At 43.7% G+C, this 121,896-nt stretch overlaps 1 protein-coding gene across 1 annotated transcript; it reads right to left on the bottom strand.

Annotated features, from left to right (window-relative positions):
* Positions 1–7,364: 7,364 nt before the first annotated feature.
* Positions 7,365–105,819, bottom strand: LOC126263250 (zinc transporter ZIP1-like). Its single transcript, XM_049960334.1, has 3 exons — positions 105,582–105,819; positions 13,364–13,788; positions 7,365–7,388 (listed from the first exon to the last, which is right to left on the bottom strand). Exons 1-3 carry the CDS (start codon positions 105,817–105,819, stop codon positions 7,365–7,367), a joined length of 687 nt encoding a protein of 228 aa, XP_049816291.1.
* Between the last annotated feature and the right edge of the window lie 16,077 nt (positions 105,820–121,896).

The raw sequence follows: 121,896 nt of genomic DNA, 5'->3' as shown, positions 1-121,896 counted from the left end.
TCGGAATACGTTGTAAGTTCCTTTGGTAGAGAAGGTGGAGGGTGTGAAGATGGAGAGAGGGAGGGGGGGGGGCAGCAAGCGAGGAGTGGAGACGAGACACCAGGGGTGAGAGGGATCGAGGCAGCAGTTGGTGTGGAGGACATGGATGTGTTCAAGGAAACGGAGGAGATGTGGAAAGGGGATGAGATCATAGAGGATCCTCGTGGGGGGACAGATGCGGAAAGCGAGGTGGATCGCATGGCGTTCAAGGATTTGGAGGGCTTCCTAGAACTTAGGAGGAGCAGAGGTCCATGCAACACTGGTGTAACAAAGGTTGCGACGGATAAGGCATTTGCAGGTATGAAGGATGGTGGAAGGGTGCAATCCCCATGTCTGGCCAGATAGGAGTTTCAGGAGGTGAAGTCTACTGTAGGTTCTGCATTGGATGGTAAGGAGATGGAGAGTTCAGGTGAAGTGACGGTCAACGGTGAGGCCAAGATATTTCAAGTGTGTGTGTGTGGGGGGGGGGGGGGGTAAGTTGGGTAGGACAATCACAGTTGGTGACGTAGAATGCAATCACTTTATATCGAATGGCGAGTCACTGGGTATCAATGGAATGTCAGGAATCAATATGTCTTCATCTGCAGCATACCTCGTGACAATGGTCGCCCCTATTACCTTCGGCAATAGGTTCTTCATAGCCAGGCTTGTTTCGATGCATATGTAGCAATGACAACTAATAAATAACTAAGAGTTTGCAATCAAATTCTTGACCATCCGCTCGTCCCGCGATCTAGGGACGTATGATGGTACTATCTCCAAGACGGGTATTGCCAGTGTAACTTACTCCCGCGACAGGAATTACAATCAATTTACCACGATATATTTCGTTTTCAGGTATTTAAATTTTCTTGGATTTTCTTCATTGTTTCATCTGAACGTAGGAATCTGAAGTAAATCGGCCAACAACACTGAAGTAAATCGGTCAAGTACATTTCGACATGATTGGTAACAACGTTTCTGCTTTATATGTACCATGCAGTTATAGTTAAACTTCGCTATTTAGTACATTATAATGCAGATACTAATTACTGTACGAGTCCTAAACTTGGTAGCATTAATGTCAAGGACGTGGAGAAGGGAAATAATGAAGAATCAGTTCAACTGAAATACTTTTAATGCGCTGCTACGGTGCATCATACCATTACATACCGGTACCGTTACTGCTACGAAAGGGACTCAATATGGCGGCCATCAGTGTCCAGAAGAGTCTGAAAGCGCAGAATTGCATTCTGCACAGCGGAACGAAGCATGTCCGTAGGTATGCTGGCTACGTCTCTTGATATGCTGCGCTTCAGATCAATATGTTTGCGAACGTTTTCCCTGGTAGAGCCTGTCTCTCAGGTAGCCGCACAACCAGAAATCACAGGAAGTGAGAAAAGGTGATCGTGCCGGTAAAGCATTTGGAAACGATTGGCTGATAATTCGATCTTTTCCAAATGTGTTTCGGAGAAGCAGGTGAACTTCACGAGAGATGTGAGGTGGGGCCCTTCTTGCACAGAAACTGTCGAGTTCAATGCGTCTCCCTCCGGTAGGGCGGGTATGGCATGCTGGCGAAACATATCGCTGTAACGCTGATCAGTCACACTGCATTCTTTGGCCCTTGAACGCCAACCTGTTCAATAAAGAATGGCCCAATGGTGAACGTAGCCGTGAAGCCACACCACATGGTGATACGTTCACCATACAGAGGAACTTCATACACAGTGACGGGACTCGACAGTTCTTTGTGTTCACCTCACCCGTCGAAGAAAAATGAGCTTCGTTTGTTCATAGGATGGTCCAGGGCCAGCCCTGGACAACTTCAATCCTTGCGAGAAAGTGCCGAGTGAAGTCAACACATCATTGTTCGTCCTGCAGTGCAAGCTACTGTACGATATGGATCTTGTACCGATACTATTTGAGAATCGTTCGAAGCACTATCTGTACAGTGGGCGACGGGATGTGCAACTGTCATGAAAAAAGTATGCGCACAGTCTGACGTTTGGAAATTGCGCGCAGCGTTGTTTGTCGTAGCAACAGCGATTTCATCAACCACCTGTAGTGCAAACGATCATTGACCTCTTCCGGGAGCGACGCCTAGTTCTCCAGTTGATTCGAACTTCTTCATCATGCTACACACAGCAGGCGGAGAAAGAGGACTCTTCCGTAATCCTTTCACCCGGTTGTATTCTCGAAATGCAGCTGCAGCATTACTGTTTAGATAACAGAGCTTCATCAATAATGCCCTGCTCCTTCTGTCCAAGCTCATGTTGACACGTCACCAAGTGCACTGCGACTGGTCCGGTGTGAGAGACTATGAATCACGACGACTGATCACGGCACCTGGTGGCTATAGTTGAAACTGGACGGTTGTGCTGCGACACATGGAACTCATGCATCCCGTACTCTGGACATTAATGCTACGAAGTTTGGTACTCGTACGGTAATTAGTTTCCGTGTTACAACGTGTTATATAGGGGAAGTTTAATAATAACCACCGGGTATGTATCCTACGTCCGTTCAAATGTCCGTTACAGGATCGTGTAGGAATTTGAAGTAAATCGGCCAAGAACTTTTAGACATTTTTGATAACAACCTGTCCCCTTCATATGTTACATAAATATATGTTTCAAATCAGATTACGAAATCTTATTTCGACACTGGTCGTCCTCTTGTCTTGAAGCTAAAGTGTGCAAAATTTCATCAGGCTCGAAATAAAAGTGTAGATTTGTATGAATTACAAATAAACGGACACTCTTCTTATACACAGCCGGAAAAAGAAATTAAAACATCCTTTTAGAAGTTTCCAGTTCATTCAAAATTTATAACTGCAGCTGTGCGCATGGAGTACATGAAGTGATTACATTTACAGATCAATAGCACAAGTGGTTCAGAGGCAAGATTCGTGACCGGTACATTTAACCATCGCGAGAGCGTTACAAATCTCATAGAAAGTTTGAAGTGGAACACACTTGCAGATAGACGACGTGCTAAACAGAAGGGGCTGCTCACTAAATTCCGAAATCCAATCTTCGCCGAGGATGTAGAGCATATATTACTACCACCAACTTTCAAATCGCTTAATGATCACCATTCAAAGATAAGGGAAATAAGAGCTCGTACTGAGGCGTTCAGACAGTCGTTTTTCCCTCGCGCGATCCGCGACTGGAGCAGACGGGGGGGAAATATGACTTTGGCGCGAATTGTGCCCTCCGCCACACACTGCTTGGTGGCTAGCGGAGTATATATATATAGATGTAGATGTACCAAGCACCGACTCATATTGAAACACCCATATTACTACGTGGCGTAGCCTACACGGGCGGCAATCCAGGCACTGACTCTTGCATCCAGTCGATCGTACAGATAGCGAATACTGTCAAAGGATAAGTTAAGCCACGCCTTCTCGATCTGTTCTCGTAGCTCTGTAAGAGATGTTAAATGACGAGTTGCACGAGTCACTTCTCGTCCCATCATAATCCACACGTTCTCGTTTGCAGCCAGATCCGGAGATGATGCCGGCCAGGGAACTTGCAGCACGTCTTGTAGAGCCCGTTGAGTTTCATGGGCAGTGTGTAGGCAAGCATTATCCTGAAACTTCCTGGCAGATTAAAACTGTGTGCCGGACCGAGACTCGAACTGGAGACCTTTGCCTATCGCGACCAAGTGCTCTACCATCTGAGCTACGCAAGCACGACTCACGCCCCGTCCTCACAGCTTTACTTCCGCCAGTACCTCGTCTCCTACTTTCCAAACTACACAGAAGCTGTCCTGCGAACCTTGCAGAACTAGCACTCCTGGAAGAAAGGATATTGCGGAGACATGGCTTAGCCACAGCTTGAGGGATGTTTCCAGAATGAGATGTTCACTCTGCAGCGGAGTATTCGCCGATATGAAACTTCCTGGCAGATTAAAACTGTGTGCCGGACCGAGACTCGAACTCTGGACCTTCGCCTTTCGCGGGCAAGTGCTCTGCCACCTGAGCTACCCAAGCACGACTCACGTCCCGTCCTTCTGTGAAGTTTGGAAAGTAGGAGACGTGGTACTGCCGGAAGTAAAGCTGTGAGAACGGGGCGTGAGTCGTGCTTGGGTAGCTCAGGTGGTAGAGCAGTTGCCCGCGAAAGGCGAAGGTCCCGAGTTCGAGTCTCGGTGCGGCACATAGTTTTAACCTGCGAGGAAGTTTCATATCAGCGAACACTCGGCTGCAGAGTGAAAATGTCAATCTGGAAGCATTATCCTGCTGGAACAACAAGACATCTTCCAGTAGCGAGAACGGCAAAAGAACGGGTGTAACAGCTTTCTGACGCACTGAGCGCTGGTTAGCGTCAGTTACAGAAACACCAAAGGTAAACGAGAGTTGTAGCTTACTGCACCCCAGGCCATAAGGCCTTGGATGGGGCAGTGTGTCTTGGTCGAATGCGCTCACCAGGTCTAAGTCGTAAACGCAAACGACAGTCACTTGCGCGCAGGGAGAATCTGATTCCGTCGCTGAGGACGACGACGCCCCATTCCATCTCACAAGTGATCCTCTGACGGCACAAGTCGAGCGGTGTATGTCGATGCCGTGGCGTGTGTGGAAGACGGGCTGGAGTTGTGCGTGGCCATATCCCACTGCTAATAATCGGTTCGCAACAGTTCGTGTTGACGCGTCCGGACTCGCAAGCCTTCTTACCTGTGCTGTGGTAGCTGTACGACCTGACACTGCTGCCTTTATGATACGACGATCCTCGCGGGAGTCTGCACTGCGCGGACGTCCAGAACCTCGTCTATGGGTTGAGAACGTTCACGTGACCACTGGTGCCAGAATCATTGCATTCTCCGGAACGACCACCCCGCCGCCCGGAAGGCCAGCCTGTGACCCCTTTCGAGCTCGCCCAGTTGGCTGTAGGAAGCACGGGTGCTTCTCTGTGGAACGGTTGCCTGCTTGCTACACACGTTTGCACCACAATGAGCCTTCTGGTCGTGAGCATTCCCTATTAAAGGGTAGGCAAAGATGGCTCTCTGGTAGCTGTCCCACCACGCTATCTGTTGGTGGACCCCGTTAAAGACATTATCACTACATTTACTATCCCCCAGGTGATACAAGCCGTCATCGGAACAAAATCTGCGTCGTTTTCCCAGATGTGCTAATTTTTTCCGGCAGTGTATAAAAACAGAGTTTCACAGTTCATGTTACACACTTGTGGAGGTTCTAGAGGGGACTTAATAGACGAAGTTTTGCATGGGAATCCATGTCCGAAAACGTCATGCAGTGACGCCACACAACGTCAGAGTTATAGGCGCTGGCGCCTGGAAATGTATGTGCATATACAGGGTGATTTCGTGACGATAACACAGACTTTCAGTGACGGTGGAGAAGGATAAATATATGAATTTGAGGTAAGGGTCCCTGTTCCGGATACGAACTAATAGAAAGTTATGAGCGGAAACCGTTCAGATACCTCTGACAATGGAATACCGTACTGGTACTGCTGTTGCTAAGTATGTAGGCTATATAACTTTCAAAGGTGGTAGTATGGATCAGACCAAGAAGAAATGCTCTAAAATGCTTACCTTAAGGTCTATGAGCATTTGTTCCATAGATGAGAAGTGTTTCACAGTAGCGGAGATGAACACGTGCTCATACCTCGTCAGGTACTGTGGATCCGATAAGTACTAGACATTTTTCTTGCTCTGTTCCACACTACCACCTCTTAAAGTTTCCTACCCTGCAATCTTAGCAGCAACAGTGATGGTACTTGTATAAGACTGTCACAGGTATCAGAACGGTTTTCGCTTACAGCTATCTACTAGTTCGTTCCCGCAACAGTGACCCTTACCTGAAATTGATATACTTATCCTTCTCCACCAGCATTGAAAGTCTAATATCATCACGGAATGTACATATGTATTTACAGGCGCCGGCGCCTATAACTTTGGCGCTCTGTAGCGTCGTTGGATGACGTTCCTGGACATTGGTTCTTGCTTAAAACTTGATCTACTAAGTCACCTCTACAATGTCTACAAGTGTGTCACATGAATTGCGAAATACCCTCCAGATGGATATATTATCCACGCAGGGTTGGCCTGCGGTGAAGCCACTTTAACTTCTCTTACTATAATTCCATTCCCCAGAAGTTCTTTTATGAATTGATCATCCTATTTTTCTATATGTGTAAGTGCATGAATAAAAAACGTAATGGGTTCAGCTGCGATTTGCAACAAACCTTATAGCTACGTCTCTGACAGTTCTTTTTTCTTAATTTATTAGCTTCCGAGCCGCGTCTATTCAGACAGCCTAACTGTGAAATATCAATCATAATGATACGAAAGTAAAGACAACACAACACCTAGTTCCTGAGGAGAGAAAAATCTCCGTGCTGGCGGGAATCGAGCCCGGGCCTCCTGGCTTAGCAATACGCCGTGCTAACAGTGCGAAAATGGTAACACTCGACCGGCTCGCCGTCGACTTGGCAGCTTTGGAGCTTAAGTCTTAATTGAGTACTCGTCTCAATTATTTTCGTTTACTCGTCAGTGCAAAAAAATGGTTCAAATGGCTCTGAGCACTATGGGACTCAACTGCTGAGGTTATTAGTCCCCTAGAACTTAGAACTAGTTAAACCTAAGGACATCACAAACATCCATGCCCGAGGCAGGATTCGAACCTGCGACCGTAGCGGTCTTGCGGTTCCAGACTGCAGCGCCTTTAACCGCACGGCCACTTCGGCCGGCTTCGTCAGTGCAAAATTGCGTGTGTTGTGAGAGCTGTCTGCGCTGGAGTTTGACATCTGAATGGTAAAAGTAACGCTATGGGGGACTGTCATTTTTACTAAAAAATCGAAATGTACTCCTAGTGCAAAATGTAAAGATCAGTATAATATGGGAACTTATTAACGACAAAGCAGAATTAATAGTGGACATTCTTTTCAAACGTTTTGTGGTAAATGCGTTACACTCCAAAAATTAGCCGGCCGCGGTGGTCTAGCGGTTCCAGGCGCTCAGTCCGGAACCACGTGGCTGCTACGGTCGGAGGTTCGAATCCTGCCTCGGGCATGGATGTGTGTGATGTCCTTAGGTTAGTTAGGTTTAAGTAGTTCTAAGTTCTAGGGGACTGATGACCACAGATGTTAAGTCCCATAGTGCTCAGAGCCATTTGAACCATTTTGAATTCCAAAAATTACCGCGCGGGGTAGCCGCGCTGTCCGAGGCGCCTTGATATAGTTCACGCTGCTGCCCACGTCGGAGGTTCGAGTCCTCCCTCGGGCATGGGTGTGTGTTGTCCTTAGCGTAAGACAGTTGAAGTTAGATTAAGTAGTGTGTAAGCCTAGGGACCGATGACCTCAGCAGTTTGGTCCCATAGGAACTTACCACGACCACCACTCCAAAAACTACAAGAATACGAAGTCATCTAAACAGTTCAGAACACATATATACGAGGGGCGTTCAGAAAGTAAGCTCCGATCGGTCGCGAAATGGAAACGACTATGAAAATCCGATAAAGCTTTGCACAGATGTGTTGGGTAGTGTCTCTAGTATAACCCCAGTTAGCATCACGTCGCTCTTCTCATTTCTGAGCTCGCAGTGAGTGCGTAAAGATGTCTAGAAAATAGTGTCTGCCGCCAAGTACGAGGGCCTGGTGAGAAATTTCGCCTGAAGCTATGCAGCTAACATTACATAACTGTCGTGCTGTTTCTTCTTCAAGACAATTCTCAGCCGCATTCTGCAGGGGCAATGAAGATGCTCCTGCATCGTTTTCAAATGGAAATGTGAGATTACCCACAATACAGTCCGCAATTGTCTCCCCCTGAGTTTCATCTCTGGTCACATGAACCGCTGTCTTTGAAGACAACATTTTGACACAGACAACGAGGTGTAGGCCAGCGTGGAGAATTGGCGGAAAGCACTGGCGGCTGCCTTCTATGATGAGGCTATTGAAAAGTTGGTACAAAGTCTAAATGACAAAAGTCTAAGTCAGAACGGCGACTACGTAGAGAAGTAGCTGAAAGGTGTAGCTAATTGTTACAAGTAAAACATTTCTGATGTTCACTGTGGTTTCAATTTGGCAATCAATCGGAGCTTACTTTCTGAACAGGCCTCGTATTTATTTGTTCGCGAAAATAGGCACTTGCAAACACATCAATACCTCTAACGCCGTTAATAGAGACATTTTGCTTTATAGTGTGTAACTTGTTTACTTGTTAAGTGCCAAATAACACCGAAAATAATTTTTGTCGTCAAATAATTGTGACTTTTTCAGTATTGAAGTAATTATCTAGATAGTCCGTCCGCAAGCCACCGTGCTGTGCGTCGGTAAGGGTACCATGTAGTGCTACTAGTCATTCCCTCTCTTCTTCCACTCGCAAATACAGCGAGGGAAAAACGACTGTCTATTAGACTACGTAAAAGTCCAAATTTCTCTTACCTTGGTGGTCCTAACGCGCAATGTATGTCGGTGGCAGCAGGATCGTTCGGCAGACAGCTTAATATGCCGGTTCTCAAAATTTTCTCAATAGCGTTCCTCGAAAAGAAAGTCACCTTAGCTCCAGGAGTTCCCATTTGAGTTCCCGAAGCATCTCAATAACATTTACAAGTGCTGTTTGAATCTACCGGTAACAAAAGTAGCAGCCCGCCTCTCAATTGCTTTGATGTCTTCTTCAATCCAACCTGGTAGTGATACCAAACACTCCGGCAGTACTTAAGAATAGGTCACACCAGTGTCCAATATGCGTTCTCCTTTACACTTGAGCCACATTTTCCTACAATTATCCCAATTAACCGAAGTTGACGATTCATCTTCCCTACCACAGTTCTCACATGTTCGTTCCACTTCATATCGCTTTGCAACGTTACGCCCACATATTTAAACGACTTCACTGTGTCAAGCTGTAGCAACGGCGTTGCCGCAGTGGATACACCGGTTCCCGCCAGATCACCGAAGTTAAGCGCTGTCGGGCGTGGCTGGCACTCGGATGGGTGACCATCCGGTCCGCCTTGAGCTGTTGCCATTTTTCGGGGTGCACTCAGCCTCGTGATGCCAACTGAGGAGCTACTCGAGCAAACAGTAGCGGCTCCGGTCAAAGAAAACCATCATAACGACCGGGAGAGCGGCGTGTGGACCACACGCCCCTCTTATCCGCATTATCAGTGAGGGTGACACGGCGGTCAGATGGTCACGATGGGTGACTTGTGGCCTGAAGACGGAATGCTTTACTGCGTCAAGCAGGACAGTATTCCAGAATGAGATTTTCACTCTGCAGCGGAGTGTGCGCTGATATGAAACTTCCTGGCAGATTAAAACTGTGTGCCCGACCGAGACTCGAACTCGGGACCTTTGCCTTTCGCGGGCAAGTGCTCTACCATCTGAGCTACCGAAGCACGACTCACGCCCGGTACTCACAGCTTTACTTCTGCCAGTATCTCGCCTCCTACCTTCCAAACTTTACAGAAGTTCTCCTGCGAACCTTTAATCTGCCAGGAAGTTTCATATCAGCGCACACTCCGCTGCAGAGTGACAATCTCATTCTGGAAACATCCCCCAGGCTGTGGCTAAGCCATGTCTCCGCTATATCCTTTCTTTCAGGAGTGCTAGTTCTGCAAGGTTCGCAGGAGAACTTCTGTAAAGTTTGGAAGGTAGGAGGCGAGATACTGGCAGAAGTAAAGCTGTGAGTACCGTGCGTGAGTCGTGCTTCCGTAGCTCAGATGGTAGAGCACTTGCCCGCGAAAGGCAAAGGTCCCGAGTTCGAGTCTCGGTCGGGCACACAGTTTTAATCTGCCAGGAAGTTTCAGGACAGTACTAATGCTGTGGCGGAACATTACAGGTTTCTCCCTCGTACCCATCCGCATTAACTTACATTTTTCCACATTTAGAGCTAGCTGTCAATGATGACGCGAACTAGAAATTTTGTGTTAGTCGTCTTTTGTCTTCCTATAGCCACTCAACTGCGACACCTTACAGTACATCACAGTATCATCAGTAATCGCAGACTGCTGCCCACCCTGTCCACCAAACCATTTTGATTGAAACAAGTTTACCTGTTTACATTCTTATTTACACATAGCGTAGGCTTCTCCTCTGTAAAACGTAGACGATTTTTTGCTTTCAGATATCTCGTCTCCCTCGTAGGAGAATAGTAGGAAAAATACATGGAGCTTGTGTAACTTTTCAATGAGACATGAAAACAAAACAAACAACACAATGAAGATTGAGGGCAGATTCGATTTATATAAGAGGACTGAGCTTTATCCGAATAGGTTAATTCCCTATTTAACGGAGGCCATCGTACGGCCGGCCTAGGTATGTGGCCGAGCGGTTCTAGGCGCTGGAACCGCGCAACCGCTACGGTCGCAGGTGCACCCATCTGCAGGTGGTCGCTCATGTCGTCACCAATGATGTGTGTCGCTATGGATCGGAGGAAATCTTCTCTGGCTTCTGGCGGCTATCTGATTTGGTGAAGACTGCCAGTCTCCCTAGCGGGATGAAAGCAAAGCTCACCATCTGCAGCATCGTCGACAGGACTGACTGCGGACCTTTGGTACAGAGCCGAGTGGAGGGTCTGAATCAGAGGCAGAGACGGTTCTGCGACCGTGTGGGCTGCAGATTCCTCTACTTGCCCCATAGGGTGGTTGGGTTTCGGGTTCCGCTGGATAGGTCAGGAGTCCACTACAGACAGAAGGCGGCTACACGGGTAGCCGGGGTTGTGTGGCGCGGAATCGGCGGTTTTTTAGGTCAGATGGCCTCGGGCCAGTACAGAAAGGGCAACAAACTCAAAGGGTCCGGGGGAAAGTCAGGACATGCGTGGACCAAGTAGCAATCGGTATTGTAATTGTAAACTGTCAAAGCTGCGTTGGTAAAGTACCGGAACTTGAAGCGCTGATAGAAAGCACCGAAGCTGCTGAAGCCAGAGATAAATTCTGCCGAAATTTTTACAAAGGCACAGATGGTGTTTAGAAAGGATAGATTGCATGCAACCGGTGGTGGCGTGTTTGTCGTTGTTAGTAGTAGTTTATCCTGTAGTGAAATAGAAGTGGGTAGTTCCTGTGAATTATTATGGGTGGAGGTTATAGTCAACAACCGAGCTAGGTTAATAATTGGCTCCTTATATCGACCTCCCGACTCAGCAGTATTAGTGGCAGAACAACTGAGAGAAAATCTGGAATACATTTCACATAATTTTCCTCAGCACGTTATGGTCTTACGTGGAGATTTCAATTTACCAGATATAGACTGGGACACTCAGATGTTTAGGACGGGTGGTAGGGACAGAGCATCGAGTGACATTATACGGAGTGCACTATCCGAAAATTACCTCGAGCAATTAAACAGAGAACCGACTCGTGGAGATAACATCTTGGACCTATTCATAACAAACAGACCCGAACTTTTCGACTCTGTAAGCGTAGAACAGGGAATCAGTGATCGTAAGGCCGTTGTAGCATCCCTGAATATGGAAGTAAATAGGAATATAAAAAAAGGGAAGAAGGTTTATCTGTTTAGCAACAGTAATGGGAGGCAGATTTCAGACTACGTAACAGATCAAAACGAAAATTTCTGTTCCGACACTGACAATGTTGAGTGTTTACGGAAAAAGTTCAAGGCAATCGTAAAGTGCGTTTTAGACAGGTACATGCCGAGTAAAACTGTGAGGGATGGGAAAAACCCACCGTGGTTCAACAACAAAGGAAACTACTGCGAAAGCAAACAGAGCTTCACTGCAAGTTTAAACGCAGCCAAAACCTCTCAGACAAACAGAAGCCAAACGATGTCAAAGTCAGCGTAAGGAGGGATATGCATGAAGCGTTCAGTGAATTTGAAAGTAAAATTCTATGTACCGACTTGACAGAAAATCCTAGGAAGTTCTGGTCTTACGTGCAATCAGTAAGTAGCACGAAACAGCACATCCAGACACTTTGGATTATGATGGCATTGAAACAGAGGATGACACGCGTAAAGCTGATATACTAAACAGCTTTTTCCAAAGCTGTTTCACAGAGAAAGACCGCACTGCAGTTCCTTCTCTAAATCCTCGCACAAACGAAAATAAAGCTGACATCGAAATAAGTGTCCGAGGAATAGAAAAGCAACTGAAATCACTCAACAGAGGAAAGTCCACTGGAGCTGACGGGATACCAATTCGATTGTACACAGAGTACATCTGCTTCTACATCTACATCCATACTCCGCAAGCCACCTGACAGTGTGTGGCGGAGGGTACCTTGAGTACGTCTATCGGTTCTCCCTTCTATTCCAGTCTCGTATTGTTCGTGGAAAGAAGGATTGTCGGTATGCCACTGTGTGGGCTCTAATCTCTCTGATTTTATCCTCATGGTCTCTTCGCGAGATATACGTAGGAGGGAGCAATATACTGTTCCACTCCTCGGTGAAGGTATGTCCTCGAAACTTCAACAAAAGCCCGTACCGAGCTACTGAGCGTCTCGCCTTCAGAGTCTTCCAGTGGAGTTTATCTATCATCTCCGTAACACTTTCGCGATTACTAAATGATCCTCTAACGAAGCGCGCTGCTCTCCGTTGGATCTTCTCTATCTCTTGTATCAACCCTATCTGGTACTGATCCCACACTGCTGAGCAGTATTCAAGCAGTGGGCGAACAAGGGTACTGTAACCTACTTCCTTTGTTTTCGGACTGCATTTCCTTAAGATTCTTCCAATGAATCTCAGTCTGGCATCTGATTTACCGACGATCAACTTTATATGATCATTCCATTTTAAATCACTCCTAATGCGTACTCCCAGATAATTTATAGAATTAACTGCTTCCAGTTGCTGACCTGCTATTTTGTAGCTGAATGATAAGGGATCTATCTTTCTATGTATTCGCAAGAGTATTTGAAAGAACTTGCCCCCCTTCTAACAGCCGTGTACCGTAAGTCTCTAGAGGAACGGAAAGCGATGTAATGACGGTGACACGTAAAGTGCCCTTCGCCAAACACCGTTGGGTGGCTTGCGGAGTGTAAATGTAGATGTAGATGTAGGTTCGAATGCTGCCTCTGGCATGGATGTGTGTGATGTGGTTAGGTTAGTTAGGTTTAAGTAGTTCTAAGTTCTACGGGACTCATGACCACAGATGTTAAGTCCCATAGTGCTCAGAGCCATTTGAACCATTTTTGAGCCACCGTACGGCCCTGTTTCTGTGCGTGCGCAGTGTGCAGCGTACTCGGATATTTAGAACTCCACACCCGGCACACTCTATAGATCCTTGACATCAGAGAGGCATTCCATTTTTGACTGGTTGCTGATTTACAGAAAGGCACGACAGACACATGCACTTCAAGTGGTCAGTATCGACCAGAAAGTCGCTCGTGTGGGACTGGCGGGCAGGGCACGGCAGGGCAGAGCGCGGCTGACCTTGGCGCCGACGCAGAGCAGCAGCGGCACGGCGTGCGCGGACAGCGCGGCCAGCAGCAGCCAGGCGTCGCGCGCCGTCGCCTGCAGGCCCAGCGCCACGCCCTCCAGCAGCGAGTGCACGCCCAGCGCCAGGATCAGAGCCCACGTGCAGCCCGCGTCGCCGCCGCCGCCGCCGTCGGCGCCGTTCGCGGCCAGCAGGTGCTGCGTGGAGTCTGCGGGGGCGATGCGGCTGGCCGGCGGCCAGGGGCACGCGGGGGCGGCAGCGAGCGCGGGGGCGGCCGCCTTCTGCTGCGCGGCGGTCAGCGCCGGCAGCTGCAGCGGCGGCGGCGGCTCGGCCGGAGGCGGCTGGGAGCGGCCGTGCCACACCTCCTCCAGGACGTACATCGCCAGCAGGCCCGCGCCCAGCAGGAGCTCCGCCAGGCACCCTGCGCAGTCACCGCACACGCTGTTACTTTATTTAATTTGTTTTAACCTACGTTGCTAGCATTTGTGGACTTATAGAAAGCTTTTGACAAAGTTGACTCGAATACTCTGTTTCAAATTCTAAAGGTGGCAGGGGTAAAATACAGGGAGCGAAAAGCTATTTACAATTTCTCCAGAAGGCAGATGGCAGTTATAAGAGTCGAGGGACACGAAAGGGAAGCAGTGGTTGGGAAGGGAGTGAGACGGGGTTGTAGCCTCTCCCCGATGCTACTCAATCTGTATATTGAGCAAGCAGTAAAGGAAACAAAAGAAAAGTTCAAAGTAGGTATTAAAATCCATGGAGAAGAAATAAAAACTTTGAGGTTCGCCGATGACATTGTAATTCTCTCAGAGACAGCAAAGGACTTCGAAGAACAGTTGAACGGAATGGACAGTGTCTTGAAAGGAGGATATAAGATGAACATCAACAAAAGCAAAACGACGATAATGGAACGTAGTCGAATGAAGTCGGGTGATGCTGAGGGAATTAGATTAGGAAATGAGACACTTAAAGTAAGTAGTAAAGGAGTTTTGCTTTTTGGGGAGCAAAATAACTGATGATGGTCGAAGTAGAGAGGATATAAAATGTAGACTGGCAATGGCAAGGAAAGCGTTTCTGAAGAAGAGACATTTGTTAACATCGAGAATAGATTTAAGAGTCAGGAAGACGTTTCTGAAAGTATTTGTATGGAGTGTAGCCATGTACGGAAGTGAAACATGGACGATAAATAGTTTGGACAAGAAGAGAATAGAAGCTTTCGAAATGTGGTGCTACAGAAGAATGCTGAAGATTAGATGGGTAGATCACATAACTAATAAGGAGGTATTGAACAGAATTGGGGAGAAGAGGAGTTTGTGGCACAACTTGACAAGAAGAAGAAACCGGTTGGTAGGACATGTTCTGAGGCATCAAGGCATCACAAATTTAGCATTGGAGGGCAGCGTGGAGGGTAAAAATAGTAGAGGGAGACCAAGAGACGAATACATTAAGCAGATTCAGAAGGATGTAGGCTGCAGTAGGTACTGGGAGATGAGGAAGCTTGCACAGGATAGAGTAGCATGGAGAGCTGCATCAAACCACTCTCAGGACTGAAAACCTCAACAACAACATTACCTTATTTTTTATTTATATTGGTGTTGCCTAAGTTAATAGATCTGGCTGTCTGAGGAGCTATTGCAAGGAGCGGGAGGTCTGGCTATCATTTCCTAGCGGGGGAATCGGAAAATCAATAACTAAGGGATGCCCCCAGGGTTCCGTCCTACGACCTCTGTTGTGGGACATCCACGTGGAGCCGCTACTAGATACTTTACAGCAAAGTGAAGAAATGCTAGAGGTGATAGCATACGCAGATGACCACCTCCTTTTGTTTGGCGGCCGTAACCGCGAGAACATAGAGCCCACAATAGAAAGTGCCTTGTACAAACTGCAACTATGGTGCCAAAACACTAAAATGAAAGTATCACCAGGTAAGTCTACTTCCCTATTATTAAAAAGACAATTAATCGGAAACTCTACTGTGAGAATTGAGCGCTCACCGGTTCTTCGGCGACGCGAGACACGGTACCGTGGAATCATTATTGACGAAAGGTGGAACTTCGGGAAACCCATTGACACTGTAACGCAGAAAGCCCTTCAAAGATTAAACAATCTCATCTCCATCGGACACAAAAGATTTCATCTTCCCCCTTATATCATAAAATTATACCACAATAGTATCTTAACATCGATAGTGGATTACGGCTTCGGAGTCTGGGCACACAGGTTCACGTGGGTTGTGCCCACCATGACAGTGAGAAGGGTTCAGAGAAATATGATACTCAGATCTGTGGGGGCCTATAGAACATCTCCAGGGTGAGCCCTATTAGTCATAATGGGCTCTGCCTCCTGGACATCAAAATTAGAGAGCAGGCTGCGTGGTTCTGGCTCAAGAAAGGGAACATCACGAAGACAGAAGAGACATTAGGCACTGGGGTTGAGGATAAGGGTGAGATACGGCAAAGGGGCGAGAAATTGTGGCAAGAACTATGGGAGGTGGATGAAACAGGGCGTAAAACTTTTGAATTTCTTCCGAGCGTTAGGGAACGGCTGAAAATGAGATACTTTGAACCCAATCGAGGACTGATCCATTTTCTCACTGGACACGGGCGATACCCGACATATTTATGTCTGTTCGGGAAAAGGGCCACACCCGCGTGTGACTGTAGGCAGAGGGTCCCCCGATCATGTGATCTACAAGTGCCCCCTTTTCAATGATGTTGCTTCCACATTACGTGACCAATTACCTCACCACGACACATACCAATTACAAAGACAAAAAGACACTTTTCAAACTCTCAATAAACTAGCAGATGAGGTATCTCGAAAAGTGTTAAAGGAACTCCTGAGGGATATAAATTAACGTAAAAACTGAGACATACTAAATGCTGAATGCGCGCCCTACTACTATACAGTCTGCGCGTGGATAGGCCGACTTTCCTCGTAGTCTGGAATCCGCCACGTACAGGACTAGGGGGAGTGGGAAATAATATCACCAATACTAGACATAGCACGGGACTTGGCTTCGGTTAGAACAAGTTAGTAGGACTTAGATTAGGAAATTAGTTATAAGAACCTGCAGCGAATAGCATCTTGGTCTGCCCAGTGTCAGGGGCACGCCCATCGGGATTAGCTAGATGGGCAAGGCACTAAAGTAGGTTTATATATTTATGTCTCAAATGTGACGCTGCAGGCAGTAGAGTTTTAGTTACGATAATATGCATTAAATACTACTAATAGTAATAGTAGAAATTTAGCTACCCATTGTCATTAGTTATAGCTGTAGTTCACAAATTAATTAAACCTATAATTAGTTGCAATTGATGTTTTGAACAAATTAGGACGCACTAATCATATAAGGAAGCGGGTTATGTTGTATAATTATTATTGAAATAAAGAATTTTTTTAAAAGAAAGCTTCATAGATCTGTGGGGGCCTACAGAACATCCCCTGGAGGAGCCCTATTAGTCATAATGGGGCTCTGCCCCCTGGACATTAAAATTCGAGAACAGGCTGCGTGTTTCTGGGTCAAGAAAGGGAATACTGCGAAGATAGAAGATATATTGGGCATTGGGGTTGAGGATAAAGGTGAGATAAGACGAAGATGCGGGATATTGTGGCAAGAATTATGGGAAGCAGAAGAAACAGGTCGCAGAACATTTGAACTTCTTCCTAACGTCAGGGAACGACTGGGCATGAGATACTTTGAACCTACCAGAGGACTGATCCATTTTCTCACTGGTCATGGGCCATACCCGACATATTTATGTCGGTTCGGGAAAAGGGCCACACCCGGTTTTGAGTGTGGTGAATCAGAGGGTACTCCCGATCATGTGGTCTACGAGTGCCCCCTTTTCAATGATGTAGCATCCACATTACGTGACCAATTACCTGACCGTGACACATACCACTTACTTAGACAAAAGTCACTTTTCAATCTCTTAACCAAGTGGCAAACGAGGTATCACGAAAAGTGTTAAAAGAATACCTGAGGGACATAAACTAAATTAACAATTTGGGACACACCCTATTCCCATACCGCCTGTGCGTGGACAGGTCGACTTTCCACATAGTCTGGAATCCGCCGCATACAGTACTAGGGGGAGTGGGGTACAACACCACCGATACATGGCAAAGCACCGGACTTGACTTAGGTTAGAACTAGTTAGTATGACTTAGATTAGGAAATTAGCTATTTAGGAACCTGCAGCGAATAACATCCTGGCCTGCCCAGTGTCAGGGGCACGCCCATCGGGATTAACTCGATGGGCAAGGCTCTAAAAAGTAGGTTTATAAACTACTGACACAACTGTGACGCTGCAGTCAGTAGAGTTTAGTTAAGCCTAGGTCACATAAAGTTAACATTAATAATAATAAATAAATTAGTTGCCCATTGATATCTTGTTATAGCTGTAGCTCACTAATTAATTAAATTTGTATCTAGCTGCAATTAATGTTGGATAAAATTAGGACCAACTAATCATTTAAGGAAGTGGGTTAAGATTGTATAATTATTATAAATTTGTAATAAAGTTTTTTTTTTAAAAAGTTCATAGCGTTTTTCCGGTAGTTTAATAAGCACAACAGATACACGTAACAGAGACTTAATGAAAAGACCTAAACTTCGTCCATACAGGCCTTGAGCGCCTAACGGACCGACCGACTGCCGTGTCTTCCTCACATCACAAGCGTCACTGTACACTGATATTGAGGGCCACGTGGTCAGCATACCGTTCTTCCAGCCGTTGGCAGTGACCCCTATTTCAGAATCGAGTTGCTCCTGGAGTGGCCTCAGACGAACTGAGTGCACCCCACTTGCTAAAAGCACTCAGCACACCGAACTGTCACCCGTCCAACTGGCAGCCAAGCCCGATAGCGCTTAACTTCGGTGCTCTGACGGGGACCTGTATTAGCACTGGGGCAAAGCTGTTGGCTAACAAAAAGTTTAGTCATCAATAATATGGTATCTTCCACGGTTTACAACAGTCTACCAACGCTGGGGTACCTTTTCGATTCCCGACTATAGAAAACACATGGGTTTGAGGCGAAGAACTCGTCGGACCACGTCCCGAGCTCATTCTAATCCGGAAGTGAAGCTACTCGAACTTTGTTCGACAGGGAGCGGATAAGGTGAAAACCTGAGGAAGCAAGATCAGATGAATAAGATGCGTGCAGAATGAGTTCACAGCCCAACTTTGTGTAGCGTTTTTTCGTCAGTGTAACAGAGTGCGAGCGTGCGTTATCCTGGAGTACCATCACTTCACGCAGTCTATCTGGTAGTTGTTCTTGGACTGCGTCTAAAAGACTTCTCAGTTGTTTACAAACGTCAGCAGCTTCGATTACAGCTCGGAGAACCGATTCGTAGACACCGCTGCCGTTCCACCACATGCATAACATCATCTTATGTGGACGCGCGCAGGTCTTTCTAAGGGAATCTGCTGCTTTGCTTGGGGTCAGCCATTCCTCTCTTTTCCTTTCTTTTTTTTTATCATCATTATTATCACTGGTTTGATGCGGCCCGCCATGAAATCCTCTCCTGTGCTAACCTCTTCATCTCAGAGTAGCACTTGCAACCTACGTCCTCTATTATTTGCTGGATGTGTTCCGATCTCTGTCTTCCTCTACAGTTTTTGCCTTCTACAGCTCCCTCTAACACCATGGAAGTCATCCCCTCATGTCTTGACAGATGTCTTAGCATCCTGTCCCTTCTCCTTGTCAGTGTTTTCCACATATTTCTCTCCTCTCCGATTCTGCACAGAACCTCCTCATTCCTTACCTTATCAGTCCACGTACAACCCAACATTCGTCTGTACCACCACATCTCAAATGATTCGATCCTCTTCTGTTCCGCTTTTCCCACAGTCCATGTTTCACTATCATACAATGCTTTACTCCAGGCGTACATTCAGAGAAATTTCTTCCTCAAATTAAGGCTGATATTTGATATTAGTTGACTTCTCTTGGCCAGAAATGCCATTTTTGCGGTTGCTAGTCTGCTTTTGATGTCCTCCTTGCTCCGTCCGTCACTCGTTATTTCACTGCCTAGGTTCGAAGCGCAAGTCGCCGAAGTGGCGCCAAATCGAAAGACTTGCACCCGGCGAACAGTCTACCCGACGGGAGGCCCTAGTCACACAACATTAATTCATTCACTGCCTAGGTAGCAGTATTCCTTAATTTAACACACTTCATGACCATCGATCCTGATATTAAGTTTCTCGCCTCATTTCGTCCTTCTTGGATTTACTCTCAGTCCGCACTCTGTTCTCATTAGACTGTTCATTCCATTCAGCAGATCATGCAATTCTTCTTCACTTTCATCAGCGAATCATATCATTGATATGTTTTCACTTTGAATTTTAATCCTACTCCTGAACCTTTCTTTTATTTCCATCATTGCTTCCTCGATGTACAAATTGAACAGTAGGAGGGAAAGGCTACAGCCTGTCTTACACCCTTTTTCATCCGAGCACTTCGTTCTAGGTCGTCCACTCTTATTATTCACTGTTGGTTGTTGTACATGACCCGTTTCTCCCTATAGCTTACCCCTACTTTTCTCAGAATTTCGAACATCTTGCACCATTTTACGTTGTCGAACGCTTTTTCCAGGTCGACAAATCCTATGAACGTGTCTTGATTTTTCTTTAGTCTTGCTTCCATTATTAGCCGTAACGTCAGAATTGCCTCTCTCGACCCTTTACTCTTCCTAAAGCCAAACTGATGGTCACCTAGCGCATTCTCAATTTTCTTTTCCATTCTTCTGTATATTATTCTTGTAAGCAGCTTCTATGCATGAGCTGTTAAGCTGATTGTGCGATAATTCTCGCACTTGTCAGCTCTTGCCGTCTTCGGAATTGTGTGGCTAATGTTTCTCCGAAAGTGATATAGTATATCGCCCGACTGATACATTCTACACACCAACGTGAATAGTCGTTTTGTTGCCACTTCCCCCCATGATTTTAGAAATTCTGATGGAATGTTGTCTGCCCATACTGCTTTATTTGATCCTAAGTCCTCCAACGCTCCGTTAACTTCAGATCCTAGTACTGGAGCCCCTATCTTGTCTAAATAGACTCCTGTTTCTTCTTCTATCACATCAGACAAATCTTCCCCCTCATAGTGGCTTTCAATGTATTCTTTCCACCTATTTGCTCTCTCGTCTGCATTTAACAGTGGAATTCCCGTTGCACTCTTCATGTTTTCACTCTTGCTTTACCTGTCACCGATGGTCGTTTTGACTTTCCTGTCTGCTGAGTCAGTCCTACTGACAGTCATTTCTTTTTCGATTTCTTCACATTTTCATGCAGCCATTTCGTCTTAGCTTCCCTGCACTTCCTATTTATTTCATTCCTCTGTGACTTGTATTTCTGTATTCCTGAGTCTCCCGGAACATTTTTGTACTTCCTCCTTTCATCGATCAATTGAAGTTTTTCTTCTGTTGCCCATGGTCTCTTCGCAGTTACCTTCTTTGTTCCTATGTTTTCCTTCCCAACTTCTGTTATCGCCATTTTTAGAGATGTCCATTCCTCTTCAACTGTACTGCCTACTGAGCTATTTCTTATTGGTGTTTCTAAAGCCTTAGCGAACTTCAAGCGTATCTCGTAAACCTGAGTACTTCTGTATCCCATTTTTTTGCATATTGATTCTTCCTGACTAATGTCTTAAACTTCAGCGTACTCTTCATCACTACTATGGTGTGATCTGAGTCTATATGTGCTCCTGGGTACGCCATACAATCCAGTATCTGATTTCGGAATCTCTGTCTGACCATGATGTAATCTAACTGAAATCTTCCTGTATTACCCGGAATTTTCCAAGTATACCTCCTCTTCTTTTGATTCCTGGACAGAGTATTCGCTATTACTAGCTGAAGCTTATTACATAGCTCAATTAATCTTTCTCCTCTCTCATTCCTTGTCCCAAGCCCATATTCTCCTGTAACCTTTTCTTCTGCCACTTCCCCTACAACTGCAATTCAGTCCCCCATGACCATTAGATTTTCATCTCCGTTTACACACTGCATTACCCTTTCAGTATCCTCATACACACAGACGCACAAATGGCCATCCGCAGATTTTCATGATTTTGGCTTCTAGTGCATGGCGTACTCATACACCCGATTTTTGAGAGCCGTCCCCCCTCATGCAAATGCCACAGTTCTTCAAATTTGCCTGTTCTCGACTACAATGTCGAAGGTCATTGTGGATTAATGCCTTTAAAGAACCTTCATCAAACCGTGCAGGTCTTCCTGAACATGGAGAGTCACTAATGTCAAAACGATCCTCCCTGAAACGAGAAAACTATTTTCTCGTCGCTCTCTGTGCAGTGGTATTATCCCTGCACACGACGAAAATGTTTCTGGACGCCTCGGATGTTGTCAACCCACTATTGAACTCAGTAGACATGTTTCGAATTCTCCACTTGGCACTCTTTTTCTATCGTTCACAGATCCACTCACCATCTCCAAATGACAAAATGACAATACGTAAACTCAAATAGCAATACTGAACTACAAAATGAAAATCGCAAATATACCCATAACTGGAAAACCAAGATGCAAAGCAAAGACGCTACGAACTTGTGCACTCATCTGATATTTATCAAGTTCCAAAGAAACGTAATTTTTATTTAACTGTCTTGATCGCAAAGTTTTTTGAATAGGATTACCACTCTCGGCTATATAATAGTCAACTTCAGAATCTCTATAGAAGTAAAGGAAAATACATTACTAGCTGCTATATCAAGAGATTAAAAACCTAGGACAGATGTTATAACAAAAACGCAATATAACTCTTATTCTAATCGCTGTACATGTTCTCGAAGTTTACTCCGTCTTCTTTGTTTACAAGACTTGTCTGCTTATTGTCTTGTTTTTCAATAACTTCTTTCTTATTGTCGGCGGAGTGGCCGAGCGGTTCTAGGCGCTTCAGTCTGGAACCGCGCGACCGCTACGGTCGCAGGTTCGAATCCTGCCTCGGGCATGGATGTGTGTGATGTCCTTGGGTTAGTTAGGTTTAAGTAGTTCTAAGTTCTAGGGGACTGATGACCTCAGATGTTAAGTCCCATAATGCTCAGAGCCATTTGAACCAAGCCCTTTCTTATTGTCTCGCTGTAAATCTGTACTGATCGTGATATGAATTTAGCTTCAGGTGGTACAGTCAGGTCATTAATACTGTTAATAAGTTCACAGCTGTTCCTTATGGAATATGATTTTTCAAATGTGTATTTTTCAACAAGTATGTAATTGGGTCCTCTCATTTATTTTTGGTCTGTTCCATTAACTTTCACAATAGGTCTGATTGGTAGGTTGGTCTTATGGACCTTTGCTGTGCTCTGAGTCTAGGGGTTGTGGTATTAATACAATGAAGCCCCGTACTTCATTCTTGGTGAAAATGAATTTATTGTTGGTTGTTCAAATGGCTCTGAGCACTATGGGACTCAACTGCTGAGGTCATTAGTCCCCTAGAACTTAGAACTAGTTAAACCTAACTAACCTAAGGACATCACAAACATCCATGCCCGAGGCAGGATTCGAACCTGCGACCGTAGCGGTCTTGCGGTTCCAGACTGCAGCGACTTTAACCGCACGGCCACTTCGGCCGGCCATTTATTGTTGTACAGGCATTTACTTATTCTAGCTGGGAACTTTGATGACGAGTCATCCTGGTATCACGAAGGAATTCAAGGCCTCCATATTGTATTAAGTGTATAATTTTTACATGTATGTAGAAAAAAATGTGCAATGAATTACGTCGAAAAACAGTGCCAAAATAAATGGTGCAATAATGTAATGTTTCACAACTCCGCCAGTGTACCAATGATACATACGAAGTTTTGGGACGCTAAAATCTTAAGTGAGCAAATGCACATAAAAAAATGTATCACACGATTTTCCCACCATAGCAACTGACGCAAAACTTTCTGCCTCCCACACGGGCTGTGGTGTCAGTCATAATAAACGCCGAGACACCGCTCCACATCAGCAGAAGACATCAGTGGACATCAATTTCTGGCCAACCACTGCCCTCATCTTACCTCTTCCTATAAATTCCCCAACAGTCACACCAGCAGCGATCAATAAATAAAAGAACTAAGTTAATTAAGTTCAGGACATTTTATTTTTAAGTTACAATTTTCTGTATGTATCAACACCTGAAGATGAGCAGACACTGTTCGAAATGCGTTGGAATATGTTAAATTAAACACAAAACAAATAATAGTGACTGATACCAGAAAATAAAAGTAAGCAATTATGCACATCATGATCGCTTTCCAGATTGTCATTTTATGTCAAATTCTATTCTAAAATATCATTTGTGCCAGGGCTACTTACTACGCAAAAAATAAGTACCGTGTCGTCGTCGCTGTCTTAGGTCGGATAACTGGTTTGATGTCGCCTTCCACGTTAGTCTACGCTGTGCTAGCCTCTTCATCTCTGAACAACTACGGCAAGCTACAGTCATTTGAAACTGCTTACTGTAGTCAAGCGTTGGATTTTCTCCCTTCTACAATTTTTACCTGCACGCTTGTCTTCATGACCAAACTGACGCTTCATTGATGCCTCGGGATGTATGCTAACAACTGTTTCTTTCATACACCCAAACTGTGCCATAAAGTTCTTTACTTCCCAGTTAGATTCAGTACCTCCTAATTACTTACTCGATCTACCACCCATCTAACCTTCAATATTTTTCTGTAGCATTACATTTTACAAGCTTCTATATTCTACTTGTCTTATACGTATTTGTTATTTACTCTTTCATTCAGCCGTCTGCAGTATCAACATCGCAAGTCCGTATTGCCTGTTGCTAAAAGCCGAGTTCAATCAATGATGCGCAACTTTGCTCCTGCAACTACTGAGGAGGTTCTGCCGATTAGGTGTCCGTGGTGTGGCGCGACCGGAGACGCTCCCTTGGAAAGGTTTGCAATCAGTTAATGCGCTTACACACTCGGCCAACGAAGGACAATGAACGACAGCCAGTGAATTCGGCCGAACGTTGATCGCCAACGCTCTGGCGTTCGGCTTCTCATCAAACCAAGAGGCTGAGGTGAAGGGATTGGGCCTCACGGAATCGCTGATGGCTCTTGTAACTGTAGAGTTTGCTCCTATTTTGTTATTGTTGTAAAGTAGCGTTTTGGTTGTAACTTCATTGGCGGATATTATGAGGCAAGAAATGTGTTTAGCAGTTTTAAACCTGGTAACCAAGGGAAGGCAGGATTCGGTTACGATTGTGGACGGGGTCGTAATCAGTTACTATTGGTTGCCTTTTAAAATCACACACAATTTATTTTAAACCAACAATTACAGACTCAACAAAAAATAAAAAAATTCCACACGTTATTACTGAAGGAATAAACAACAGTGTAAATAAGTGTTTTCAGTGAGTTACACTTTAGCAAATCACTATTGAATACAGATATAACAGATAATGTTTTAAAACCAAGCCACTGTGATCTAGGTAGAAGGCTTTACGCGCCAGGAATGGCAATAAATTAAGAATTGTTTGAAGCTCGCTGCAACTTACAAATTACAGGTATAGAAATATTAAAGGCAAGTCGCCACAAACACAGCAGAGGGCATCAGACGCCAAGAATGGCAGTAAATAAGTTTTAAGGCTTACTGCTAAAATATAAATACCAAGTTTGAATTTTAAGTCAAATGACCACTATCACGGCTGAAGGCTTTAGACGCCAGGAACGGCAATAATATAAAAATATTTGGAAACCTGCAGTAAAACAGCAAATACAAAAACAAAAGTTAATTAAAAAAGATCCAGACGCTGCTCCAGGAATCGACCTCTGAGAAGGTCCGGCAACAAACACTTTCGCGAGCGATGAGATAGGCAGCCAAAACTTGCAATCACTTCACAAGATGGTAACTCAGACTAGTGGCAGTATAACGAATGACTAATGATAATCTTGCTGAAGCTACCTGACGTCCGATAGCGCAAATGCAACGATGGGACAATACGTCAAAGCCGGAACCGGCAGTCTGCACTACGTCCCAAGAATACTGTGTTTAGAGCGCCCGGAACGAGAAAGGAACGATTACCAGCTGGCCGGTGTGGGTTCCTACCAACTGCGATTGTAAAAACAAATTGATAAGATTAGACACTTTCAGGGAAGTAAGTGAGATTTTGGAAAATATTCTGCATGTTGTGACAAATAGAATCGACTGTGTATTTATGGTTTTCGTCATAAACGACATAGAGAAACAAACAAAACCGGAAGTCACCATTGATCTTTCTCCTGCAGGCGCAGTTCTCCTACAAGAAATGTCATCTATCGAAATTTAGGGTCTACACAGTTCAATAACAATTCGAAATCTGTAGCTTTCATTCGGAAAAAATATGAAATACCCCATATTCCAAGTCAGCTTTAACATGAAAAATGAATTTTGTAGTATCACGCTGGTCCTTACTTCTTAAAAGGGAAGTCGACAACCAGCGTTGTTCTTCTTCTTTTTCTGATGGCTCTGAGCACTATGGGACTTAACATCTGTGGTCATCAGTCCCCTAGAACTTAGAACTAATTAAACCTAACTAACCTAAGGACATCACACACATCCATGCCCGAGGCAGGATTCGAACCTGCGACCGTAGCAGTCGCGCGGTTCCGGACTGAGCGCCTAGAACCGCTAGACCACCGCGGCCGGCTCTTTTTCTGATGACCGGCTTCTTGCAGGAAAACAAAAACTGTGCGAGCGACAACTGTGAGCCGTGCTGCGGCTCGCGTTGCGGCTGTTTTTAGGTTTCCGCCCTCTGTTGCTGGCCAGACGGTATCGTTTAGTTGGCATGGTTGCGGTTGTTTGTCTTCTCGTGTTGACTGGCGCCACTCGGTTTCGCAAGCGTTGCCTGTCCGCTAGTGGAAGCAGCAGCGGTTATCGATATTTAGTAACTGTTGCCCTATCTTTGGGGCGACGTCGCTGTTCTTCCGGGTCGTGTGAGTGTGCCAGTTCAGTTGGGGACTCTGGAGGAGCCAGGTCCGCGCAGTTCACACAATACGCCGGGACCGCTGGCGGCACGCATGGACTGCCGGATGGAAGGGCTGTGGTCACGACGGTGCACGTCGTAAACCGGATCCAGCAAGTTTTAAGATGAGTGCATTTCTATCCAAGTAGATCGGAGTCAGTCACCCTCGTGGGTCCTGTAGTACGTATGTGATGTGACAGATTATCTTCGCGCCGTCATGTGCAGTTTGGTGGATCTGCGTATCACTTAGTACCTGAAGACCCTACTGTGTTAAAAGCACTTGGCTCGGTGATTAGAAGGTATAGTTACTCAACTGTGAAGTAATAAATCAATGAAGAGATTTGTTTCATTCTGCCAACCGTCGTCAGATTGTCACAGTGAGTTCAGTGTGCGTTTGTGTGACTAATGAATTTGATGTCACTCATTTGGTTCTTGGTTTTGGGTCGCTTTGTGATCCTTTCCGCAATGGCGTGTGGTTGCTGATTCTGGTTGGTTACATTTCGGTTTTGCCTCGCACGCAAATCGAGTGGGGCTTTAGTTACTGTTAGTTTGTCTGGTGTTCTGTACTGTGACTTGTTTGTTCAGATTTTCGGGTATGTGGAATCGGACGGAAATCTGGTAGTGGTTCAAATGGTTCAAATGGTTCAAATGGCTCTGAGCACTATCCAACTTAACATCTGAGGTCATCAGTCCCCTAGAACTTTGAACTACTTAAACCTAACTAACCTAAGGACATCAGAAACATCCATGCCCGAGGCAGGATTCGAACCTGCGACCCTACCGGTCACGCGGTTCCAGACGGAAGCGCCTAGAACCTCTCGGCCACACCGGCCGGTCGGGATTCTCTCAAATTATGGGTAACACTATGAACGAATCTTTTTAACTAAGTGTTCATGCAAAATCAGATTCACTGCCACCTTCAATACACCTCAGGATATATCGATTTCGTGGTGAGCCATGTGTTGATTCTATCCAATAATCTGCACGCAGCATTAATATGTTTTGGAACAGCAACAAATTTTGGTCATCCTTCCCGAAATTTTCCAATGACAGAAACATGATCATAACGAAAGTCCACAAATCGCGTGAGAACATTTTTTTTCTTTTTTTTCTGAATGAAACTGAATAACAAATAGTTGAAATGGCTCTGAGCACTATGGGACTTAACTTCTGAGGTCATCAGTCCCCTAGAACTTGGAACTACTTAAACCTAACTAGCCTAAGGACATCACACAAATCCATGACCGAGGCAGGATTCGAACCTGCGACCGCAGCGGTCGCGCGGTTCCAGACTGTAGCGCCTAGAACCGCTCGGCCACTCCGGCCGGCAACTGATTAACAAAAGCGTAAACAATTCGAGCCGTTGTTTTGAGTTTGAAAAATTGTAAAACATCATCCAACGAAAATGTTTATGAGAAATTTCCGGTTTTTTCAGAACACTGTTTCGTTAAACTCTTACTGTAAAGAAACTAATTCCGTCAGCATCTGAGGTGCCATTATTTTAACGACGAATGACAAATTTCTACATAGTAACAGTGTACATCTCTGTAGGTCATTTAGTGATGATTTGGAAAAACTTGAAACTCACAACCTGCAGCCAGTACCTGTTGGCGTCGCATACTTTTCATAGCGATACAACCGTTAGGCAATCTTGCGTAATACTCAGTCACGAATCCAAAAGGAAGAAGGAAGGAAAATAAATGTTTAAAGACCCGCTGATACTGAGGTCATCACGCTTCTTTGGCATCTGAAGATGGCCACAGTGGGTCGAAAGCGATGATAGCTGTGTCACAAAAAAGGAATTGTGTTAAAAATAAACAAATATTTTGAAAGTGTTTGACAATTTCTTAGAGCTACCCATCAGCTGGTTACATTCCACGTAAAAAAGAGCCCTGTGAATTCAGTAAGGTAAGGGGAAGCCCGCCCGGTTACCGAGCGGTCTAACGCACTGCTTTCCGGAGCGGGAAGAAGCGCCTGGTCCCCGGCACGAATCCGCCCGGCAGACTTGTGTCGAGGTCCAGTAAGCCGGCCAGTCTGTGGATGGGTTCTAGGCGATTTTCCATCTGCCTCGGCGAATGCGGGCTGGTTCCCCTTATTCCGCCTCAGCTACACTATGTCGGCGAATGCTGCGCAAACAAGTTCTCAAATGTTTCAAATGGCTCTGAGCACAATGGGACTTAACTTCTGAGGTCATCAGTCCCCTAGAACTTAGAACTACTTAAACCTAACTAACCTAAGGACATCACACACATCCATGACCGAGGCAGGATTCGAACCTGCGACCGTAGCGGTCGCGCGGTTCCAGACTGAAGCGCCTAGAAGCGCTCGGCCACCAGCGGCCGGCTAAGTGATTTAAGCTGCTTTGTTACGCCGAGGATATCTAATTCTGTGTTTCTCATCTTGGCACTAGTTCTTGATTGGAATTCAGGAATATTTACTTCGTCTTGTTTGGTGAAGGAGTTTCGGAAAACCGTGTTTAATAACTCTGCTTTAGTGGAACTGTCATCAGTGATTTCACCGTTGCTATATCGCAGTGAAGGTATTGATTGTGTCTTGCCACTGGTGTGCTTTATGTGTGACCAGAATCTCTTTGGGTTTTCTGGCAGATTTCGAGACAGAATTTCGTTGTGGAAATTATAAAAAGCATCCCGCACTGAATTACGTATTTATCGGCCGATACTTGACCTGTGACTTACAAATAGAATGCCTCTCCTGTACGTGAATAACATTAACGGGGTGTATGAGTTATGATACGTGGACGACGACACGTGGAAGTTTCGGTTTGGCCGTAATTGATGCTCGGCTGGGCTAAAAGCGGTTAAGCGACGGCTCGCGTAAAGCGGGAAATCCGGGTTCGATTCGCGGTCCAGCACAAATTTTCACTGTCGCCGTTCGATTATGCAGCTAAAGGTGGTTCATTTTCGCAACAACGAATACATTTCATCATTCCTACTCTCCTCCCACGCGTTAAATGTTGCAGCTTTACGTTATAGATGTGGGAGGATACTTTGAAATCGGGTTTAAGTAATTCCTAATTGTACTGCGTTACATCCTTCGTGAGGAGGTGCACGTAGTCAGTTTATCGGATGCTTTCCTGCACTAATGTACGGAGGAAGTTCACCGACATTCCATAAGGCTACAGTTCAACTGTCTTCTTAAATATATTCATAATACCTTCGTTGTCTATCAGTATTGCTGACATGTTGAGAACTGATGGTTTAGCTAATGACTCGTACACAATGAGATTGTTCAGTCGAAGCTGAGTCTTGGCACCATTGAGTTAGTAGATTGTTCTGTCTGGCGCTACTGGTTCAGGTGTAGTTTCGACTGTCACTGTTGCAGCCCCATTGCCAGTATCTATGAGAAAGAGTTGGTATCTGTGGGTTGTATCCTTAGAAGGTCTTTGCTTGCCAATATATATACGGGGATCACTGGCCGAGAGTGTCCCACATCTCCTCCTATTCCTCGAACAGATACGGATCCTTTACACATCCTGCAAGCTTGATCTTTCCCACACGGTTGTCTCTCCCATCCTCTCCCACCCCAACCCGCTGCTGTACCTGTACTCTCGCATCCCACGTCTTCACACTCTCCACACCGTTGCCCGAGGTGGCTTCCGCCAACTCCCCTTTCCTGATGATGTTCCTTAACATATACCCCTCCTATCAGATCTAATCCTCCGCTTCTTTTCCTCCAGGGCTCCCTCTCTCCCTGCTCCCTCTCCTTTGTCCCTCCCACCTCCTTGCTCCCAGTTTCCCACTCCCCCCCCCTGTCCCCGGGCTTCCCCACATAACCCTACCCTCTCCCCTCTCCCATTGGCTACTTCCCCCCCCCCTTCTTCCCCCCTGCCTGTCCCCTGCACCCAGTAGCAGCCCCCCCCCCCCAATCTCATGAGTGTGTTCAGTGTGCTGAAGATCGTCACCAATGTGCTACAGTGTTCTCTTCACCTACGTGTGTCAGTGTTCTTCTTCCGTGTGCTCTTCCGTTCACGTGTGAAACTGTTTATCTACGTTTGTGTGCACTGCTGAATTTGCTTGTACAATGCCTTCCGCGAACGCCCTCATTTCATTTCTTATGTGTGTCTCCTGTTTTTACCATTCATGTATGTCTGTTTTTCTGTCTCCATGTTTTCTATCTGTTATTCTGTGGCCGAAGAACGGCGCAGATAGGCCGCTGCCGGCCAACCTTTTGTAAGGTATGAAAATAACAATAAGGGGGAAAAAAAGCCGAGAGGGAGGCACGACGTTTGGGGATTGGCGGTAGCGTCGCGACAAGAGGTGGCCACGAGGTCCAGCAGCCGAAGCCACGAGCTGCGCAAGGAGGGCCTGCGCAGAGGAAAGATACCCGAGTACATCACCGGGGTCAGCGTCGACTACAAGCAGCAGGCCGACATCCTGTCGGTTGGTTGGCAACACTCGTGTCGGACGACCGCTCGTGGCTGCCCTCTTCCACCTGGCTTTCATCAGCATCACTCAATAACCGCTGCGACGCGCAGTGGATCCATGGAACTCCTTGCTGATAAAGGGGAGGAACATTCTGTAATCCTCGTCGTGATTTGTCTCATTGTCTACGTGCCCTCCTTATTATTTGCTGGTTTGTACCCGGTCATTAATGTTCTAATTAATTAGATCTCGGTCGAAAAATACAGCCAGAACAATTGTGCTACGGCACAGGTTGCCGTTAAACAAAAGATGGACCTTGTGGTTAGGTTTAGATGTTAACCGGTTCAATTCTTTGATTGTAATTGCAATTCTCAGTCATTAGTTATAATCTGGACAGCCTGTTGTACTAAGCTGTTCGTTTCTGTGTTTGAAAGACCGAGTCATTATTGATGTATTTTAGCTGCCTCTTGTGGTGCCGCCGAGTTCTCTTGTAATAAGTGTTCACAAGTAGTGTTTTAAGGCGTTCGTTCATAGCGGTCTTAACAACTGACAATCAGTTTAACTTTGAAAATATTAACAGCCATCTGTCACCAGCGTTTTAGTCAAAATAAAATTATCAGAAGGAACGGGTTGGGATCCAGTCGCACCTTGGTTGCTGATTGAAATTAAGAGGTTGGTTCCTTTGAAGTAAGCCTTAGCATTGTCATATTGTTTGCTAATCTGTTTAACCTTTAAGCACAGGTGCGCATCTGAACCCCGAACCTTTCGACATACAGCTTTCAAAATAAAAGTTAAGTTATCTGTTTTGAGTAACTGAGTCACTCTTGTCATCAATGGTGCTTATGTAGTTTTCATGTGTTGCAGAAGGGCATTTAATAAGACAGACTGTGTCCAGAGCGGTAGTCAACTCCGCTGTTTCACCCGATAACGGGCGGGTTGCAGGTCCGGCCGTCTTGTAATCATCGTCATATCGTTTTCTGTTTTGCAATACAGCACTTCAGATTTCTTTTGCAAAGATTAAAAGCTTATTCAACTTAAGGTTTAAGGTCGAAAGAATTTTGCAAATTTGTTCATTTTGTTACAGAAAATTGTATGGCTAAATGCTTTGATTGTCTGTAAAACACAGTTCATATATTGTTAAATAAACAGGTTGTGTGAAAAGAGAGTTATATTAGTGAGTCCTCCCTTCCACGTTTTCCTTAATTCCAGTAAGTACCACGTGTCTGTAGTGGCCTGACGAATCGAAAAGTTTTCATGAAAACCACTACCTCACTGACGTGTTCTGAAAGAGGGGGCTCCATCGTTGAAGGTAACAATCAGCACAAAAGAAGGTGCTGGAAACGTTATTCACAAGAATAACGACCAAACCTTCAACCACCACAAACTTATCTTCAAGTCTATGATTGTTTTCCGGACAGGAAAAAGTAAAAGTCGAGTAAGCACCAAACAAAGCGCTATTCCCGTGTTTCAGTACAGGGAAACAATGAATCAGTCAGAAATAATGTCTCCATCTCAACAGATTGCTACAGCGGAAGTCCAGGATCTAAATGCGCGGCTGTTAACCGCTACTGTCATTGACTGTCCCAGATGCAGACTTTTGTACCGCCCCCTGGCCCCCACCCCCCAATCAGGGACACCTACTTTCACTATGCCGTCATCAGTGTCAGTCATATTTTCTACACAGTTGGTGAGTCATGTTAAGCTGAGTGAACGAAGAACGGTAAGTAGAAACCCGTTGCTAGAGTCCGCTACGACAGCACGTGGGCGGTTTAACAGCTCTCTTACACAAGGCCGGCTTCGTGTGAGACTGTTGCGGTCACAGTAGCACCTGCACTTCAATGAGGGCAAAAAAAAGTGTCGACTTCCGGGGCCGCTGGGAGATGGCCAACGTGGAAAATCAGGCAGGCAGCGGTCACTGCCCGTGTTTTTATTAAAGAAAGCTTAGACTCACGTAATGAACTCGGTACCCGTCGCTGCAAGCTGCTATTCGCTGTCATAGCTTATTACAGCTGTGACACATAATCTAATAATCTCGCGGACTAGTCGCTTCTCAAACCTGCATAATTCTAGGTCAGCTGACCTGACATTAGTCTCTTAAACTGGGTACCTTTATTATAATTTTCGTGACTAATAATTTGTACGGGAATGTTAGTTATGCTGTTTCCGAAACCTTGGTCACATTAGCTGTGAAGCTATGATCCGAAAATTGAATTCAAACTCAGCTAGCCTTTCTCTGTTTCATTTTAGTGCTTACGAATTGCGAGTGTGATTAATTGAATTGAATACAGCTTAAGGAATTAATGGCTAATAAAGCTAATTCTTCCGGGTTGTATGGCCGTGGTGCATGGAACTCTTCTATCCCTGACGTTTCGTCCAAAGCTACGTTGGACATCTTCGGAGGTGTTCCTAGTTGTGCTGAGTCTTGCCGACTGACGAGTCGGACGTCGAAGAACGGCTTAAATACCGTGGACAGTTGGCGTGGTCTAAATTTCACCTGATAGCACAGATGAACTTTGTCAAGGATAAAATATAAGTATCGATCATAGTACGTCAAAGATAAAAACTTCTCTTCGATTCTGTAGCGCCACTGTCCATATACCGCTGAGTTTCATAGCTTCTTGTTTTCTGTTAAAATTATCGCCATGTATATATATTTCGATGGCTTCTCTATATAGCCGTGGATAATAGTTCGACATAGTACGTAAAACTTCAGTTTCCGAAAATTTCACTACGTGATCACCCGCTTCAAGAGCATGTTCCGCCACGGCGGACTTGTCTGTTTTCCTTAGTCCGCAAAGACTTTTATGTTCCTTCAACCGTGTATTCACACTTCTCTTTGTAGTTCCAGTGTAGACCCTACCACATGTACACGGAATCTCGTATACACCACTTGTAAACAGAGGGGCACGTTTATCGTTAACAGAACGAAGTGCTTGGCCTATTTTCTTAGTTGGTCTGAAAATCGGTCGAACGTTATGTTTCCTTAAAATCCTGCCGACTTGATCCGTTACTTTTTTGATGAGAAGTTTTTATCTTTGACGAACTACGATCGATAGTTATAGTTTATCCTTGACGAGGTTCATCTCTGCTATCACGTGAAATCCAGACCACGGGAACTTTCCACAGTATTTAGGCCGTTCTTCGACGTCCGAGTCGTCAGTCGGCAAGACTCAGCACAACCAGGAGCACCTCCGGAGATGTCCAACGTAGCTTTGGACGCAACGTCAGGGATAGAAGAGTTCCATGGACCACGGCCATACAACCCAGAAGAATTCTCGGCAGCTGAAACATCCGGTCGTGAAAGCCTTCACTGTATAATAAAGCTAATCATCCCTTCGATTATTAGCCGCATTTCTCAGTGGTTTATTTCCTCAGAGATCATTGACACAATAATGTAGTGGGCTCCTTTCCTCTTTACCCTGTGACGTCCCCTTAGAAAAATTATGAATGACTGTGCTGGTAAGCTTCTGCGTTATTTGATTTTCAAACAGCTGAGCAAAACTCAACGTACTCAAACAGTTTTCTCTTTTCTTATTCTCATCATCACTAAACTGAGACGCAATATTTTTTAGAGCAATGCAATCTGTCTTTCAATAATTCCTACAAAAGAATGCCCCTGATTAACAATAACCTATACCTTTCATGAATCACTTACCTCACAAAAATCTTCGTTACTCGAACTACTGCAATACAGCGAGCGCCAGTACTACCAGCTAAATAAAAGATTCTAACTACTGAAGGCACTAACTACTGGTAGGCATAGTCAGCAAATGAAAGATTTTGATAGAGAACAAACAATGTATTTACCTTAATAGTGTTCAAAAGTCATCATATATATATATATATATATATATATATATATATATATATATATATATATATATATATATATATATATATAAAAAATTCATGACATCCATCTTTACAAATTTCCTTTTTCTGGCGGACAAACGTCCAGAACGTCCGCTTATCACAACCTCTCAAGACTCTGGCATCTCTCTCTTCACATCCACCACTGCTGGCGGCTCACCTCCAACTGCCCGACGCTACGCGCTGTTCACATCCAACTGCCCAACACCTGCTATATTAGCAGGTCATTTGCCTCTCCATTTTCTGCGATCCATTGCTTCCTTCTTAAGGCTGCTGTATGTTGTACCGTCCATCATGTCATCCAGTATCTGGAATCTCTTCCTTCCTCGCTTCTTTTTCCCTTCTACATAACCTTCTAAAACTGTTTTTATCAGTCCGTCATTCTTTCTTAATATATGCCCAATCCAATTTCTTTTTCTTCTCTTTATTACATCCAGTAACTGTCTTTTCTCTCTCACTCTTCTCAGTACCTCTTCATTTTTTACTCTGTCCATCCAACTTATTCTTTCCATCTTCCACCATGTCCAGATCTCAAAAGCCTCCAGCCTTTCTCTGTCTTTTTTCCTCATAGTCCATGTTTCAGCGCCATATAGAAGAACACTCCATACAAGACATTTTATGAGTCTCTTTCTGAGTTCTCTGTCCAGACCACTGCAGAAGATTCTCCTTTTCTTATAAAACGCCTCTTTTGCCATTGCTATCCTTATGGCTTCCTCTCATGTTAAATCAGTGTCCGGAGGTAAAATAGTCCCCCATTCGGATCTCCGGGGGGGACAACTTGAAAGGAGGCAAAAAATCAAAACGACAATTGGTACCTGGAATGTCAGAACTCTGTTACAAGCAGGAAAACTAGAAAACCTTAAAAGAGAGATGGAAAAGAATCATATGGACCTCGTAGGAGTTGCTGTGGTAAGATGGAATGGACATGGAGAGTTGCAGTCAGATGAATATGTATTCTACTACTCAGGAGGAGAAGTAAAAGGAATTAATGGAGTAGGAATGATTATGACAAAGGAATTGGCTAAATGTGTGGAATATGTGGACTATGCAAATGACCGGGATATTGGTGTAAGGCTGAAAGGAGCACAAAAAGATTTACTGATTGTCCAGGTGTATATGCCAACTTCAGAACATGATGACCAAATTGTAGAGGAAACGTACAGTGTAATAGAGAGAATAATGGACGAAAATAAAAAATGCTGCAAAATAGTAATGGGAGACTGGAACGCGATTGTGGGAGAAGGGAAAGAGGGAAACATAGTAGGCAGTCATGGTCTTGGAAAGAGAAATGACAGAGGTGAATGGTTAATTGACTTCTGCAGGGAAAGGCAGCTGATAGCGGCAAACACATGGTTCAAGAACCATAACAGGAGGCTCTACACTTGGAAATCACCAGGGGATAAATACAGAAACCAAATCGATTTTATACTGGTAGAAGAAAGATACAGGAATGGAATCAAGAAGGTGCTCACATTACCAGGTGCAGATATTAATAGTGCCCACAACTTACTCATGGCAGAAATAGAAATAAGAATGAAAAAACTGAAAAAGGCGACAATGGTGAAGAAGTGGGATTTAGAGAAGATAAGGTCCAACAAAGAACAAATTACAGAAATGCTGTCTCGGGACTTTCTAAACACATTACGAGACAAAGAAGCACCTGATAATGCCAACGAGTACTGGAACATGCTGAAAGAAGGAATCATTAAAGCAGGACAGCAAAATATAGGATATGTAAAAGGGAAAAGGTCAAAAAAACCATGGGTCACACAAGAAATGATTTCCAAGATGGAGGAGAGAAGAAAATTGAAAAACAAGAACACTGAAGATGCAAGAAAGATATACCGAAGGTTAAATAACGAGCTGCGAAGAGAAACAGAGCAGGCTAGGAAAAAATGGCTGAAAGAGGAATGTGATGAAATTGAAGAACTGGACCGGAAGGGAAGATACGACTTACTATACAACAGAGTAAAGACTATGACATGGGAACAAAACAGAGCAGGAAGTGCTACTATGGAAATTTTGAGTAAAGACGAAGAGATAGTGTACAAAGATCGTGACGATGTCCTCCAGAGATGGGAAGAATATATAAAAGAGCTATATGACACAAATAGCAAACCAGAAACTCTGGAACTTGAATCACACAACAGTGTAAGTGATGAAGAGAAAGGACCGACCATCATAATGGAAGAAGTAAAGTCTGCCATTGCTGCAATGAAAAATGGCAAAGCAGTAGGTACAGATACAATACCGGGAGAAATACTAAAATGCTTGAACCACAATGGAATAAGAGAAATATTGAGGTTATGTAATAAAATATATGACAGTGGTGAATGGCCTGAGGACTTTTTGACAACAGTAATGATTCCATTACCGAAAAAACAAGGAACCAAGAAATGCAGCGAGCACAGGACAATCAGCCTCATTTTACATGCAGCCAAAGTGATGTTAAGAATAATTAATAAAAGACTTGAAAAAGTAATAGAGGAGAATCTCGGCGAGGAGCAGTTTGGCTTTAGATGGAATACGGGCACCAGAGATGCAATAGGGCTCCTATGAATCTTGGGAGAAAGGTTTATTGAAAAAGGAAGAGACCTATATATGTGCTTCATCGATTTAGAAAAGGCATTTGACAATGTGGTTTGGGACAAGCTGGCGACTATTATGAGGGAAAAGAGAGTGGACTGGAAAACCAGAAGACTTATAAACTCATTATACCTTAATCAAAAAGTTTCAGTTAAAGTGAAAGCAAACTGGATCAGACTAGGGAAAGGATTAAGACAAGGATGCTGTTTATCACCTACTCTTTTCAACATGTACTTGGAAAATATGATTGACCAATGCTCATTAGATGACAAAGGAGAAGAAATTGGAGGAAGAAGAGTAGGATGCTTGAGATTTGCTGATGACATGGTCCTTCTAGCCAAAGGGGAAAAAGAATTACAGGATTTGGTGGACACCATTGCAACTAACGGAAAAAAAATATGGAATGAAAATTAACACAAATAAAACAAAAGTATTGGCAATAGGAGGAAATAAGGAAATAAACATTGTGCTGGATGGAGAAACACTAGAACAGGTGCAAAATTTTAAGTATCTTGGAAGCAGGATAGACACCGACTGGAAGTGCACCACAGAAATACCCAACACTACACAAGCGAATATTCCAACAATGAGTCCAACCAGCCACAGACTGCACACAGCGCAATCAGCGATTTTCATATAGAGCACTACGTGGCGTTACCAACATAAAAACCTAAACAGCCTACTTACAGCCCATTAATATTCAGATATCCTATACGCATCACTGAAGCTACGAAAAGCTTACTCAAGGACACAAAAATAATACACTGGTGCGAAAACCTAAGGACGAGAGTAACTTTCGCATGATGTGTCACTGTGAATTAACATAGCTCGATGAAACTAGGACTATACATAAAAAAAACTGTTGGAGTATAGGAGTAAAGGTAACAGGAAGAAATACGCAAGACGGCGAACAGATATGACACTATCATTCAAAGACAATGTCCGCCACGATAGCTGAATGGTCAGCGTGACGGATTGCCGCCCGAAGGGGCCCGGGTTCGATTCCAGGGTAGGTCGGAGATTTGCTCCGCTCAGGGACTGAGTGTTGTGTTGTCTTCATCATCATTTCATCCCCACCCGGTGCGCAGGTCGCCCTATGTGGCGTCGAATGTAACAAGACCTGCACCAAGGCGGCCGGACCTACTCCGTAAGGGACCTCCCGGCCAATGACGCCAAACGCTAATTTCCATTTCCATCCAAAGACAATAGCTACACTGAAATCACTGCGACTCATAACGGTCCCCTGGACATCACACGGTTATTGACAGCGTGTGTGATAACCACGAACTGCACTGGTCGCTCTGCAACGTTCTCCCATGCAGTCCACAAGCTTGGTAACGAGTTCTTGTGGCGGGGCGTTCCATTCCTGCATCAACGCAGTTGACAACTGTGCGTGTGGACATGCTGCAGTATGTGTCGATGGGCTCCTACATCTGCGCTGCTCTAAACCGTCCCGCACGCCATCTTTATAAATGAAGTCAGGACCGAAAGCGGTCGTGGGAAGACGCATAAGGAGATGGAGTCCAGTGTCACAATAACGTTGGCCGTTGAGGGTACCGTGTTCAAAAATAACGGGTCCAGTGTGCCCACACAACATAATGCCTGCCCACATCATAAAACTTGGACTACCAAAACGATCCATTTCGACAAAGTACTTGAGCGCATTACATGTTTCCACCTGACGCCATATGGAGGTACGTCCAGCACTGTCAAACGTGGCAGCATTCGGAACTGTACAAGGTGGGCGCACCGCTGGTACTACACGTACCGTTACGTGCAGGCAACTGGTTGTTGTTGTTGTGGTCTTCAGTCCTCAGACTAGTTTGATGCAGCTCTCCATGCCACTCTATCCTGTGCAAGCTTCATCGTCTCCCAGTACCTACAACAACCTACATCCTGCTGAATCTGCCTAGTGTATTCATCTGTTGGTATCTCTCTATGATTTTTACCCTCCATGCTGCCCTCCAATACTAAATTTGTGATCCCTTGATGCCTCAGAACATGTCCTACCAACCGATCCCTTCCTCTAGACAAGTTGTGCCACAAATTTCTCTTTTCCCCAATTCTATTCAATAACTCGTCATTAGTTACTTGATCTACCCATCTAATCTTCAGCATTCTTCTGTAGCACCACATTTCGACCGCTTCTATTCTCTTCTTGTCGAAACTATTTATCGTCCACGTTTCACTTCCATACAAGGCTACACTCCATACAAATAGTTTCAGAAACGACTCCCTGACACTTAAATCTATACTTGATGTTAACAAATTTCTCTTCTTCAGAAACGCTTTCCTTGCCATTGCCAGTCTACAATTTATATCCTCTCTACTTCGACTATCATCAGTTATTTTGCTCCCCAAATAGCAAAACTCCTTTACTACTTTAAGTGTCTCATTTCCTAATGTAATTCCCTCAGCATCATCCGATTTAATTCGAATACATTCCATTATCCTTGTATTGCTTTTGTTGATGTTCATCCCATATCCTCTTTTCAAGACTGTCCATTCCGTTCAAATGCTCTCCGGATCCTTTGCTGTCTCTGACATAATTACAATGTCATCAGCGAACCTCAAAGTTTTTATTTCTTCTCCATGGATTCTAATTCCTACTCCAAATTTTTCTTCTGTTTCCTTTATTGCTTGCTTAGTGCATAGATTGAATAACATCGGGGAGAGGCTACAACCCTGTCTCACTCCCTTCCCAACCACTGCTTCCCTTTCATGCCCCTCGACTCTTATAACTGCCATCTGGTTTTTGTAGAAATTGTAAATAGCTTTTCGCTCCCTGTATTTTACTCCTGCCACCTTCAGAATTTGAAAGAGAGTATTCCAGTCAACATTGTCAAAAGCTTTCTCTAAGTCTGCAAATGCTAGAAACGTAGGTTTGCCTTTCCTTAATCTGTCTTTTAAGATAAGTCGTAGGTTCAGTATTGCTTCACGTATTCCAACATTTCTACGAAATCCAAACTGATCTTCCCCGAGGTCAGCTTCTACCTGTTTTTCCATTCGTCTATAAGTAATTTGTGTTAGTATTTTGCAGCCGTGACTTATTAAACTGATAGTTCAGTAATTTTCACATCTACCAACACGTGCTTTCTTTGCGATTGGAATTATTATATTCTTCTTGAAGTCTGAGGGTATTTCACCTGTGTCATACATCTTGCTCACCCTTCAATAAAATTTACTACCTTGCTGAATTTACAGAGTATCACCTTTCATAAAAGGTTCCTTTACAGTCCACAAAAGAGCTTCTATTTTCTTGTGATAAGATGTACGATTAGTTTTCTTTGATTCTTCTGGTTTCTAATGGCTCAAGTGGCTCAAATGGCTCTGAGCACTATCCGACTTAACTTCTGAGGTCATCAGTCCCCTAGAACTTAGAACTGCTTAAACCTAACTAACCTAAGGACATCACATACGTCCATGCCCGAGGCAGGATTCGTACCTGCGACCGTAGCGGTCGCGCGGTTCGAGACTGAAGCACCTAGAACCGCGCAACCTCAACGGTCGGCCTTCTGGTTTCTGACAACTATCGAAGAACCTGAAAGTTGTACACATTATATCTTTTCCTTTTCCCTTGACCGTACTGGCGTTCTACTTTTATAAACTTCTTCGTATAATATTATGAATATGTGTTTTCCCAGAAGACAGTCTTTACATGAACTAGCTCGCTCGCACTGGAGGCAGTCAGTTAGTACTTCATGGACCATTTGACACAAAGCTCTGAAATCACCAAAGTCTGCTACGGTTCGTGGCACCTCGACGCCTACAAGTATAAATCTGTTTGTATCGCCTTAAGCCATGTGAGAGAAAAACCCATCTCGTGCGTTCTAAGGAGATAGACATACTTCTCCTGTTTCATAGTAAATTTGATATTCACGTGAATGATATTCAGATGCTTGAACAACTCTATCAATTTATCTTCACCATGCAGTCAAATTATGACAGTGTTCAGAACAGCCGGCCGGTGTGGCCGTGCGGTTCTAGGCGCTTCAGTCTGGAACCGCGTGACCGCTACGGTCGCAGGTTCGAATCCTGCCTCGGGCATGGATGTGTGTGATGTCCTTAGGTTAGTTAGGTTTAATTAGTTCTAAGTTCTAGGCGACTGATGACCTCAGAAGTTAAGTCGCATAGTGCTCAGAGCCATTTGAACCATTTGAAGTGTTCAGAACAACGTCATTTGCAAAGCTCTAAAATTGATCTCTTCAGGCTCCTGCATAAATAAACAGGTCGTCTGGGCTTCAAGATACTAGTTACTACAAAAACTTAAGTAGATTTTAAGACGTGCTTCAATGATGATGTTTCATATGGTTCAGAGCACAGAGGATAACAGATAGTATAGTAAACAAAGAAACGACATAGAAATTGTTAGATTTAAATACCTTAAACTGCTACGAACATTCTCTGAAGTAATGAAACTATCTGAAGATGTTCCCCCAGAATTGTGCGACAATGTGACTATACTTGGGAATCAATAAGTATATCGGGCTATTTTCCTCAGTGTGCGTCTAGAAAGCAAAGCGTCTGGTCTGCTACAAATACAGATTATGATTTTTCTTTCCTTATGACCCAGTTTTCACTTTTCCACTTAATGGACTTTTTTAGTTAACTTACTTTGGCTTATAATTCCTTTATCTTTTCAAGCTGCTCTGTAACGTAGCGGTTGTAGGAAAAGCTGTATAACCTGACAGGCCCAAAGCTTCAATTTGTTGCTGACGACTTGGTGTAAGGAAGTGGAACTCAGACAATAAGTAGTTTTTCTAGAAACACTGTCAGCGAGCGTCTGTATGCCTCTTACAATATGTTGACAGGTCAAATAGAATGTATATAATTTTTATGAGTCTCGAAAATGTTAGAAATAGGATGTACGACAATCAGAAACTGTCTATTATTGTTTCTGTTATTAAACCAACAAGGAAGCCAAACAGTGGCACTTCATTTAATTGTACCAGTATCCGGGAATCCTTTTCGAAAATTACAAAATGTAGAACTTTTAAATGAAATGTTAGAGAACTGGATTTCATTACTGTTTAGCAGGCTTTAGACAGTTCCTAGAAAGAGCCACAAGGCAACTTGTTAGATATCGTGGTCTCCTGACCTTCATTGCTTACATATTCCGCCCTCACAATCATATTCCGCACATCAAGACGCTTCATTCGAACCCAAACTCGATAAGATAAAGTCAATGTTGTATGAATTCGTGTAAGCGGTATGCAAATAACAAATAAATCGCAAGTGCGCACCGAGATTGAAATACGCGAGCCTGGCGTACACACACATACACACACACATTCAAGACACGACGGTCACAAAAGCTTTTAGTTCGGGAAAGGCAAACCGCACGCCAGGGGGTCGGTCCCTTCAGAGGACGAGTCAACCTGTCTACATCGGCTGGCGACTTCCCGTAGAGAAGACAGAGTTTGCCCGAGTGAAAGGGAGAACGACCCCGTGTTCGGCTTAAAAGCAAATTCCGCTACATTGTGTGGGAGCGCCCAGCCTAGGCATTCTATACAAACGTAGCACACTGTTTCAGAGGTTTTCACAGGGAGACAGCAAACACCAAACGCGGATGCTACAGATTTCCAGATTTGTCGCCTTAAACGAAACACCATTCTCCCGTTTTAGAAGAGCAATGCTGATTGGCAGACGATATTCTTGACGCCTTGAGCTGAAGGAGTAATGGAAGAGACCGAAAGATATACCCCTTCACATCTGGCATAGAGAGGGGCCGTTCCGTTGTCGCTCTTGCAGTGAGAACACGTAACGAGATCGTGTGCACTCATACGTGTACTCAAAGAGCGAGGAACAAGTGTCTCCTCAGTACTTCACTGGAAGAACACCTCTGTCGAGAGCGAGTCAGAGTGAACTCTATATTGAGTCCTTGCGATTAAGCATTGTTCACTGTGTTGGCCGCCACACTTATTGTGCGCTGTGAACGGACAGAGTTATAGTTAACCGCCTGCGAGCGAATTTTTGAGTGGCATCGCGATGGACTGGTTATCTGACCAGTGTACCACGCGTATGGTTAGATTAGGGGCGAATAGGAGTCCTTGACTTCATCAAGGCACAGGGAGAGTTTGATTGGCGAAGGTCAATCCAGATAGAACGAGAGCTATCTTATTTGTCAGCAGCGAGCGGCACAGACAGCAGTCATCGCAGCTTACGGTATTGTGCGCTACAGCTCTTGTGAGCCCCATATTTCCTCCACAACAGTACACTTCACTGCATTTCACACTTGACAGCCTCGGCCATACCAAGCAACATTCTAACACATAATTATTCAAATTGAGTAGGTGTGGCTCTCAGCCATTCTGCCAAGTCAATAACAATCTTAAACTTTGTATAGAAATTTCATTAGCGAATCCTATCCTTAAGAGGTAACTTCACATTCCGAAAAGAACCAGGAAATAACTTGTTCAGTTCATAACTAAAAGTGCCATTGTGATTTCTCAGAATTTTTGCAAAAAAAAATAATAATAATTTTCGTGAGTTTCATGTTTTTCTTACACTAACTAGCATTACTCCAGTACCCAAGTATCCCACTAGTTACATAAGAAATTTTGTAAATTTTTGTGCCATTGTGATTTCTCAGAATTTTTGCAAAAAAAAAATAATTTTCGTTATTTCATGTTTTTCTTACACTAACTAGCATTACTCCAGTACCCAAGTATCCCACTAGTTACATAAGAAATTTTGTGAATTTTTGTGTCATTTCCTTACAGCGGACGACTCCAGATGTTTATTGCTGAAAGTTTTTCAGGCATTTCTATTTAGAAGGTTAGGAGCGTCTGTCTGACTTCTGTAGTAGTGTGGGGGTGGAAACTGCATCTTGCAGGAGCCACAGGGTAAAGGGTACATCTCAGATTAATCCGTTGTGCAGAACGACAGAATAGCACCCCCGTCGCTCACAAACTTTTGGATGGCTTCTGCAATGGCTCCGGTAAAATATATTGGTAGCAATGACTTTGAAGTAAGAGCAAAATTCATATCTTTCCCAATGACTGTCTTCATAGTGTTGTGCAAATCCTGATTTTTTTGAGTTACAAACAGATCAACATAAAATAATGTGTCTTGTTGCGACTGAGGCGACTATGGGGTACACACAAAAACGATTAACATAAGATTATCCAGTAACTGAACCAAGAAAAAAAAAGAAAAAAGCGTGAAACCGTCGGATCGTGCACCGAGCGAGGCGGCGCAGTGGTTAACCCACTGGTCTCACATTCGGGAGGACGACGGTTCAAACCCGCGTCCGGCCGTCCTGATTTAGGTTTTCCGTAATTTCCCTAAATCGCCGGAGGTAAATGTCGGGACGGTTTCTTCGAGAGGGCACGACCGATTTCTTTCCCCATTCTTGACACAATACGAGCTGGTCCTCCATCTAAAAATGGTTCAAATGGCTCTAAGCACAATGGGACTTAACATCTGAGGTGATCAGTCCCCTAGACTTAGAACTACTTAAACCTAACTAACCTAACGACATCGTACACATCCACGCCCGAGGCAGGATTGGAACCTGCGACCGTAGCAGCAGCGCGGTTCCGGACTGAAGCGCCTACAACCGCTCGGCCACAGCGGCTGGCTTGTGCTCCACCTCTAACGACCTCCTTGTCGATGGGACGTTAAACTCAATCTTTCTCCCTTCCTTCCTCCGGGCGCATGTGTTATGCTGTTTACGTGCGAGACAGGACAGTTATCCGGTACTGGATTTTTATTACTAATTATCTGATAACGTGCCATTGGTCGATTATTCATTTATCCTATTAGAAAGGGGAAAATGTTATCAGAACGAGTCAGCGAACGACCCTGAAAGCTGTAATGCCACTCTGATATTTATCATTTTGATTATTTTTCCACGTCACTATCACTCCTAGGGCTGTAAGGCACGCCTTACACCCTGTGTTTTTTCGGACAGTCAGTAATGTGTCTACCAGGTTTGGCTGAAATTGCTCAACGCATTCCACAATTATGCTTTACATTTCAGTCTTCTTATCACCCCCACATCTTCCTTTTGTCGCCATTTATCTGACTGATTTGATGCTGCATTCCACGACTTCCTCTGCTGTGCCAACCTCGTCACCTCAGATAACAAGTACACCCACCGTCCTCAGTTATTTGCGGGATATATTCCAATATCTGTCCTCCTCTACAGTTTATAGCCTCTACTGCTCACTCAAGTACAATGAGAACAGTAGATGCTATTCCTTGATGTCGTAACAAATGTCCTATTATCTTGCTTGCAACGTGATCTTCTCCTCGCTGACTCCGCAGAGAAACTCCACATTTCTTATCTTGTCAGCCTACCTAATTTTCAGTATCCTTCTCTAACACGAAATCCCAAACGCTTCGATTCTATTTCCGATTTTCCCGTAGTCCAGGATGCTGTGTTCCAAACGTACGTTCCCAGCAATTTCTTGTTCAGATTAATGCTGATGTTTGCTACTACTAGACTGCTTTTATCAAGGAATGACCTTCCTGCCTGTGTTAATCTGCTTATTGTGTTCCCACAGCATCACCTGCCTTGTAGTATTTTGCTTCATTTCCTCTCCTTCAATTTTGACGGTACGTTTCTCACTCTTCTCAGTTCTGCTACTCCTCACTTTTTTCGTCTTTCGTCGTTTGTCCTCCAGTCAGTAGTGTGTGCTCATTAGGCTACTTATTCCAGTTGACAATTCCTGTAGTCCTTCTTCACTTTCACAGAGATTAGCAATTCTTCTTCACTTTCACCGAGATTAGAAATGTCATCAGAAAACCCTTATCACTCATGCCATGAATTTGAATCTCACTCCTGAACCTCATTTTATTTCCGTCATTGGTTGTTGACTCTGTAGTTTGAACAGTAGGGGCGAAAGACTGCATCCTCGTACCAGGTTGTCATAATTAAAGTGCAGCTACTCACAGAGGTCCAGTGAGGGCTTTAATTATCGTATGACAATGAAATTTGGTAGATATAGTAACACGTTAATGCGGTACCGATTTACACTGTAAAAAATTAATTGCAGTTAGTTCTAATTATAAGCATCCGGTATTAAACTATTTTTAATCCTAGTGCTTGGTTCTTAGTCTTTCATTCTTATTTTTACCTCCTGACTATTGTACAATGTAGACGTCACATGTTTTCTTGAAAATTTTGCATATCATGCACCATTTGAAGTTGCCAAACGCTTTTTAAGGGTCGATAAATTCTGTGATCAAATAAGGCAGAACTGATAGATAACATTCTTTCGCAATTTCTGAAATCATTAGGGGAAGTGACAATCTAACAACTATTCAACTTGGTGTGTAGAATATTCGAGTCTGGAGACGTTCTATCAGACTTTCGGAGAAATATCATCCACACAGTCTCGAAGGCAGTTGGGGCAGGTAATTGAGAGAACTATCGCACAGTCAGCTTAAAAGCTCATGCATCCAAGTTGTTGATAAGAATAATATACAGCAGAGTGCAAAAGGAAATTGCAAATCTGTTAGACGACGATCTTCGACTCTGGGAAAGCTGAAGGCACAAAGCAGGCAGCTCTGACGCTGCGTTTCAAAATGGGAACAAGACATGCGATAAATCAAGACACGTTCATAGGATCTGCCTAGTTAGAAACTTCATTTTACAGTGCAAACTGTGCAAGATATTTGAAATACTGAGACAAATAGGGGTAAGTTACAAGGCAAAACGGATAATATGCAATATGTGCAAAAACCGAGAGAGAAATATAAGAATAGAAGACGAAGAACGAAATGCTCTAACGAAAACGGGTTCGTGATGGAAGGATATCAATGATAATAACCTGCTGTTGACGTTGCTATCCTGGGGGAAATTGAGGAAGAATTACAGGACGTGTTAAATGGAATAAATGTCTTGTGAATAGAGAATAGCGAGTGAGAGGGAAGAGAAGAGAAATGAAAGTAATGAAGAGCAGAGAAATGAGATTAGCGATAAACTTCCAAACTAAGGACCACGAGTAGACGGATTTAAGGAATTCTTCTACCTTGGAAGCAAAATAACACACGAAGGTCGAAGTGAGGAGGATATAAAAGCCAAATTAGCACAGACGAAGGGTGTGTTTCTGGTCGAGAGAAGTCTCCTATTCCCAAAAATCTGACTTCATGCGGAGAAGAAATTTATGCGAGCGTACGTTTGGAGCACAGCATTGTATGGTAACAAAACATTTGGCATGGGTCAACCGGAAAACAAGAGAATCGAAGCGTCTGAGATGTGGCGCTACAGAAGAATGCTGAAAATTAGGTCGGCTGGTAAGATATGGGCTGGGGAGGTTCGCCGCAGAATCGATAAAACAGGAACGTATGGAAAATACTGTCAAGAAGAAGGGACAGCGTGATAGCATATGTGCTAAGGCATCAGGGAATGTTTTCCGTGGTACTAGCGTGACATGTAGAGAGTAAAATACCATAGAGGAAGACAGATGTTGGAATATATCCAACAAACAATTAAGAACATAGAGTGCAAGTGCTACTTCGGGAAGAATACTTTTGCACGAGAGAGGAATTTACGACGGGCCACATCAAACCAGTCATAAAACTGACGACTGAGGAATGCCCTACGAACTTCCCTTGCTTGCATTATCAAAGCACACCGTTAGAGCGGCCTCTCTGGTGCCTTTACTTTTCATGAAGAATTGATCGTTATCTAAGAGATCCTCAGTTTTCTTTCCCGTTCTTCTCTATGTTATCTTCGCCTGTAGCTTTAATGCATGAACTCTCTTGTTGACTGTGCGATGACTCAACACTTTTGTGCAATTTCTGTCTTCTGGATAGTGTGGGTGGTAGTTTTCCAAAGGTGTGATGATCTGTATCCAGTCTCTTAAATTCTACAAAAAACAGAAAGAAGTCATTTGAATCCCATTTCCCCTAACGATTGCAGAAATTCCGAAAGAATTTGACCTATGGTCGTCACCTAATTTGACCGCATGTGTTCCAAAGTTTTGTAAAACTTTGGTCATTAAACTCGATCAGCCATATCTTCCATATCAACTTCCGTTTCTTCTTTTACCACATGAGACAGTTTCTTTTCCTAATAGAGACCTTCAGTGTACTCTTTGCTCCTACCTTCTCCCTCTCTCTCTTTCAACAATGGAATTCTTCTTGCATTCTTGGTTCACACATTTCTTCTGACTTCACCGAGGGTTATTTTGACTGTGTTATATACTGACTCTGTCTCCCCTACAACCAATACTTTTCTTGCAACGATTTCGGCTTTGCTTCCCTGGAATTCCTGATTCCTTCAGCTGCATTTGAAAGTTCCTGAATTAACTTAAGTCTCTTTTTAGAAATGAAGTGATACTTGTATTCCCTTTGAAGAGTAAGTTACGATTAATCTCAGGTCTGCGACAGCTTCAAAGTTCGTCTCCTCGGAGGTATTTTGTCGGGTTTACTTCATAATCTTGCTCCTCTTCCCCGATTTCTGTTTCTCTTAACTTTGAAAGTCCCATTCGCCGAAAGCTCCGCACTGCCATTTTGGTATGTGATCGAGGAGCTTTTGCCATTACGTCGTTCAGACGCGGCAAGAAGTGGTAAATAAGGCGGGATGGAAGTAAAATAATCTTCTGGAACTTAACTGAGGTTCTTAACAAAGGTAATAAAAATAAAATATGTTTTTTCGTTTGAAGGCTATTTCCATATTCCTGAAGAGACCAGATGAAAGGTATTACTAAAGTAAAACTTCTGAATATAATCCTACAATTGAAGTTAATATCTTCTGGGTTATTAGGCCGCATCATATTTCCTCTAAAATCGTCGACGTTTCGACCCCTCTGCTGGGATCTTCCTCAGGATCTTCCGGTACCCACAACTCAAGCAGTCGTGGACACCAGAAGATCATGAGGAAGATCCCAGCAGAGGAGTCGAAACGTCGCTCATTTTGGAGGAAATATGACGCGGCCTAATGACCCAGAAGATTTTAACTTCAGTGACAACGGCCACGAAAGCCTGCAGACTTGCATAATCTTAACATGTTTCTGCTAATCCAGGCCATTGTTACATATTCACATTCTTATGTTAAAGTATGGATAACAAAGTTTTCAAAACATTCTTGTTGTATGTGCTGCCTCATGAATCATAAAATATTTTCAAGTGGCAACTTTGTTTCTAATTTATAGTTCACGAGGTATTCACGTAGCCAGCCACGACTATGAGTGTTTTGTGCTGGGATATAAACTCGTCTGGACAGAGTAGATTCTATGTAGATATTGTGCTTTTCGACTTCCTGTTGATGACGATTAGTGTTTTTCGTGCCCAGTTCCCCAAATTAGTGCGATCGCTGCAAACAGAGGTATGTCCCAGTGTTTTAGTCCACAAATGGATCAGACTTATACATTTTATTTTCCTTTAGAACTTCCTCATTGGCAACAGTATACCGTGCAGATTATACGTCTGATGTGAATATATTTTTGTTTATGTTCTTCCAGATGTTTTTTTTTCAATGTTTTATTGGATGTTTCAGCTGCATAGGGTTTTGTAGTTGTCCAGTAGCCAGTGAGATGTGTAATTTGGAAGTGGCGTGCCGGTGAGGGGCTCGTAGTAGGTAAGTTATTTCCGCATAATATGTACGAACATATGCCAGTTGGGCGTTACTGTGCCACATTGGCGCCCTGTGGTTTTGAGGGGCTAAGACGGTAAACAAGTGTCTGGTCATGACTGCGTGGTCGCTCTGTAACGTTTTATAAGTCTGTTTTATAAAACTTTCAGTACACTGTGAACGGGCATCCTTAATGCAAAACAGCCATCAGTTGAGCCAAAGTCACTGTTTGAAGTGAAAGTCTGAGTATGTTGCCTCTCCATCCACACCAACATATGGTAGTCAAAATTTTATCTACGATGTCAGAAAGGAATCTGTTGCGCAGTCTCGTGTGGCACATCGTGCGGTAGACAGAAGTATTGATAAACAGCGCTCTTCGCAAACGATTTAATGTCCGGTTTGTGTACTCTTTCAGTGTGATTCTTAACACATTGAGCTTATGCTCCCACTTAAAATTATTCAGGTCATGTGAACCCGCCGTAAAGATCATTCCTAGCCGGTTTACCTTGTCAGTTCTTTGTAGGCAGGATGTTTCCATATGATCGTTAGTGGGTTCGATGGGCTAAACCTTGGACTGATGTTTAACTTCGCGCCGCAGGCATTGGCATATGCCGTAATAAATCCTCTAACTGTATCGATCTCTTGGTTCGTGTTGACAAGACTGTTATATCGTCCTCATATGCGTGTGACACCGTTCTGATGTTAAAAACTTAAAATCAGTTTAGATGTAAGTCCAGTTATAAAAGTAGCCGTTCCACAACTATGTTATAGAGACTTATAGATAAAGGGCAGTCTTAGGGAACAGATTGGTTGATCGTCACGAGGTTCGGTAACTGACCATTGGTACTTATAGTGGATTGCGTTCCGATTAAGCGTTTTTGTATCAGATGTGAGAACCGAGCATTAAAACCCGTAACACGCATCACACCTAACAAAATTTTGTCCTGAATCCTGTCAAAAGGTATGCTAAAGTCTGAAAACAGAAATGCATTTTGACACTTGTACGATCAATCAGAAGTCAGGGCCGAGCAGCAGAGAATAGGTCAGAGACCCTTATCGTCGTGCTTCGTGTCTTTTTTGGGCTGACCACGATCAGACCTTCAGTAAATTCTGCCGGAAGGCCATCGCCAGCCAATAGTTCGTTACGCATTATAGTAAGTTCGTGGCCAATAACGTTCCAAAATCTTGCACAAAACTCGACTGGTAAGCCATGTGCTCCGGCTGCTTTGTTGCATGGAGATTCCGTAATTGTTTTAATTTCTCCTTCCGAGATGTTTTCGAGAAGCCCTTCGTTATCTTTGGGACTGACTGTGGGTTCTGTATTGGATGGGAAGGCTTTCTCCATAGTCGGGTCTGTCACTGATCCAGAATAGAGATCCGTTTAGTACCATACAATATGTTGCTTAATTCTGCTTTGGTCATCGTAGTTATTTCCTTCGTCATCGCGAAGGTATTGAAGGATTTCCCGTTTGCCTCTTGTGGCTTGCCTTATCAAATAAAGCACTCTTTCTTCAGGCCACAAGTGACCCATCGGGACCATCCGACCGCCGTATCTTCCTCAGTTGAGGATGCGGATAGGAGAGGTGTGCGGTCAGAACACCGCTCTCCCAGTCGTTACGATGGTTTTCTTTGACCGGAGCCGCTACTATTCGGTCGAGTAGCTCCTCATTTGGCATCACGAGGCTGAGTGCACCTCGAAAAACGACAATAGCGCATGGCGGCCTGGATGGTCAGCCATCCAAGTGCCGGCCACGCCCGACAGCGCTTAACTTCGGTGATCTCACAGGATCCACTGCGGCAAGGCCGTTGCCGTCTTATCATATAGTATACCGAATATCATATAGTATACCGAGATATCGCGCGTTTTTGTCTTTCAATCACTGCCGTGCCAGAGCAGTAATTTTCGCGTTGATGTGTTATATTCAAAGATTATTTGCCGGCAAATTCGCTGGTTCATTGCACAAGTCACGTAGACACAGGAAGTAGTATTCCAGCGTCTGTTTCCGCCAGTAGACTTTTTTTCGGTCCAAATTAAACACCTTGCTCTGCTTGACTGGCTCTGGAGGCACCATGCCCATGTCTCTGTGATTGCTTGGTGCAGTTCCTCGTCATCTAGGAGCGACCGGTTTGACGCGACCTCGCTTCAAGTAGAGTTATTGTTTGATGTGTTGAGCCGTGATGAGATAGGCACAATTATCCGATAAAATATTTGGCCGTATCTCGCAGTTAATCACACTGTGCAGAAAATCTTTAGTGGCATAAATCCTGCCTAGCCTGCTTGTGCATTTGCTACTGGCGCGAGTGTAGCCTGCAGAGTGTGTCCGTCAAGTCTAATCCGGTAGTTAATGCACTCAATTCTTCACAGAAATTAAAATTAGGCCATTTATCTTTCTTATGCAAAACAAAATTAAAATTTCCTTCTAAAATTACATTGATTCGAATGTCCATTAGTAGATTCACTATTTTGTCATGAAACAAACCGCTTCTACGTCGTTTGCCTATAGAGTCAGTTGGGACATATATATTTACTAAGAGCTTTGCCGCAGTCTCTTTGCCACTTTTGAATATAGATTGTGCTTTCACGTATGACTACCTTGTACGCCATAATTGCCTCGTGATCCAGTCCCATGTTCATGATAACATTGTATCCAGAGATGTTGGCGATTTTAAATGTGACTACCTGCTGAAGGTTAGCTACGTCGACATCAGTTGCGTACAAATAATCCCGTACTCACTCGACCTTGACGTCGGATTTAGATCTATTAATATTAATAGCAGCTCTATTACTTGCATGCATGAATGTGAGGCGGCTACACTTGTTGAGACTGCTGCCACCAACGCCACATAAACACTCAGTGTTTCAAAGTACTGTCGTTCAGAGTACGATCAACGTCCGTCTGCTCGCAGGTCTGTGTACGGTGTATTGTATTACTGTAATCCTAAGTCCTCATCCTGGAATTGTTGTTCGTCTGGTCCGTCCGTCTGTCTACTTGTAGTGTCGCTAGAGATAGCCACATCGCGGTGTTATCTACCGACGCGACAAGTCCAGGTGGTCCCGTGATTTCGACCGTGGCAGATCTTCGTGTAGCGACGGCGGATCTGCTAGCATCTGTGGGCGTGTTGTTATTCTTCAGTGAGTCGATCTTGGAGTAGCTGTTTGATTCGCGGGCATCCTCTTAGATCTTCTGTGGAGTCGCAAATGACGCTCCTCCTTTGGTTAAACTGATTTTAACATTCCTGATATCACTGCCAACGTTAAAGTGTTTGCATCCTCGCGATTTCTCGGCTGTTATTTATAAATCGCTGCCGAAATGGGATAGGGTCTGGCGAATGTATTCGAATTCCATTTCAGATGGAACATTAAAAACTCGAACTGATCGAAAACCTAACCCAGCACAGCAGATTTCAACACTGACAACGTCACCTTACAATTCTGAAATTTCGTGGAACCGCTTGTGACCGCTGTTATTAGAACACAAGTTGGTCGTTTGGTAGTTTTGCACACACAGCATCAAGTCTATATTCGGTGTCCACAAATTTCTCTTCTTCAGAAGCAGTTTTGTTGCCAGCGTCAGTCTACAGGCGAAATACTCTCAGACGTCAAGAAGAATGTAATAGTTCCAGTTCCAAGAAAAGCACGTGCTAACAGGTGTGAATTTTAACGATCTATCAGTTTAAGAAGTCATGGCTGCAAAATACTAACACGGTTCTTTATAGGAGAATGGAAAAACAGATGGAAGCTGACCTTGGGGACGATATGTTTGGATACCAGAGAACTGTAGGAACTCACGAGGCAGTACCAAGACTAAGAAGATAGATTAAGGAGTGGCAAACATACGTTTATAGCATCTGTAGACTTTGAGAAAGCTTTGGACAGTGTTGACTGGAATACTCTCTTCGAAATTATGAAGGTTGCAGAGATAAGATACAGGAAGCGAAAGGATATTTAAAACTTGTACAGAAACCAGACGGCAACTGTAAGAGTCGGGGGACATGAAAGGAAAGTAAGAGTCGAGGGACATGAAAGAAAAGCGGCGTTTGAGATGGGATTGAGACATGTTATTCATTCCGTACACTTGAAGAAACTGCAGAAAGGTGGGAATTTAAGGAAATGGGACCTGGATAAACTGAAAGAACCAGAGGTTGTACAGAGTTTCAAGGAGAGCATAAGGGAACAATTGACAGGAATGGGGGAAAGAAATACAGTAGAAGAAGAATGGGTAGTTTTGAGGGATTAAGTAGTGAAGGCAGCAGAGGATCAAGTAGGTAAAAAGACGAGGGCTAGTAGAAATCCTTGGGTAACAGAAGATATATTGAATTTAATTGATGAAAGGAGAAAATATAAAAATGTATTAAATGAAGCAGGCAAAAAGGAATACAAACGTCTCAAAAATGAGATCGACAGGAAGTGCAAAATGGCTAAGCAGGCATGGCTAGAGGACAAATGTAAGGATGTAGAGGCTTATCTCACTAGGGGTAAGATAGATACTGCCTACAGGAAAATTAAAGAGACCTTTGGAGATAAGAGAACCACTTGCATGAACATCAAGAGCTCAGATGGAAACCCAGTTCTAAGCAAAGAAGGGAAAGTAGAAAGGTGGAAGGAGTATATAGAAGGTCTATACAAGGGCGATGTACTTGAGGACAAAATTATGGAAATGGAAGAGGATGTAGATGAATATGAAATGGGAGATATGATGCTGCATGAAGAGTTTGGCAGAGCACTGAAAGACCTGAGTCGAAACAAGGCCCTGGAGTAGACAACATTCCATTAGCACTACTGACGGCCTTGGGAGAGCCAGTCCTGACAAAACTCTACCATCTGGTGAGCAAGATGTATGAAACAGGCGAAATACCCTCAGACTTCAAGAAGAATATAATAATTTCAAACCCAAAGAAAGCAGGTGTTGACAGATGTGAAAATTACTGAACTATCAGTTTAATAAGTCACAGCTGCAAAATACTAACGCGGATTCTTTACAGAAGAATGGAAAAACTAGTAGAAGCCGACCTCGGGGAAGATCAGTTTGGATTCCGTAGAAATGTTGGAACACGCGAGGCAATACTGACACTACGACTCATCTTAGAAGCTAGATTAAGGAAGGGCAAACCTACGTTTCTAGCATTTGTAGACTTAGAGAAAGCTTTTGACAATTTTGATTGGAATACTCTCTTTCAAATTCTGAAGGTGGCAGGGGTAAAATAGAGGGAGCGAAAGGCTATTTACAATTTGTAAAGAAACCAGATGGCAGTTATAAGAGTCGAGGGGCATGAAAGGGAAGCAGTGGTTGGGAAGGGAGTGAGACAGGGTTGTAGCCTCTCCCCGATCTGTATATTGAGCAAGCAGTGAAAAGAAAAATTCGGAGTAAGTATTAAAATCCATGGAGAAGAAATAAAAACTTTGAGGTTCGCCGATGACATTGTATTTGTGTCGGAGACAGCAAAAGACTTGGAAGAGCAGTTGAACGGAATGGATAGTGTCCTGAAAGGACGATATAAGATGAAAATCAACGAAAGCAAAACGAGGATAATGGAATATAGTCGAATTAAGTCGGGTGATGCTGCGGGAATTAGATTAGGAAATGAGACACTTAAAGTAGTAAAGGAGTTTTGCTATTTGGGGAGCAAAATAACTGATGATGGTCGAAGTAGAGAGGATATAAAATGTAGACTGGCAATGGCAATCAAAGCGTTTCTGAAGAAGAGAAATTTGTTAACATTGAGTATAGATTTAAGTGTCAGGAAGTCATTTCCGAAAGTATTTGTATGGAGTGTAGCCATGTATGGAAGTGAAACATGGACGAAAAATAGTTTGGACAAGAAGAGAATAGAAGCTTTTGAAATGTGGTGCTACAAAAGAATGCTGAAGATTACATGGGTAGATCACATAACTAATGAGGAAGTATTGAATAGGATTGGGGAGAAGAGAAGTTTGGGGCACAACTTGACTAGAAGAAGGGATCGGTTGGTAGGACATGTTCTGAGGCATCAAGGGATCACCAATTTAGTATTGGAGGGCAGCGTGGAGGGTAAAAATCGTAGAGGGAGCCCAAGAGATGAATACACTACGCAGATTCAGAAGGATGTAGGTTGCGGTAGGTACTGGGAGATGAAGAGGCTTGCAGAGGATAGAGTAGCATGGCGAGCTGCATTAAACCAGTCTCAGGACTGAAGATCACAACAACAACAAAACTGAGCAACCAGTAAAATAAACTAGAGAAAAATTTGGAGTATGAATTGATGTCCAGGGAGAAGAAACAAAAACTTTGAGGATTGGTTGGTTGCTTGGGGAAGGAGACCAGACAGCGTGGTCATCGGTCTCATCGGATTAGGGAAGGATGGGGAAGGAAGTCGGCCGTGCCCTTTCAGAGGAACCATCCCGGCATTTGCCTGAAGTGATTTAGGTAAATCACGGAAAACCTAAATCAGGATGGCCGGACGCGGGATTGAACCGTCGTCCTCCCGAATGCTTTGAGGGTTGCCGACGACATTGTAATTCTGTCAGAAACAACAAAGTACTTGGAAGAACAGTTGAACGGAATGGACAGTGTCATGAAAGCAGGATATAAGATGACGTCAATAAAAGCAAAACAAGAATAATGGAACATAGTCGAATTAAACCAGGTGATGCTGATGGAACTGGATTAGGAAATGAGACACTTAAATTAGCAGATGTATTTTGTTATTTGGCCAACAAAATAAATGACAATGGCCGAAGTAGACAGCATATCAAATGTAGACTGGCAATTCCAAGAAAATCGTTTCTGAAGAAGAGACATTTGTTAACCCCGAATGAAGATTCAGTGTTACGCAGTCTTTTCTGAAGATATTTGTCTTTAGTGTACTCGTGTAGGGAAGCGAAAAACGGACGATGAACAGTTTAGGCAAGAACAGAACAGAAGGTTTTGAAATGAGGTGCTACAGAAGACTTTATGGGTAGATCATGTAACTAATGAGGATGTATATACTAAAATGGTATCTGTTCTTTTGGACATTTCCGAAAGAACAGATACCATCGGTGACCATGCAGCTCGTTAGAATGAAATTACAATGAAATGAACACCCTTAGCTGCTTACAGGCGTTGACGTACGTCAACGGGGACAGATGAAAATATATGTCCCGACTGGGACTCGAACCTGGAATCTCCTGCTTACATGGCAGACGCTCTATCCATCTGAGCCACCGAGGACACAGAGGATAGCACGACTGCAGGGATTTATCTCTGGTACGCCTCCCGCGAAACCCACTTTTTAAACGTATTGACCCGCACTACATTTGTAGTGCCCCCGCCTATTATACTCATTACTCGCGGCGCGTTGCAGATTCCCGTAAGAGTCCGGCACTGTTTGTGCATTCGCACAGAAGAAGAAGATGGTCAAGTGGCCGGTGAGCCTTAACTATATATATATATATATTCTAACAAGGGAACGTCCCCATCGCACCCCCCTCAGATTCAGTTGTAAGTTGGCACAGTGGATAGGCCTTGAAAAACTGAACACAGATCAATCGAGAAAACAGGAAGAAGTTGTGTGTAACTATGAAAAAATAAGCAAAATACACAAACTGAGTAGTCCATGCGCAGGATAGGCAACATCAAGGTTACTATCAGCTCAGGAGCGCCGTGGTCCCGTGGTTAGCGTGAGCACCTCCGGAACGAGAGGTCCTTTGTTCAAGTCTTCCCTCAAGTGAAAATTTTAATTTCTTTATTTTCGCAAAGTTATGATCTGTCCGTTCATTCATTGACGTCTCTGTTCACTGTAATAATTTTAGTGTCTGTGTTTTGCGACCGCACCGCAAAACCGTGCGATTAGTAGACGAAAGGACGTGCCTTTCCAATGGGAACCGAAAACATTTGATCGCAAGGTCATAGGTCAACCGATTCCTCCACAGGAAAACACGTCTGATATATTCTATACGACACTGGTGACGGCATGTGCTCCACATGACAGGAATATGTTGTCGACCCACCTAACTTTTACACTTGGCGAATGGGTAAAAAGATTCTTCTACCTTTCCCGATTTAGGTTTTCTTGTGGATGTGATAATCACTCCCAAAAAAGTGATGAAAACATAAGTGTTTGTCACATAAACTGCAACAAATGAATGCAACAGTTTCACAGTCGCACAGTTTTCCGTGTGCTCTGTCAAAACATATGTTTTTAACGTTTTCAAATTTTTCCGTGTGTTGACCGTCAAATCCAGCATATGTCCAAACAAATCTGAACATGTCCTGGAATTTTGGAGAGCGAAGTTGATTATGTGTGAGTGCCTGAACTTTGATAATTGTGTGAAAATAAAAAATTATACTTTTCACTCGAAGGTAGACTTGAACCAAGGACCTCTCGTTCCGCAAGTGCTCACACTAACCACGGGCCCACGGCGCTCCTGAGCTCACATATTACTTGATGTTGCCTATCCTGCACATGGACTACTCAGTTTTTATATTTTGCTTTTTTTTTCATAGTTCCACACAACTTCTTCCTGTTTTCTCGATTGATTTGTGTTCAGTTTTTCAAGGCCTATCCACTGTGCCAACTTATAACTAAATCTGAGGGGGTGCGATGGGGAGGTTCCCTTGTAAGATGGTATCTGTTCTTTCGGACATATACTGAGGAGACTGGACGTTTGTGCCAAAACTTGACCAAAGAAGGTATCGGTTGACTGGACACATTCTGAGGCATCAAGGGATCACCAATTTAGTATTGGAGGGAAGTGTGTGGCGTAAAAATCGTAGAGGGCGACAAGAGATGGATACAATAAGCAGATTCAAAAAGATGCAGGTTGCAACAGTTCGATACTAATATTCGCCAGTTTCGCTTATTCGTACAGCCTCCACTCTCCAAACCCTACCGCATGCGGTGGAAATAATGTGATCCGAATAACCACCAATTAGCTTACTGACCCCAATAGAAGATTTTACGCTGTCGGCTGTTGATAATTATTTTTGTACGTCACTCCCACTCCATTGCTAGAGGTGAAAGGAGGACATAGAGACAAGGAATCCAGGAAGCCACGGACATTACGCAGTTGATGGGTAACGAAATGTATAACAGACAATCAAGAATTTGCAGTAGACAACGGCGAGTCGTGTAAAACTACTCGATTAAAATCCGTTGTCCGGATTTACGCCTGGATTTACAGCTTACCATCATTTCCAACCCTTCATTTGCTATAGCTCTGTTTGAGTCGGAAAGGTGTGGCCCCCAAACAATAGGCATTTACAATGAGGCGCGGCTCACAATGGAGCTCATTGTCACCTCGAAACAAGAGATGCACGAGCCACTGCCTCACAAGTCGTCAGCCATTCACGAGAATACCGCAAGAGACGAGCCTGTGGAACTGGAGGGCAGTTATTAGTCTGAAGGCACCTCAGCTATCCAGTGCAATCAAGAGGGCTTTCATAGCAATCGGATCCGCCATACCGCAGTGCCTCCACAAACTACACTGAGCAGTCACCGAGCAAGAGCATGCGGTTTATTACGGCCGAATCGTAAAAGTAAATTACGAATAAAAAAGGTATCGCGGTCTTTATAGAGAAAAAGCACGGTGCCCGGCAGTTTTTATCTGAATGGTTAAGCAAGAGTGCAAAATCCTACAATAACTTCGGATCTGCCACATTTACTGGGGACTGCAACTGTTTTCTTTCTCCTGACAATTCTCCCCCGAGGTACAGGACATAATTCCACTTATGACCTTGCAGTGCTTGTAACTAAGTCTTACGATATAATTATAGCAGGATAAATAAACGACAATAATTACAGCTGATCTAGCTCAATCAGTTTGTGGAACTTCATGACATGAGGTAAGCAGCTGCGTAAAAAATTTTGGACTCTGGATTGAACTGTTTGTTAATGTTCGTAGAAATTACGCATTGGATTTTGGTTTGGATTTTCAAGAGCAAATGAAGGGTGGACAATAGACAAAAGGGGTATCGATGTGAACAGCGTAAGGTACAGTTTTGAAAACAAAGATTTAATTGGTTGAAAGTGAGCAGGGTAATTTATAAAAATTCCATTAGCGATTACAGGGAAATTTTGTCCGAATCTTCATAGCCCAATATTAGGAGTCGGAAACAGATAAATGGATAACAAATTCAACAGCGTGAGGTATATTTTTGAAAAAAAAAAGTTTAATTTATTGAAAGTAATCAGAATAATTAAGAAACGCTTAATTTTGTGATGTACTAAATAGTTTGTCCTTTAACTCTGTGGCTATCGTCTACATTTTGTCGGTCCGATTTCCGAGGCTATTCAGAAGTATACCAGTGCTATTAATCTTTTTCCTGACCGCATTACGAGAGGGCTATATGAACTGTATAAAATAGCACAGCAACATAATTTAAGCAACTCCATGGCATTCCAAGGCCCATAACCATTAAGATGTGCATTCATATGAGAAAACGAAACTATTGAACGAGTTAACATCTTCAGATTCTTGGATTATGACAAACCGTATCTGGCGGAGCAGATATTGAAAAAAGGCTGAGAGACTCAGTATGATGTGCGGAACCATGAAAAGAACGCTCAGCGGAATAATTCGAAAGGATACCACGCTAAAATTTTATAATTATGACAGTTTCCTGTTGACTATAAGGAAATGAAACTTGGACTACCACTCTATAACACAAAGCAGACTCCAAGCAGCTGAGGTAAGAATTTTGAAAACAGTCTACCGAGTAACAAGACGAGACAAATTAAAAAATGAGACCACCCTGAAGAATGAAGGAATTTACAATCAAAGGTTAAGGAAGATAGAAGAGCATGGAAAGAACATGTAGAAAGAATGGATGACGAACGAATTCTTAAACTACTGCTACAGTGCATCGCTAAAGGAACAGTGGACATTTGTAGACCCATGAGAAGATGGATGGATGAAGAAGTCGCAGCGGACCAACTGGTCTAATGCTCGAGGAAGAAGAAAAAGAACAAGAAGAAGACAAATACTTAGTAATTAGAGGAAAACTTTTGTCTGAGTTTTCATAGCCAAACGTAAAGTGATGAATCGACAAATAGCGTATCAAAATGATCAGTGTGAGGTGTACAAATGGAAAAAAAACTTGTAGTATGATTAGTCTAAAAATAAGAAACAAAATGAATTATAGAAACATTTGCTGTATATGATTTCGAACATCATTCAAAGGCCTGTGAATGTTTATCTAATGTATTTTATTTATTACTTTTAGACAAATCATTTCAAAAAACATTTTACCGTGTTTTTTGAATTTTTCTTAAGCCTACTCCATTTAACATGCAAACTGTTATTTCTGTCTACAAATTATTTGCTTTTGTCAATAATCTCCCTATTCGTTAGAACCGTAGTTCTTTCTTCCGCTGTTCAAACGGCATAGCCTGTGCTTACTTGTACCCCGCTCTTATCGCCCCTGTCACCATCTTTCAAGAGAGACAAATAGTGAATCCAGTTCGGCCATCATGGTTTACCTTTTCCGACGGCCTCAACCATTTGTCAACAAACTGATCCAGTTCCTCTTCTCTGATGACCAGGTAGTAGACGGAACGTTAAACACTAATTTTTCACCCTTCTTCTTATCCCTTAAGCGATTTAGTCGACGGCTGACTAGGAAACTGAGACGCAATAAAAAGACGCACAAGTAATGAGACATCTGAAATGTGGGATTAAGTGAAGAATAAAAATTTAAATAACCTTCAGAACTGAAACAAATTTCTTTGGAAATTAGGTAAAAACACAGTTTCCTTTTCATAAAGAATGTTGAAACGTCTGCAAACCGTGACCTTTCAGAATAAACAATTACAGAACGGTAATGGATGAGAATTATGCTCTACAGTGCGCCACTGTGTCGATGGCAACAGGTGTAGAGAATTATTCACACAAACAAATAAGTTTTCCACAAAGATGTTACTTTTTTACTTACGAAGAAAGCACGCTGCTTCTGTTTCACTCACTGAATAAATCACTTGCAAATGTCCTTTGAATAACAGCCTTAGAATCTAAACCTTGCCGTGAAATACTGGAATCCACTTCATGAGCCTACATTTTGAAGGTGTATTTGAATTCCCAAACACGAACAAGAAAAAAGGGTATTGTGTTACACTCGTAGGCTTTCGCTTAATGCATTTCGAGTTAAAATGTACCAACTATAGTTCAGATTAAAACTATTTTTAATGAATATTAGAATGATATTACCGATGTAATCAATATACCGACCACCGATCATGGGAGATCTTTTGTCAGTTCTTTAATCGTTTGTTGATCCAACTACCAATCCGCTGTTTGTACCTTTAAGCCACAGTCGAAAGAAATGAAACAGCAAATTTTCAGAATCAGTATTCGTGAGCACATTCAGGAGGTTGTCTCCATACCCGTACACGTCCATTCGCTCAATACAATTTGAAACGAGACTCGTCCGACCAGGCAACATGTCTCCAGTTATGAACAGTTCGATGTCGATGTTGAATGGCCCAGGCGAGGCGTACACGAGTGGGCCGTCGGCTCCGAAAGCCCACATTGATGATGTTTCATTGAACAGTTGGCACACTGACACTTGTTGATGGCCCAACAGTGAAATTTGAAGCAATTTTCGGAAGGGTTGCACTTGTGTCGTGTTGAACGATTCTCTTTAGTCGTCGTTCGTCCCCTTCTTGCAGGATCTTTCTCTGGCCGCAGCGATGTCGGAGATTTGATGTTTTACCGGGTTCCTGATATTCACGGTAAAATCGTGAAATGTTTGCATGGGAAAATCCCAACTCATCGCTATCTCGGTGATGTCGTGTCCCATCGCTCGTGTGACCACTGTAACATCACGTTCAAAATCTCTTAAATCTCGATAACCTGGCATTATAGCAGCAATAACCGATCTGACAACTGCGCCAGACACTTGTTGTCTTATATACGCATTGCCGACCGCAGCGCCGTATTCATCCTGTTTACATATCTTTGTATTTGAATACGTATGCTTATACCAGTTTCTTTGGCGCTTCAGTGTATGTATGTACACTACTGGCCATTAAAATTGCTACACCACGAAGATGACGTGCTACAGACGAGAAATTTAACCGACAGGAAGATGATGCTGTAATATGCAAATGATTAGATTTTCAGAGCATTCACACAAGGTGGCGACACCTGCAACGTGTTGACATGAGGAAAGTTTCCAACCGATTTCTCATACACAAACAGCAGTTGACCGTTGTTGCCTGGTGAAACGTTGTTGTGACGCCTCGTGTAAGGAGGAGAAATGCGTACCATCACGTTTCCGACTTTGACAAAGGTCGGATTGTAGTCTATTGCGATTGCGGTTTATCGTATCGCGACATTGCTGCTCGCGTTGGTCGAGATCCAATGACTATTAGCAGAATATGGAATCGGTGGGTTCAGGAGGGTAATACGGAACGCCGTGTTGGATCCCAACGGCCTCGTATCACGAGCGGTCAGAATGACAGGCATCTTATCCGCATGGCTGTAACGGATCGTGCAGCCACGTCTCCATCCCTGAGTCAACAGATGCGGACGTTTGCAAGACAACAACCATCTGCATGAACAGTTCGACGGCGTTTGCAGCAGCATGGACTATCAGCTCGGAGACCGTGGCTGCGGTTAACCTTGACGCTGCATCACAGACTTGAGCGCCTGCGATTGTGTACTCAACGACGAACCTGTGTGCACGAATGGCAAAACGACATTTTTTCGGATGAATCCAGGTTCTGTTTACTGCATCATGATGGTCGCATCCGTGTTTGGCGACATCGCGGTGAACACACATTGGAAGCGTGTATTCGTCATCGCCTTTCTGGCGTATCACTCGGTGTGATGGTATGGGGTGCCATTGTTTACACGTCTCGCTCACCTCTTGTTCGCAGTGACGGCACTTTGAACAGTGGACGTTAACTTTCAGATGTGTTACGACACGTGGCTCTACCCTTCATTCGATCCCTGCACAACCATACATTTCAGCAGGATAATGCACGACCGCATGTTGCAGGTACTGTACGGCCCTTTCTGGATACAGAAAATGTTCGACTGCTGCCCTCGCCAGCACATTCTCCAGATCTCTCACCAATTGAAAACGTCTGGTCAATGGTGGCCGAGCAACTGGCTAGTCACAATACGCCAGTCACTACTCTTGATGAACTGTGGTATCGTGTTGGAGCTGCATGGGCCGCTGTACCTGTACATGCTATCCAAGCTCTGTTTGACTCAATGCCCAGGCGTATTAAGGCCGTTATTACGGCCACAGATGGTTGTTCTGGGTACTGATTTCTCAGGATATATGCACCCAAATTGCGTGAAAATGTAATCACATGTCAGTTCTAGTATAATATATTTGTCCAATGAATATCCGTTTATCATCTGCATTTCTTATTGGTGTAGCAATTTTAATGTCCAGTAGTGTATTTACTACTTGTTACAACTTGTTACGGCTCAGCTTGTTGTTTACATAGGTCTCCACTCTAGTGTGGCTTGCAGAAATCTCTTCAAATTTGTATAACTACTGTGATCTACACTTATTTGAACCTGCCAACTATAGTCGAATCGTGATCTTGTCCTCATTCTACCACTTTTATCCCTTCTCCCCCCCTCCTCGCTCCCCACGGCTTCCTTTTATTACCAAATTGACTATTCTTTGATGGGTCAGAATGTGTCTCATAAAATTATCTCTATTTTAATCACTTTATATCATGAAGATACTTTCTTTCGGACTCGGTTCGGTATCTCTTCGTTAATGATTATATCTTATCTTCAGCATCTTTCTGTAACATCATACGAGCGGTTCTAGGCGCTACAGTCTGGAACCGCGCGACCGCTACGGTCGCAGGTTCGAATCCTGCCTCGGGCATTGATGTGTGTGATGTCCTTAGGTTAGTTAGGTTTAAGTAGTTCTAAGTTCTAGGGGACTGATGACCTCAGAAGTTAAGTCCCATAGTGCTCAGTGCCATTTGAACCATTTTAACATCATATTTACGAAACTTATGTTTTGTTCACGTCTATTGTGTTTATCGCCCTTCTTTCACTTCCATATCACGCTACACTCCAGGCATGTATTGTTAGAGAAAAAGCTTCTTAAAACTTATATGTGTATTTTCTATTAAGATACTGCTCTTTTCTGAATGGTTTCCTTGAATTTTACGTTCTCCTTTTTCTGCCTTGTCAGTAATTTTCCAAACAGCAAGTGTCGGCTGCTACTTTTATTTTCTCATTTCATAACGTAATTCCCTCACCTAAATTAACAAAATTACAGTCGATTTAGTGAATCCTGCTGGGTGATACCTCGTGTCGATAATAAACTGCGCAGGCCTAAGTTCAAAAAAACTACAGAAATATCTGTGCTGTTAGATTCGAACAGGATGAAATAAAACCAAACGTCATTACAGCACAACCCTGTAGGGCACGGCCCATAATGGAGGGAGATCAGATCAACGCTCTCCCGGCCAATGATCTAGGTTTTGAAACTGGGGCCATTTTATTTTCCTTCCTGTGTTTCTCACTAAAAGCTGAATGAACCTCGTACCAAATACTGTTGTGGATCGAGCCTGCATCCTTCGTGTGGCTGGGCGTTCGTGTAAATCTCTCAACCACGTAAACAAATCTATAATTATACCAGCCGTGAGAAGCTCTTCAGGTTGGAATGTGTGTTTAAAACACCAGAGAGGCTGCTCGACGGTTTGTATGGTCGAGCTGACATTTAGGACATTTTCCAATACAAACGTGTACTCCGGTTGTGAGAGAGCAATATAACACACCATTATTATTTTTTAGTTTACTTATGTTGTGCCGCAAGGGGTGTTCTATGTTAATAGATTAGAGAAGATAAACTTTTTTCCAAGATTGCAAATAATCACCTTTATTCTCGATAGCCAGATTCGGTAATCAATGTTACCATCATCAGATCTCGCCGGACAGGTTACTGCATATTTCCCAAAATAGCAGTAAAAGTTTCCGTTCATGTGAGTTGGCAGGTATGTAACAAACTAGAAGACTAATGCATCGACATGTCAAAATTAAAACAACTATATATACAGTTATTCACCACATACATATATATGATGTCTACATCTACATACATACTCCGCAATCCACCATACGGTGCGTGGAGGAGGGTACCTCGCACCACAACTAGCATCTTCTCTCCCTGTTCCACTCCCAAACAGAACGAGGGAAAAATCACTGCCTATATGCTTCTGTACGAGACCTAATCTCTTTTATCTTATCTTTGTGGTCTTTCCGCGAAATGTGAGTTGGCGGTAGTAAAATTGTACTGTAGTCAGCCTCAATTGCTGGTTCTCTAAATTTCCTCAGTAGCGATTCAGGAAAAGATCGCCTCCTTTCCTCTAGAGACTCCCACCCGAGTTCCTGAAGCATTTCCGTAATACTCGCGTGATGATCAAACCTACCAGTAACAAATCTAGCAGCCCGCCTCTGAATTGCTTCTATGTCCTCCTTCAATCCGACCTGATAGGGCTCCCAAACGCTCGAGCAGTACTCAAGAATAGGTCGTATTAGTGTTTTATAAGCGGTCTCCTTTACAGATGAACCACATCTTCCCAAAATTCTACCAATGAACCGAAGACGACTATCCGCCTTCCCCACAACTGCCATTACATGCTTGTCCCACTTCATATCGCTCTGCAATGTTACGCCCAAATATTTAATCGACGTGACTGTGTCAAGCGCTACACTACTAATGGAGTATTCAAACAATACGGGATTCTTTTTCCTATTCACCTGTATTAATTTACATGTATCTATATTTAGAGTTAGCTACCATTCTTTACACCAATCACAAATCCTGTCCAAGTCATCTTGTATCCTCCTACAGTCACTCAACGACGACACCTTCCCGTACACCACAGAATCATCAGCAAACAGCCGCACATTGCTATCCACCCTATCCAAAAGATCATTTATGTAGATAGAAAACAACAGCGGACCTACCACACTTCCCTGGGGCACTCCAGATGATACCCTCACCTCCGATGAACACTCACCATCGAAGACACCGTACTGGGTTCCATTACTTAAGAAGCCTTCGAGCCACTCACATATTTGGGAACCAATCCCATATGCTCGTACCTTAGTTAGGAATCTGCAGTGGGCACCGAGTCAAACGATTTCCGGAAGTCAAGGAATATGGCATCCGTCTGATACCCTTCATCCATGGTTCGCAAGATATCATGTGAAAAAAGGGCGAGTTGCGTTTCGCAGGAGCGATGCTTTCTAAAGCCGTGCTGATGCATGGACAGCAACTTCTCTGTCTCAAGGAAATTCATTATATTCGAACTGAGAATATGTTCGAGACTCATGCAACAAACCGATGTTAAGGATATTGGTCTGTAATTTTGATGATCCGTGCTTCTACCCTTCTTATATACAGGTGTCACCTGCGCTTTTTTCCAGTCGCTCGGGACTTTACGTTGGGCAAGAGAATCGCGATAAATGCAAGCTAAGTAAGGAGCCAATGCAGTAGAGTACTCTCTGTAAAACCGAATTGGAATGCCATGAGGACCTGGCGATTTATTTATTTTCAACCGATTCAGCTGCTTCACAACCCCAGGGATATCTATCACTATGTCCTCCATACGGGTATCTGTACGAGACTCAAACGGCGGTATGTTTGTACGATCCTCCTGCGTGAAAGATTTCTCAAATGCTAAATTTAAAATTTCAGCTTTCGTTTTGCTGTCTTCCGTTGCCAGGCCAGACTGATCATTGAGTGACTGGATGGAAGCCTTCGACCCGCTTACCGATTTTACGTAAGACCAGAATCTCCTTGGGTTTTCAGCAAGATCTTTTGCTAAGGTATGACGGTGGTAGTGGTTGAATGCTTCGCGCATCGCTCTTTTTACAGCAGCACGAATCTCTACTAACTTTTGCCTGTCCTCATTCTCCCGATCTTTCTTATACCGCGAGTGCAACTGTCTTTTCTTCCTGAGCATTCTCCGAATTGCACTGTTAAACCACGGTGGGTCTTTTCCGTCCGTAACCCACTTCTTCGGCACATACTTGTCCAATGCGTGAATTACAATGTGTTTAAAATTTGCCCATAATTCTTCCACGTCCATCGTACCGGAAGTAAATGAAGTCGATTCATTTACTAAGTGGGATGCTAACAACTGCTTATCTGATCTTTCTAGTAACAATACTCTCCTAGCCTTCTTGACCGAGTTTTTAACTTTCGTAACCACAGTCGTAATAATAACATCAATTCACGATCGAGCATATCACTGCAGCCACAGCGCAATGATGTACTCTATTGTGAGTGACATAAGACAGACGTATGTGGTGAATAACTGTGTATATAGTTGTTTTAATTTTGACATGCCAACGCACCAGTCTTCCAGTCTGCTATGCACCTGCCAACTCATGTTAAAGAGCACTTTTACTAAAATTTTAAGAAACATGCAATAATGTGTCCGTCAAGATCTGATGATGGTAAGATTGATTACCGAAACCGATTAGCTTGAATAAAGATTATTATTAACGAACTTAGCCAAGAAGTTTATCTTCTCTGATCCATTATTATTATCTGTACTAGACTGGGTTTATTTTAGATCATCCTCATATAAATCTTAAGACTTTGTTCAAGAGGTGAGGTAATATTGGGTAAAAGTTTTTTTGCCTTACATCCAACAGTATTTCGGTTTGTATATGATTGCTGGTAAGACCTACTGTAATACTACACTTTACAGTAAATAAATGATCCTTCCAATGTGGTTTTCTACTCAGAAACTGTTATGATGTATATGTATAACGGCTTTGGAGCATGTCCGGGAAATTCAGCTGGCCTTTTAGCCTCTAAATTATCCTCATAAGCCACTGTACACTGCATTTCGTACCTTTCTTAATGGCTCTAGTGACTATTCTTTTTGTAGATGACCACAATCTACTCTTGACAGCTGGAAGTTCAAGGGACCTCGATAAATATTCGAATATTGAGAGTTCAGTTTAACGAAAGTTTGAATGAACAACAGAAGTAAACGTATCTGATAAAAAAATAGTACTATGATTTCAATGACAACTGTACTTCTTTATAACGAGAAACAGAACGTAACAAAGGGACCTAAAGTTAAAGTACGTTGACTTTTCATTAGTATTATCAATTTTTGTTGTTTTTAACATTTCAGATTAAAATAAAGTTGTGTTTTAACGATTTTGCCAATTTTTATTTTGACATTGCATAAGAAAGGCACGTGCAAATTTACGATAGTACGTAAGAAAACTCCGATTCTATACTACAAAGAAATCAGTGCTCTTCTGCTGTCTTAGTGACCTCCAGCTTTCTCCGTCACGTATATTACATGCTATAACCAAAGTTGAAACTACATCATCGTCTACTTCCTTTATAAAGGTATACAAGTATAACGTTTCCTGTGACGACTTTGTTTCTTTTGAAGTTCAAAATGGTTGAAATGGCTCTGAGCACTAAGGGACTTAACATCTGAGGTCATCAGTTCCCTATAACTTAGAACTACTTAAACCTACCTAAACTAAGGACATCACACACATCCATGCCCGAGGCAGGATTCGAACCTGCGACCATCGCGGTCGCGCGGTTCGAGACTGGAGCGCCTAGAACCGCTCGGCCACTCCGGCCGGCTCTTTTGGAGTAACAGGGCTAATCTGCTCTGCTTCTTCTTCTTCTTTTTCTCTCCATCATCTCCGTTTTCATCACACGAATCTGACAATGATTTAGTTAGGACACTGCAGACGTCCATATTATCGTAAAAATGTACGAATCATTAAATGTCACGTATTTTCCTGCACCCAGAAAACTATTCCAAGTACATGGAAGTAGTGGAGATGCGTTCATACAAATGAAGACAACACTGCTGCCAGAATTTCAATCATTTCATCGATGATGTCACGATGATGCAACATACCACAACTCCTCCCCCCCCCCCCCCCCTTCCCACAGCCTCGTATGTCACAGGCCATCTATCCTACGTAAACATTGGTAGGTAATTCAAAACAGCCAACTCTGCAACAAGGTTTTACCTCACTCCTGTGACGCCACAACTCGGAATCCATCTGCCCAGGGCGTAAATTAGTGGAAAATTCAAAGCATCCAAGTTGGGCAATTGTCCTGATGGCGGTACGTACAAGATGACGGAAGTCTGTCACTTATGCTAAGTGTAGATTACAATATGGCTGACCTGGCATGATGAGGTAGCGTGTGTGGTTGCCAGCGTGCTTGCACTAAGTATACAATACAAGACAGAGGACCTGAGGATATGGGTGCAACCTGCATGGCTGTCAGATTTCTCCAGCCTTATTACACCAGAATACAATGTGGTGGATCAGGAAATTTTGAAAATTTGTGGTAAGTTCCTTCGGGACGAAGCTGCTGAAGGACAACACACACACCCATGCCCGAGGGAGGATTCGAACCTCCGACGGGGCGATTGAGAGATATGGGTCAAGCTGAGTGATTGTCAGGTTTCATGCATTTAAATTAGAGTACTATGTGGAAAATGGTGGGGAATTCGCCATCTGACTTAAGTTTACAACCGTGTGCTGTTTAAAATTTATGAAGGTGTGACAGGAACAACTGCATCTTTATTTAAACACCAACTTGGGAGCGTCAAAGGTGGCTGGGGTAAAATACAGGGAGCGAAAGGCTATTTACAATTTGTACAGAAACCAGATGGCAGTTATAAGAGTCGAGGGACATGAAACGGAAGCAGTGGTTGGGAAGGGAGTAAGACAGGGTTGTAGCCTCTCCCCGATGTTATTCAATCTGTATATTGAGCAAGCAGTAAAGGAAACAAAAGAAAAATTCGGAATAGGTAGTAAAATCCATGGAGAAGAAATAAAAACCTTGAGGTTCGCCGATGACATTGTAATTCTGTCAGAGACAGCAAAGGACTTGGAAGAGCAGTTGAACGGAATGGATGGTGTCTTGAAGGGAGGATATAAGATGAACATCAACAAAAGCAAAACGAGGATAATGGAATGTAGTCGAATTAAGTCGGGTGATGTTGAGGGTATTAGATTAGGAAATGAGACACTTAAAGTAGTAAAAGAGTTTTGCTATTTGGGGAGCAAAATAACTGATGACGGTAGAAGTAGAGAGGATATGAAATGTAGACTGGCAATGGCAAGGAAAGCGTTTCTGAAGAAGAGAAATTTGTTAACATCGAATATAGATTTAAGTGTCAGGAAGTCATTTCTGAAAGTATTTGTATGGAGTGTAGCCATGTATGGAAGTGAAAAATGGACGGTAAATAGTTTGGACAAGAAGAGAATAGAAGCGTTCGAAATGTGGTGCTACAGAAGAATGCTGAAGATTAGATGGGTAGATCACATAACTAATGAGGAGGTACCGAATAGGATTGGGGAGAAGATGAGTTTGTGGCACAACTTGACCAGAAGAAGGGATCGGTTGGTAGGACATGTTCTGAGGCATCAAGGGATCACCAATTTAGTATTGGAGGGCAGCGTGGAGGGTAAAAATCGTAGGGGGAGACCAAGAGATGAATACACTAAGCAGATTCAGAAGGATGTAGGTTGCAGTAGGTACTGGGAGATGAAGAAGCTTGCACAGGATAGAGTAGCATGGAGAGCTGCATCAAACCAGTCTCAGGACTGAAGACGACAACAACAACAACATTGGGAGCGTCCCTTCCGCATGGGTTGTAAAGTTTGTGAATGCCATGCTGCAATGTGCCTCTGTTTGTCTGCATAGATGGGAGCACGCCAAGCCCACCAGCCGCCCCACTGTGTCATGTAGGGTTATGAGCAGTGACTCTTGGTGTTGCAGCTCGCAGCAGGCCGCTGTGCATGGGCCTATGTGCTTCGGGTGCAACTGAATATTGATGCAGGTGAAATTAAAAATTTTGCCGGCAAATTGAACGTTCAAACCAATTTCGGGCTTTCAGCAGGTCGTCGTTTAGTTTTAATTGCACGATGATCCGATTGGGCACCTGACAGTTATCTTCATGTGAGGCATCAAAGACTGTCGAAGACTTGCTCCGTTCCGCCCCATATAGCGCGCTGCGAGTATTCTGCGCATGCGTCAGAATTCAAGTTGACAGACGGGGCATACCTCAAGGAAACAGTGCCCCCATTGGTGGAACCGCGAAACGCAGCTGCCCTTTGTGTTACCGCTCTCCGCGGCCGTTGTCGCACTCTATCACCTTCGATTAGAACAAACCGTGGAGATGATGGGATTCCACGCACTGTGCAACTGGTAGCAGCTATCACGGTTCATCAGATTTTGCGGCCAAGCGTATTTCCACGGATTCTTTAATAATAGAATCCAGAAAAGATGTATCTGTGGTCAGTATCATACTCCACTCAATGTCCCGTCGAAATACAGTGTCAGACAGTAGTGTACTCCTTCTTCTTCTTCTTTCGCTTGCTCCTTTGTCCCGCAGTTTTCGCAGGGTCGGTGTGAATACAACGGATGTGGCAAGGTTAATTTAAAGGGGTGGCTGGATGCCCTTCCTGCAGACATCCCATAGCCCCCAGGACGGAATCAGTAAACCCCAGCAGTCTGCATCTAGTGCAAACCTTTAAATAGTGCGAACATGTCAGCGGGTCGTGTAACTGAGGCGGCATGTGGAGACTAGCCCGGTATTCCCCTAGGGGGATGTGGAAAACCGCATAAAAACCACATCCAGGCTGGCCGGCACACCGGCCCACGTCGTTAATCCGCTGGGCGGATTCTACACTCCTGGAAATGGAAAAAAGAACACATTGACACCGGTGTGTCAGACCCACCATACTTGCTCCGGACACTGCGAGAGGGCTGTACAAGCAATGATCACACGCACGGCACAGCGGACACACCAGGAACCGCGGTGTTGGCCGTCGAATGGCGCTAGCTGCGCAGCATTTGTGCACCGCCGCCGTCAGTGTCAGCCAGTTTGCCGTGGCATACGGAGCTCCATCGCAGTCTTTAACACTGGTAGCATGCCGCGACAGCGTGGACGTGAACCGTATGTGCAGTTGACGGACTTTGAGCGAGGGCGTATAGTGGGCATGCGGGAGGCCGGGTGGACGTACCGCCGAATTGCTCAACACGTGGGGCGTGAGGTCTCCACAGTACATCGATGTTGTCGCCAGTGGTCGGCGGAAGGTGCACGTGCCCGTCGACCTGGGACCGGACCGCAGCGACGCACGGATGCACGCCAAGACCGTAGGATCCTACGCAGTGCCGTAGGGGACCGCACCGCCACTTCCCAGCAAATTAGGGACACTGTTGCTCCTGGGGTATCGGCGAGGACCATTCGCAACCGTCTCCATGAAGCTGGGCTACGGTCCCGGACACCGTTAGGCCGTCTTCCGCTCACGCCCCAACATCGTGCAGCCCGCCTCCAGTGGTGTCGCGACAGGCGTGAATGGAGGAACGAATGGAGACGTGTCGTCTTCAGCGATGAGAGTCGCTTCTGCCTTGGTGCCAATGATGGTCGTATGCGTGTTTGGCGCCGTGCAGGTGAGCGCCACAATCAGGACTGCATACGACCGAGGCACACAGGGCCAACACCCGGCATCATGGTGTGGGGAGCGATCTCCTACACTGGCCGTACACCACTGGTGATCGTCGAGGGGACACTGAATAGTGAGTGCACGGTAGATCCAAACCGTCATCGAACCCATCGTTCTACCATTCCTAGACCGGCAAGGGAACTTGCTGTTCCAACAGGACAATGCACGTCCGCATGTATCCCGTGCCACCCAACGTGCTCTAGAAGGTGTAAGTCAACTACCCTGGCCAGCAAGATCTCCGGATCTGTCCCCCATTGAGCATGTTTGGGACTGGATGAAGCGTCGTCTCACGCGGTCTGCACGTCCAGCACGAACGCTGGTCCAACTGAGGCGCCAGGTGGAAATGGCATGGCAAGCCGTTCCACAGGACTACATCCAGCATCTCTACGATCGTCTCCATGGGAGAATAGCAGCCTGCATTGCTGCGAAAGGTGGATATACACTGTACTAGTGCCGACATTGTGCATGCTCTGTTGCCTGTGTCTATGTGCCTGTGGTTCTGTCAGTGTAATCATGTGATGTATCTGACCCCAGGAATGTGTCAATAAGGTTTCCCCTTCCTGGGACAATGAATTCACGGTGTTCTTATTTCAATTTCCAGGAGTGTATCTGGGGCCAGCGCTCCTACTCGAGTCCAGGAAGCAGCGCATTAGCGCCCTCGGCTAACCAGGCAGGTCGGACATTAGCGTACTCGCTTGCTTGCAAAACGTAGATGTTCAGTGCAGCGTTCTTTCACAGAGTGTGTGGTATATCCTATGTAAGCCATACCTCACTGAAAAGGTATTTTGTAAACTCCGGCCTCCCTCAGTAACAAGTCGTCCTCCGCCTATACCAAAAGGTCTGCAATCTCAGATAGGGGATGGAAAAATCACTTTCACTCCAAATTTACAAAGGGTTCTTGCTATTTTAAACGAAATGTTGCCCACAAAATGAAGAAAAGCTAAAGATTTTGTTGTCCTGTTTATCCACTTCCTGATTCTTGATTTTAACTGACAGCGCCCTGTTACTCTGCTGGGTGGAATATTGATTGTTTATAAACACTGTCTTTTGGTAAGCGAGCGCTTTAAGTAAACTATCCAGCTTTGAGACTGTGTGACCTCTGCATATGAGTGTTCAGGCATGCCCATTGTTTGTGATGCGTGATAACAACTTGACGCATGCAAATACAAATCAGTATGAGTGGGCTTACTATAAACTGAATGGGCCAGGGAACCATTATTCTTTCGTCTAACCAAGACATCCGAGAAAGGCAAACAACCATCTCTCTCTATTTCCATGGTGAACCAAATGTTGTTGTGAATGCAAATGAAGTGGTGAAGATACTCTGTCAATTTATATTCTCCGTGAGGCCACATTACGGAAGTATCGTCCACATACCTCCAGACCATAGCTGGTTTAAGGGCAGCTGATTCAAGCGCTCTTTCCACGAAATCATCCACAAAAAGGTTGGCCACCTCGGGAGACAGGGGGCTGCCCATGGTGAGTCTACTCAAAATATTCTTCGTTGAACGTAAAATACGTTGAGGATAGATCATACCGAAACAAAGCAGTGATGGCCACTTGAAACTTTTTGCCAATTAATACCAAGGAAACTGCGAGAGCGCCTTTGTAAAAACTGATACTAGGTCAAACCTAACCAAATGGTCATAACTGCTTAGACAGAGAGCCCCGAGTCTATTGACAAAGTCAGGTGAGTTACGGATGTAATGTGGGCATTTCCCCACCAACAGTCTCAGCAATGAAGCGAGATGTGTGTCTATGTCATGTATAGGTGCCCCAATGTTGCTGATACCAGTCCCACCGCTCATTAGCATACGACACACACAGTTCTGGCGTTCACATGTCTTAATCGACAGGCCATAGTCTGCGAGACTGCTGTCACACTATTTCCAGACTTGCAGTATACTTTGTATTCTTTTCACAGATGACTCCATCATGTTTATCCCTCTGTATCACTGCCCTGATGGCTGGAAGCTGTTTATCATAATCTCCAACGTTTATGAGCGTACCTCACGGGAAGCGTGCAAGGGATAAGTCTCTGCAGTCGCACTATAATCAGTGTCCTCGGTGGCTCAGATGGATAGAGCGTCTGCCATGTAAGCAGGAGATCCCGGGTTCGAGTCCCGGTCGAGGCACACTTTTTCAACTGTACCCATCGAGGTATATAAACTACACCTGTTGGCAGCTGAGGGTTTCGGTTAAGAACCACACTTTCCTAAAATTCTCCCAATAAACTGAAGTCGACCATTCGCCTTCCCTACTACAAGCCTCAAATGCTCGTTCCATTTCAACAGACTTCGCAACGTTACACCTAGATATTTAAACGACGTGACTGTCAACCAGGACACTACTAATGTTGTATCCGAGCATTATGGATTTATTTTTCCTACTCATCCGCATTAACTTACATTTTTCTAAATTAAGAGTCAGCTGCCATCCATCACACCAACCAGAAATTGTGTCTGGGTCATCTCATATCAACCTACTATCACTTATCTTTGACACATTCCTGTTAGCCACCGCATGATCAACGAACAATTGAAGATTGCTGCACACTCTGTCCGTCAGATCATTTATGTATACAGAAAATAGCAACGGTCCTGTCACACTACCCTGACACAGTCCTGATGTTACCCCTGTCTCCGATGAATACCCGTCGTCGAGGACAACAATCTGGGTTCTATCACTTAAGAAGTCCTCACGCCGGCCACACATCTGGGAGCCTATTCGTACGCACGTACCTTCCTCCGTTAATAGCTCAAAAAATGTTCAAATGTGTGTGAATTCCTAAGGGATGAAACTGCTGAGGTCATCGGTCCCTAGACTTACACACTACTTACACTAACTTATGCTAAGAGCAACACACACAGCCATGACCGAGGGAGGACTCGAACCTCCAGCGGGAGGGGCCGCGCAATCCGTGACATGGTGCCTCAAACCGTGCGTTCACGCGTTCACTCCCCGCAGCTTGTTAATAGTCTGCAGAGGGGTACCCTTTAGAATGATTTTAGGAAATCTAGAAATGTGGAATTCATTCATAGTTCACAGAAAATGATGGGAAGATATTTTCCTCTGAACCACACACATACACACACACACACACACACACACACACACACACACACACAGCTTGTTAATAGTATGCAGAGGGGTACCCTTTAGAATGATTTTCGGAAATCTACAAATGTGGAATCGGCCTGTTGCCCTTCATCCATAGTTCACAGAAAATCATGCAAATATATTTTCCTCTGAACTATACACACACACACACACACACATACATACACACACACACACACACACACCGAGCGAGGTGGCGCAGTGGTTAGCACACTGGACTCGCATTCGGGACGACGACGACGGTTCAATCCGTCCGGCCATCCTGATTTAAGTTTTCCGTAATTTCCCTAAATCGCTTCAGGCAAATGGCAGGATGGTTCCTTTGAAAGGGCCCGGCCGACTTCGTTCCCTAATCCGAAGAGACCGATGACCTCACTGTTTGGTCTCGTTCCCCAAATCAACCCACCCCAACACACACACACACACACACACACGCACACACACACACACACACACACTCACACACGCACACACACTCCATAATGTACCACCTCCGTAAACACCGTACTGCCTCTTAAATTTCAACTCACAAAATAGTTCCTATTTTCCTTTCCACCTCTGGCTTGTCATTAAATATCATCACATATATGTACGTGCACAAAGCTGTTTTCACATTAGTCTCACCATTGTATTACAGAGGGAATTGGAAGGAAAAAAATACTTTGACGCAAAATTTATCATAATTTTTTCTTCGTACAGTGTTTTTTTCACTATCTCAGCAAATATGATCTCTAAATTTACATCAAGATAAAGAAAACATGAGTATGTGAATTCACATTAGTTACAATTTACATTTTTCAGTTACCCACATTGTTCAAATTCTTTTTACAACATAATCAATCATCATTATTCATGTGTTAGTGACCCCAAGGCATTGCATTTATCTTATCAGGAATTATAAAACATTTACTGTGAAGATAAAACAAGTTTATCTTGTGTAATACCAGTAGCAACGTGCTACTTAGATTGAATTATGCTGTACAGTCGTTTGTACTTCCAAATCAATAGGCATTGGCTGTGGTCGTCTATGGTTAACCTATTAGCAGAATACTGTCTTATAGCGTTTGCCCTGTGCATTATGTGCTCTGACTCGAGCTTGAGGGTATACATTTTTTTTCTTGTAGATCAACAAATCATGTAAGAGATTTATCACTAAGGTCGTCGTTCGTCAACCAACCTCATTTTTACTAACCAGTGGAGCACTGTATCTTTTATTTGCTGGGAACACCAAAGTATCGAAACATGGATGCTATCACTCCTTATATCCTTTTAGATATTTGGAGTTTTACTGTCACAGATTAAGCTATCTCTGTAGCACTTGTTTAATATGTATCTTTAGCGAATGTCGATACGAAGCATTCTGAAAATATCCAAAAAGGGTATTTCTACTGTAGTGGGTTTATCAAAAACTACATTATACTTGCTCTGTTCTTTGGAAACAAAATTTTCGTTGAAAATAACATTCCTTTGAATAGCGTGAAGTGCCCAATACCTTCCATAATGGTTTATAGGGACATCCGCTAACGACCGTAGCAGTTATGCGCCCTAAAACCATAACCATATAGGGACATCAAGCGTTATTTCGTTAACGATCAGTTACATAATTAACCGACATCCAGAGTATAACTGTTGATTAAAGTAAACAATGAGCTTTTGTGACAACATCATATAAAATTTTGGAAGACTTTCGCACATAGCGCCTGCAGTGCGTTGGCGGGCGCTCTGAGTATCTCGTGTAATATGAGCAGTATCTGTCTCGTCAGCTCTCTCATTTGAAAGCTGCTGACAGGCGTGCGCATATTGTGGGGTCTTAATTGAGTGGACGCTCTCATCGACGCCATCTCGCAACTTGTTAGTTTACAGACGCCTGTTTACTGGAAACATTTTCTTCGCAATTAATTATGATACTCCCTACGTGTACGTAAAGAGGTAATCACCCAATCAAGCGCAGTTACCAACGTGCAACATTGTAGCGTGCAAACTTGCTTCCCTGACTATAATATCAAGACAGAATATCCTAGTTAAGATAGGTTAACCTAGTGATTAAGCTTTCATATCCATGTCATAACTTCTCGAAATGTAATGGATGTAATCGGATAGCGACGTACCTGATCCAATGCTCAAAGAATATCTTTTGCATTTGCGCCTTACAGTGCGTATAGCATTACCAGTGAGTCAAATTGCTTTCCTCGTTGGCACTTACAAGAGCTACAAATGATAGCTTTAAAGACGGAAAAATACAAATCAGTGAAACCAGTATGCGAAAACCAACAGAATTACAAACACTTAAAAAGAACATAATACACAGGTTCTCGCACTTTCGAAAACATTTTAAATCCGGAACACCACAGTGCCTCCACCTGCAGAGTCTTTGCAACACCAATAGTGAATAATTTTTTTTTCTACCATACCCCATGAACCATGGACCTTGCCGTTGGTGGGGAGGCTTGCGTGCATCAGCGATACAGATAGCCGTACCGTAGGTGCAACCACAACGGAGGGGTATCTGTTGAGAGGCCAGACAAACGTGTGGTTCCTGAAGAGGGGCAGCAGCCTTTTCAGTAGTTGCAAGGGCAACAGTCTGGATGATTGACTGATCTGGCCTTGTAACACTAACCAAAACGGCCTTGCTGTGCTGGTACTGCGAACGGCTGAAAGCAAGGGGAAACTACGGCCGTAATTTTTCCCGAGGGCATGCAGCTTTACTGTATGATTAAATGATGATGGCGTCCTCTTGGGTAAAATATTCCGGAGGTAAAATAGTCCCCCATTCGGATCTCCGGGCGGGGACTACTCAAGAAGATGTCGTTATCAGGAGAAAGAAAACTGGCGTTCTACGGATCGGAGCGTGGAATGTCAGGTCCCTTAATCGGGCAGGTAGGTTAGAAAATTGGAAAAGGGAAATGGATAGGTTAAAGTTAGATATAGTGGGAATTAGTGAAGTTCGGTGGCAGGAGGAACAAGACTTCTGGTCAGGTGACTACAGGGTTATAAACACAAAATCAATTAGGGGTAATGCAGGAGTAGGTTTAATAATGAATAGGAAAATAGGAATGCGGGTAAGCTACTACAAACAGCATAGTGAACGCATTATTGTGGCCAAGATAGATACGAATCCCACACCTACAACAGTAGTACAAGTTTATATGTCAACTAGCTCTGCAGATGACGAAGAAATTGAAGAAATGTATGATGAAATAAAAGAAATTATTCAGATAGTGAAGGGAGACGAAAATTTAATAGTCATGGGTGACTGGAATTCGAGTGTAGGAAAAGGGAGAGAAGGAAACGTAGTAGGTGAATATGGATTGGGGCTAAGAAATGAAAGAGGAAGCCGTCTGGTAGAATTTTGCACAGAGCACAACTTAATCATAGCTAACACTTGGTTTAAGAATCATGATAGAAGGTTGTATACATGTAAGAACCCTGGAGATACTAAAGGTATCAGATAGATTATATAATGGTAAGACAGAGATTTAGGAACCAGGTTTTAAATTGTAAGACATTTCCAGGGGCAGATGTGGACTCTGACGACAATCTATTGGTTATGACCTGTAGATTAAAACTGAAGAAACTGCAAAAAGGTGGGAATTTACGGAGATGGGACCTGGATAAACTGAAAGAACCAGAGGTTGTAGAGAGTTTCAGGGAGAGCATAAGGGAACAATTGACAGGAATGGGGGAAAGAAATACAGTAGAAGAAGAATGGGTAGCTTTGAGGGATGAAGTAGTGAAGGCAGCAGAGGATCAAGTAGGTAAAAAGATGAGGGCTAGTAGAAATCCTTGGGTAACAGACGAAATATTGAATTTAATTGATGAAAGGAGAAAATATAAACATGCAGTAAATGAAGCAGGCAAAAAGGAATACAAGCGTCTCAAAAATGAGATCGACAGGAAGTGCAAAATGGCTAAGCAGGCATGGCTAGAGGACAAATGTAAGAATGTAGAGGCTTATCTCACTAGGGGTAAGATAGATTACTGCCTACAGGAAAATTAAAGAGACCTTTGGAGATAAGAGAACCACTTGTATGAACATCAAGAGCTCAGATGGAAACCCAGTTCTAAGCAAAGAAGGGAAAGCAGAAAGGTGGAAGGAGTATATAGAGGGTCTATACAAGGGCGATGTACTTGAGGACAATATTATGGAAATGGAAGAGGATGTAGATGAAGATGAAATGGGAGATACGATACTGCGTGAAGAGTTTGACAGAGCACTGAAAGACCTGAGTCGAAACAAGGCCTCCGGAGTAGACAACATTCCATCGGAACTACTGACGGCCTTGGGAGAGCCAGTCCTGGCACAACTCTACCATCTGGTGAGCAAGATGTATGAAACAGGCGAAATACCCTCTTACTTCAAGAAGAATATAATAATTCCAATCCCAAAGAAAGCAGGTGTTGACAGATGTAAAAATTACCGAACAATCAGTTTAATAAGCCACAGCTGCAAAATACTAACACGAATTCTTTACAGACGAATGGAAAAACTAGTAGAAGCCGACCTCGGGGAAGATCAGTTTGGATTCCGTAGAAATACTGGAACACGTGAGGCAATACTGACCTTACGACTTATCTTAGAAGAAAGATTAAGGAAAGGCAAACCTACGTTTCTAGAATTTGTAGACTTAGAGAAAGCTTTTGACAATGTTGACTGGAATACTCTCTTTCAAATTCTAAAGGTGTCAGGGGTAAAGTACAGGGAGCGAAAGGCTATTTACAATTTGTACAGAAACCAGATGGCAATTATAAGTGTCGAGGGGCATGAAAGGGAAGCAGTGGTTGGGAAGGGAGTAAGACAGGGTTGTAGCCTGTCCCCGATGTTATTCAATCTGTATATTGAGAAGCAGTAAAGGAAACAAAAGAAAAATTCGGAGTAGGTATTAAAATTCATGGAGAAGAAGTAAAAACTTTGAGGTTCGCCGATGACATTGTAATTCTGTCAGAGACCTCAAAGGACTTAGAAGAGTAGTTGAACGGAATGGATGGTGTCTTGAAGGGAGGATATAAGATGAACATCAACAAAAGCAAAACGAGGATAATGGATTGTAGTCGAATTAAGTCGTGTGATGTTGAGGGTATTAGATTAGGAAATGAGACACTTAAAGTAGTAAAGGAGTTTTGCTATTTGGAGAGCAAAATAACTGATGATGGTCGAAGTAGAGAGGATATAAAATGTAGACTGGCAATGGCAAGGAAAGCGGTTCTGAAGAAGAGAAATTTGTTAACGTCGAGTATAGATTTAAATGTCAGGAAGTTGTTTCTGAAAGTATTTGTGTGGAGTGTAGCCATGTATGGAAGTGAAAAATGGACGGTAAATAGTTTGGAGAAGAAGAGAATAGAAGCTTTCGAAATGTGGAGCTACAGAAGAATGCTGAAGATTAGATGGGTAGATCACATAACTAATGAGGAGGTACTGAATAGGATTGGGGAGAAGAGGAGTTTTTGGCACAACTTGACCAGAAGAAGGGATCGGTTGGTAGGACATGTTCTGAGGCATCAAGGGACAATTTGATGCTATTGGTTAAGGCTGTTTTCTCAAAATTCATACATATGTAGTTGTTGTTGTTGTTGTGATCTTCAGTCCTGAGACTGGTTTGATACAGCTCTCTATGCTACTCTATCCTGTGCAAGCTCCTTCACCTCCCAGTACCTACTGCAGCCTACATCCTTCTGAATCTGCTTAGTGTATTCATCTCTTGGTCCCCCTCTACGATTTTTACCCTCCACGCTGCCCTCCAATGCTAAATTTATGATCCTTTGATGCCTCAGAACATGTCCTACCAACCTTTCCCTTCTTCTAGTCAAGTGGTGCCACAAACGTCTCTTCTCTCCAATCCTATTCAATACCTCCTCATTAGTTACGTGATCTACCCAAATAATCTTCAACATTCTTCTGTAGCACCACATTTCGAAAGCTTCTATTCTCTTCTTGTCCAAACTATTTATCGTCCATGTTTCACTTCCATACATGGCTACACTCCATACAAATACTTTCAGAAACGACTTCTTGACACTTAAATCTATATTCGACGTTAACAAATTTCTCTTCTTCAGAAACGCTTTCCTTGCCATTGCCAGTCTACATTTTATATCCTCTCTACTTCGACCATCATCAGTTATTTTGCTCCCCAAATAGCAAAACTCCTTTACTACTTTAAGTGTCTCATTTCCTAATCTAATCCCCTCAGCATCACCCGACTTAATTCGACTACAATCCATTATCCTCGTTTTGCTTTTGTTGATGTTCATCTTATATCCTCCTTTCAGGACACTATCCATTCCGTTCAACTTACGAAAAAAAACAGTGAAGCATAGACGGCTGTCATAGATGGCAGCCATGAGTTGAATGAAATTAGCATATAACGTCACGTGATCATCGAGGCCATTAGAGACGAAGCACAAGCTCGGATTAGGAAAAGATGGGGAAGAAAATCGGTCATGCCCTTTCAAAGGAACCGTCCCGAAATTTCCCTGATTTGGGGAAATCACGGAACCTCTAAAGCAGGATGACCTGACGGGGGCGTGAACCGTCATCATCCCGAATGCAAGTCCAGTGTGCTAACTATAACGGATATTTTACTTTGGGATAAATTTATTTTATTTTTTGTTAGATGTTTTTGTTAAATAGCTGAATAAATTGTAATAAGGAATAATTTAATGAAGCAGAGTAGAGAAGATAAAGTCAAAGGGGTGTTCATTGGGCGGACATTGTCGTAATGTAACGTCATTGCGTTGTTCGGTTGTTAAAACAAGTCGTGTGTATTCCGATCTGCTGTTCGGTCGTGCGCGTATCTCAAAGGAATTAATTCGGGGACTAGAATAAACTTTCACATAATAGTTACGATTCGGTGTTCCGACAAAAGGGGTTAACGTCAGTGTTAATTTGAACTGTGTGCAACAGGATTAGTTTTGACAGATACGTGAAAACGGACGTAACGAAAGTTGGTCGCATATCATCCTTGAACGTGACTTTCTATTTAATTAACGATTGCGGGCTCATTAAAAGCTATTATCTCATGATTAGGATCAATCCCTCTTTCCTCCTAGATAGTGATCATTCATTAACATTTACGTCATAAGAAAAAGGATTATTAATAAAAGTGATGTTAAATGACAATTACGTGTTAATTCGTTGGTGTGTAACCGACGTAATATCTCTGAAATGACATTGGTATATAATTTGTGTTAAATACTGAACTGAGATAGGAAGTAAATTGAAATTAGTGAACATTTGATACTGAGACTATAGAAGCAGAAGCGTTTAAGGTTTCTCTTCTCTAAAACGGCAAAGTAGGTACGAAGTGTAGCTCAATAGTCGACATTATGCATTGCAAAGACATTAGCATTTCATACTTATTTTGACGACGCGCTGTTAAACAAAGGAACGTTGAGTCTCTGTGCGAGTAATAAAATTAAATCTAAAAACATAATTAATAATGGCGAACACCGCTTTAACAAACTGTATTGCGTGTCGTCATCGGGCAATAACTGCTCAACATGGGAGACTTGTGTGGTGAAATTAGAAGTCGGGCATATAAAACAAACTTAAAAATCCATTCAAGCCACAGTGGAGTCGGCACAACACGACGTGGGCAGTTATAAAAGTCATCACCTGCTGAACTTCAGATCGGACCTGCTAACTCTGAAGTGAGTTGTTATTAGTCGTATATGATATTAAACTGCAGACAAAAAAATATTGTTTGTAGGACATTTTGGTCTAGAATCAATATTAATAAATAGTAACCTAGAATTCTAGTCAAGGAACGTATGGATCATGTCGGTGAGTCTTGATACCTCGATTTGGTTCCAGATACTTCGAGAAAACAGCAGCCCATAGAAAGCCGTATTGAATTTTCAAAACTAGCCGATACCCTCTTGTTGAAGCTTTAAGAGTTACGCATCGTACAAGGTTAGGGCGGAAGCTATTTATTACTTGAAAACGTATATGTTCTGTGAGAACTTCAATTGTTGGTTCAAATGGTTCAAATGGCTCTGAGCACTATGGGACTCAACTGCTGTGGTCATTAGTCCACTAGAACTTAGAACTACTTAAACCTAACTAACCTAAGGACATCACAAACATCCATGCCCGAGGCAGGATTCGAACCTGCGACCGTAGCAGTCGCACGGTTCCGGACTGCGCGCCTAGAACCGCGAGACCACCGCGGCCGGCACTTCATTTGTTAATTCGTGGTGGCCGTGCGGTTCTAGGCGCTGCAGTCCGGAACCGCGGGACTGCTACGGTCGCAGGTTCGAATCCTGCCTCGGGCATGGATGTGTGTGATGTCCTTAGGTTACTAAGGTTTAAGTAGTTCTAAGTTCTAGGGGACTGATGACCTAAGATGTTAAGTCCCATAGTGCTCAGAGCCATTTGAACTATTTTTGAATTGTTAATTTGTCCTAGTGTAAGCAAAGGACCAAGTATATGCCCTGCTTGATACGGGAAAATCTATGTCGTTAATTAGTGAAGAGTGTTACCACAAGTGTTAATCATTATGTCGGTTTCCTCCCTTGATCTCGTAAGTTGGTAGTTGCACGATGGCCAATTCTGGTAAATTGCATGTGTTGGGGAAAGTCACAATCAAGGTGAGAATCCCAAGGTTCGCTAGGAACTTTAAAGTGGACTTAGCACGTGAATTAGTTGTTCCCGTGACTCCTGGATCTGATTATATCCAACACACTGGTGTGACTGTTAATTGGGGGGAACGCGAATTTTGGTCCCATTCGCTAGAAAGCTAACTTATAAATTGTGTACCCATCTTCGTGAAGTATTGCTGCAGGTTCATATTTTCTGAGAAACAAAGAAACATGAAAGTGATAATTTTCGTCATCTGCCTTCTGAGCAGGCATGCAGCTATGGCGCATACGTTACGCATATCCCGATGTGCTTATCGATGTTCTACGAGTTGGAAAATTCGGCGAATGCAGGATCTAACTTACTGACAATATTCCTGTCAGACATTCACCGAACAGGCTTTCCCCTGCGAGGTTAAAACAGCTCAGATTGGTTATTGACGAAATGCTTAAGTACGGAATCTTCTGTACTCTTCACCCATAATTTTAGTTCCAAAAGGAGATAGGGGAGTTTGGCCTATCATAGAGTATCGTGCTTTGAACAAAATAGTAATATTACAGTCATTTCAGTTACCGACCTGCATTCCTGTTTCTCCAGGTTTTGTAAAATGACATTCTTCACTACCTTAGATGGCAACCAGACCTGTTATAAAATTCCGCTGTCTGAAGACTCTAAACCGATCACAGTTTTGCAACCGATTGGAATCTCTACGAGCTTAACAGTGTCCCATTACGACTGGACGACGGTATTGTCCCGTCTCCTGAGTAGTATCTTTTCAAATATTACACTCCTGGAAATTGAAATAAGAACACCGTGAATTCATTGTCCCAGGAAGGGGAAACTTTATTGACACATTCCTGGGGTCAGATACATCACATGATCACACTGACAGAACCACAGGCACATAGACACAGGCAACAAAGCATGCACAATGTCGGCACTAGTACAGTGTATATCCACCTTTCGCAGCAATGCAGGCTGCTATTCTCTCATGGAGACGATCGTAGAGATGCTGGATGTAGTCCTGTGGAACGGCTTGCCATGCCATTTCCACCTGGCGCCTCAGTTGGACCAGCGTTCGTGCCGGACGTGCAGACCGCGTGAGACGACGCTTCATCCAGTCCCAAACATGCTCAATGGGGGACAGATCCGGAGATCTTGCTGGCCAGGGTAGTTGACTTTCACCTTCTAGAGCACGTTGGGTGGCACGGGATACATGCGGACGTGCATTGTCCTGTTGGAACAGCAAGTTCCCTTGCCGGTCTAGGAATGGTAGAACGATGGGTTCGATGACGGTTTGGATGTACCGTGCACTATTCAGTGTCCCCTCGACGATCACCAGTGGTGTACGGCCAGTGTAGGAGATCGCTCCCCACACCATGATGCCGGGTGTTGGCCCTGTGTGCCTCGGTCGTATGCAGTCCTGATTGTGGCGCTCACCTGCACGGCGCCAAACACGCATACGACCATCATTGGCACCAAGGCAGAAGCGACTCTCATCGCTGAAGACGACACGTCTCCATTCGTCCCTCCATTCACGCCTATCGCGACACCACTGGAGGCGGGCTGCACGATGTTGGGGCGTGAGCGGAAGACGGCCTAACGGTGTGCGGGACCGTAGCCCAGCTTCATGGAGACGGTTGCGAATGGTCCTCGCCGATACCCCAGGAGCAACAGTGTCCCTAATTTGCTGGGAAGTGGCGGTGCGGTCCCCTACGGCACTGCGTAGGATCCTACGATCTTGGCGTGCATCCGTGCGTCGCTGCGGTCCGGTCCCAGGTCTACGGGCACGTGCACCTTCCGCCGACCACTGGCGACAACATCGATGTACTGTGGAGACCTCACGCCCCACGTGTTGAGCAATTCGGCGGTACGTCCACCCGGCCTCCCGCATGCCCACTATACGCCCTCGCTCAAAGTCCGTCAACTGCACATACGGTTCACGTCCACGCTGTCGCGGCATGCTACCAGTGTTAAAGACTGCGATGGAGCTCCGTATGCCACGGCAAACTGGCTGACACTGACGGCGGCGGTGCACAAATGCTGCGCAGCTAGCGCCATTCGACGGCCAACACCGCGGTTCCTGGTGTGTCCGCTGTGCCGTGCGTGTGATCATTGCTAGTACAGCCCTCTCGCAGTGTCCGGAGCAAGTATGGTGGGTCTGACACACCGGTGTCAATGTCTTCTTTTTTCCATTTCCAGGAGTGTAGATTTAAGTTTATCGTGACGTGGATGACTTGGTTATCTTTAGTGAGAGTTTTTTCTGAGCCTGTTCAACATGTTGAGGAAGTCTTGTGCCATTTAAGGGAGCCGAGGTTCACAGTAAAGCCTTCTAAAGTAAAATTTTCTCAACTACAGACGTCGTTTTTGGGACATAAAGTTTCTCCGCAGGGTATACTGCTGACCAGAGTCACTCAGAGGCTATCCACAATCATCCGCCACCTGAGAGTCCCAAGATTGTGGCAAGGTTCATATGCATGATTTATTTTTTTCGTAAGTTCGTACCTAACTTCACCCAGATGTCCGATCCTTTGAACTGATAGGTCGTTGACTTTTAAGATAGTGACGTCACCTTCAGAAAGATTATACACAGATTAAATTATGTACGTTCTCCGCTTTGGTCACGACTCGGGACGAGGTTCATCCTGGATTGTATGGATGCCTTCACCTAGTTTTGCTCGTAATTTCAGACCCGCGATACGACCGCACAAAGCAATAAAGTAGTTTAAGGTCCTTGTTTGGTACCTTCGGGCAACCTCAATATTTAGTGTCTGATTATTCCGGAGCATTCACGTGAAGACTGTTTCGGGGTTTATGTTACGAGAGGAAGACTTCGTATACGACCACAATGCCCTGCTATCCTAACCCTTCACAAGTGAAATGGGTCAACCGTAATTTACGTTCCAAGCTCATAGCATACACCATGAAGGTCATTCTAAGCTGGACCGGTCGCTTGACTGGTTAGCTTTTGCGTTCAGTACAAATGTACATCTTTCCCACAAACAGACGCCTGCTAGACTTACGTTTGTGTATAAATTCAGCTCGCCGCTAGTGAATTTGTGATCAGTTAGTGTAGTGTCCCTTTTGACATATTCAAGCCGATATATTTGAGGTAAATATTAAAAGGACTTTGAATAACATTATATGGACATAAAACGACAAATTAATTATGAAAATGTATTACATTAGTTTCAAAGAAAGACTACTTCGATTGCAATGTAATAAAAGGACATTATTTATATTAGATGAGATCGTAGTGCATAACGTTCTCGAAACTAACATTATTATCTTTGTCATTATATATAAGAGAAAAAAGATATTTAAAATCACTTCGAATCAGATCATTTCTTCTGTTGTATGTAAGGTACGCTTGCGGTAGCTTTTGTTCTTTTTGTTCACGTACGTAGAGAATAATTCAAGTGTGTATTCTGTGTCTTGTGGAAATATATTTACAAAAAGTGAGGGCACTGTGTTACTTAAAGAACCCATGCAAACAATTCTTCCTGAATTAATAACTGCAAGAAGTTATTTAGCATCTTTTCAGTCTCTGCGAAGCGAGCAGCGGTGATCTTTGACTGGCAACAATTGGCCGCCATTACGCGGCGTATTTAAAATTATTTTTCTGTGTAACATATCACGACAGCCAGAGCAGAAAGTATCATTTCAAGTTATTCAATTAACTAAAGTGCAAAGCTTCACTAATTTTATTTTGTCAAGAAATGCATACTTTCAAAGATACAATTTATTCTAGGTCAGTGAACTTAGCCTGCATTACATTTCGACGAAAGAATTTGAAATAATTTGTAGGGAGTCTGGCGCTCTTTTGAAACATAATTTAATATTTATCTTTCGCCACCTACAATTATATATTCTCCCTTGCTTGTGTTTCACTTAATAATAATAATAATAATAATAATAATAATAATAATTAATAACCACAGAAAGGAAGGGATAATATATCAGCCTTCCCCCATGAACCATGGACCTTGCCGTTGGTGGGGAGGCTTGCGTACCTCAGCGATACAGATGGCCGTACCGTAGGTGCAACCACAACGGAGGGGTATCTGTTGAGAGGTCAGACAAACATGTGGTTCCTGAAGAGGGGCAGCAGCCTTTTCAGTAGTTGCAGGGGCAACAGTCTGGATGATTGACTGATCTGGCCTTGTAACATTAACCAAAACGGCCTTGCTGTGCTGGTACTGCGAACGGCTGAAAGCAAGGGGAAACTACAGCCGTAATTTTTCCCGAGGACATGCAGCTTTACATGCAGCTTTACTGTATGATTAAATGATGATGGCGTCCTCTTGGGTAAAATATTCCGGAGGTAAAATAGTCCCCCATTCGGATCTCCGGGCGGGGACTACTAAAGAGGACGTCGTTATCAGGAGAAAGAAAACTGGCAATCTACGGATCGGAGCGTGGAATGTCAGATCCCTTAATCGGGCAGGTAGGTTAGAAAATTTATAAAGGGAAATGGATAGGTTAAAGTTAGATATAGTGGGAATTAGTGAAGTTCGGTGGCAGGAGGAACAAGACTTTTGGTCAGGTGATTACAGGGTTATAAATACAAAATCAAATAGAGGTAATGCAGGAGTAGGTTTAATAATGAATAAAAAAATAGGAGTGCGGGTTAGCTACTACAAACAGCATAGTGAACGCATTATTGTGGCCAAGATAGACACAAAGCCCATGCCTACTACAGTAGTACAAGTTTATATGCCAACTAGCTCTGCAGATGATGAAGAAATTGATGAAATGTATGACGAGATAAAAGAAATTATTCAGGTAGTGAAGGGAGACGAAAATTTAATAGTCATGGGTGACTGGAAATCGTCAGTAGGAAAAGGGAGAGAAGGAAACGTAGTAGGTGAATATGGATTGGGGGGAAGAAATGAAAGAGGAAGCCGCCTTGTAGAATTTTGCACAGAGCATAACTTAATCATAGCTAACACTTGGTTCAAGAATCATAAAAGAAGGTTGTATACCTGGAAGAATCCTGGAGATACTAATAGGTATCAGATAGATTATATAATGGTAAGACAGAGATTTAGGAACCAGGTTTTAAATTGTAAGACATTTCCAGGGGCAGATGTGGATTCTGACCACAATCTATTGGTTATGAACTGCAGATTGAAACTGAAGAAACTGCAAAAAGGTGGGAATTTAAGGAGATGGGACCTGGATAAACTGAAAGAACCAGAGGTTGTAGAGAGTTTCAGGGAGAGCATAAGGGAACAATTGACAGGAATGGGGGAAAGAAATACAGTAGAAGAAGAATGGGTAGCTTTGAGGGATGAAGTAGTGAAGGCAGCAGAGGATCAAGTAGGTAAAAAGATGAGGGCTAGTAGAAATCCTTGGGTAACAGAAGAAATATTGAATTTAATTGATGAAAGGAGAAAATATAAACATGCAGTAAATGAAGCAGGCAAAAGGGAATACAAACGTCTCAAAAATGAGATCGACAGAAAGTGCAAAATGGCTAAGCAGGGATGGCTAGAGGACAAATGTAAGGATGTAGAGGCTTGTCTCACTAGGGGTATGATAGATACTGCCTACAGGAAAATTAAAGAGACCTTTGGAGAGAAGAGAACCACTTGTATGAATATCAAGAGCTCAGATGGCAACCCAGTTCTATGCAAAGAAGGGAAGGCAGAAAGGTGGAAGGAGTATATAGAGGGTTTATACAAGGGTGATGTACTTGAGGACAATATTATGGAAATGGAAGAGGATGTAGATGAAGATGAAATGGGAGATAAGATACTGCGTGAAGAGTTTGACAGAGCACTGAAAGACCTGAGTCGAAACAAGGCCCCGGGAGTAGACAACATTCCATTAGAACTACTGATGGCCTTGGGAGAGCCAGTCATGACAAAACTCTACCATCTGGTGAGCAAGATGTATGAAACAGGTGAAATACCCACAGACTTCAAGAAGAATATAATAATTCCAATCCCAAAGAAGGCAGGTGTTGACAGATGCGAAAATTACCGAACTATCAGTTTAATAAGTCACAGCTGCAAAATACTAACGCGAATTCTTTACAGACGAATGGAAAAACTGGTAGAAGCGGACCTCGGGGAAGATCAGTTTGGATTCCGTAGAAATGTTGGAACACGTGAGGCAATACTAACCTTACGACTTATCTTAGAATATAGATTAAGAAAAGGCAAACCTACATTTCTAGCATTTGTAGACTTAGAGAAAGCTTTTGACAACGTTAACTGGAATACTCTCTTTCAAATGCTGAAGGTGGCAGGGGTAAAATACAGGGAGCGAAAGGCTATTTACAATTTGTACAGAAACCAGATGGCAGTTATAAGAGTCGAGGGGCATGAAAGGGAAGCAGTGGTTGGGAAAGGAATGAGACAGGGTTGTAGCCTCTCCCCGATGTTATTCAATCTGTATATTGAGCAAGCAGTAAAGGAAACAAAAGAAAAATTCGGAGTAGGTATTAAAATTCATGGAGAAGAAGTAAAAACTTTGAGGTTCGCCGATGACATTGTAATTCTGTCAGAGACAGCAAAGGACTTGGAAGAGCAGTTGAACGGAATGGAGAGTGTCTTGAAAGGAGGATATAAGATGAATATCAACAAAAGCAAAACGAGGATAATGGAATGTAGTCAAATTAAATCGGGTGATGCTGAGGGGATTAGATTAGGAAATGAGACACTTAAAGTAGTAAAGGAGTTTTGCTATTTAGGGAGTAAAATAACTGATGATGGTCGAAGTAGAGAGGATATAAAATGTAGACTGGCAATGGCAAGGAAATCGTTTCTGAAGAAGAGAAAATTGTTAACATCGAGTATTGATTTAAGTGTCAGGAAGTCGTTTCTAAAAATATTTGTATGGAGCGTAGCTATGTATGGAAGTGAAACATGGACGATAACCAGTTTGGACAAGAAGAGAATAGAAGCTTTCGAAATGTGGTGCTACAGAAGAATGCTGAAGATAAGGTGGGTAGATCACGTAACTAATGAGGAGGTATTGAATAGGATTGGGGAGAAGAGAAGTTAGTGGCACAACTTGACTAGAAGAAGGGATCGGTTGGTAGGACATGTTTTAAGGCATCAAGGGATCACAAATTTAGCATTGGAGGGCAGCGTGGAGGGTAAAAATCGTAGAGGGAGACCAAGAGATCAATACACTAAGCAGATTCAGAAGGATGTAGGTTGCAGTAGGTACTGGGAGATGAAGAAGCTTGCACAGGATAGAGTAACATGGAGAGCTGCATCAAACCAGTCTCAGGACTGAAGACCACAACAACAACAACAATATATCAGCTACCTGCCACTTGCGAAAATTGATGCAATATAGGTCTGGGACACTGGAAGGGGGAAAAAGCTAACCGGAAACGTAGTTCTGAAAGAAAAACCCAGCGATACAACAAGGGTAACCATACTACTCATCTCAAACCAGACGACAGGGTCTTGGTGCTGAACTTTCAGGCAGTCTGTAAAGCCAAAGATACGGTAATTGGAAAGCTGCTGCCCAGCTTTAGGTGCTGGTGCAAATCCTTCGGTTAGTGATTCCAGTCATCTTGCTGGTCAAAAAACCACAGAGTGAACGAATATTTCATGTTCATTTACCTCACGTGCAACCTTATATTAACAATAAAAGAATATGTAAATCGCATTAATTTACGAGTCGTCTACATTAAATTTTGTATTCTGGAAGAAGGCACCGTCGCTCTGTAAAATTCTACATAGGCTATTTTCTGTTCAATTCTCTGCTGGAGAGTATGGTATTAAAATTATCCCTCTGACTACTGTACACATGAATCGGCCAACCTGGGAAGATGTTTTATGGGCGGGAGGATATATGTTGGATATGACACCGTTCCGCAGCTGCCAGCCACGCCAATCCGTACGTATTTCTTGATGGTAGCTTCAAGTGCCGTCTCAGTGCTACAGGTAGAAGGCACACGTGATGGCCGATAGCTGTGCAGCAGGGAGGTAATCACACAAACTGTATGTTTCTTGGAACGGAGTGCGCTGGTCACCACTGCATGGGCTGCCGACTGTGACTGCTACTGGCGGAAAGCTTTGGTTACACCTCTGCTAATCCTTGGAGACTTTGCTGAGTGTGGTAGGGTACTACTACATGGCACATCAACAGGTCTCCTGAGGCAACTGTTAGTAACACAGAAGGAACGTGAAAAGATTACACTTTGCATTCAATCAGATGCTGAAGGAAACGTGTGTCTCTGTAACTATATAAACTCAAATTCAGCATGTTAAGATTCAGATTATCACCGCCAGATATTGTATCTCAAGTTTTTTGATAGCTGGTATGCCTGCTTATGTAAATTCAGTTTTTTTTTAAATGTCTTTTGACAAAGTGGCCATTGTGTCGAATTAAGGAGTTCAAATTATTATTTTTGTTGCAGTGAAGAGCAACCGAACCTGGTACCCTGCCTAATATCGTTTAGGACCTCCGCGAGCACGCAGAAATGCTGCAACACGACGTGGCATGTCGGAAGTAGTGCTGGAAGGAACTGACACCATGAAGCCTGCAAGGTAAGAGCACGAGGGGGCGGATATATCTTTTGGAAAGGACAAGGCATCCCAGATATGCCCAATAATGTTCAGCAGAAGTGTTTAAACTCAGAAAAGTGCTCCTGGAGCAACTCTGTAGTAATTCCGGACTGTGGGGTGTCACACTGTCCAGCTGTAATTGGCCACGTCCGTCGGAATGTGCTATGGACGTGAATGGACGCAGGTGATCTGACAGGAAGCTTACGTACGTGTCACCTATCAGAATTGTATTTCGACTATCAGGTGTCCCATCTCACTCCAACTGCACACGCCCACACAATTACAGAGCCTCCACCAGTTTGAATAATCCCCTGCTGACATCCAGGGTCCACGGATTCATGAAGTTGTCTCCATACCCGTTCATGTCCATCTGCTCGTTAGAATTTGATACGAGACTCTTCCGACCAGGCGACATGTTTTCAGTCGTCAACAGTCCAGTGTCGGGGTTGACGGGCCCAGGCGAGGAGTACAGCTTTGTGTTGTTCAGTCATCAAGGGTACACGAGAGGGCCTTCGGCTCCGAAAACCTACGAGGTGTGGCTAGAAAAAAACCGGACTAGTACTGGTGAAACAATAAAACGAATGCAATAAGGCTGAAAGTCGCGTGGCCTGTCACGTGACTCTCGCTCCGCCTACTGCTCGAGTTTCATCTGCCTCCTGCACTCAGTCTGCCCGTGGCGTCTGTTTTAAGTAGTTGACGTTTTGTCTGTGCGTCGGAAAATGTTGAGTGTACAGAAAGAACAGCGTGTTAACATCAAATTTTGTTTCAAACTAGGAAAATCTGCAAGTGAAACGTTTGTAATGTTACAACAAGTGTACGGCGATGATTGTTTATCGCGAACACAAGTGTTTGAGTGGTTTCAACGATTTAAAGATGGCCGCGAAGACACCAGTGATGACACTCGCACTGGCAGACCATTATCAGCAAAAACTGATGCAAACATTGAAAAAATCGGTAAACTTGTTCGACAAGATCGCCGTTTAACAATCAGAGCAGTGTCTGAGTTAACAGGAGTTGACAAGGAAAGTGTCGAACAAGTTTACCGATTTTTTTCAATGTTTGCATCAGTTTTTGCTGACAATGGTCTGCCAGTGCGAGTCTCATCACTGGTGTCTTCGCGGCCATCTTTAAATCGTTGAAACCACTCAAACACTTGTGTTCGCGATAAACAATCATCGCCGTACACTTGTTGTAACATTACAAACGTTTCACTTGCAGATTTTCCTAGTTTGAAACAAAATTTGATGTTAACACGCTGTTCTTTCTGTACACTCAACATTTTCCGACGCACAGACAAAACGTCAACTACTTAAAACAGACGCCACGGGCAGACTGAGTGCAGGAGGCAGATGAAACTCGAGCAGTAGGCGGAGCGAGAGTCACGTGACAGGCCACGCGACTTTCAGCCTTATTGCATTCGTTTTATTGTTTCACCAGTACTAGTCCGGTTTTTTTCTAGCCACACCTCGTATACTGATGATGTTTCGTTGAATGCTTCGCACGCTGCCACTTGTTGATGGCCCTGCATTGAAATCTGCAGCAATTTGCGGAAGGGTTGCACTTCTGTCACACTGAACGATTCCCTTCATTCGTCGTCGGTCCAGTTCCCGCAGGATCTTTTTTCGGCCGCAGCGATGTCGGAGAACTGATGTTTTACCGGATTCCAGATATTCACGGTACGCTCGCGAAATGATCGTAATGGAAAATCCCCACTTCATCGCTACTTCGGAGATGCTGTGTCCCATCGCTCGTGCGCAGACTATAACACCACGTTCAAACTCACGTAAATCTTGACAACCTGCCATTGTAGCAGCAGTAACTGATCTAACAACTGCTCCAGACACTTGTCTTATATAAGCGTAGCCAAGCGCAGTGCCGTGTTCTGCCTGTTTACATATCTCTGTATTTGAATACGAATGCCTACACTAGTTTCTTTGGCGCTTCAGTGTATATCGCCTGTTATGTCACAATCAAATGCAAATATTGCATTTTGTAAAGTGGCCGCTGGAATGATCATTAAATTTAATTTCAAGTTTTTACTAAAGCAACCAATGCATCCAATCATTATTATTATAACTGTGCCTGTTGCGCTTCAATCAAAATCACATTTTAAAATAAAAGTAAATGTTAAGCTGTTGGTAAGCTGGACATTAGACTTAAATATTGAATTTAAACTGATGCTTCTCAAATTTTCCATTTCCATTTGGTGTTGTTAAATTAAGTTTTAAAATCCCTTAATAAGGTGGCTATTGGGCATAAGTATTTATTTGTTTTAACAAAAAATATTATAAAAATAACACACTTAATCATCCAGCCCTTCGAACTACCTATACCTCTGTTACATACAGAATCGTTGGCCACACCACCCCAGAACCCTGATGGTGATGATACCTTCGGTAGAAGCTCTTAGTCCTCTATTTGGACTTCCGAATTCATGTTTGGTCCAAAAAGCGGAGGGTTCTCCTACATGCTCCTTCCAGAGAATATAGCTATAAATCAGGGCGCTATTAATATCAAAATAAAGACGACTATTGTCTTTTGCAGTCACGTCTGGCTTTCAAGAGAAAAATTAATCAAAACTCTGAGGCTATAAGTAAACATCAAATGGATATTCGCGAGTGTTATAAACTTGTTGGTACAGAATTTCCCATTAGACTCCAGGCCAGCGGTAAATTTAAGAGGCAGAATCCCATTGTATATCGACTGGATAGATGCAGATCAGATGAGCACCATCTGCACAATAACGTCAGGTAGAAAGTTGTTGGACTCCCTCGCTTCTTTCCATTCACTGGTCGGCGTACATCACATCCAGATTTGCTCTAAACCTCCCAGAGTGAAAAACAACAATATTGCTAGATCAGAAACATGTCCCACTTAATTTCCTCCCAACTGTTCACATGGCAGATTTCTTCAAGATGGCCTGTTTACTACAAGTGAGCGATTAACAAGACATTTGCTGGACTGATCTGGTGTGTGTAGAGATGCTAGTGAGGTGGATAAATTCTTTAAGTTGAAGAATTTTCTATACAAGAAGCGAATACCCTTTGATATATATATGCCAACTTCAAGTACCTTCTTACTCCTCTGGTGCCCAGTCTCACAAACTACTCTCACAGAATGACATGTACCGTTTGCAGCAGCGTATCAGGCCTTTTGCACATGCGACTCTAATCGTAATGATTTTAGATTGTAAATAGGGACAGATCTTGCGAGATAGTTGCTCTGTGACTTTATCGAGCTTAGAAGGAACGTTGATGTGGTTCCTTGCAACAACCTTACGATCAGTGGGTGATTTGTAAAAGAAGAGATTCCAGTACTGTGACCTTACAGAGGGTTTTTTGAAATTTAGGCTTCTCAAAACTGAGCATTTTAAGAGTGTGAACAGAAAATCTCTTTTACATTAGCACAACCACAGCAAAAATTCTTTCGTACCACATCTCACAAATCTGCGGTTCAGATTTTGTTCGTCGGATGTACCAGTACAACACAGCCACAAATCAAACAGCGCTGGAAATCAGATCGTTGTATGAGACTGTAGTTGATTGCTTTAGCCATTAGCTAATAAAGTTTAAATACTGAATAGAGATCATTGCCGACAAATTCCGTGGTATATATATATATATATATATATATATATATATATATATATATATATATATATATATATATATATATATATATATATATATATATGGGAAGAGTTTGCAAAAAAATCTTGAAGAAGATGTGAAGAGCAATAAGAAAATGTTCTATAAAATGATGAAAAATAAAAGGAAGGCTTCTGAAAGGCCAGTAAAGATGGAAACAGAGGACAGTACCGTGATTGAAGATCCAGGGAGTATAAAAAATCTCTGGAAAGAACATTTTAAGAAACTGTTAAACGCTGAGGAAAAGGTACACGAGGAAACAACAAATAATGGAGAAACTGAGAGAAGTTGGGAAGCAGAATTAGGACAAATTACACTGGAAGAAATGGAAATAGTTGTGAAAAAGATGAATGGAGGGAACGCCCCAGGACCTGATGAAGTATCAGTGGACATGACAAGAGTGGGAATGGAGTGGCTGGATAGAGTACTATCAAGTGTGTGGAGAAATAGTACAATACCTGACGATTGGAGAAGAGGAGACATTGTTCCTATCTTCAAAAAAGGCAATAAGAGACTTTGTAAAAACTACAGGGGAATAACCCTTATGAGTCATACAGCCAAGATTTTTGAAAGAATTTTACTAAATCGAATACGTGAAAGGATACAAAAGGAGCTGAGTGAAGAACAGCATGGGTTTAGAAAAGGAAGAAGCACGATCGACCTGATATTTTCTATCTCTCAACTGTTGGAAAAAAGTTGGGAGTGTAACAAAAGGGTGATAATGGTTTTTATAGACATAGGAAAGGCATATGACTTAGTTAACAGGGAAAGACTCTGGGAAGAAATGAAGAAGATAGATATAGAAGATGGATACATTAATGTAATAAAGACAATGTACAGAGGACACAATTGTAGAATTAGAACACCATTGGGGAACTCTGAATACTTTGAAATAAGACAAGGACTTAACCAAGGAAGTATTCTATCTGCTGCACTTTTTAATGTTGTGATGGAGGGAATGAATAGGGCAGTTAAACAAATAGTAAAAGAAAAGACAAAAAGATGATTTTTGAATAGGCTATGGTAATATGGGGTGATAAAGAGGTAGATGTACAGTTACAACTTGATGCGTGGAAGAAAATAATGAAAAGGTGTGGATTAATAATAAATACAGATAAGAGTGAAATAATGGTATTTGGAAGCGAGAAAGGGATTAACGTAAATATTACCTTGAATGGAGAACTCCTCAAAGTGGTAGAAAGTTTCACTTATTTAGGGAGTGAAATATCTAAGGATGGAAGAATAACCAACGAAATTAATATGAGGTTACAGAAGAGAGGCAATTTCTGCCAACCAATAAAACACATGATTTGGAATAAGGAAGTTGCAGAGAAAGCAAAACTCCTTATGTGTAAGAATTATTACTTCCCTATTGTCACCTATGGTGGAGAAACATGAACAATGACAGAAAGGGACTGGAGCAGACTGCAGGCAGGGGAAATGAAATTTCTCAGAGCAGATAAGGGAAAAACAAGAATGTATAGAGTAAGGAATCTAGAGACTAGAAAGGACCTTACACAAGAAAGTATGAGAGAAGAAACTGAAAAAAAGAGATTAAGACGGTATGGGCATGTTAAAAGGATGCATGGGCAGAGACTCCCCAAAATTATGGAAGAACTAAAGATGGGTGGGAAAAGACCTAGAGGGCTCCCAAGAACACGGTGGAAAATGGGAGTGAGAATATCTGTGGAAAGGAGAGGTGTGACCTGGCAGCAAGTGGAGGAAGAAAAGTGGTGGGAGGGCCGAGCCAAATGGAGGGGACTCGTCAGCACACAGACCTGCAGTAGCTGGAGAAGGGATCCGAATATAGATAGACAGATATACATATAGTAGGTGTGTGCGTTTGTGTGCACGTACATGTGTGTGCGACTGTATGTGCATTAGGATGCTTTTAATGTTTGTCCATTATACGTAAAAATTAGTGTGTTCCTTCCCTGCTGGTGGTATTAAAAAAAAATAGAATCATATTTAGTTTATTTATATTATGTCTCACAGGCAAACTGTAAATATTCAATGTCATGCGTTACAACATCAGTTGTAAACTGTGGTTAAACTGTTGAAAATGTGTAAGTGCGTCAATATCAACTGTTTGACGATGTGGTTAAAATGCATTCTAAACTGGCTAATGGGATGAAATATTTTGTAAATGTGTCATTCTATAAAGAAAAAAAAGCATATTTACCTCTTAGACTTATTTTGTACGTATTTTTGAATACTTTTAAATTGCTTCTGTAAGTACTGTAAACAGGTTTTCTGTTCTGTTTTTCTGTGCAAAGTGTGTGATATGTTCTAGCTTGTTGGACACTTATTTTTTGCACAGTATTATTATTATTATCTGAAATGTAAAGTGTATGAACTTGTCCAAATTGTGGGATGTGTGTTTTGAAAACATATTACTTGAAATGTAAAGTGTAAAATACTTCTATTTGATGAAAAATGTATTACAAATAAATCTACATTTTTATAATCCAGTCAACTGATTTTCTTTCTACAACAAACCTATCACATAATTGTTTACAACATGAGATTTCTAGATCATCCATCGTGCAGTTAAATCAGTATTGCCTCTGCGTTTTCTATAAGAATGGGTGCATTTACTCTTCATTAAAGGTTTTCAATCTACTGTATACAATGGGCAGGCACATCAGCATTACACACACATCTTCTGTAAGAAGAGACGGAGTTACTCTTCAGTGAAAGTGCTGATGGGTTGAAATGTGGCCACCGAGTACTGTCTGCACTTCTCATCACACGCTGAGCTGTCTAAGTCATGGCGCATGACCTTACACGGTGCAGTTTAGGCAGCTGGAGGAGTTGCCATGTTCCTGTCGATGCAGTCAGGTAGTGCCACACTGCAGCATGGCACTCACGAACTTCGCGGTGTGCACGGAGGAGACCTTCCCGCAATTTTGTTAAAAAAAAGAGGCAATTGTTTCTATCACATCCTATTGTAAACGTTTCAAAAACACACAATTTTAACCCAGCCCAGGTAGATTTTTGAATTTCCGGCCTCTTTGGAGGCATGTTTCAATAAACCGTAACCTTACATTCGTATCTTACCATAGATTTCAAACGTTAAATATGAACACAGCACAAGCGTGTCAGTTTTCACTTAACACAAAATTGTAAAGCCAGAATGCATTAAATATGACAATCTTGTGCCTGCATCCATATTCCCCACATTCACCATATAGGATTCTACTACTACAGGGCTGAGGAAAACAAAGTAAATCTCACAACCTCGGATGCTGCACCCTCACACTCAGGTCCGCCGTCTTGGATTCTGTACGTAGCACAAGTGGTCTGGTGCTTCACATTTTGTTCTTATTGCAGAGATCTAGATTTCTGAAAGCTGTTTTTCTCAGAAAATAATTTGTATGACACTGTTGAATGAAACTGACCACAGTATATTTAAGTAATGATTTATTCCTTTCCCAAACTTACTGAATGAAGCTTATCAAACTGTGTTTAAATACTCCATTCTTTCTTTCCCAGACTTACAATAGCTAGATGTGCATAATTATTTGAAGTGAGATGATTATGGGAATCCACTTTTTAATATAAATGCTCGTCAGTACCATGGAACCTCAATTTTTCAAATACAATGTTGTAATTTAACAGAATAACGCCTCAGACAGGTTATGGGGATTACCAATCCTCTAGAACATCCACACTGGCATGATTTACTTGACTCAACTACAGTATTCACTTACCTCCCTAACATTGGGATACTTCCCGCAAATTACAATGCAATCTGTGCTCAGTCATACATTGCACTGTTATTTTTGATCAGGTACATCCTTATTCCATAATCTTTGTGCCCTTTCTATTTTTCCCTCTATTATGAAGGTGCCAAAACCTTACCAAGCACGAACAGACAATGGGATACAATTTATATGAACACTAGACTACAGTACGAGTGCTACTGGTACCAAGTTTACAATATGAGGGGAGCAAACGAAAATTTTTCGTTTTGTGTGTGTATGAATGCCACAGATATTTAATGTGTATCCTCAGGTAGTTCTCGTCACTTACGCTTCGGTATTGTAATACAAGAAAACTCAGGAGCGTGTTCTCTGCAAACCATCTCGTTAAAGAAATTGCCGAAATAGTCTCTGTGACATACAGGAGACTAAAAACTAAAATTTTCAGCGATACACCTAGATAAAACAAGGACATCAGCAGAAATCACTGATGCTATGGCTGAAATAAATGACTAAGATCTACATTTTTGAACAAGGTTCAGTTTACAGCGCAGAGAATGCGAGTGGGCACAATGTGGGATACTGTGCCATTGTCGGCAAATGGCTTGCCTTGGTTCTACTTCCCTAAGGAAAACAGTTAATCTCGCTAGATATCTAGTAGTAGCCAAACGAGTGTAGAAGACTCTGCGATGATCGAACAGCACCAAAAGTCTTGACTTTTGAGAAAATCTTAATCACTATCTACTCTCATCACAATCTCCGTGAAATGCGAGGATCTGATGACTGGTCCACCTTTCTTCTTCCACGTCACCGCCATTTCTGTTTTTACTCAAGTTGTTTTGTATGGGTCACGTAAAACAATAGTAGAAGAATTAACATCACCATCCGGTAATGATATCCCTAAGGTATATGTCAGTAGCCAATTTCATCATCAGGGGATATTTACTATGTAGGCTCTTATTTTTTTCTTACGTCATGAAGGGGAATAACACTTTTGTAATGATGTGCAATCAGTGGTCATGTGATGTGGTCTACCATTCAGCAAAGAGTTTGATTTTCGTCTTCGATGTGGAGGTGTGGGACGTACTGAACGACGAGATGTACCCACACATAAACTTCAAAATCTTGTTAATGGAATTTAAGATCCTATGTATTCCGCGACGAGTAACGAAGAAGAATAGTCGTACAATCGTATGGTCACCTTCACATCGAGAGAGGCTGATGGCTAAGCCTGCCATTATATCTGAAGGTGACACCGGCATCTTAAAAAAGTGCATTCTTTGCCTGCAAGATGGTGACAAAATCAGGAACTTAGCTCCGCGGTGCTGCAGATCCATTGGTTACTGCAGATCTTCCTGTGTAAACAACACCAACATCATCAGTTGCACAGTTGACGTTAATGATGGAATGGACTTTGGCTCACACCTTTTTTTGGCTTCATCTGCTGCAAATACACGCTCGTTGCTGAAGGCCAGTCATTCTCATTAATGCCTCAACAGAAAATGCACTGGGCGTCTGCTGGAATAGCCTGTATTTCACAGCACACGACACGTGATTCAGATCCCTGTATGTCAACAGCTGAATCCCATAGTCAGCTGACCACAGTAGTGTCACCGAGCGAGGTGGCGCAGTGGTTAGCCCACTGGACACGCATTCGGAAGGACGACGGTTCAATCCCGCGTCCGGCCATCCTGATTTAGGTTTTCCGTTCAAAATGGTTCAAATGGCTCTGAGCACTATGGGACTCAACATCTTAGGTCATAAGTCCCCTAGAACTTAGAACTACTTAAACCTAACTAACCTAAGGACATCACACACACCCATGCCCGAGGCAGGATTCGAACCTGCGACCGTAGCAGTCCCAGCGGTTCCGGACTGCAGCGCTAGAACCGCTAGACCACCGCGGCCGGCAGGTTTTCCGTGATTTCCCTAAATCGCTCCAGGCAAATGCTGGGACGGTTCCTTTAAAAGGGCACGGCCGACTTCCTTCCCCATCCTTCCCTAATCCGATGAGACTGATGACCTCGCTGTTTGGCCTCTTCCCCCCAAACAACCCAACAACCCAACGGGCAGCGCTATGGTTGTCGGTTCACACATACGAACTTCCCTCGCCCCGTCACTGACCCAACGCGATACGCACTTCGCGATCTCCGGCAGGCAAAACATTCGCGGTCATGCATTGTCCAGACATACGGCAACAGGGAAATCCCGCGGCCAATTGAAGCGCGTGGCGCCAGGTTTCCGTAGTTCAAAAAGGTGCGTAGTCGACCTACAGAACTCTAGTAATTTTGGTTCCTACTGGCATTAGCTATCCAGGGTTCAAATTTCGCGACACCATTTTTCTCCACCCTCTGTACTGTGAATGAATTGTTGTTGAATTTTTAGTTTATTACCTTTACCATAATTTCTTTCCTGAGTTATTATTTCATAGAAATGGAAGAGTAATGTTTTAAAGTAAATGAAGCATTGTACTTCATTGCTAACTCACTTCGAAAAAAAAAATATCACCAGACTAGGGTTGGTGCAATTCTGCAATACAACGGATGTCTGAGGACGACATCGAGAAACTAGCGCATAGACCACGTGAGGACAGGTCTTACACACTACACCTACACGCTTACCTTAAGCCACACGGCAACAGGGACATGTAAAGTCTCAGCATTGCTGTACCAGTTCTTATGAGGTGTGTTTGTTGCTAGTTACTGTCCACATCGTTATTGAAATAGCAGTGATCACTTTTCCGATTTGTCAACGCGACATTTCAGTGCAATGTAAATTTTACACTCTAAATTACTCCTTTTTTAAAAGTGGTTTTATTTAAAAATGGGAAACTTTAGCGATACTGATATTACTAATTGATATTTCGTTTTTTTTACTCAGTTATTACACTACTGGCCATTAAAATTGCTACTCCAAGAAGAAATGCAGATGATAAACGGGTATTCATTGGACAATTATATATTCAGTATTAACGGCCTTGATACGCCTGGGCATTGAGTCAAACAGAGCTTGGATGGCGTGTACAGGTACAGCTGCCCATGCAGCTTCAACACGATACCACAGTTCATCAAGAGTAGTGACTGGCGTATTGTGACGAGCCAGTTGCTCGGCCACAATTGACCAGACGTTTTCAATTGGTGAGAGATCTGGAGAATGTCCTGTCGAGGGCAGCAGTCGAACATTTTCTGTATCCAGAAAGGGCCGTACAGTACCTGCAACATGCGGTCGTGCATTATCCTGCTGAAATGTAGGGTTTCGCACGAATCGAATGAAGGGTAGAGCCACGGGTCCTAACACATCTGAAATGTAACGTCCACTGTTGAAAGTGCCGTCAATTTGATCAAGAGGTGACGGAGACGTTAACTAACGGCACCCCATACCATCACGCTGGGTGATACGCCAGTATGGCCGGCCGCGGTGGCCGTGCGGTTCTGGCGCTGCAGTCCGGAACCGCGGGACTGCTACGGTCGCAGGTTCGAATCCTGCCTCGGGCATGGGTGTCTGTGATGTCCTTAGGTTAATTAGGTTTAAGTAGTTCTAAGTTCTAGGGGACTTATGACCTAAGATGTTGAGTCCCATAGTGCTCAGAGCCATTTGAACCATTTGAACGCCAGTATGTCGATGACTAATACACGCTTCCAATGTGCGTTCACCGCGATGTCGCCAAACACGGATGCGACCATCATGATGATGTAAACAGAACCAGGATTGATCCGAAAAATGACGTTTTGCCATTCATGCACCCAGGCCTGTCTGTGATGCAGCGTCAAGGATAACCGCAGCCATGGTCTCCGAGCTGGTAGTCCATGCTGCTGCAAACGTCGTCGAACTGTTCGTGCAGATGGTTGTTGTCTTGCAAACGTCCCCATCTGTTGACTCAGGTATCGAGACCTGGCTGCACGATCCGTTACAGCCATGCGGATAAGATGCCTGTCATCTCGACTGCTAGTGATACGAGGCCGTTGGGATCCAGCACGGCGTTCCGTATTACCCTCCTGAACCCACCGATTCCATATTCTGCTAACAGTCATTGGATCTCGTCCAACGCGAGCAGCAATGTCGCGATACGATAAACCGCAATGGCTATAGGCTACAATCCGACCTTTATCAAAGTCGGAAACGTTATGGTACGCATTTCTCCTCCTTACACGAGGCATCTCAACGACCTTTCACCAGGCAACGCCGGTCAACTGCTGTTTGTGTATGAGAAAGCGGTTGGAAACTTTCCTTGTGTCAACACGTTGTAGGTGTCGCCACCGGCGCCAGCTTTGTGTGAATGCTCCGAAAAGCTAATCATTTGCATATCACAGCATCTCCTTCCTGTCGGTTGAATTTCGTGTCTGTAGCACGTCATCTTCGTGGTGTAGCAATTTTAATGGCCAGTAGTGTAGTAAAAAATTAAAAAAAAAACGTTGTAGCCGAGACCAAAGTAATATCGAAAAATACTGGTTATTCAGAACTGTAACACAGTCGTCGGCTTGAACCACCCTATTTTTCCCATCCCTAGCCCACCCTACTATGGGTCTTGGCAGATAATAGTCGCTAAAGGGTGACCTGCCTTTTGCTCGGCCACCACAGCCGTGTTTACAGTTGTGTCATTTCCCCCATAGCGACACTGTTCAGTACACTCGGATTATCCCTTTTCGGTGCTACATTTTTATTGACTTATGGGAGATAACCACGTAAATCTGCTCGAACAAAGACGGAAAGATACCTTTTAGAGTCTCGAGAAAAGTGTTAAGCACGAAATTTTGGAATATGCTCAGTCCCTGGATACAATGCTCATAGGTATCGCGGAGACAAGATTAGATTAATTACAGCGCGAGTGCACGGTGTCGGGTTACCTCCCCAGGCGTGCTCGGGCAGCTGGTCGCGCGCCTCGGGCAGCATGTGCAGCAGCGCCGTAGCGAGCAGCACGCCGCCCGCGAAGCGCGACGCCAGCAGCAGCAGGCGGCGGTGGCCGGCGCAGCGGCGCATGCGCGCCACGGCCCACAGCGGCAGCAGCGCCGCCGCCAGCCGCAGCGCCAGCAGCAGCGCCAGCGCCGCCGCCACGCTCCACGCCGCGCTGCCGTCGACCGCCATCGTCGGCCGCGGAGGCAGCCACTGTGAACCGAACCGCGCGCCACCCGCCGCGCCGCGCCGTGCCGGCCGTGCGCACACCGGGGCCGCCGCTGCTGCGCATGCGCGCTCCATTCAGTTCCCCCTACGACGCGGCGTGTTGTGGCGCGCTCGAGCGACATAGCCACAACAGACCGCTTACTACGCACCCTGGCCGTTGGGCAACCCGCATTACTTGACGATTGCAAGCGAATAACGTCGCAATACACTGTTATCGTCATCAGTCCGAATGCTTGTTTGATGCAGCTCCGGACGGATGTTTACTTTTCTTCGTAGCTACTGCACACTACATCCACAATCACGTATGTTATGTTAACCGGGGACCTAGAAACGATGGAGAGGCTCCGTCCCTGCCGCAGCCGAAGTGGTCCGCAACCCCACGACGACTACCGCAGTCCACTTCACCCCTCTGCCGCCCCACACCGAACCCAGGGTTACTGTGCGGTTCGGCCCCCGGTGAACCCCCCCCCCAGGGAACGTCTCACACCAGACGAGTGTAACCCCTATGTTTGCGTGGTAGAGTAATGGTGGTGTACGCGTACGTGGAGAACTTGCTTGCGCAGCAATCACCGATATAGTGTGGCTGAGGCGGAATAAGGGGAACCAGCCCGCATTTGCCGAGGCAGATGGAAAACCGCCTAAAAACCATCCACAGACTGGCCGGCTCATCGGACCTCGACACAAATCCGCCGGGCGGATTCGTGCCGCGGACCAGGCGCTGCTTCCCGCCGTGAAAGCCCTGCTATAGACTGCACGGCCAACCGGGCGGGCACATCTACGTATACTTAATGCCGTATTCAAGATTTGATCTTTCTCTACAATTATACCTTCACATTTCCCTCCATTATCAAAGCAGCTACTCCTTGTAGCTTCAAGTCTCGTACAGTCCCGTATTTTAGTCAAATAGTACCATAAATTATTGTGTCCTCCGCTGGTAGCTCAGTGGTCAGCGTACCGAATATCATACCTAACGATCTGGGTTCGATTACCGGCTGGGTCGGAGATTGTCTCCGCTCAGGGACTGGGTGTTGTGCTGTCATTATCATCATCATTACATCCCCATTGACACTTAAGTCGCCGAAATAGTGTCAACTCGAAAGGCTTGGAACAGGCGAACGGTCTACCCGATGGGAGGCCCTAGCCAAACGGCACAGATAGATGATTGTTTTCAGTAAAACTTTGTGTTTATTTCTGCTAAGTGGTTCATAGATTTCAACTTCCATCTTCACGTGGAATTACGTCAGTTAACAGAGCGTGGATGTATTGTATATTCCACGAATGGTCCACCTGTAGCACTGTCTTTTAATGGTCGCAGGTTCTTTTGCATGGCGGCCCGGACGGTCACCCGGACGGTCACCCCACCCAACAGCGCTTAACTTAAGTGATATGACGGGAACGGATGCATCCACGGCGGCAAGACCGTTGCCCTGATGCCTACAGAGTAGAAATAAAAAACTTTGAGATTTGCCTATGACATAGTACTTCTATCAGAGACGGCAAAGGGTTTGGCGAAACAGTTGAACGGATAGTATTTTGAAAAGTAGATGTGAGGTGTTCATCAACAAAAGTTAAGCCTTGATGTAAATGTCGTGTGACTAGGGCCTCCCGTCGGGTAGACCGTTCGCCGGGTGCAAGTATTACGATTTGACGCCACTTCGGCGACTTGCGCGTCGATGGGGATGAAATCATGATGATTAGGACAACACAACACCCAGTCCCTGAGCGGAGAAAATCTCCGACACAGCCGAGAATCGAACCCGGGCCCGTAAAGGTTGAAAATCTGTCGCGCTGACCACTCAGCTACCGGGGGCGGACAAAGCCTTGATAATGAAATGTATCTGAATCAAATCAGCTGATTCTGAGGGTATTATATCAGGAAATGAGACACTAAAAGTGTAACTGATGGTGGCCGAACTACAGAGGATATGAAATGCAAACTGGCGAGACCAAGAAGAAAGGGACAAACGCTACCGACCGGTCACCATGTCATCCTCAGCCCTTAGGCGTCACCGGATGCGTACAGAGAGGGACCTGTGGTCAATTTTTGTGACCGGTTCCGCTACTTCTCAATCACGTAGGTCCTCCATTGTCCTCACAAGGGCTGAATGAACCTCACTTGGCAATACCTGTAGCATTCGGCAAACCCAGATGGTGACCCATCCAAGTGCAAGCCAAGCCCTACAGCTCCTAACTTCGGTAATATGATGGTTCAAATGGTTCTGAGTACTATGGGACTTAACATCTGAGGTCATCAGTCCCCTAGAACAACTTAAAACCTAACCAACCTAAGGTCATCGCACACATCCATGCCCGAGGCAGGATTCGAACCTGCGACCGTAGTTGTGGCGCGGTTCCAGACTGATTCGCCTAGAACCGCACGGCCACACCGGCCGGCGGTAATACTACGGAAACCGGTATTACCACTGCAGTAAGGCTGTTGGTAAGAAAAGCGTCCCTCAAAAAGAGAATCTAATAAACGCCGCATATAAATTTACGCTTTAGAAAATCTTCTCTTGTTTGGAGTGCAGTCTTGCACGGAAGTGAAACGTGGGTGGTAAACAGTTCACACAGGATGGGGATACACGTTTTTTTGTAATGTGGTGGTACAGAACACAGCAGAGGGTAGATTAGTCCATCGGATAACTATTGAAGAATGTGCAGAATTGACCTAGGTAGAAAAGGACTGTATGGCACAGTTCAGCTAAAATAAAGAGTTGGTTCATAGGACAGATCCTAGGGTATCAAGGAATCTCCAGTTTTCCTTTGGAGAGAAGTATAAGGGATCAAAAGTGTAAAGGGAAATCAAGTCTTAACTAAAGTGAGCAGTATCATATGGGTGCTGCTTCTAGTGAACCTTCGGACATCAGCAACAACAGCATAAATCACAGCGCACCGAAATGAATTAAAAGTAAGGAAAATCTTGTACTGTAAATAGGTATCTGGATTTTTAAATAGATCCAACAGTTTTATTCCGATGTCCAATCAGTGTCCAGTCAGTTATTCAGATTTCTAGAAATAAGTAAATCCTTATGCTGAGCATTATCGTTCCTGTGAAATTGACTTTGGCCTGTTGTGGTCGAAGTGAGACTCACGATTTTAGTTTTCTTTGCTGTCAGCTATTTTTCATTTTCTTTGTTGCTGCTTCTTTCTTCTCTTTCACCCAAACCTGTTTGTTGATGGGTGTTCTTGATCCGAGATCCTCTGAGGTACACTTCTCATTACTTTGAATATTTTCATTTCTTCGTCAGTTGCTAATTGTTTCGTCCCGTACTGTTCAGTGCGTCCTGTCAGGAACGTTTGCATGTACACCTCGAAACTCTCATTTCATCATCTTGCCTGAGCATCTGTAAATACGTCTTTTGTGCCTGTCTTCCTCACAGGCACAGAACCGATGTTTAGAGACATTCTGGTGAAAAGTATTACGACAATTTCGAAATGACTATGCAGATGTATAGTATAGGTTATGTGGCGTCCGAAGAGCGACGTGGCAAACCAAGTTTTGTACCGGTCAACGCAATCATAAGAAAAGGTAGTCGCTGCAAACCGCATCGACGAATGAACGAAACAGGCTCAGGTTCGCCCAGGTACGTTCCACTATGCCGCTGCAAACACTCTTCTACTTACGGCCGAGTACAGCACCTCTCAGACGAGTGAGCGACAGGATCGTCCTCTAGTACGCTAGCTGTGCGATCGTGTATGAGACGGAGAAGTACGACTCAGTTATTGTTAATCTTACTATGGGTGAGAGAGGCCTGTATTTTGACTGCATCAAATGATACGTTAATGTTCAGAGGCTCGTGACATTCCTGTGGAAACGGATCGTAAAAGGTTAAGTAGTTCATCTTATCTACGATGTGATAAAGTCAAATAACATTTTATGTGCTGTAGTATCCACCCGTTCTTCTGCTGCAGCAAACCGAATAACCCACCAATATATCGAAGAGTGTATTTTCGTCAGGTACGACAGACTGTGGTGGACTCCATAGATTAACCAAAAGCAGATCCATCGCCACAAAGAAGCGAAGACAGGATCGATACAAATTGCTATTGATGACGCTTCATTAGCTAAAGACGCGGGACGTGTCTGGCAGACACGTAAAAACCTCATTTACAAAGAAGTTAATCCTTAACACGTGTCTCGCTAAAAGTCTGTCTTGTCTGTATGTACAAATCTTGGTGTTAGTCAACTATTTCTCCCGCACTCTGTTGATTGGTTGAAGATGCAGGAAATGTAATTTATCAAAAATAGTTTTTCGAATGTCTATCACCACCGCCCATCATCCGGCGGCAGATGCTGATTGCGTCATGAAAGCGACCTTCTCTCCGCCCCACAGTTTCCAGTCCCCTGCATTGTATTCTGTTGCTCGCTCTCCAGTGGACCGGCTGTCCAGAAATAGGCCGCGTCTGACGAAGCCATTCGGGATTTGCGTGCGACAGGACTTATGGGCTCTAAATACGGACCATACTTCTGTGCTTAATCGAAGTTGAAGTCTTTCGATATCCTGATTAATAAAGAGTCCTACAATTATTTTGGACCGAGCGAGGTGGTGCAGTGGTGTTAGTACACTCGACTCGCATTCGGGAGGGCGACGGTTCAAACCTGCGTGCGGTCATTCTGATTTAGGTTGTCCGTGGTTTCCCTAAATCGCTTCAGGCACACGCTAGGATGTTTCCCTTGAAGGGGCACGGCCGATTTCCCTCCCTATCTTTCCCTAATCCGATGCAACCGATGACCTCACTGTTTGGTCCCCTCCCCCAAATCAACCAACCAATTCTACATCTACATCTACGTTATTACTCTGCTATTCATAATAAAGTGCCTGGCAGAGGGTTCAATGAACCACCTTCAAGCTGTCTCTCTACCGTTGCACTCGCGGGAAAAACGAGCACTTAAATTTTTCTGTCCGAGCCCTGATTTCTCTGATGCTATCGTGATGATCTTTTCTCCCTAAGTTGGTGGGTGCCAACAGAATGTTTTCGCGGTCGGAGGAGAAAACTGCTGATTTAAATATCATGAGAAGATCCCGTCGCAACGAAAACAACGAAAAACGCCTTCGTTTTAATGATTGCCACTCCAATTCACGAATCATGTCTGTGACACTATCTCCCCTATTTCGCGATAGCACAAAACGAGCTGCCCTTCTTTGCACTTTTCCAATGTCATCCGTCAGTCCCACCTGATACGGATCCCAAACTGCACAGCAACACTCCAGAATAGGGCGGACAAGCGTGGTATAAGCACTCTCTTTAGTACACCTGTTGCACCTTCTAAATGTTCTGACAATGAATCACAGTCTTTGGTTTGCTCTACCCACAATATTATTTATGTGAGCGTTCCAGTTTAGGTTATTTGTAATTGTAATCCCTAAGTATTTAGTTGAATTTACAGCCTTTTAGATTTGTCAGTGTATAAAAAGACTTTTTCTAAAAAATCGATATGTTAAGGGATTCTATCCGAGCAATGCAACCCTGTTGTAGTTTACACTGATCAGTGTAATCAGCGCAATTCCATCGGCTGTATTTCCACGATGCGTTCTCAAGATTCGCTTATGTAATACATTGTCAGAGTATGACGCTGAATTATACCCAGTCTTCAGAGCGGTGGAGCAGATGCGGTGTTTCCCCGTTTCCCTGCTACCAAATTCCTCACGTGTACAGACTCCCTAAGTGACCTTCAGGCTATCGATCACTTATATCCAGTAGAAAAGTATCTTCAGCTGATCCACGACACCCTTTCCTGTTCACAGACGCAGGGCAAGCAGGTGTCATTTTGCTGGTTACCAGTGCGCGTGGAAATGCCGGTTAATGGAGCAACAGACGAAGCAGCTAAGGATACCTGTTTAGAAAATCCAATTTGAGAGTGCGCTGCCCCACTGTCTCGCTGTACAGGCACAGTCTCATATCCGTCTGCGGGAGGAGGAGTGGTTAGGGTTGAGGAACAACAAGTTGCGGTCGGTGAAACGAACGATACGGCCGTGGCGTTCGTCTTTCCGGCCGCTGCGGCGGGAGGAAGTGCTTTTAACGTGCGTCTGGATGGAGCAATGTTCTCTTATGCATGGATATCTCCACCTTAAGGAGTATCCACCAGCATGAAATGCGCGGGTACCTATACATCACCTAGTAACAGAATGCGTTTTATACGAAGCCAGGAGAGCTAGCACCAACTTACCAACTGTTGTAGAAGGGGGTGAACCGAATATGGTTTATGTTTTAAGATTCTGTTCCATGTGCGATCTTCTCAGCACTCTGTTTGGTAGAAGATTTCTGTTTCGAGGGTAACTGCTCTATTTATTCTTTTCCCGTCGATCAACCAGGCACAGTTAGCCGTTACAGTATTTTAGATGTTGTGTTGTTACTGTCCGTGTGTTTTAATGATAAAGTGTCTTGAGGCATGCGTCTGTTGGTGTTCCGTGTGAAAGTGTTTGTGCGCGTGGGGTCTAGAGCCCTGGCTGGCTGAGGCCTACATTTTATATTTTACCTTCTGTTGCAAACTTCTCAGGAAACAGACCAACATACACGAAATGTATTCGCGGTTGCGAATATGGACGACCATCAGCGACATGAGGGAATGACGACAATGTAAATTTGTGCCAAGTGGGACCCGAACCTATATTTTCCGCAAACTTTTTTTGTCCCATTTTGTTCGTTGCATTTGGTTAGGCCCACGTCGCATGACACCCCTTCAAGTTCGTAGTTGATTCCTTCACTCAGTTTTTTTTTAAATTTTATTTATTAATATTTTTTATTACAGAGAGCAGCTAGGTTATCAGAACACGACACACGGTCAGACGTGAATTCCCATATGTCGTTAACCATGCGTCTACAACATTTACAACTGCGAATATGTCTCATATACACTGAACAGCCAAAGAAACAGGTGCACCTGCCTAATATCGAGTAGAGCCCCGGCGAGTACGCCTCAGCACGACGTGGCATGCACTCGACTAATGTCTGAAGTAGTGCTGGAGGAAATTGACGCCATGAATCCTGAAGGGCTGTCCATAAGTCCGTAAGAAATTTCTTCTGAACAGCACGTTCCAACGTTTTTGTCTGGGAGTTTGGCGGCCAGCGGAAGTGTTTAAACTCAAAAAGAGCCATTCTGTAGCAATTATGGACGTTGGGATGTCGCATTATCCTGCTGGAATTGCCCAAGTCCGTCGGAATGCACAATGCACATGAATGGATGCAGGTGATCAGACAGGATGCTTACGTACATATCACCTATCAGAGTGTATCTAGACGTATGAGGTATCTCATATCATACCAATTCCACGCGCCCCACACCGTTACAGACCCTCCACTAGCTTCAACAGTCCCTTGTTGATATGGATGTTCCCTGGATTCACGAGATTGTCTCCTTAGCCGTACACGTCCATCCGGTCGATACAATTTGAAACGAGATTCGTCCGACCAGGCAACATGTTTTCAGTTTAAAAAATGGTTCGAATGCCTCTGATCACTATGGGACTTAACTTCTGAGGTCATCAGTCCCCTAGAACTTAGAATTACTTAAACATACCTAACCTAAGGACATCACACACATCCATGCCCGAAGCAGGATTAGAACCTGCGACCGTAGCGGTCGCGTGATTCCAGACTGTAGCACCTAGAATCGCTCGGCCACTCTGGCCGGCCATTTTTCTATTCATCAACAGTCCAATGTCGGTGTTGACGGGACCAGGCGAGGCGTAAATATTTGTCTCGTGCAGTCATCAAGGGTACACGAGTGGGCCTTCCGTTCTGTGTAAGTAGGCTGTCTAGGTTTTTATGTTGGTAACGTCACCTAACGCTCTGTATGAAAATCACTGGCTGTGCTGTGTGCAGCCTGTGGCTGGTTTGCATTGTTGGAATATTTGCTATTGTAGTGTTGGGCAGTTGGCTGTTAACAGCGCGTAGCGTTGCGCAGTTGGAGGTGAGCCGCCAGCAGTGGTGGTGTTGGGAGAGAGATGGCGGAGTTTTGAGAGCGGATGATCTGGACGTGTGTCCCTCAGAGACAGTACATTTGTAAGACTGGATGTCATGAACATATATATATATATATATATATATATATATATATATATATATATATATATATATATATATATAAAAGCTTTAGAAAACTGTTAAGGTAAATACATTGTTTGTTCTCTATCAAAATCTTTCATTTGCTAACTATGCCTATCAGTAGTTAGTGCCTTCAGTAGTTAGAATCTTTTATTTAGCTGGCAGCATTGGCGCTCGCTGCATTGCAGTAATTCGAGTAACGAAGATTTTTGTGAGGTAAGTGATTCATGAAAGGTATAGGTTATTGTTAGTCAGGGCCATTCTTTTGTATGGATTTTTGAAAGTCAGATTGCGTTGCGCTAAAAATATTGTGTGTCAGTTTAGTGTCGATCAGAATAAGTAATGTGCGAAATGTCTGAGTACGTTCAGTTCTGCTCAGCTGTTTGAAAATCAAATAAAGTAAGGGGTTTACCAGCACAGTATTCATAAATTTTTCTAAGGGGACGTTTCATCTGAATCCCCGTATTTATGATGTTTCGTTGAATGGTTTGCATGCTGAGACTTCTTGATAGCACAGCACTGAAATTCGCAGCAGTATGCAGAAGGGTTGCACTTCCGCCACGTTGAACGATTCTCTTCAGTCGTTGTTGGTCCGGTTCTTGCAGCATATTTTTGTGCCCGCAGTGATGTCGGAGTTTTGATGTTTTATCGCGACCGCTACGGTCGCAGGTTCGAATCCTGCCTCGGGCATGGATGTGTGTGATGTCCTTAGGTTAGTTAGGTTTAATTAGTTCTAAGTTCTAGGCGACTGATGACCTCCGAAGTTAAGTCGCATAGTGCTCAGAGCCAATTTGATGTTTTATCGTATTCCTGTACACTCGTGAAATAGTCGTACGGGAAAATTCCCAGCTACCTCGGAAATGCTGTGTCCCATCGCTCGTGCGCCGAGTATAACACTATCACGGTTACCAAGTAACCCTGTGACGAAACGCGCCGCTCTTCTTTGGATCTTCTCTATCTCCTCCGTCAACCCGATCTGGTACGGATCCCACACTGATGAGCAATACTCAAGTATAGGTCGAACGAGTGTTTTGTAAGCCACCTCCTTTGTTGATGGACTACATTTTCTAAGGACTCTCCCAATGAATCTCAACCTGGTACCCGCCTTACCAACAATTAATTTTATGTGATCATTCCACTTCAAATCGTTCCGCACGCATACTCCCAGATATTTTACAGAAGTAACTGCTACCAGTGTTTGTTCCGCTATCATACAATCATACAATAAAGGATCCTTCTTTCTATGTATTCGCAATACATTACATTTATCTATGTTAAGGGTCAGTTGCCACTCCCTGCACCAAGTGCCTATCCACTGCAGATCTTCCTGCATTTCGCTACAATTTTCTAATGCTGCAACTTCTCTGTATACTACAGCATCATCCGCGAAAAGCATGGAATTTCCGACACTATCTACTAGGTAATTTATATATATTGTGAAAAGCAATGGTCGCATCACACTCCCCTGTGGCACGCCAGAGGTTACCTTAACGTCTGTAGACGTCTCTGCAACATGTTATTCATGAGGTTGTCTCCATACTCGTACACGTCCATCCGCTCGACACAATTTGAAACGAGACTCCTCCGACCAGGCAATCCAATGTCGGTGTCGATGGGCCCAGGGGAAGCGTAAAGCTTTATGTCGTGCATTCATCAAGGCTATACGAGTGGGCCTTCGGTTCCGAAAGCCCATATCAATGATGTTTCGTTGAATGATTAGCACGCTGACACTTGTTGATGGCGCAGCATTGAAAACTGCAGCAGTTTGCGGAAAGGTTGCACTTCTGTCAAGTTGAACGATTTTCTTCAGTCGTCATTGGTCCCGTTCTTGCAGGAACGTTTTCCGGCCGCAGCGAGTTGGAGATTTGATGTTTTACCGGGTTCCTAATACTCACTGTACACTGGTGAAACTGTCGTACGGGAAAATTCCCACTTCATCGCTACGTCGGAGATGCTGTGTCCTATTGCTCGTGCGCCTACTATAACACCACGTTCAAACTCACTTAAATCTTTATAACCTGTCACTGTAGCAGCAATAACCGATCTAACAACTGGGCCAGACACTTGCTGTCCTATATAGGCGTGGCCAACCGCAGCGCCGTATTCTGCCTCTTTACGTATCTCTGTATTTGAATACCAATGCCTATACCAGTTTCTTTGGCACTTCACTTCACTGTATTTCATAACGGCTGTAGTCGCCATACTGCCTGTTCCTTCTGACATGCATGCTTTGCATCATACTTATGAGGAACACAGGCACTGGAGCATCGTATAAAACCACGTTCGTATCGAATTAGTTGAGTGAGGGCGCTGATATCCTCGCTGTTAGCGCCCTATACGTACCACCACGACCTGCATTTCTGTGTTCTATGTTTGACGACTGAGTGGAAACTAAAGTGCGCGTCATTTATGACAGCGGCCGAGTTTAGGTTCGTTCTGCGCATCTGACGTCACAAAACACAGTCAGCCAATGAACAGAGAACGACGTTGCCAGAGCTCGACTGCAGTGCAGAGCACAGACGAGTGTCTTCAGTTTTAGAAACGTTCAGTCATAAATAATGTAATTGAACAAAAGCAGTGTCTTGATAGTAGACTTTCTTTTGTAGAAAGTTTGGAAAAAGCATTCTTTATACCAATTGCTTCATATTCTATTAATTAATTAAACCAAACAAGCAATAAGCCTCCTAATTCAGGCGAGAGCAAGGAAAGATGTTTGTATCTTTCTCACTAACTGCTTTTTTGCAGTAAAGAACAGCGGTAATTGTTTATTTCCTTTTGTACTTCAACGAAACGCGAGTAATTCATAGTCATACCAACAGTGTTTGTCGGTATTTTGCGTTATATTGCAAAGTCCTCTGGGAAACATATTGGATGACGAGCTGCGTTAGCGTAATGGTTAAAGTGTGTGGCTGCCAAGCGAAAGGTTCAAACCTGGTTTGGTGCTTAATATTTTCTTTATTTAAAAATAATATCGAAGTGTCTTACTTCATGAATTTCATTCGTTTGAATGTAATTTTTTGCAATTTCTAGTGGCAACTAAAATGGACCACACAGAAAGTATACACTATGGACTTTTACCTCTGCAAACTCTTCAAAATTTCGTGCAATGGTTTACTACATCTAATCCTGCACAATAACTGCGTTGAACTTCGAAACAAAATTAAGTCATTTATGGGGGGAAGGTATCAGTCAAGAAGATGCGTAAAAATCAAATTTTTGGTTCAAAATGGTTCAAATGGTTCTGAACACTATGTGACTTAACTTCTGAGGTCATCAGTTGCCTAGAACTAATTAAACCTAACTAACCTAACGACATCACACACATCCATGCCCGAGGCAGGATTCGAACCTGCGACCGTAGCGGTCGTTCGGCTGCAGACTGCAGCGTCCAGAACCGCACGGCCACTCCGGCCGGCCAAATTTTTGGGCCAATTAGTTTTTGTGAAATCGAATGGTATAGTGTGTCAAAGCAGTCGAAACACCAATGTGTCTGCACAGGCGAGCAGTGCAATGATGACAAAATCGCGCACATCGTGGAATGCGGGGAGCACGTCTCTGTAGCAGCGAAAAGGTTAATGTGGCCGCGGTGGCTTTACTTCATAAACTGCGCGCTCCCCCCTAAACGTAAATTTGCGAAGTATACCACAGTCTAACATAACAGTCGCGACACTTTGCCTCGTTTTGTTGCCTACCGCGACAGCAGCGCTCCAAGCGGCCAGTAAGTTGAACTGTGAATTCGGCGCGATCGTGAAAACGAATAGTGGTTGTTTATTTTGATTTCTACAATGGTTTTTGTGGTGTCACCGCTAGACACCACACTTGCTAGGTGGTAACTTAAATCGGCCGCGGTCCTGTAGTACATGTCGGACCCGCGTGTCGCCACTGTGTATTCGCAAACGTAGCGCCACCACAGGGCAGGTCACAAGACACGGACTTGACCTCGCCCCAGTTGTACGGACGACATAGCTTGCGACTAGACCTACCAAGTATTCCTCTCATTTGCCGAGAGACAGATTAAATAGCCTTCAGCTAGTCCATCGCTACTACCTAGCAAGGCGCCATGTGTATCATTGCTAATTGCTTACTACTATGCAAGAGATGTATTTCAACAAGAACAAGACTACATTAAAGTTAAGTATATTAAAATCTCTCTTCTTTTCTTTATAGTTTTTCATCCAGTCTCCTGTTTCAGAATTTACGCCCGTCTGCGTTAGTTTCGCGTGCAACTAGCCACTCATTGTGTCGAGACCTTAGGGAATCGACACAACAGTTTTTACAAGCGGGAGCGTTTGTAGCGCAATAAATTGCAGCAACAACAGGAAGAAGACACCACATCTGTCTTTTATTTAGGTTTCCTGAGGATCCTGAGAGGTATATACCATCATATTACTAAACTGTATCGTCAGGATTCACTTGCAAACTACATGTGTATTAATGATTAATATTTCGTTTCAGGAGAAGAAAATGGCTAATTAATAGCAGACGAGAAGCCCTTATGAAAAAAGACCCAGTTCACCTATATAATAATATTAGGTTTTGATCGCTACATTTCGAACAAAACCAGTTCATGAACGCAGACAATAATAAACTCGTGTGGAATGCAGTACCCACACTCTTTGACACCCCAAGTAAGCCACCTCAAGTGACGATGAAGAGGAAACTGCCACAAAGATTTGACAATCGATCTAAAGCTGTAAAACAGTCCTATGACACAGAAGCCGCCAGTTCAGCTCTCCATGTATCAGTGCCAGATTCGTATGAATCGTCAACACAGACCTGCTTTGGCGATGAAGTGGTCAGATTAAGTGCAGTTATTCGTGTCTTACAAAAGTGTAATGTTTGGTATGTATTTCATTCACTTAGTCAATTTTCGTTGCTTCCTTCGTCTTATGACATTATTTTGTAAGCACCTTGTTCACTGACACTGTTTGAAAATTATTCAAATGTTTGGTTTTGCGTGAAATGTAACGTAATCAGTTCATTATAATGTTTTCAACATATTTCTCCCACTATCTGGCAGTTGCTTGTCCCACTTACAATAATATAAGGTGTCGTATTTGTGGCAACAGGCGACAATGACAAATATTGTAGGCCTACCGAACGATAAATAAGCTGTCGATCGCTTTTGCATGTAGAGGTACATGTCTGTGCTTCTTACGTGTGAATCTGTGTGTTTATATTCTTTTGATATCAACTTGGTAAGCTGCAATTCTATCCAACGTCACAAGTGACTCTTCACGACTGTGTTGTAAGTTGCCACTCGATTCATGGTTTTTTCCCATACTTGCGCGTATTTTAGAATCATTTTTAGAAACATATATGCTTTCTGATACTACACAAACCCTTCGAGGCAAGAAAATAACTCAAATATTTCTTAAATTACGTAGGAAATGAATGTAAAACAAAAATTATGCTTACGAGCGTCTGACGATCACCTTACTCGCCGCTTGGGGAGCTAGTGTCTCTCCATTTGTCAAACGGTAACAGCTTTTGCAGCAGTTTCTGAGTGTCGCGACTGTTTATGTTAGACTGTGACTATACTGTGGCGCTCCTTCTCTTGGCGCGTACAACTGGCAACGCAGCAATCTCCCGCGTCTGGGCGGCCATGCGCGAACCGCCAAGATAAAAGAATTGAACTATAGTGCAGTGTCGCACCGCTGATCCCGTGATGTCCTGCGGCGGCTGTGACAACACGGCGCGTTATGGTATGTGCGTTCGGCAGATGTGTTTACTGCCGTGCCCCACGGGGCAGCCTCGCGGGCGCTGCCGTTTCCCTAGGGCGGGCGCTGCTGGCTGCTGGCTGACGGCCTGCGCGACCAGGGCCTGCTGCGCCCGTCCTCACCGTTCATGTTGGAAGGCTGCTTCGCTTTCTCAGTCGGATCTCTTGTGATCGTCTAGATCAGGGCCGCACAAGGTGCATGCACCGGTGCATCGCACAGTGCAGAGTGCAGAAGGCGGCTGCGCTATGTTGACGACGGTGCAGACCCCACCCCCCACTCCTCGGCTTTGCGCAACAGCGCTGCCTCTCACTTCCTTAGCTTGTGTCGCTCGCGCCGCCTGTCTCGACCTGTTCCAAAGCTTTTACCCTGTTGTCTTCGTCATTGCCAAATACTAATGTACACTAGGTAGAGAGCTTAGTTTGGTGTACCGGTACAAAAGAGATTTATAATATAATAACTGTAATGGTAACAATTTTAAATTTGGTTTCAACACAAATGTATCTTCCTATGTGCTCTTTATTTTATTTGCAATTATGCTACTAAGATCTGGAGCAAGAGATTGGCTGATAGCAATTCTGAGAAAATTTTTTAAATTACAATCAGAAATACTCGCAAGCAATCTAGTTTTTGTACAAGACAAAACAGAAAAAAACCTTTCACATACACAAGTGGAGCCAAACATAGAAATAATCTTCGCTGCTTCTCTGTGTAACTTGGGAAATTCTTCCTTCGGCAAATTCTGGTAGAATTAGAGCAAACCTTTTGTATTGTAAAACACATCCTTTCGGTGAACATCGCTTTGCAAATCAATTAGTTCGAAATGTAAATCTGAAGGCGCACTTTCAATATCCATCGAAAAAGGTTTCACAAAAACATCGAGAATTGGCTGCAGGTAGGTAATTTCCTGCAACAATAACAAAGCCAATGTTAATAAATGGAAAGTAATGTAAGCTGTTGTTTCGAAGTATTAAAATGCGATAGCTTTTAATAAACATGTAATGTGTACTATTGGTTTTAATGTAATGTTACACTTGTATATGTAACGCAATCTCCTTTATTTAGCTGTATGTCATATACCGCCACATTACCTGGAATAGGTCGTTAAACGCATTTTCAAGGGATTGTAGCACCTCGACGTATTTTTCAAAGCGCGCTCCTTCCTGCGCATCATTGACTCGCAAGTCGCCGAAGTGGCGTCAACTAAAATGGACTTGCAATACGGCGGCCGAACTTCACGGCATGGGGCCTCCCGGCCAACAATGCCATACGATCATTTCATTTCATTTCACTGTCAAACAAAAACATATTACCGTTTTGATTAGAACGGTTATAAAAATCAGGCTGTTTTAATAAAGGTACAATTTATATCTCGCTTACCTAGTTCAGGAAACTGTTGCGTATTTTTCTCTGAAAGGTTGTTTTTGAGGAGCTTCAGTTTATACTGGAAAGCGTTTATTTTGCTGATCATGTCGTTGATGAGATTGTTTTCTTTTTGGAGTTTCACACTTAAATCATTTAGGAGAGCCATAATGTCTGCTAAAAATCCTAAATCAGCTACCCATCCAGGGTCATGAGAAAGTGGCTCCGGACGTCCTTTGCTCTCAAAAAATTGAGCCACAGTGTGGCGTAGTCGAAAAGTTCGGGAAATCACTTTGCCTTTGCTCAGCCAGCGCACCTCAGCGTGGTAGGGAATATCTGGATACTTCAAAGGAAATCAAAAATTCTTTGAATTCACGATGAGTGAGTCCATGACAGCGAATGTAGTTCACGATACGCACCACTACCTTCATCACATCTTGAAGACCGATAACTTTCGCATAAAGAGCCTCTTGGTGTGCAAAACAATGAACGGAAGGTAAATTCGGCATGTTAATTTTTTTCCGCAGTAGGCCAATAAACCCTTTTGCTTTACCGCACATTGCTGGTGCTCCGTCTGTGGTTACGGAAAACAGCTTTTTCCAAGGGAGTCCTATTCCTTCAGCTGCCATTTCAACAACTGCTAAAATATCCGCCTCTGTAACAGTGTCCTTCAACGAAATCATATCCAGGAGCTCTTCCGTTACATGTAGGTCGTCGTCCACGCCACGCAAAAATATTGCTAACTGAGCCGTGTCGTTAATATCCGTGGACTCATCAAGTGCGATGGAGTACGCGAGGAAGTTTTCGATTTTGGCTGCCAGTTGTCCGTGGAATTTCTCCGCTATGTCGTTGATTCTCCGATGTATCGTCATCCTGGAAAGTGGTATTCTGCCGTACGCGGGAGCTAATGTGGGAT

Source organism: Schistocerca nitens, chromosome 6 (assembly GCF_023898315.1).
Source record: "Schistocerca nitens isolate TAMUIC-IGC-003100 chromosome 6, iqSchNite1.1, whole genome shotgun sequence".
Taxonomy (NCBI): Eukaryota; Metazoa; Arthropoda; class Insecta; order Orthoptera; family Acrididae; genus Schistocerca; species Schistocerca nitens.
This window is presented reverse-complemented; position numbering and strand designations above follow the sequence as displayed.

What these genes read in the sequence shown, in the direction of transcription:
- LOC126263250 (XM_049960334.1), bottom strand. Translation starts at nt 105,819, where the DNA reads ATGGCGGTCGACGGCAGCGCGGCGTGGAGCGTGGCGGCGGCGCTGGCG. An exon ending in GCCCGAGCACGCCTGGGGAG is followed by an intron (nt 13,789 to 105,581) that starts GTAACCCGACAC and finishes GTGACTGCGCAG; the next exon opens with GGTGCCTGGCGGAGCTCCTG. An exon ending in TGCTCTGCGTCGGCGCCAAG is followed by an intron (nt 7,389 to 13,363) that starts GTCAGCCGCGCT and finishes GTATTCTTGTAG; the next exon opens with TTTTTGGAGTGGTGGTCGTG.